The 144,179-nt window shown below is 42.4% G+C and overlaps 1 protein-coding gene and 2 long non-coding RNA genes across 6 annotated transcripts in view; 2 read left to right on the top strand and 1 right to left on the bottom strand.

The window, feature by feature from the left end:
• Positions 1-15,612: 15,612 nt before the first annotated feature.
• Positions 15,613-65,912, bottom strand: LOC142000697 (uncharacterized). The gene is made up of 3 exons (XR_012642310.1): positions 65,873-65,912; positions 65,665-65,745; positions 15,613-15,853 (listed from the first exon to the last, which is right to left on the bottom strand). It is a non-coding gene; the product is annotated as an uncharacterized LOC142000697 (long non-coding RNA).
• Positions 30,630-62,225, top strand: LOC141974353 (uncharacterized). Its single transcript, XR_012635735.1, has 3 exons — positions 30,630-30,743; positions 51,070-51,284; positions 62,087-62,225. It is a non-coding gene; the product is annotated as an uncharacterized LOC141974353 (long non-coding RNA).
• A 47,975-nt stretch (positions 65,913-113,887) lies between the features above and the next one.
• Positions 113,888-144,179, top strand: part of SLC45A1 (solute carrier family 45 member 1) — a 30,588-nt gene continuing 296 nt past the window's right edge. Inside the window, exons 1-9 of one of the 4 annotated variants that reach the window (XM_074975344.1) lie at positions 113,888-114,074; positions 119,886-120,293; positions 123,061-123,153; positions 124,750-124,974; positions 126,130-126,869; positions 128,731-128,884; positions 130,469-130,645; positions 135,467-135,672; positions 144,081-144,179. The exon at positions 144,081-144,179 is cut by the window's right edge and continues 296 nt beyond it. In XM_074975344.1, the coding sequence (XP_074831445.1) occupies positions 119,897-120,293; positions 123,061-123,153; positions 124,750-124,974; positions 126,130-126,869; positions 128,731-128,884; positions 130,469-130,645; positions 135,467-135,672; positions 144,081-144,179 (2,091 nt within the window). In that variant the 5' untranslated portion in view covers positions 113,888-114,074; positions 119,886-119,896. The remainder of the gene's footprint in view (positions 114,075-119,885; positions 120,294-123,060; positions 123,154-124,749; positions 124,975-126,129; positions 126,870-128,730; positions 128,885-130,468; positions 130,646-135,466; positions 135,673-144,080) is intronic. The other 3 variants (XM_074975345.1, XM_074975346.1, XM_074975347.1) reach the window with 3 other exon arrangements.

Genomic DNA, 144,179 nt, shown 5'->3' on the forward strand with positions numbered 1-144,179 from the left:
TTACCTACATAGTAACTTGCTGAAAACTGAACTAGTTTTGGCTGGTACACGCTGCTGTTTGTTTCATACATATCTATCTATTTTTTGAATGAGTGGTATGTTGCCTAATTTTACATTTAACAATGAATTTGAGCATAAGCCCTTACCTTCTGTATATGCAGCCTGTGAGCTAAGGGAGGAAACCATCCTAAACTGTTTCTTTTGTTAATTTGCCATACCCTGAGTGTTGCCATAACAGAACACACTATTTGTTTTTAATGGTACCATATAAGTTCCTGAAAAGGAAAATGCATGTCACCGGATCCCGTCTGTTCCTGGGTCTTTGAGAGTTCTGGCTTCACTGCCATGTAACGGCTACCCTTGGGAGCCTTCCACTGACATTGTAGTGGCTTGCTTGGACACTCCTTCCCAAAGTTTCATGCAATGAATAATCCACACTGACATGGAAAGTTTTGTTGGAATTCTTTGTATTGAGAATCCTACAGGAATTCTCAGATAAAATGTTGTGTCAATGCTCTTACATGGTGCATAAGGATGTCTGTGTAGACAGATCCAATGGAACAATAATAATTAATGACAACACATTGCGTTTCTACAGCTCTTTTCATCTGAGGACCTCAAAGTGCTTCACAAATATTAATGAATTGAATATTAGTAGTGATGGGACTTGGAAAGCAGTGTGCAGTAAAACTATTTCAGCAAATAAAAGGTTGGCCATTTCCTTGTATAAAGACAAGTGCTGCACTCCTAGTACCAAATGTTGTATGTGAGGGTATAAAAGGTAGCACTCACAAAATGGTATCCACCAGCAAGTGCTGCTAGCTTCTATTTGATCCAGAGAATACCTCAAATGGTAATAAATACCCCCTGTAGGTAAGAGTGCCTGATCTCCTTTTGTAACATAAAGGCAAGAGGAACGATGAAACCAACTCTACTGTATAAATCTGCAGTTAGTTTCTCTTTTGTTATCTTCCCTTTGGGGCATCCTATATAGCTTCCCTTCAATGGAAATAGCCCGCCCCCTTGGACTCTCATTCTTATTGGTGGATGGCTCTGTTATAGTCCTTATCACATAGGTCTGCTGCTATGGCACCATAAAATAAAGGTTATTAACAAGGAATGGGAAGGGGGGGTGTTGGGAAGTGGGAGGGTTTTTCTTCAGGTTAGTTGAATGCATGTGAGAAACAGTAAAGAATTTCTCTAAAGCTGGGTGTGTGCACGAGCAAGCAAACTGGTTTTACTTTATGGAAAGAGAGAAAACATGGAAAACGAAAGATGGGACCTAACAACAGAGAGAAAAAGAGCGGTGAGGCACGGCATTCAGTTGTGTTCGTGCACTGCACTATGGTGAGGTGCAGTGGGGATTGGTCCGCAGCACTGGGCTGAAATTCTGCAGTGTAATGCATTGCATGGGGATCAGTTGTATTAGGAATGTAGTTCATTATAGTACATTGCAGCAAGGTGTGGTGCACTGCAGGAATTGTATTCTATTTACTGCTGGTGCACTGCACTTGGATTATACAAATAATTCTGTTATGAATGGAGCATTGCACTAAGGTGTGCACTGGGGGCTGTCAGGTGACTACATGTTTCTGCTGAGCGGGATTGGAGTAATCTGAAATTCACTACTAGGAATTAACCCCACCCAACCCCCAGTCTGCATATATGCATTAGGCAAAGAGTTGTAATGTGTACTTGCCTTGCATGTGGTGCTAATAGCTCAGAGTGCTATTATCACAAATGAACTTTGGAGTGCTGATTTTACCTTAACAGGACAGAGCCCCCAAACCCATTTCTGCAGTATCCTGGGAATACTCACTGTTTCATTTTTTAATCCTTGATAGTGTCTGAGCACCTTTGGCCCAGCAAAGGATCATTGTGCTTGCTCCTGGATACATCCCTCCAAGGTCTCCAGACCTTTATCAGTTGGTCTGCTCTCCTTTCTGAGCCACTTTAGAGGATAGTTAGGAGCCAACTGGTATGGCCTTAAATTTCTCTCTCCTATTGGGCCCTCAATATTTTTAACAAAGTCCTGATTACAGGTTTGTGGCAGTGGGCTTTGGGGGCTGTTTTCCATTTTACTGGATCATGACATTTAGAGATGACACCACTTATTGTTGGAACATACAAGAAAGTATTTAGCAGTGATAGTAATAGTATCCGCTCTTTCTGAGTCACCATGGTGATTGCTATGCTTAAGAATTTGCATCTGCAGATGAAAAAGTTAAGAAATGTTGTCTCTACCCCATTTTTGCAATGTAAAAATACTTCAAGACTCTTATCTTCCTCATAACTCTAAACATATTTATAAACCACTTATCACCATATTATAAAATTATGTTAGGGGCAAACCCAATGGTTATAAATACTCCATATTTCTATAGTTTCTCTGTCTCTTGAACTCTGCATTAAGTATGTGAACAGCATGGTTTGTTAATGCTGCTAATGACAGTTTCTGATTAGCAGCTTGATAGTGTAGAAGGAAGCTTTAAATCCCATATCTGGGTTATTTTGCAGGTACAGGGCAGCTTGCCTTTCAGTTAAAATTCACAGGCATTTTATTATTACAAAAACTGGGAATATCTTGGACTCCCATTTCTGCTGAAGACGATGATAATGTCCCTGACCCTAAATTTTGTAATTGCTGAAGATAGCAGAAACACTGTTTCTGACCCTCTACTTTGATTACCCATGCTCCAGATTCATTATATCACAGTCAAATCCTTGCTGTTTATTCCCTAATTTTTACTTTCCTGACTCACTAATGGGGCAGATCTTTTCCATTTACTAAGTGCTGGCTGTAAGCAGAATTTTCATGTGCCACTTCTTGTCATTCCTGATGGCTCATGAATCTGAACAGCATTCTTAAGTGTTTGAAAAAAATGCTAAAATCTCTTTTAAGATTGCAACATGATGAGTCAAAGCTAATCTTTCTACCAGACTACAGTTCTTTAACATGGGAAGTAGAAAGCTTTATATTTCTGACCTCATTTCCCTTTTTAAATATAGGATGTCACATATACCTTATTGAATATTAATTCTGTGGATAACAATTTCCTTTGTGACCAAGCCTCTCCAAATAGTAATCTCCTTGTTTTGCAATACTGGCTGCTATAACATTTCTGAGCCTTGCATGGCTTGTTCACGGGAGATGTTGTCCTTGAACAGGGGCTTGGTTTTATTTCTGCATCTTGGTGAGCGTGAATTATGGCTGGTTACTTCCTTAAGCAAAGATAAGCAGCTTAGCCATTCTTTACTCTTTCTTCACCTTCTTCTTAATGACAAGGAAGGCTGCCCATGGTAAGTCATCAGTTAAGAAAACTAATGAGAAATTGCCCTAATGATAAGAAATGGATACAATTTGTTCCTTGAGTACAGTTATGCCGCAACCCTTGGCACCTTTATCTACATTACCAACCATGTACACAGACACTTTTACATTTCATTTGAAGATCCTTTTGCAGAGTAAACGTGTTGTCTTTTTAGTTATTTGATATGGTCCCTTTATGGGTTTTTTAACAAGAACAGAATCAAACACAATAAGGGACAATATAGGACAAACCTTTCCCATCATCTAATAGGTAATACTGGCCCAACTCTGAAACCCACCTTTTTAATTGTTCATCAGCCTGAAACCACACCAATTTGTCTTAGTCTCAGACCCCAAAAGAAAAGAAAATGAGCCAGCTCATATACCTCTACTATAAACAAAATAAGACTGTTACAATACAGAGGATGCATTGTATGTACCCGATTCAGGGAATCTATTCTAGTCACATACTTGGGCAGCACCATCAGCCAGGATGGCGGAACAAGCCAAGACATCTGGAACAAAATCAATAAAGCCAGGAACACCTTCAGGAGCTTAAATACAGTCTGGAAATCATCAAAATACAACACCAAAACCAAATTCAAGATTTATCAGATCTGTGTACTTTAAACACTAGTTTATAGTGTAAAATGGGGGGGAATGAGAAAGTATGACATGTCCAAACTGTCTTCATTCTGTACAACCTACCTCAGAAAAATCCTCTGTATCTTTTGGCCCAGAACAATCCCAAACCAAGATCTATTGACACAGTGCAACCAAGAGGATCTGAGCACAACCCTTGCCAGGAGGCGCTGGAGACGGATCGGTCATGTGCTTCAGATGGAAACTGATTCCATCACCAGAGTAGCAATAAGATGGACACCTGAAGGCAAGCGAAAACTAGGTCACCCGAAAACAACATGGCGAAGAGCTGGGGAAGCCGACCTGAAAAACCTGGGGCACAGCGGAGGAACCACTGAAAGACTTGCCAGAAACAGACTGGAGTGGAAGAGCTTTGTCACTGCCCTAAACACCAGAGGCATCATAGGAACATGATGATGATGATGATGATTCTATTCAGGTTCTTATATTGCATGTTTCAGTGGAGTATTCTAATGCCAATGGTCTCCGCATTTCATAAAATCCAAAGAATGCCTTTCTTTCTAGAGCAAAGCTCCCAGGCGTACAGAAGGGAGTCCAGCACAGAGGATCTGCTCATGGACACTGAAGGTGGAGAGTTGTATTTGGCCCTTAGGTATCATGGCGATGGGAGCTGTATAAGAACCTGAATAGAACAGAGTATACAGATAGTAAGGTACACTCCCTAATCACATACAGGTCCGAGCTTATACTGCTCTGAAGTGAGGGAGATCAAACACGGGCACCAGTATTATATTGAGAGAAATCATGACATACAAACGCAGGTAAATACATCTCAAAAGAACAGCTGTAGTGGTGGCAGGCCATGGTGTGCCATGAGGGGGGTGCTTTGAACACCATGGAGCAGTGGTGGGTGGAGGAAGTTACTGTAGCCTGTTAGGGGGCTTATTCCTTCACCTGATTACTTCCCTGGTCCTTCTCTCATGAACAGAGAGCAACAATACCTGAAGTCCAAAGGTGCAAACAATTCGATGTTTATTGGGGTGAACTTCCAGCAAGCATGATTCCAGTTTCCTTCCTTAATGTCCCCCTTCCCAGCTCTGACACCACAGAGCCTTACCTGTGTCCCTGTTCCCATTCCCCCCCTTAGCAAAACATGATTCCAATTCCCCACTCCTATTCCCTGTTTCCATTTCCCCCCCTTACTTCCTGATTGACTGCAGACTATATAGTAAAACTTGAGTTCTGCTTAGCTATACCTTAACCTATCATTTTACTGAAATTTAACTAGCCAATCCTAACATATTGTAACTTGATTATTTAACCAATTATATCCCACCACCTTAATTAGTTTACATCCAGCAAAATTAATTATACAGCAGACAGAAACAATCACAGAACCAGACAGAGACCATGCAAGTGAACAATAGCAAAGTGGGAACTATAATGACAAAGCAATACAGAAGTGAAGATTTCACAACTACATCTATTGATAAGTGAGTTCTTGCCAGACAGGATGCTATCAAACTAAGTTTCCTTTTACATCTTCTAGACACTTCCCTTTCTCTGGAGGTGATAGGCATTATCAGGACAGGATTGTATTCCTAACAACCCAATAGCACCTTCTTTCAATGTGACTGGTTTGGAATGTGAGGCTGTGACCGTTCACTTCCCAGCTTATGGCTGCCTCTGCTGCTTAGCCAAAGGCCTTAGCCTAAGAACAGGGCCTCAGACTGTCACAGTAAGAGAAGGCCCTTACACCGGCAGACAGTGATTTTGATTCTTTCTTTTATACCTCTATAACTAGCTAAGTGATAAGAATACACCTAAATTAGAGTAGAGGCCTTTACAGACAGGCCTGAATATCTATATCCTAACATAGCCATGCAAGGGGGACGACTGTGGACCTAGCCAATTGGTCTGTGAACTATGCACATCCATGGCCCAATAACCTAGCATAGGGAGAGTGCAGGTCCCCCTGGCTGGGCCCAGAGCCTGTAGCAATGGCAATGGATTGGCTGTGCCAGTTTGCTGCTGAAACTCACCTTCACACAGAGCCCATAAGTCAGGCTTTGCTGTAAGACTAATATTTCCCCATAATGGTCTTTAAGGTGTTCAGATCATCTGAATCAGCTGACACATCCTATTCAGCAGCTGGCCTACAGAATTGTTTTCTGATACGAGCTTGCTGCCCAAAGGCTACATGGTTTGTGTGAGCTCCCTTATACTATGCACCTTGATTACACCTCAGATGTTTGATACTCATTAGTATTCTGCTACGGCTGACAATAATCTCTCTCCACACAGATCCTCCCATCATCTTCCGGTTTTATCACCAAATACAGATCTGACCGACCCCTTATATACGATTCAGGTCAGATCTCTGTCTAAACCAGGTGCTTGCTTGTCTAAAGGGGACCCTGCTTGTTTCACAGATTAGAGAGCCAATATTTTAACAAGTAAGTGTGCAGGATCAGCAGAAAGTAGCACTGATGATATTAGTTTCCTTTTAGGATTAGGAGTCACTGTCTCTGTATTTAAGGAACATGTATACTTCACTGGCCCGATGTAATTGCATCCACAAGAATCTGACATGCATTGGGCAGAATCAGCATGCTGCATATCCAGTCTGTCTATCTATCCAGAAAACCCACAAAGCGGAGGAAATACCTGGGTCAGGAAAGAAGGTTAAATTAGAGGGCAGTGTATGCCCCGGGGTGGTGGCCCAGCTCACCGGTACTACTCACTTGCCACAAGTCCATACTACCCTGTTCGCAAGGGCTGGGTTATAGACTCTGGCCACTAGGCCATACTGCCCCAATAGGAAGGGCCGGGCTGCTGACTTAGCCCACAGGGCCACTCAGCCCCAAGACAGGGGGCAGCTCTACAGACTAACCTCTCCCCTGCCTCCAAAGGGTTATGGGGTGTATCAGCCCCGTGAGAGCATCGCACATTAGCAATGAGTCCAGAGGACCCCAGAGTTGCAAACTATTTTCATAACTGGATAGCAGACTTGACTGAAGGTGAGGTGATGGTGCTGGCCAGATCTACTCCATGCAGCTTGTGTTGTTCATTTATATCGTGCCATCAATGCATATGGTATGATAAACTATGTTTAATAAACAGCAGATAGAGTTTATAGCCTAACTTGAACAGCAGCAGCAAGGGCATGATAAACCATAAATCAGGATAAACACAGGATGCTCAATGAGCATTATAGCCAGACTATGTCACAGATAAGGGGGGGATTGTAAAAAAGCTGTTTGAAAAAAGGAAGGAATGGGGCATGGCAGACATTAATTGGGAGAATGGTCCAGGTGAATAGAGCAGCATGAAAGAAGACATGAAGTTGGGAGTAGATGAAGGAGACAAAAGACGTGAACAGGTGAGAAGCATGTGGGAAGTATAGTAAGCAGGAGAAGGTGTCAGAGGAGAGGAGGCCAAGATAATTCTCATTGTTTTATACAGAAGTAGTTAAGTGATTTACTCAAGGACAGTGGTACAGCCAAGAATAGAACCCAGGAGTCCTGACTCCTTGTTCCCTATTCTAATCACTAGACCACACTCTCCTCCTTAATTAAGTAACAGTCAAAAGGGACAATAGAAGTTTGAGTGCTAGAATTTGTCTGGTGAAGCCCATTGGCTCCTTCCTGGACTGAGTCCATTGAGATTGTCTCTGGGTATTTCATAGTCTGCAGTGAGGAACAGAACAGATTATTATTAATGAAGTGAAGCAAACTATCAAGGGTGGCATAGTGGTATTTTTGTGCCTAGGCATGAAGAATAATGCTGTCCTTAAATGCAGAGGGGCCAGTTTCAACCTTGCAGAGTGTACTAACTTGCTGAGCATCGACTTCCTATCCCTTCCTCATTATCTCCTTTGTGCCTTCTCCTTTGCCTTCCATGCTTCCTCCTCATACTCCTCCTCCACTCCTGAGCACGTGTAGACACTGGAGGAGCAACATGGTACTTATTTCTTATAGGTTAACAATGAGGAATTCTCTCCCTGAGTGACTGATTTCCAAGCAGTCTTTGGTATTTCTCTTTAAAACATAATTAGTTTATATTTGTTTTCCCCTCTCTGATTGGCACTTTCTATTCTAATAAACCAACACCCACATATTATGCAGCCAAATGGCCCTTTCAGTTAGTACAAATCATCATTTACAGTCCAACAAACTCAGTTGATTGTGCAAACCTGCAGCACATCCATAAAGCTTCTATCTTAGTTTGTTATGCAATGGTGAATCATGAAGGAAATGCAGAGTGTAATTAAAAACAGTGATACAGAGATATTAGTAGTGTGACGCTAGAATCAAAGCATGTGATAATCATTTATATTAAACATTAATCATCTGTATTAAATGTTTATTTCTATGTGTTGTTTTCAGAAATTACTCAGATGATAAGATGTCCGCTCCACAAATGCCAGACCTGTGTCTGGACAAGCTAAAAAAAACCCCTGAAAATAAGTTGAACTGAGAGTCCACTATTGAAATAGTCTGTTGGGGGAACTGAGGTGGATAAATAAGTCTAATAATTTAGACATGGGCTATTTCTAATCTTGGTGCCAAGTACCATTGTTCTTGTTCTTCCTGAAAGCACCAGGCTCAGCACCAATACTTCCAGGAAACGATGTGCTGTGATATAAGGCCCAGAAATATATCATCTTCTGTGCAGAAGAAGTGAGTTGGGTAAGTGTTTTAAGATTACCTCAAGACTAGGCCCTCATATGACAGAGAACTTCTCTCTCTCTCTCTCCCTTCTCTTTTCTTTTTTTTTAATCCAGCTGGTATAATTTTAACAATAACCTTATGTACACACAGAACAGGCCTCTGAAAATATTTCTGCTGTGTTTAGGGCAGGGGTAAGATGAGCTGGTCAGTATATATCCATAGGGCTATACTGCCCATTCAAATGGTGCATATTTCATGGTGCTCATCATTACTGAGGAGTAACTGGAGTGCTATCTATTAGTTTTACTAGAATCCATGTTTAATCTGAAAACAAAAGCAGGAACAGAGCTATCTACAACGAAAGTGACACCAACCCAATATTAATTATCAAAATGAATGTCTAACTAGTACACATGGCCAGAGTTAAGGCTATGAGTTTGTTGTCTGGGAGAGGCCTGGAGATATGTGGAGGATGAATTATGGGTGGTTGAGAAGAGGACTCGTTAGTGGAGTGCAATGTGGTGTTGAATGACTTAACTGCTTATCTTCTTGGTTTTTATGGTTTGGGTTGGTGAGCTGAGCAAGCTTAGACCAAAATTAGGAAAGATTTTTTTATGTGGAAAATAAGCATTACATTTAAAGTAAAAATAGGACGACACTTTCCACAGTTATAGGAGTCATTTTCCCAACTATTAATGTAACTGCATGTGAATGTTTCCATAATTTCCCCCCCAATAATGTAGGTTGTGCTTAAATAATTTTGCTCTTTGTAGAATTCTTTTAATAATCTAAATTGGTTGGTTATGATTTCTAAGTTGATTGTTTGGGAGAAAGCAAAACCTGTCCCTTTCAAACTGCTGTACAGTAGAATCTCAGAGTTACGAACTGACCAGTGAACCACACACCTCATTTGGAACCAGAAGTACACAATCAAGGAACAGCATAGACCAAAAAAAAAAAAAGGGGGGGGGGGAGAGTGGCAAATAAAGTACAGTACTGTGTTAAACATAAACTACTAAAAAAATAAAGGGAAAGCAGCATTTTTCTTCTGCATTGTAAAGTTTCAAAGCTGTATTAAGTCAATGTTCAGTTGTAAACTTTTGAAAGTACCGTAATGTTTTGTTCAGAATTACGAACAACCTCCATTCCTGAGGTGTTCATAACTCTGAGGTTCTACTGTACTTTTATTTTAAAAATTGTTTAGCTTTCCTCTGTGAAGAGAAATCTCTAAGGAACAACTAAGTGCCTCATTGTCAGTGGAAGATCAGTATAAGAGTGCATACTAACTAGTTACTGAATACGGCCCTAGATTAGGACTTCTACTTTGAGCAGCAGTATCTGTCTTTCCAGGAAAAAAACTGGAGAGTTTTAGGCTACAATCTACACTGCATTGTCATCGGTAAAACTTTTGTCAGTCAGGGGAGTGAAAAAAAACACCCTGGACCCACAAAAGCTTTACTGATGAAATGTGCCAGTGTGGACAGTGCTTTGTCGGTGGGAGACACTGTTCCGCCGACAAAGCTTCTGCCCCTCGTTGGGCGTGATTTTATTTTGTCAGCAGAAGAGCTCTCAGATCCTGCCAACAAAGAGTGGCTACACTGCATACCTTATAGTGGCACTGCTGTAGCAGCACAGTTGTGCCGCTGTAAGGTGTGCAGTGTAGACAGAGCCTTAGTTTCCATCACTGCAGTCACCATCCCAACCACGAAAAAGCACTCTGCAGAGATCCATTGTTCACTGGTTTGTCAGTTTGGTCACCAAAGAAAATGTCCAGGGGAAAATTGAGCAACTGCTGAACTTTAGTTTAATTATATTTTCTTCTTTCCCCATTTTAAATTGCCCAGTAATTTCTTAAATTTTGGACATCTCTGAAATCCCCATAACTATCTTTGCCTCAGACAGAAATCTCTGTGACACAGCAGAATTCAGACTTAAAAATTAGAAGTTACATCAAAAAGCAAGGACCTAAGAGCTCAAACAGGAAATCTCCTCTTCTGTCAAACACCCATAGACTCTCTTCTCATATCTCAGGAACAACTTTTCAGCTAAGATGGATTCTGCATCATTTCTAAATTATGTATCTAAATTTACTTTTATTTCTTTGTCACACCCGCCATCTGTCATTCAATCACTTAAAATAAAAATAATATCTTGCATTTCTATAGTTCCTTTCATCCAGAAGGATCCCAAAATGCTTTACAAACAAGACATAAAGGAACTGTTTCAGCTACACTGATACGCAGCCTCCCCTGGAGACAAAGGTAGCAGCTGTTTAACAGCATGTAGAAAAATGACATCAGATTCAGGGAGGAAGTAGAAAAGTCTAGTTGAAACTACATCGGAAAATCAACTGAGCATGCCTCCAAGTGCTGCCCATGCTTCTGCTCCTATATCAGAATTATAAATTTTCCATGATCTTCTTTCATGAACTTCTTAGAAAACCCTTGCAAGAATAAGTGAGCCTAATCTAACAATCTAAATTACATGCCCTTCAGTCCCTTCCTTCTCTCCAGCTCCCATTTTTGTCCATAACAATCCAAGTTAGACTGTACATTCCTCAGGGAAGGGACTGCCTCTTTTTATATATCTGTAAAGTGCCATCCACACCTATGGAACTGTATAAATAATACCCAATGTGGAACTGGGGCAGGAACTTGTGATTCCAGTTGTACTTAAGTATTTAAAAGTTTCTTCCCCTTTGTGCATATGCCTGGGATTATGGACAACAGTTCACTAGCACCTCCTTACCATGAGTGCCAGTGGAGACGTAGGGACCAAATATTCCTGGGACAGTTGTCTTTTCAAAAGGAACTAGTCAGGAAAGATCACCAAGTTCATGTATTGACAATTGGATCCTTGTGAACATACTGTAGGCAACAATTCTTCAACTCAAGGCAACCCCATAGGCTTGTTCATCTATAATAGCCATGATGAGCCACCTGGCTGGTATCCAGTATTATATAGATATCATTAACCTTGTTTTGTATCTTTTCTCAGGCTAAATAATCTGGGGCTGTGCTCCCCACACAGTATCCGTAAAGGCACCTTTCCCTGAAAAAGGCTGTTTGACTCTCTCTGATTTTTAATCTTGGCTTTCTCTTAATCACTTTTCTGGGCTTTAGCTTTTCAGCAGTCATTTGCCAGAGGGAAACCTGTCTCCAGCTTTCCACATTAGTGGGGTCTTAGTCTTTCTTCTCCACACCTCCAAATATCTCTCTCAGCAGTGCAGGGATGTGGTCATTCTTTGCCATCTGCTCAGTTCAGTTCTAGTTAGTGACAAATATGAGAGTTCCAAGTACCTACAAAAACTCCATGTTCAAAACAGAATGTGACTGTTTAGCATGAAGAGTAAAATCCCTCCTGTCTGCCATAGGCAGCAGGTATAATAGGCCAGGGCAGGCTATGCTTCCCCTAGCGCACCAGTGGCTGCCAAACGCCAGTGGCGGGGTTTGCAGGGGAAGTTTTTGCTTATTATGCACCATGCAGGTTCCGGGGCAGCTGAGAAGGAGGTATGTGCTACTCAGCTTCCTGGGTTCATCAGTAATCTTCTTAGTACATGGTGTAGTGCAGAACTGTCAGGCTAGGTCTGTACACCACACACTGTCCCCTGTAGGATCATTGCAACCTGTGGGATCAGAGCGTAACTGAGAGCTAGTCTTGTAAAATCACCTCTGTGTGTCACTTGTATAATCATTTATTGTTATTATTATTTACATACAACTGGGCATGTTCCCTGCTATGAGAAGCTTACAGACTAGAAGACACACAAGGCTCAGAACAGCAGCTTAGCTCAGTGAGAGTTTGGAGAGTTTACTGGTGGGAAGCATAGAGTACCATAGGGAGGAGTCCTGGAGAAGAGAGAGGGCTCTTATTGGACAGGAAGTGGGAGACTGCTTCAAGTGTAGGAAGTATCATGGAGGAAGGTGCAAAACCAAGAGTGGAAGGCAGATGAAAGGTGCAGTAAAAGGAGAGAGGACTGGGCAAGTGAAGGAAGGAGGAAGATGAAAGCAGAGTAGATGCAGAAGTGATGAGGCTTTGTGTGGCCTTGAAGATGGGGTTGGGGATGTTTTGATCCAAAATTGTAAAAGACAGGAAATCAAGGAAGTGGAAAGGCAGCCAGAGAAGCAGGAGAGGAGGATTACTTTTATAGTGGATCTTGTGTAGGCTGGTGGGGCATAGGAGGAGGCAGGGAGGAGCAGGTTCAAACCTATAGATATCAAGGTAGAGATGATCAGGACATAGACAAAGATTTCTGCAGAAGCCAGCTCTCTGCTGCAAATTCCAGATATCGTGCTCGAAATTCATTTCAAATCCTAGCTCAATCTCTCATCTAACAAGGGATCTGAATTCCATCTATTCAGTGTGTGCATATGTGGGTTTGGGTAGGACATGTCCTATGTTTAAATATCTGTAAACAAACTGCACTATTACTTTTAGAAAGGTCTCTTCTAAAAGTACAGGAGTACTTGTGGCACCTTAGAGACTAACAAATTTATTTGAGCAGAAGCTTTCATGGGCTACAGCCCACTTCATCAGATGCATAGAATGAAACACATAGTAAAAAGATATATATACATACAGAGAACATGAAAAGGTGGAAGTTGCCATACCAACTCTAAGAGGCTAATTAATTAAGATGAGCTATTATCAGCAGGAGAAAAAAATTGTTTTGTAGTGATAATCAAGATGGCCCATTTCAGACAGTTGACAAGAAGGTGTGAGGATACTTAACATGGGGAAATAGATTCAATTTGTGTAATGACCCAGCCACTCCCAGTCTCTATTCAAGCCCAATTTAATGGTATCTAGTTTGCAAATTAATTCAAGCTCAGCAGTTTCTCGTTGGAGTCTGTTTTTGAAGCTTTTCTGTTGCAAAATTGCCACCTTTAAGTCTGTTACGGAGTGACCAGAGAGTGAAGAGCTGTGGAATTAAAACTGGCACCGCCAGTTTCCTCAGCATGAATAAAGTAATTACTTTATTTCAGAAATAAGCAACTGACTTAACAGAGAGCAAAGGACAGGGATTCAGTAAGATCTGGAATTTATAGACAAGGATCTCCCTACTGGCAGGACACTACTGCCACTACTGGGATCATTCAGAGACAGGCTATATGTATTGTCCGTGCTCTGCTTCTCTGAAACAGTCTCTGTCGTGAGGGAACTGAGCATGACAGACTGTTGCTGCTTCTAAGACAAGTTTCTAAAATAACAGTTCACAGAAGATGACAGTAAATCTATCTGTTAATTACATAGACATTCCACTGTCTTAGAATTGCTGAAACCTGGACAAATTTGAAGTTTGGAAACTCACCAGAAGCTCTATAAAAAATGCAGGAAAGTTGATTGCTGATACTGTCACTGCTGGTTGCATTTTATTCAGTTACTTAAGGATCTTGATGTATGACTATAGCTCATAGCCTAATAATTGTTCAAACAGTTTGCTTCATTAGATTCACACTTGATGTTTAGTTACCTAAATGACATGATATTATTTCTGCTCCCTGACTGGAGGGCTGAAATATTAAAAGCATAATAATGAATAGTAAATAGCACACACATATATACAGTGAATACTCTTGTTCAAACAGATATTTGTATAAACATGAGCCTTCTCAAACATTCATGTGAACAAAACTCCATTCACATACATTTGTAATAACAAAAGTTCATGGACACAGTCAAACAAAACAGCCATTTAGCTCTTACCAACACTATCTTTTGCAAATCAGTGGAATACTGCAATTGTTGCCATTTCTTCCATTGATCTGGTTCCCTTTTTATTCTGCCACAAGACATGTTTGCAGATCCTGATTTCTGGAGAGTGGGGTATGATGCTGACAATTTAGTTCAGAGCAAGCGTGTGGGTAGAATTGCAGTGTTCATTTTTATTTGCTATTTGCAAATTTCAAAATATCCTTTGAGAGCAAGTAAATACAGAATTAGCTGCCACAAATAACACCTGCTACCAAGAGAACGTCAAGCCACAGAACCCTAGAATTTTCTAGTCGGTGAGCTAGCAGGATGGTTAGGGAGATGTGTACTTTTATATAAATATCTGCAATCACAAATTGCAGTATAAGAATAATCCTGTGAGGAAAGTGTTTATAAGATTTATGTACAAATACTGCAGTCTGTTTTCATTCTTATTGAGGCTAGAATCCCACTAAGTCAATGGAGTTGCACTAGTGTAGCTGAGTTCAGAGGATTGCTCACTGATACTTGGTTGAATAAGGACTGCAGGACTTGGCTCATATGATTATCATTTTTAGTATGAACTGAATTTGTTATATAAATGTTAGCAAGTTTATTATTGTGCCTGAAAGTGTTTTTCCAGATAGCAGAGAAGCACTCCTAAAGGAGAATGTTTACTCAGACAAAGAATGGGAGGTGGAAACCCTTTCCAAAGAGCCAAGATATAAAAGATAACCATTAAGTCCTTCACTGTGGGGTTGAGTTTGCTTTTGGCCATCGTTTGTGTTTTCAACCATCCACTTACACAGATTCAAAAAAGTTCTCTGAGATGGGCGAACTTAAAGTGTACAAAAGTATCAGTCAGGCACCCCAAAATCATTAGATTGACTTAAATATCATCAGATTAAAAAAAACCCATAATATAATATATTAGATTCCCTAGTTGCCTTTAGTTTTGAGCTTTGACGGCTGGAAACTTAATATATTAAAAATGAAATCTGATATTCTCACAAAAGTACAGAATTCCAGGCACTCTGACTGAAAGAAAAGCATCAAATGTTAGGAGACTTGTGATGAAATCATGAAAGATGGCAACACTGCAAATAGTTTTTGAAATGCAACACTATGCACCAGTCCAATAAGAGGGAAAATAACAAAGTTATGGTGTATGAACTCAATCAAATAGGTCGCAACTTAGAAATTATTTTAGTTTTATATTGAAAGCTATTGTCACCTTGATCACCTTGCTTGATCGGTCCTTCAACCCTCATGTGTATTGCACCGATCACAACACATCTTCCATTCTTCTCTTATCTTGGCCTTCCTTCTCCCTGTGCGGCCATGTCTTTTCACGATAAAATCTTCCCATCTCTTTGGAGGTCGGTCGAGTGGTCGTTTCAGTACCCGTGGGTACCACTCGGCGGCAGCTGTAGTTCATCAGTTGTCAGCGAGCCTAGTTATGTACCTGCTTTCCACAACGACGTCCTGCAATCCAGTCTGCTGTCTGATCACTTCATTGAGGACTCAGTCACGGATTGAAAGAAGAATTCTGGGGATTTCAATCCACGACCAAAACCTATTGTATTGAAATGAAAAGTGAGGTAAAGTCTAACATACTGATTATGAAGTTTAACACCTTGGCTGACAGTCTCACAGCATTATAACGAGAGGATCTCCAGTTACCCAGCAACTGATCGAGACACAGTATGGTGGGTCATGTCACAGATTTCCAGAGGAGTGGGGAGGAACAAGTGATGCTGCTGTAGAAAGAGACAGAGAACTCAGTGCAGTGTACAGGTCCATCTTGCTGAACTGATGGTAACTCAGGTCAGGCCCAGCTAGCTGCCCATACTGGCACTCCAGCTTTGATTTTATTCTGCTAATTTTTAAATTGCCTTTTTGCTCTCTATTTTCAGTCCCATGCCAGCTGAGCTTTGCACTGGATGTTTGGATACTCCTGAGGCAAAGAACCTGATCTCTGGTCTTGGAGGAGGTTGAGTCAGGAGAGAAGTAACAGACTGAGCATTTGGTCAAAGGTGAGGTAACTGCAGGGACCTCCCCAAAGGAAGCTGGCATAGTCCTGGGTGGCCAGAGAAATGTGCAGCATATCTCACTGTCTGACTCAGAGCTTGGCAAGGATTCTATTGACTGCATTGGCTGGAAATTAATTCTGGCAACACAAGAGGAAGTGAAGTGGTTAAATGAAGGTGCTGCATGTGGTGTGACAGTTACAAGTGCAACCTCAAGCAGGCCTCTGCCAGCGGATCCTGTATTTCAGGTTGGGCTGGAATCCAGGGAGGCTGCTTCTTTTTTAAAGTACTTTAGATCTAGCTGTCCTCCTTCCAGAAGAGGCTCTTCTGGAAAACAAATGTGTGTATGAAAGAGAGTGAGCTCGATGGCCTGGCCATGACCCATACAGTAGCCTGGCTGTGAAATAGTTGAGTTTCAGTCTATACTGCAGGTTGGACCCATGCTATAACTGGGTCAGGGAAAACTGTGGCGTAATCATGTTCCCTGATGTTATTGCACTTGCGCTGTGGATAGACCCAGAGCATTTACAAAGGTACAAAGACACTCATTGCCCTGTTTGGCTGCCAGCCCACCCCAGAGGTGAGAATCTGCTATGCTCTCTGTGCTGATGACCATACAAAGGTCTCTGCATATTACCACTCCACAGGTTTTTCTTCCAGAAAGATGAGTACTAGACCTATTTCCTACTTGAAACTTTGTATATTTCCACCTTTCCAGACCAGGGTCATAATACATATGTATACTTAGTGCACCAGTCACCATGGTATCTAGGCACCAGAGTTCCTGGAGGAATTTCCTGCCTTACAGATAGGAGAACAAAAGGGTTTGCAAATCAGTATTCCAGTCAGTTACAATCCTGTTTGACACGCAGAATGACACAGTCTAATCTAAAATATTGTTATCCAGGCTTTGGCACTTCCTTGGGTTACTTTCCCTCCCACCAATCAGCTCTCCCAACTCATCCACAGAGATTCTCCAGCTTTGGAAACTTGTCCTTACCCAGCCACAACACTGCTTGTGTCAGCTGCCCTGACTCCTGCAAAGGCTTATAGGAGGAAAGGTGACAGGCAAATGAACTTTTTCTGGGTTGGAAGGGCATGGTGAGAACGCTACTGGCCTTTTCTATGGTGCTGCTCACTGCAGCTGATTCAGCACCTTCCTTGAAAGATTCAGAGGTAATGTTTTCAGTTTAAGAAAGTCTGAGAGGCAACAGCCCAGTCTGCATTACCAGTGTCTGTAGCGAATGCCCTGCAGGAGTGAGCTTCCCATAGTACAGAGGGTGTACTGATTGCAAAGCTGACAGTGGCTTGCACCCATTACATTATATAAAAGCGTGCATTACTCCTTCAGCAGGATTGAGACCTGGAGGATTGAATACTTGATGCAGCATTGTCTGGTGGTCTGAGAACAGGATTGGGAGTTTAGGAGGACTATGTAATTCCTTACCTATTTCACAGATACATTGTAAAGAACAGTTATTGCCTGTACAGATCTTTGAAGATGCAGTGTACTGCAGGTGATCTAAGTGGTGACATCAGCACAGAAAATTTCCTGCAGATTTGTGCTCCAGTGAATCTCCTTACTGGATTATGAAACAAAATGGACCTGCTTATAATATGTGTTCTGTTTTGTTGGCACAATAAGGGGCAAAGGGGGCACAGTTGGTTGTGACTCTCTATTTGTCACTTTGCAGACAGACTGTCACCCAAATCTGTGCTAAGATGGCTGACTGCTCACTCAGGGCTGCTGGACTAGATGGACCCATGCTTTGGTCCAGAATCACAATTCCTGTATTTCGTCTACCAGTAATGAACTTTTTTCTTTTGTCTGTGCTTTAGACAGTAACTGACATTTTTTAACATGCCTCTTATAGAAAATTGGTGCACGTCTCAGGGCTTTCAAAGTGGGTCAGAGTCCAACAAGAGTTCTCTTTCCTGCTTGCATTGATTATCACAGATATTTGTGTTTTAATCTGTAAGTTTTTTCCCCACAGCTCAGTCTCTCTTTTCATTTGATCTTTGAGAATTGATTATGTTGAAACTATGACATTAAAATAATTTCCATGGCTCCAGACTCTGACTACACCATGAAAGAGGAAGCAATTGCTCAAGGAGAGGCCTTATCAGTAACAATGTAGATCAGTGGTTCTCAAAGCCAGTCCGCCGCTTGTTCACGGAAAGCCCCTGGCACGCTGGACTGGTTAGTTTACCTGCCGCGTCCTCAGGTTCGGTCGATCGCGGCTCCCACTGGCCAATGGGGGCTGCGGGAAGTGGCGTGGGCCAAGGGACGTGCTGGCCACCCTTCCCGCAGCCCCCATTGGCCTGGACCAGCGAACCGCGGCCAGTGGGAGCCGCGATCGGCCGAACCTGAGCACACGGCAGGTAAACAAACCGGTCCGGAGCGCCAGGGGCTTTCCCTGAACAAGCAGCGGACCGACTCTGAGAACCACTGATGTAGATAGAAAAGGAGTACTTGTGGCACCTTAGAGACTAACAAATTTATTTGAGCATAAACTTTCGTGAGCTACAGCTCACTTCACTGGATGCATTCAGTGATGTAGATGACACCCACAAAGGGAGACACCTCCTGTATGTTGCTTTCTGAATAAATACTTCTTTAATCTGCAGGAGCCAGAAAGTCCCTTAATGGGTCTGATTGCTTCTTTTAGCATTCTGAGTAACTTTAGAACATACAAAATTTTGTTCTTCATCAAGAAAGCAATATGCACCAGCCTAGAAATGCAGAGCCCAAATCCAGTGGGATATGAAATTAGCTAATGGGATCAGAGGAAAATTGGAAGCATTTATTTAGCTATTTAAGATACTCTGAACAAATAATTTCAGTTTCCTGTTAACATAACAACAACCTCTATGGGTGGGGGAATGGTATCTTATGCAAGAAACAGACAGCGAGGCTGCTAAGGCCTTTGTTGCTTTATCAGAATTTAATGATGGTGAAGCACTATACTAATATCAGGTTCCTCCAGCCCCTCAGAATCTAAGAAGTGGAGGATTCTGGGAAAGTTTCTCCCATGCATCTGCATCAAGAAAGGAAAATACAAAGCCCTAGAGACCAGACTTCATAGATTGATCTGTAAAGTTGAACATCAATGGGGATCAAGTTAACAAAACGGGTCCCCAGGAAAGAAAGACCAAGTCTTTAAAGTCACCAGCATGGAAAATAAATTGAGAGACATGTAAAAGAGAAATATAAACCAAAGAAGAGCAGACTCCAGGTAAAGGAGGAAGCCACAGTCTTCACAGGGCCTCCTTTCTTTCCAGAGTAGGAGGTGATGGATGTAGTCCTTTGGATACTGATCAGAAGGGAATTCATTTCCCAGCTGTTTTCTATTCTCCCTTGTTAGTTTTTGCTCCCACGGTTCTGTAGCAAATACCGGATCTTAGCGCCTACAGTACTGTGCAGGAACTGCAGCTTTACTCATGTGTGACTCACAGGATACTGCAAACCACCTACTGTAACAGCTGGCCAGATGTCATTGCAAAGAGCTACAGAGCATAAACTGGGTCTGAATGCCATTTAGATTTATTCAGAAGCATAATAAACTGCCTGCTACCTTCATGAGCTAGAGTTTGCATTTTAAACCCATGAGGGATGGTTGTTCTTTGTTTTCTTAAGATGCTTTTAATTCACTGTACAAACATTAGAAAACCATCAGCACAAAACTTAAGCCCTCACACAGGCAAACTCTCAACTGCATAATTAGCAATATACTAGCAGGGGCCTTCTCTAAATGTCCTTATCTCCACATCACAAGCATTAGCCTGTAGGATCAGATCTCTGGAAGAGTGTGATTTCACAGGCCAATTCTGTGGGGCCAGGGGAAAGCACAGTTTATGTCACACCTCTGCACTTGCCAGCTTTTAGGTAATAACTAAAAAAACAAGGAAGCAGGAATTTGGTTAATGCTGAGACTTTTCTTTCCAGCCCTTTTCAAGGTGAGCAGTTTATGTGGTGAGAACTTGCCTCACGTCAGCACCATCTCTACATTTCTACGATTATTCTGCTGGGACTCCGGGAGCTTTAGGGTTATATAAACAGGAGGAATCCCCTGTTATTCCCACTAAGTCCCTTTAAAGCTTTAGCAGCCCAGGTACAGGGATTCCTTGCTTGTTCATGTGATGAGCTTCAGTTATATTCCATAAATGAGTTTTCCTGCACCTTTGAGGCTGTGCACAGGTTGGCCAAGAGACCCAAGCCATTTCCCTGAAGAATGGCACACTATTAATTAAAGGAAAGGCAGCAGCCACTCCTTGTGAAGGGCCTGTGGGACCCATTTGTCTTCCTTGCTGTTCACAAAATGGGCCATATGGAGCTGTAGGTGCTCAAGCAGGTTTTTCTCTGTTTCTTTAGACTGTAACCATGGTCTTGAGCAGCAAATGGTGATTCTTCAGTTCTGAGCACAGAATGCGAAGACTGGTTCACTAACACTATGTTCACTAACACTCTCAGTAACTATGTGCAGTTTGGGACACAGACAGCATGGTAAAGACTAGGCAGAGTAGCGGGGGGGGGGGGGGGGGAGAGGAAGGGGAAGCGGAAGCATTTCTCTGTTCCTGAAGCTGCAAGGAGCCAGAGAGAACAAGGGAGTGGGCAGAAGCAGATTCTGATTCCACTTCCCCAATAAGAGAGTGAAGTTCAGTGTCCCTACATGTCACATTGAGGCATTAGAAAGCTTATATAGGTGAATATTCCAGTGCCACTTAAGAAGCCATGGGACTTCTGCCCTGGTCTGCTTCTTTAGCCACATGCAGCTCCTTTGGTGGATGATTAGAAAAGTGTGTGTGTGAGAAGCAAATTATCACAACTGGAGTGGGATTATGATCATTGGTATATGCTGATCACAATTACAAATGTGAGCTCTCAAAGGCACAGCTAAACCATCTGCCTAGGCATATTACTGCATTGCAAACAGTGTAACAGGAAATCCTCATTAAAGCCAGTGCCTTAACTCTCTTCAAAAAGAACAGGAGTACTTGTGGCACTTTAGAGACTAACCAAATTATCTGAGCATAAGCTTGCGTGGGCTACAGCCCACCTCATCGGATGCATAGAATGGAACATATAGTAAGAAGATATATATATATACATACAGAGAATATGAAAAGGTGGAGTAAGAGGCTAATTAAGATGAGCTATTATCAGCAGGAGAAAAAAACTTTTGTAGTGATAATCAAGATGGCCCATTTAGACAGTTGACAAGAAGGTGTGAGGGTACTTAACATGGGGAAATAGATTCAATATGTGTAATGACCCAGCCACTCCCAGTCTCTATTCAAACCCAAGTTAATTGTATCTAGTTTGTATATTAATTCAAGCTCAGCAGTTTCTCGTTGGAGTCTGTTTTTGCAGCTTTTCTGTTGCAAAATTGCCACCTTTAAATCTGTTACTGAGTGGCCAGAGAGGCTGAAGTGTTCTCCTACCGGTTTTTGAATGTTATGATTCCCTGATGTCAGGTTTGTGTCCATTTATTCTTTTGCATAGAGACTGTCTGGTTTGGCCAATGTACATGGCACAGGGGCATTGCTGGCACATATCACATTGGTAGATGTGCAGGGGAACGAGCCCTTGATGGCGTGGCTAATGTGATTAGGTCCTATGATGGTGTCACTTGAATGAATAAGTGGACGGAGTTGGCATTGGGCTTTGTTGCAAGGATAGGTTTCTGGGTTAATGGTTTTGTTGTGTGGTGTGTGGTTGCTGGAGAGTATTTGCTTCACATTGTGGAGCTGTCTGTAAGTGAGGACTGGTCTGTCTCCCAAGATCTGTGAGAGTGAGGAATCATTTTTCAGGATAGGTTGTAGATCTTTGATGATGTGTTGGAGAGGTTTTAATTGGGGGGCTGAAGGTGACAGCTAGTGGCGTTGTGTTATTTTCTTTGTTGGGCCTGTCCTGTAGAAGGTGACTTCTGGGTACTCTTCTGGCTATGTTAATCTGTTTTTTCACTTCAGCAGGTGGGTACTGTAGTTGTAAGAATGCTTGATAGAGATCTTGTAGGTGTTTGTCTCTGTCTGATGGATTGGAGCAAATGCGGTTGTATTTTTTTTTTCTCCTGCTGATAATAGCTCATCTTAATTAATCAGCCTCTTACTGCACCTTTTCATATTCTCTGTATGTGTGTGTGTGATATATATATATATCTTCTTACTATATGTTCCATTCTATGCATCCGATGAAGTGGGCTGTAGCCCACGCAAGCTTATGCTCAAATAAACTGGTTAGTTTCTAAGGTGCCACAAGTATTCCTGTTCTTTTTGGGATACAGATTAACCCGGCTGCTACTCTGAAACCTGTCTTAACTCTCTTCAATTAAACTGGAATTTGAAGAGGAACACTGGAGTTCAATTCACAAAGAATCATATGCATGCAATGCAGGTGCCATGGCTGAGGGTTCTGTTTGTCCTGATTACCTGTTACACATCTTTCTCTTTTCTGCCTTATTTGTATGACCCCATTTGCACAGAGTTACCTTATACTGGAGACTTTGTGGCAGGATGCACGTTGGAGAGACAGGACTGCTCCTATTTGCATGGGAATTTGCTGTAGGCTCACCTCTATTTCCTGATTGCCTCTGGTTTCACATGCTTGTTATCTTAGGATCTAGTGCAGAGAGATGCAGCCCCAGTAAGACTGACAGAGCCATCTGATCCTTTCCTATTATGGTTGCTGAGATGCAATTTTATTACTGAATTTATGTTCAATAGTTTCATACTTCTTTGGCATATCAAATGAGATATTACATATGCAGTGTGTTGGATATGCTAATTATAAACTGAATAGTGCTCAACTGGCAGAACTGCTCACTGATTCTAGTTGGAGTAGTTTTCAACCCAGTGCTAAATACTTAGTTTTGTGTAAAACGGCTGCTTGGCTCAGAGACTGCACCCAGGGCATCAGGCCACTTGTTCTTGGGAATTTTAATTCCCTCATGCTCTTGTCTCATTGGTGGGTCCTATACACAGCCTGTGCAGTTTTATTGACCTCTGCCCTTCAGACATATCAACCCTTATATAAATATTGGCTGAAGCCATTTCTGACTATATAGAGAGACAATAGAAGACACCTCCCTGTATGTTTTTCAATGTCTTAAGTGTCAGTTACTTTTAACTGCAGCAGATTGCCTGCAAATCGCACCAGATCATCGGATTTTGCTTCTGCTAGAGATTCTCTGACTGAGGAGTTTAAGCACAAAGTAAACAAAGCCAGAGCAAAGTGAAAGTTGGATGTGGGATTTGAACTTTGTATAGAACACTTTAAATATGTTCACAGTTGGCATTCTTTTGGAGGAGACAGAAGGAAAAAGATGTGTGTGCTCCCCTAACACCCAAACCCTCCAATGAGTATATCCAGGGACTACACTTAGAAGAGCTCTAAAAACCAGGACTGACCCCACAACCACGGTCTGTATGCCCCATGTGCTTTCCCCCTTCAGAAGAGGGAGTCTGCAGCTTTCAGAATGATCATCCAGGATGCTGTTGTTAGATGTCTGTATAAGCTCGAAAGCGTGTCTATCTCATCAACAGAAGTTGGTGCAATAAAAGATAACCCCTCGTCCACATAGTCTCTCTAACATCTAGGATATATCAGTGGTATATGAATCTATCTGAGGCACAGAGCCTCTTCTCTTGCTTCTGAGTCTCCAAGGAAGCTGCATGCATTTCATTTCCCTCTTCCAGGGAAAACATGAAGGTTACTGCTGTGCATGCAGACAGAACACCAGAGGTTACTAGTTCAGATTTATTACACATTACATAATTTTATTGCAGCAACTGACTCATTAGATCAGTTTATTTAGCAATTAAATAATATTAAATGAGGAAACTGTATCAGCTATACCAGCCCAGGCCCAGCTGACAGCACAGCCTACTCCCTTTTCTAATCAGCACCCTGATACATTTATCTCCACTCCCAGAGACAGGGAGAGAGCAGTCGTACCTGGATATAGGCTAGTAGGGAACATGGTTGATAAGGAGAGAGAGAGGATGAGACTTTAAAAGTCTGTAACCTTTATTACTATAATTATTATTTATTTCTATTATGGTAGTGCCTAGAAGCCCCCATCATGGCTCAAGATGCCATTGTGCACAGTGCTGTACATACAGAGTGAAAGAGATGGTCCCTACCCCAAAGAACTTACCATCTAAGTAATAATGAATGATATAACTGAATGAACCTGGACGTGAAGGCTGCAGGCTTTATATGAACTTTGCACTGGTCCTAAGCCTATCCACTCCTATCCCTAAACTCTGCTATTGCAGCTTTCTCCTGACCTGCTGCAACTCCATTCCTGACCCTGATACCCAATTCTGCCAAAGCACCTTAACCCTGCCCAGCAAAACCCCTTCTGCTCCACCTCCACTGCACTAATCACTGGCAGTTGTACCTGATACCAGAGATGGTTTTCTGATGTTTATGAAAAACCATTGGAGGAGATATTGAACTCGCTACACTCCTTTCATTTGTAAGTTACCTCCTCACTTCAGAGAATGCAGTCAGGTGCAGTGAACTCATGGGTCATTGATAAGGCTATGATTTTTTCATGGAGGTCGCGGAAGTCACAGAATCCGTGACATCCAGCAATTTCCATGAATTCAGCCCTGTAGGCCAGGAGCGAGCAGCAGGGTGACCCGGGAGCTCCAAGCCGCTGTAGGCGGTGGGGGTACCCTGAAGCTCATGGTCACCACGGGTGGCAGGGGTACCCCGGAGCTCTGAGCCACCAAGGGCGGTGGGGCCCCTGGAGTTCCAAGCTTCCGCGGGTGCCTGAGGTCCTTCAAAGCTCCTGGCCACCGTGGGTGGCAGGGGTACCCTGGAGCTCCAAGCCGGGGGACTCTGGAGCTCCGAGCCCCCAGAACTTGGAGCAGCCCCCATAGCTGCCTAACCTCTGCAGGTGGTGTGGGGACCCTGCAGCTGGGCTCCCCATTTTGTCAGGGATATTTTTAGTAAAAGTCAGGGACAGGTCACAGGCTTCTGTGAATTTTTCTTTATTGCCTGTGACCTGTCTGTGACTTTTACTAAAAATATCCCTGACAAAATCTTAGCCTTAGTCATTGAGCCCCCAACTCCTGGCTATGTCTGTAGCTGTATGTGAATGGTTTGGAGAGTCCTTACAGACCCCACTAGCACCCTCCAGACTCAACAGAAAGGAGAACTGGGTATGCAAGGACAGAGAAGATGTTGCCAAAAACATTTTAAAGAAAGAGATTGTATTTTATGGATCAGAAAACACATTATCTCTTAGAATCTCATTTTGAGTGACTGTTTGTGCAGTAAACCCTGGAATATCTGCAAAGCAACATGCTGTGGTTGCTGAACAGGAAAATGACTTTCCCGCATTGGCTTGTCTCTAATTATAAGAGCGCGTATCCTGCAGTCTTTTTTACTGTTTCAGAATGCTTCATTCTTCTGTGTGCACTACATGCTCTTTATTGGAATCACTCACCAGTAGCAAACAGATGAAAATAATTCTAGTCATCACTGAGTTTCACACAACTACTTGGTCTTCTAGGCATTTCTGTCACAACTGAGTCTTTTCAGAGACAGATCAGTCTGTAATAGTAATAAACACACATATCAAAACAAGGGCAGTTATTTAGGGGGTACATATTTGAAGAGATGTGTAGCTGGCATATGCATAGGCATCACAATGCAAAAGCCCTATACAGCTACACAATTAAGCTGAAGTTTTAGGGCCAAATTTTCACATAGGCCTTTACGCAGAATAATTTAATAACAATCCTTCTCAAATAGAGCAATTTATATTTTCACAGCACTCTGTAGGTAGAAACTGAGTTACAAGATGTGCAAATGTGCACTTTACAATCACAAAATGGTGACAGCACCAAACTGGCAGGTGCATCTTGAGATGTTTATTCAAAAGTGGGTCCCTCTTTGAGCTTGATTATTATGGCATAGCTGACACCCAGGGTTTAAATAGCAGACAGCTTTAAAGAGCCTGGTTAATTGAGGTTACTGGCATGAGAAATTTCAGAGTAACAGCCGTGTTAGTCTGTATTTGCAAAAAGAAAAGGAGTACTTGTGGCACCTTAGAGACTAACCAGTTTATTTGAGCATGAGCTTTCGTGAGCTACAGCTCACTTCATCGGATGCATACTGTGGAAACTGCAGAAGACATTATATACACACAGAGACCATGAAACAATACCTCCTCCCACCCCACTCTCCTGCTGGTAATAGCTTATCTAAAGTGATCATCAAGTTGGGCCATTTCCAGCACAAATCCAGGTTTTCTCACCCTCCGCCCCCCCCCCCCACACACAAACTCACTCTCCTGCTGGTAATAGCCCATCCAAAGTGACCACTCTCTTCACAATGTGTATGATAATCAAGGTGGGCCATTTCCTGCACAAATCCAGGTTCTCTCTCACCCCCCTCCAAAAACCACACACACAAACTCACTTTCCTGCTGGTAATAGCCTATCCAAAGTGACCACTCTCCTTGCACGTTGGATGGGCTATTACCAGCAGGAGAGTGAGTTTGTGGGGGGGGGAGAGGGTGAGAACCTGGATTTGTGCTGGAAATGGCCCAACTTGATGATCACTTTAGTAAGCTATTACCAGCAGGAGAGTGGGGTGGGAGGAGGTATTGTTTCATGGTCTCTGTGTGTATATAATGTCTTCTGCAATTTCCACAGTATGCATCTGATGAAGTGAGCTGTAGCTCACGAAAGCTCATGCTCAAATAAATTGGTTAGTCTCTAAGGTGCCACAAGTACTCCTTTTTCTTTTGGCATGAGAAAGCAGGTCCTCACACACCTTACAGCTGAACATAGCTTATGCCACCCATCATACACGTGTCCGCAAAATCATGGGAGGGATGCTCACTCCTGAGACAAAGATAATATCCTTTCCTTTTGAATTCTGACTAGTAATACACAGACTGAGTTAGTTCTGAGCAAATAAAACTCGTTCTTCATCCCATTCTGAACTGAACACCCTTTCCCTGCATCTCTCCAGCTACCAATAGCTGGGTGGCAGGACATTTCCATTTCCCCAGCACTAAGTGACTTCTACAGCTGGCAATGAAGCTACATTCACCTCCACACACCATAGGAAACAGATATTTACTGGGCCTTTCTACAGTTGGAGGATAAAGTCTCCTGTCTAATAGGGCTAATTTTGGTCAGCTGGAACAACATCAACCTGGTTCAGTCTCTTGGCTGAGAGCTGGGAGGCTCCACTCTCTGCATGAAATCCTGGCCCCATTTAAGTCAACAGGAGTTTTATCATTAACGCCACTGAAGCCAGGATTTCATTCTCTTTCCCCCAACAGGGATTGTTCAGGCCTGGCAGGGCTTCCTCGGAACACATCTAAGTTCAGGGTTAGAAGTTGGAACTTTGTGCTGCAGGCTCCCTGGTGCATAAAGGTCACACGTCTGCACCAGGTGATTGTCCCCACTCTGCCAAGCCAGTAAGCTGCCATTGCCAGGCCGACAGCTGCCGCCAAGACATGCTTGCGCTGTTAGTTTTTAAATCACTATTATGGTGCCATATACCTGCGCACTCTGATATTCCCTATGTCTATTTTTGCCATTTAATTACGGATACCCTTCAAATCCTGGTGGGGGAGGTTCCATCCTGTAAATACTTGCAAATACGGTAACCGTGGCTTAGCTCCATGGCCCAGCAGCATTAGGGGAGGTCAGAAGGCAGCACTGCAGTGAAAAGAAGGCCTCAGGATGGTTTGAGTTAGCACAGTTAGTTCAGAATTGAGTCCGTCCAGGTGTGTCTAGAGGACACTTGCATTAGTGTAAATTTCACCTTCTAACCCATCAATGTTTGTTACACCAGCTCAGACCCTCCCATATACCAACCTGTAACTTACACCCTCACCTATGTGTGATAAATGGGTATACATCTCAGGGATTATGCATTGGTGTCAGTCAGGATAAAGTTGCAGCCAGAAGAAGGCCAGATCAGGAGCAGGATGAAAGCATAAGTAGGTGTAAGTTATGTACATGCATCTTCACTTCTGTTGTCCATGTGTTACACCTGTGTGTGTAAGTCATCTCCATGCAGTTTCCACTGTCTGCAAAGGGCCAGGGCCATGACGACCTGCAAGATAGAGGCTCTTGCAGAACAAGGGATATGCTCTGTATTTATATTTCCTTAATCTACAGTAAATCACCTAGGCTGAGAGTCCATATTTGCTTTTTGTGTGCAAACACGTAAAAGCAGGGAAAGGGGCTTCTTTCACTGACACCTATGTTACACTCCTCCCCATCCCTGCATTAGTTGCTTTGCTTGCAACACCCTCCTGTGCCAGCCCTCTGGGGCGTGACTTATGTCTACCTAGGCTGATGGGTCAAATGCTGCCTGCTTATGGTACCAAAATGAGACATCACTTGCAGTAAATTGGAGTGATGTGAAACAGGAATTAAGTTATACATGCAGAAGAGGGTCCACCTTCAGGACCCTCTTCTCCATGTATAACTTAATTCCTATTGTAGTTAACGTGCTGAGAGGTTGGAAGAAGGCCTCAGTTTTAGCCTCTTCAATATCTGATCATGTGTGCCTATTGTTGAGTGACAAGGGACTGTTAGACTCTAACTCCCTACTGTATTACATGATTTGGGATTGCACACAATAAAAGACACTAGAGAAAACTACCCCCCTCCCCGCTCCTAATTCTAACACAATGTGCCTGTGTCTTTGTCAGACACAGTGTCTTTCTTTTGATCAGGGAGAGAAATGTTGTTGAACAAGAGCCTGCTGCCTGTCAGCCCCAAAGGGACGGCACCAGTGATTCATTTATATTAATCTCTCTACTTTTTGCACTCTGAATTCATGCAGACAATGCAGGCAAAATTTTTCCTCTGCTGCCTGACCTACCCTACCCTATCCTAGACACTAGCCTGTTTTCAAAACAGTCTCAGTCCTGCCTTTAGCTATTAATTTTCAAAGAGCCATAAAGGAGTTATGACCCTTTCTGCTACCACTTGAAAAAGTTAGTTCACAGCAATGTTTCTTTACATTTTAGAAAGAGGATGTTCTCTTAGCAGTGCTGCTGAGTGAAAAGTTAAGTTGGCCTCAACAGGGGCAAGATCTATGAAAAAAAAAAACAACAACACTATTTAAGCCCCTGAAACCTGAACTGTCCCAAAGATAATAAGAAGAAACCATCACATGAACAGGGCCAGATTAATCTTTTGTGGGCCCCGGCACCTGGACCGTGCCCCACTTGGCCCTCTTTCCCCCGAGACTCCACCTGCTGCTTGCATGGTGGGATGAGGAGGAGAGAAGCGAGCAGGAAGTGAGAGGGGAAGGGGGCGGAGTGGACAAAGCAGCAGGTAGGCCTTCAGGCAGAAGAGGCCGAGTGGGGACAGGGCCTTGGGGTGGAGCATGGGCAGAGCAGCAGGGTGGGGCGGGGCCACGATCCAGGCACCAGGGCCCCTTCTGAATGTGGGCATGGCGCCCTTGGCACCATTGTCCTGGTACTGCATATAAATCCTACTTGCATGGCGATAATTATCATCAAATGCAGTGGGAAACTAATACGGTTGGCTATCTTCCCAGAGAGAAATTCTATGCTGTGTGTGTGTGTGTGTGTACATTCACATGTATGTGATAGAGAGAGTATATGCTGTGTATGTGTGAGTGTGCTCTGAGGACCATATTGTGAAGTCCTTACCCCGGTAAGAGTCTCTTGGAAGTGAATGGGAATTTTCTCTGTGTAAGAACTTCAGCATTTGACTCTGTGCATTTTTGGGCATGCACATAACTCACAGTAACTGGAGAGAGCACTGGTCTATGAATAGTAGGATCTTTGTTCTCTGGGTTTGCTTGGCTTAGAGTTGCCAACCCTCCAGGATTGTCCTGGAGTCTCCAGGAATTAAAGATTAATTTTTAATGAAAGATTATGTCATCTAATGAAACTTCCAGGAATACATCCAACCAAAATTGGTAACCCTATTTTTACACCCCAATCGTGTGAATGGGATGCCTGCCCTACAGGGTGCACACGGGTGCCTGTATCTGGAGTTCATTAGAAAAGCTCTTTGGATCTCGGGGAGAACATGTCTATGTAGTGTGAAGAATCTGGACTGGACCGCTGGAAAAGACATGCACAGAAGAATCACAGTAAAGGGAATGACCTAGAGAAGCATTGCTGTTGGCGGTTACAGGGCCGTCCCTAGCAATTCTGGGCACTACGCGCCCCCCCCCCCCCCGCGAAGGGTGGGGGCAGGCCTCCGTGGGGGGCTGGGGCTGGCTTGCGGGGCACCACTCCCCGGCGGCGCGGCTGGGGCCCGGTTGCTGCACTTCCTGCCACGGTGAGTGCAGACCCCGCCCTGCCGCGGAGCTCAGGGGAGCGGGGCTGGGGCAGAGCAGGGGCTGGAGCGGCAGGCAGCTGCGCAGAGCAGGAAACTCGTGGCCTATGCAGCTGCGTATTTTGCGTGTGGGTAAGGATGGCCCTGGTTGTTACATTAAGAGAAACCTGATTGTGCCAGGACTTTGTTCCTCATGTGTTATGTATGAGGCACTGACAAGGAACATACGGGCTACAGTCGCTGGGCACAACAGAAAAGCATCAGAGTGGAGATGCAGTCTTCCTTCTGAGTGTTCTTGAAAATGTTTTGGCTTCAGCTATACTCTGACAGTAACTGTATTTAATTTGGGGTGGGGACGTGAGACTTGAACAACTATTGTTATGATCAGAGTTCTGAGTAGCTGTGTAATTTACAGGGATTATTTGTTCAATTTTTTCTCTTTCTCTGTTGGCTGAAGCATTTATATCCCATTATCTGCTTTCTGTTTAGCTGTCAAGGGGATTTGTGATAACATCCCAAAGACCTAGCAGTCTCTCACTGGAGGAGGATTGGTCATTTCCTTTCTATAAAGGGTGGGTTCATTGGATCAAGTGACTATTAAGCACCCACACTGGCTGCCTGGAGAGTAGGAGGAAAATGAAGAAACTGGTTCCTGTTTAAAACTCTCAGTCTGAGCCTGTTTCCTAACCCAGCTAATTAGAGGCATGCTCCCAGAATTTCAAGTCAAGCATAGAAATGATACACATCTGGGCTACGCGGCTTCTGCTGAATCCCAGAGCTGCTGCAAGTTTGTGATTTCGAGGGGGGGAAAAAAACCCTTTTATACTTTAAAAAAAAAAAAAGGAAAAATCTACACTAAATGTGGAGCATTCCTTAGCAATTTTGTGTTACATTCTTGTAACACATGCAGAAAATATTTTCTAGCAGAGAAGTTTAAGTCTTGAAACATCTATTCACCAGGGCAGGATTTTCCCTTCTGGATTCACTGTGACCTACTTTGCTATATAGGAAAACCTTGTCTGCAAACTTGTTTAAATGCAATTCAAATCTAGTTCTCAGTAACTCAGTCTGTAGTAGTTTAAAGGGCAGGGTTCAAAACCAGTTGACATGTGTCTCTGTGCTGAACTGGCACCTCTCTGAAACTACTATCTTGTTCTCTAGAATTTCAGATTTTATTAAAAATGTAAGTCTATTATTATTGTGAAGAAAGCCTAAAAAGTATTAACCGAGTGCAGCCAAGGCAGAGATGTCTGCATTGAGCCTAGACTAATAGCTCAGTCAGGTGTGAACTACCCTATTCATCTCAGCAAGGAGTCAACAACGTAAAGATTTAAATTATAATCATTGGGCATCTGAATTAACTATTTCATGCCTCATATGTGACAGGATTGTGAGCATCACAGATCTACACAATTTACTGCAAGTGATGTCTCATTTTGGTACCATAAGCAGGCAGCATTTGGGAGACACCACCAAGGAGAAAACAAGGCCAAAGAGCCTGCTAGAATGCCTGAGTATATTCAAGCTTAAGGAACTTGTGTAGCCAAGTGGTAACACAATTATATTTTAAATAGCTGCACAAGCTGCTGTGACTGGCATCTGATTTTGGTGATTCGCATGGGCAGAGCTTGGAAAAGTACCATTTGTTTAGCTCCAATCTATCCCCTGTGAAAGATCTAGTATGCATAAACCGCTGTCAGAAAAGGCTTTTAAAAATATTTTCTAAACAAAGTGGAACACTCGTTACCCCTCAGGGGGGTCGCAAAGTTATTATCTGGGGGGTCGTGAGCTGTCAGCCTCCACCCCAAGCCTCGCGTCACCTCCAGCATTTATAATAGTGTTAAATATTTTTAAAAAGTGTTTTTAATTTATAAGGGGGCTGGGTCGCACTCGGTCTTGCTGTGTGAAAGGGGTCACCACTACAAAAGTTTGAGAACCACTGGTCTAGTCCATACAGTGAGGAGTCAGCGCAGCTCAACAGAACCCAGATGCACTGGGCTATCGGAGAGAGTGATAGCGTATTTTAACTGAGCTCCCAGATGCAGGTGGAAAAGCCAGAATAGACATTTTCTCTTGACCCTTTGCCAGCCTTGTCTTTGGCAAGTTACTGACCTGGTACATAATAATCTTCTGTAGTTCTCCCAGTTACTGGGCGCTATCCATTACTATTTGTCTTACACAATAATTATACTTCAGGGTTAGAATGAAAAATTTCCCTGGACAAGAGCTGAGGCTCCTAGTCTATGAACATTCTGGCAGAGGCATACAAGCAGTTGACTGCAGTAACCTCTTACACATTAAAAAAAGCCAACACTACACTCTAAATTAAAATTGATCAGTCCTCTCAGCATGTAACAACTGCACAGATTCTGATAGATGGGGGAAAATAATACTGCATTACTGGGGGAAATCAAATACTTCAGAGAGATTTCAAATTGCTTGTCCTATCCATTCAAAAGCTGTTGCTCTGGAAAAAGACAGCATGAAGACATTTGATTATCTTAAAGACACATCAGTCTTGTGTGTGTGTGAGAGAGAGACTACCATTGATGTTAGGAGTAAGGTATATGATTCATTAAGGGGAGGTGGCATGCTACAAAGTGAAAGGTTATGGCTGCTGCCCTGTTAAATACATTGACCATGTTTGTTTGCACCAGTGGTAAAATGTGAGTGAAAAATGGCTTGAGAATATTCCTTCCACAGCCTGATATAAGGAAAATCTAAATAAAAGGTGCTGTGTCCCTTAGGTCCTGGCTGCAGGTATTGCTGATCTTTCACAGGGTAAATCTCAGACAGGGCTTGGGCTCTAGCACAGCACAGCACAGTGACATGCAGGCCTTGGTGTCTCCCTGTAGGACCGTCCAGAGACAGAAGGCCTCTGAGGCTTGTTAACATGCTGCATTTTTTTTTTTCTATGTGAATCCTGCTCCTCTGGATTATTTGACTATGTGCCAAATCACAAACGCTTGGAAATACTATTTCAGCATTTGTTTTGTGTCTGGGGAGCAGACTGACAAGATCATTGGTGGCATTTTCTGTGTCATAATTTGCACTTGTGCCTATATTGTTCAATTTCACGTCAGTTTGCCTTCAGCAGCAAACACACCCATTAGAACAAGGAGGCTATCTCAAGAGCATTGCTCAGTATGTCAGCTGTGGCTATAATTGTAGCATCTACTTTTAAACCAGATGTTTTCTGGTGATTCATGCTGAAGTGAGCTGTAGCTCACGAAAGCTTAAGCTCAAATAAATTGGTTAGTCTCTAAGGTGCCACAAGTACTCCTTTTCTTTTTGCGAATACAGACTAACACGGCTGCTACTCTGAAACATGCTGAAAAGTGTAGCCAAACTTGGCAGTTTAACAGATATCGTCAAACACGAGGTTTTGAACAGTGTGTCATATTACACCAATACCACATTGTGGTTACTAGAAGCAAGATGAGTAAAAATATGCTAATTAGTGCCATACGTGAGTTTGTATAGTAAGACACTAGTCTAGATCCCAGAAACATCAGAATTTAGGGCACTAAAGCTTTTCCTCCATGAGTCATACCTGTCTTTTTATAATTTGAAAACCAGTTTATGAATCATTCATGAATACTCCTGCTCTTATTTGGCTAGATGGAGGTTCACTCCTATGTCAGCTTCTGATGGGCTCTGACAACTGCACCAGGCTCCTCCTTCCTGCTGGCAGGAAATAACACTATCTGAAAATTATTAAAGCAAGTCTATTTTACAGTCATGCCCATGCTCATCCAGCTGCTTCCAGGCATGCATGAATGATTAAATGAATTGCACAACACACTGTGTCCCCATGACTAAGAGACTGCCTTTCCTGTCCAGATTCCATCCATGGGTTACGATGAACAACCTGACCAGTTATGGCCTCTGGAACAACTCTCTGACCAGACTCTCATGGAGAAATGCAGTTTACGTAGAACTTGCTTATTGATCATGAACTGATTGTATACTGTAAAGTACTAGTAAAGTATGGGCTGTCTATGACTTCCACGTAGAAGGGATGATACTCAACCTACTATTGCAATGCTCAACACAGAGAAAATAATCTAACACTGAATATTTCTTTATTAATACTCAGATCATTTACAGTAAAAAACAAAACTGTAAGAACATGGAAAAGGAGTACTTGTGGCACCTTAGAGACTAACCAATTTATTTGAGCATAAGCTTTCGTGAGCTACTGCTCACTTCATCGGATGCATACTGTGGAAATTACCCAAGATCTTTTTATACACACAAAGCATGAAAAAATGGGTGTTTACCACTACAAAAGGTTTTCTCTCCCCCCACCCCACTCTCCTGCTGGTAATAGTTTATCTAAAGTGATCACTCTCCTTACAATGTGTATGATAAACACCCATTTTTTCATGCTTTGTGTGTATAAAAAGATCTTGTGTACTTTCCGCAGTATGCATCCGATGAAGTGAGCTGTAGCTCACGAAAGCTTATGCTCAAATAAATTGGTTAGTCTCTAAGGTGCCACAAGTACTCCTTTTCTTTTTGCGAATACAGACTAACATGGCTGTTACTCTGAAACCTGTAAGAACATTAGGAAACTTTTTTACAGATATATTGTTAATAGATACTGAAATTATTTTACCAAGCACTTCTCAATTACTTATGAAACACTGGATACCTTCCATCCTTGTAATATACAATTTTGAGAGGATTTATGTTTACAAACATAAGCTGGAGCCTTCACTTAGTATCATGACACCAGTGAATTATTACTTTAATTAAAATAAATAAGCAATTAACCCTTGGTATCTTACATAAATCTATAAAACTAAATATGGACATTTATGCAGCACATGTGTGAACCAGCCCCACCCCAACGTCTCTCATTACATAACACATTTATCTCTATACTTTCTTTTCCATTTGTTTGCATTTTACAAAACAACAATTTTTTTAAATTTAACAAAGAAAGAAGGTTTAGAAACAGCATTGGCCTTGGTATGAAGCCCAGTGACTGGAAAGTCCATATGGTTGGAGTCATCTAAGTGAGTCATTTCCCAATCTTCTGACTGCCCATCTCCAGTAAATGAACCACTTTCCAATTTCTAACAGCTCTTTTTTAATCACATGGAGGAAAGGAGCCAGCATCTTTTTTCTGCGGCCCATGACTGGGTGTTAATGAATCATGAATGAGGGAAAGGTGCACTTACAAAAACATCTGTAGGAGCACTGAGTGTTGAGGAGAGGTACAGAGCGTGGAAGTATCATGGAAAGAGGAGCATGGAAGATCAAGGGAAGGGTACTGGGGAGTCAAACAGGGATAGAGGACCATGGGACAAATGAAGAAACCTAGATCAGGGCATAGGGAGCATGAGAAAAGGGAGTATATGAAGAAGGTATTAAAAAAAACTAGGCAACTGCAAAGAATGCTTGGTGAGCTCCAGGAAGTCATTGGAGCGTTTGGAATTTACTTTTCTATGCACCAAGCATCAAACCCCCATGACTCTGAAGTGTTTGCTAGAGCAGAGGTTCTCCAACTGCTCCATGGAGAAAGCTGGCTGGTCACACACTGCTGTCTCCTCCTCTTCATTTCCAAATGCACATCATCATCAAGACAAATCCAAAAGGGACGTAACCTCCTTGCAGATTGAGCATCACCTGAATTGATCTCTACCTAGGTCCTTAATATGGTCTGTCTGGATGTTCAGTCTACCTCAGTCATTAGTGAGCTTAGCACACCTTCAAAGCTTTTGGCAATAGTATGATTGTTGACTGCATAGCGGCTTTCCTTGGCAAATGCACTTCATAATTCATTGGTCTAGTAATATATCCATACCAAGAAAGTTGATAAAATTAAACCAGTGCTAACAGAGATGGTTGCTGGGTTTGGCTATGAATATCTTCATTGCTGATCTTGTCCTACCACTTAATATGGAGCAGCTGACAAAAACAATGCAAACTGAAAATGTCAATTCATTGTTCTTTAGTGTTTCTTAGCACCCATGTTTCACTGCCTTCCAATAGAGTTGGTATAATCGTGGTTCTGTATATCCACAGCATTGTAGTAAACCTGGTGTCCTGACATCTCCACAGAAGCTGCAGAAGGACCCAGAATGTGGTGGCAGCAGCTGCTATATGAATATCCACATCTTTTGAACGTATCCCAGTCCTGTCTGTGATGCTACCCAAGTACTTAACAGATGCTACCTGTGCGATATCCTCTTTGGACAGGTTACTACTGAACAGGTTGTAATCTAGCATTGGATACTGATTGATGGTAATGGTCAGGGATTTAGTTTTATCTAGATTAATAACCTGACCAATGCATGCTACTTCTTTCCTGACCATATCAGCCATCAGCTCCAGCAGTCACCCATCTAAGCCAACAAGGCAATGTCATTAATGCATTTCAGGGCTCCAAGTAAAATGGTGTTCAGTTCATTGCCACCAGTGGCTGCATCCTCAAAGTTATTCATCAACCAATATACGCCAATATTGAACAACAGTGGTGCTGGAACGCAGCCTTGAGTAACTCCTTTGGGGACAGAAACCATGCCATGTATCATTGACTTGAACTCTGCTTTCTCTTCCATTATATAGCTCTTTTATCAATGACACTATCTTTGCACAGATGCCAAGTTGCCACATCGGATCCCATAAACTTGCTCCATGCAGTGACTCAAAGGCCTGAGGAAAGTCTGAGTGCTTTGCACGGCTTATTAAATTCTCATAAAGCTCTCTCAAGGAAAAGATTTGGTTGATAGTGTGTGTAAAGGTGCACTAAGCCACACTTTGCCATGAAGTGCAATACTGATTCTAGACATTACCTCAGAAATAAAGATTTTCCCTGGGACCAACAACAGTGCGATACCTGCCTATTCCTGTTCTTCTGTCCCATACTAAGCTTCCTGAGCGTATTTGCCCAGGTGGCATTATCCTTTCTTATCTGTACATTAACGTTGCTCACTGTAATAACAACGTCTTTTATCAAGATTTCATTATCAATTGTCTACAATTGCTGATACAGATTATCTGCAGCTGCATCATTGATCTTGGCGTTGGTGGGACCATACACAGAGATGATGGTATGATGCCTGCAGTCAGTACAGAATCAAACGCTGATAAATTGCTCATTAATCATGTGCCAATCCTACGATTCTTGTCTGCCATTGGGTGAGAGTACCATGATCTACACTTGCTCAAGCAACCTAGCAGGGCTGCCTGAGAACAAAAATGTATAGTCCTCAACTTTGTTTTCCCCACTTCCTGGCCAGTGCACCTCAGATAAGGCACAGATATTGACGTTCAGGGTTTTCAACTGCCTGATGAGGAGGCTAGCTTAAGCAATTTTGGATAATATTTGGACATGCCAGGCACCAATTTTACATTTACCACTGACATACAGAATGCAGAGATGGCCTTTTCACACGTTTTCACTGGTCATTTCTTCCTCCATTGCAGAAACAAACTCTTGACCATTTTGACTTCAAAAGCAATTGACCAGATTGTCACAGGTGATTGGCTTAATTAGAAACACCCTCATGAGATAAACCCATTGATCCTGGAGGACATTTCCAGATGCTAAATGCATTAAAAGCTAAAAATAGATGATATGTTTCCCAAATGTGAGTTTTCCATGAAAGCAATTGATGCAGGTGCTACAGTGATGTAACCATCAGTGGGAGGGTAGTTGAGTCTGTGATGTCCCAAATAAGAAGGGCTGTTACTCCATGACAATCTTTTAGTTGATATGTGCTCCATATCTCAGATGAGTTTGAGAATTCCTGTGCTAGATGGCTTTGGCATTTCTGCAGATCCTTCACAAAGTCAAATTGATACTTGTTCTGTTCTACTACAGATGACTCTGCAGAGAAAATTATTCCCAAATCCCCTGTCTTGTCTTGTCCAGAAGATCAGGAACAATTTCCTGATGGGGAGGAGCTCATCTGGGTCATTGATGCTGCCTTTTGCAATAACATCTGCCTGCCCATCCATATTAGGCAATGTGACCAGCCTGAGAGGCATTCCTTTTTCATTCAGTGTCACTGAGCTGTACGTGACTCAGTTCTGATATATTATTTACACTGCACTGTTATACATACAGCCAGTCACACTGAACATACCCCTGTACATAAAGCAGAGGGCTTGGCCTTCTAATTTTTACACAAACTACTGGGAGCATATTTTAAAGAGCAATATGGAGATTTCCATTTAAATTCTGTACTAGCTGAAAGGCTGTGTCCCTTCCAAATCTCTTGATTGGTCTAGTAAAATCCCTATGTCATCAGTTAGGACTGGCTGACTGAAAATGGTTTAACTGTGTCACAGGCAGGTAGTTTTCTGACTCAGCTGGAGAAAAGTTGAGATGTACTGTTCATGTTGTACACAGACTTTAGAGACTCAACAAGTCTGAGACAATAACCTTGATGCAAAATGTAAATTCCAAACCCAATTGCTTCATCTTTCTGACATGAGCTTAGTTCCTTTTTAAGTAATGGAAAACTGAAAATTCAATCATGTAAAAACCATTCATGCAGGTCACTTAACACCTCTGTATCTGTTTCCCAGTCTGTACAATGGGAGTGATATAGTGGGATTGAAATAGTTCATTAATGTTTTTAAAGCAATTTGGTATCCTCAAATGAAAAGTGTTATAAAAATGCAGTGTTGTTCTTTTCAGGCCTCAAACATAGTTTCACACGCAGAACATAAAAACTTTATTCATAAAGAAAAGTGTTGTCTTTGCCCACATGGTAATATTGACTTGGAAAGACACATCTTATCTCAGGGACCTGCTTTGCCAAAATATTTATAGAAGGTCAAACATGATTTTCTTCCCCACTGAACTGAGCAGCAAAGCTTATTTTGCAGTAAGCTGCAGGTGTGCATGGTAGCCTAGCCTGGCTCATTATAATGTCCTTTCTGAGGAAAGTGAGAAGGACCTGAGTTGAGGCCCAGATACTGGAGAAGAGTCAGGCCTCTCTGCAGAAGCCTCTGAAAAAACAGTCTGCATACAAATTCTAACAAGAGACAGGGCTGAGGGCTTAGAGAGGAACATGAAAGATGAAGGAACCCAGAGTGACTGGCCATTAGCCATTAGATACAAACCTGCAAGAAGGAGATGCCCCTAACTCCCAATCCAAGTAGTTTTGTACGTATGCTTAATTTGCTTGTCTTGCCTATTTCAGAACTGAGCAGTCCCTGAACACAACCCTCGGGAAGCTTGTCATTTTACGAGTTGTGTGCCAAATCCTGATGACATGGAAGTTAATGGTAATTCTTTCACCAACTTCAATGAGACCAGGATCCAACTATGTCTGTAGTCACAGAATTATGTGCTGGTCATTTCCCTGCATGTGAGAGGCCTCCAAGACTTAAATCTATCACAGAACAAATGAAAACAATGGTTTTATCACGTGAGTGAGAGTTTTCATCTTCCAATTTCCTAATTTCTCTGTGTATATACAGCAATGACCCCACTTTGAGCTGTGAAGGGATATGCTCTGTCAAGTAGATCAAATTCCCCAAACTGGGGAGGTATGATATCGGTTATTGGCATCCTGATCTCTTGGGATCCTGCAACTGACTGATTCCTGAAATGCCCTGCACTGGATGTCTGAGGAGGGACAAAGTCTGCCAGCTACTGCAGCTTTATCCACCAGGGGATGTACAGGAAACTATCAATTCCTATTCCTCCTGTCTGGAATGTCAATGGGTGGAAGCTTCAAAGCACCCTTAGTTCTCATGCTCCTGATCGACCTTACAGGCAAACTTGTATTTTGGTGCCCTTCCTTCAAGTTTAAGAACAGTAGCGTGCAGCACAGGGAGGACCAGCTCCTGGCTTCAGAGCCTGGCCAGGCTGCACAGGAAAGAGTTTCTGAGCCCAGGTGCTCCCCAGCCATACACCCCCTGATCACCAAGCTGGAGGAAAGCAGATGCATAGCCACCACCCATGCCCACAGGAAGTGGGGACCCAGGGGCTGGCCTGCTGGCTCCACCGGGGCAAGCCCTGCTGCCTGCACTTCCCCACCAGGCTGACAACTCCAGATGGTATCACCAGCCACCCACTTGGCTGGCCAGGTATTCCAGCCCTAAGCTTGCTCGTATTCACAGGCCCACCAGCTTGTGGCGCTCAACGGCACCCCTGGATCATGGCACTCTGGACAGTCACACACATCACCCACCCATAAGGTCAGCCCTGCCCTGGTTAATACCCAGCTTCAGTGAGACACAAGTGGGCCCCTGGAGAAGAGCGCAAATGGGGGCACTAATACATTCTAGTTATAATCGATTATAGCAACCTCTATCCTGAGGCAGTGCCCTACTCAGACTATGATCAAGGAATTAGTCCAAGTTTCACCAGAGTTGAACTCCCTACTGACAGCATCACAGAGCAAAGAACAAATTTCTTGTCCTGCCTAACACAGAAGGTTTGCAAAAAGAAAAGGAGGACTTGTGGCACCTTAGAGACTAACCAATTTATTTGAGCATAAGCTTTTGTGAGCTACAGCTCACTTCCACAGATGCATACTGTGGAAAGTGTAGAAGATCTTTTATACACACAAAGCATGAAAAAATACCTCCCCCCCCCCCCCAACTCTCCTGCTGGCAATAGCTTATCTAAAGTGATCACTCTCCTTACAATGTGTATGATAATCAAGTTGGGCCATTTCCAGCACAAATCCAGGTTTTCTCACCTGGTTACCAGCAGGAGAGTGGGTTTGTGTGTGTGTGTGTGGGGGGGGGGTGAGAAAACCTGGATTTGTGCTGGAAATGGCCCAAATTGATTATCATACACATTGTAAGGAAAGTGATCACTTTAGATAAGCTATTGCCAGCAGGAGAGTGGGGTGGGGGGGGAGGTATTTTTTCATGCTTTGTGTGTATAAAAGATCTTCTACACTTTCCACAGTATGCATCTGTGGAAGTGAGCTGTAGTTCACGAAAGCTCATGCTCAAATAAGTTGGTTAGTCTCTAAGGTGCCACAAGTACTCCTTTTCTTTTTGCGAATACAGACTAACACAGCTGTTACTCTGAAACAGAAGGTTTGGGATCCTCAAGCTAAAATCAGTTCCTGCTTCTCTTTATCACTCCAGACAGACGGCTCAGTTGAGATTTTTAATAATCCTCCAAAAGTATATTGCATAACTTAATGATGACAGATGCAGAAGACTGGGACTGGTGCTTCTCCCTTGATGCCTCTTTGTGATTTGGGACATTCCACACACTGGCAAAATCTGAAAGTTGTCTCCAGTACTTCAGCTAAACTAAGTTAACTGAAGGTGAATGGAAGGTTCCTTTTGGTCTCTGTAGAACCCAGCTGCAAGTTAATCATCACATTTCAAGTTTTACTGATACTCTCTTTTGTACAGCACATTTACAAATGATAAATCATATTTTTCTTCCTTCTGAAAATACCTGTCTACCCCATACAGTCATTCACAGCAACGCTACACATTCTGGGTTCTCACCACCATGCTGAACCATGTGTTTTCGAATTGCTGCAGAATCACTACGAGAAATTACACAGTCCCGGTCTGTCTAATAACTACATACTGTATATCCTCCCTCAGAAACAGCTTACCAACCATACTGGGAGGTTGTCATTAAACTAAATTCAATTATTTTCTCTCTTATCTGGGTTCAGTTGAGACAGAGAGAGCACCTTTTCTGATCCATGTGAATAGACTAGTTGTCCAAGCAGTTTGGCTTTGCTCACGTGACTGGACAAACAAATGGGCAGCTTGATGAATGTTTCAAGTTCTGCAGGAGCAAAAAGCAATTAATTATCTCATAACCAGTGGGTATGCCATGGAGTCCCATTCCCATTGAGCCTCTATTGCTGGTCTCACTTGCACTTGGTAGACAAAATTTGTAAATTCCACTGGGAAGGAGTCTGAATGTCTGTGGGTAGAATTTTAACCATTGTGACTGGCCAGGGGAAAGTTTTATCTCGGGTTGTGGAAAGCTTTGCATGTTAATAGCTTTTATCTTTGCTAAAAAAGTTTTTTCATGTGTGTCCAAAAGGTCAGCCCTGAGGGGCAATTCCAAGAGGTCAGAGTTTCTTCATTAACAAGCCCTGAGGCCCAGCTAAAAAGGGGAAGGATTGAAAAAATATCCCCATAATTCCTCTTTATATAATCTTGTCAAAACAGTTTCAGATTTCTGCACTCCTGTAGAAATCTCAGAACTAGGCTGGAAGAATTGTCTGAGTGTTAATTTACTACCTGATGTCTCAGCCTCCTGGAAAAGACTGGAAAGCAATGGTCTCCCGCTGGAGTCTTGGCCAGAGGTGAATAGCTGAATGAAAAAGCCTTTGCTCTGCATTTGAGCCTCTCTGACCTTTCACTTCCTGTTCAGTTGTGAAACAAAAAAGTAAACATTTAACTGAATGTGGTAGCCTGGGACAATCGGCCTTATTGTGGTATGAATGCCAGTCTCGTCTCTCCCTGCATAAATCCTCTTCACTGGCAATGCTAATGGATCTGCTGCAGAAGAAAGCCATGCCCTGTATAGGGCAAGACCTGCATCTAGTCAGAAACACAAGTGGTCTGTTGTTGGGTCCCTGGTAATGTCCTGTATGAAGAAGGATTGTTACATGGGGTGTGCAGATCTCTCAGTCAGAGAGAAGAAGGGCTCTCAAGTACTTACTTAATTTTCAGTATAGAGTATTATGAGTGAATTTTTAAGTCACCAACATTACCACGAGGTTTGACTCCAGAGTAAACTGTGGAAGCAGTTAGACTTCAGCCCTAAAATTGTGCTGTCACAGTTATTGGGATAACTGTACCTGTAGCTCCGACTCCTCCTGGTGGTCCGATCAAGAGCACCACCTTTTCAGGTCTCATGACTCAAACCATCACCTGGCTCAGCATGGAATCATGTGATTCTCTCACTTTCAGACTGGCCATGCCTGGCACTCCCCTGGTACTAGCCATGAAAGTCTCAGCAGGTTTGACTTAGGCTCAGATGCTGCAGTTCTGTTCCTTTTGAGGCAATGACGGTAGTAATCAAGGCACCATATATTTAGTCTTAAATGCTTTTGTCCTAAATAAATCTTAAACACAATAAAACAGACTGTATGAATATCTAGCTTTATCCTAAGGCTTACCTTCTCTGGATCTGAGAAGGCCCAATTTCTTTAGACTCCCTCTGCAGAGTCTCCCTCTGTGTCAGCATGTCCCACTAGACAGCTTTGGACATGTAACTCTCCATCCTCAGAGGGCTTTGAACTCTTTAGACTCCTGGCAAAACAAGCTTGCTGCTTCCTTGGAGACAGGAGGTAAGGTCCTTGAAACTGATAGTTTTGTGCATGGTCTTTCAAGTGCATGCTGGGGTGTTCTTATCTGGGAAGCCATTGTGGTGCTTCTGTTTGTTCTTCCCACAGATCCCAGTATAAGTTAGATCAACATAGTCATGCAGGAAATTCTTATAATCCAATATGCAATAACTTTCCCTCACTGACCTGGTCACATACAGGGTTCAGAAAATTGTCACATCTCAGTATTCCCACCATTATTACATATCAGCTCTGCTTGTCACATGTATATCTCTGGATTGTTTTGAAGACACCTTGCAGATCCTTTCTAGCTTCCACTACACCTGACCTGACAGGACACTCTTACATCATATGTATTGCTGGGCTCTATTTGAACTAAAGTGAACACGAAAAGCTGTAATTCAAACAGCTATTCTAAATTATAACTTTGCTTTCAGTAAGTCTCACCATTATTTCAAGATTTATGGCTTAGCTCATGAGCTCTACAGAAATCAATACCACATCAAGAAACATTTATTTACAATTACCCATTGGTTTCTGGAAGTACATCTTTCAGAAGGGTTAGCTGGATTGTTGATATGCAGTAACCATTGTTATGCATATTGCAAACATATGCTTCACAATGCCATATTATATGCAAATCCTTATACCTGTTACTTTTGCTTCGTTGCTTAAATGTACTATTGTATTGTTTGAAAAGAAAAAGAGGCTAAATAGTTCCATTATTCAAGCCTTCTGAATCTGAACATAGAAACATTATAGCTAAAGGCAAGCCTTGTCAAACATTGGAAGTCTGGAGGACAATGCCAACCTCTTGCATATTTTGCTTATTGTAGAAAGTTGCATAATTCCTGGGGTAGAATTTTTAAAGCATGTTCATCAGTGCTGAACACAAATTCTATCCTGCCTTGGTTTGTGAGTGCTGAGGATAGGAAATAAGTTGGTGTGTGCTTGTGTGTTCCCAATGAACATCAAGAAATTAGTCCTTGAAGCCTTCTCATGACTGAAAGGATCCTTCTAAGATTATGGAAATTGGATGCTTTTCTTTCTCAGGCTGACTGGCTTAAGGTGTTGTCTACAGTAGCACTGATGGAGAAACTACCTTTAACAGGTTTCAGAGTAACAGCCGTGTTAGTGTGTATTCGCAAAAAGAAAAGGAGTACTTGTGGCACCTTAGAGACTAACCAATTTATTTGAGCATAAGCTTTCGTGAGCTACAGCTCACTTCATCGGATGCATTCCGTGGAAAATACAGTGAGGAGATTTATATACACACAGCCCCTTATCCATATATAGCTTTCTGGGTACCCGTAACTGAGATTCCAACTGCTGACATAACTAGTGTCAATCCCACATTAATACATTTCCCAATATTTCCAGTACATTAATGTGGTTAACCTCATGGTTAGACAAACTAAAAATCACCCCCAAATTGGTTATTTTGGGATTCTGTGGTGTAATTCTTTATCACAAGCTACATATTGCAAAATATTGCTAAACTTTATAACCTTAGGTTAAGCAGTTTGCTACTTAGGCTAACTATTAAAACTACCACTAGGCCTCAGCTTATTGTCAAGCCTACCTTAGTTATTACACACATTCTTACATTTCCCTACTTCCTTTACAGCTTTAATAGATTATGTTTTGCTATCTTAAAGCATTTTAATATGCTTTGTCACATAATATGTAATTTAATCTTGCACCCTAAAATCAGGTCAGGGGTTACAGGTCAACAGATTGGTCTCTCAGCACCCTGTGTTGCTTTGTAGACTGAATGCAGACTGAACCAGCTAGTTTCAACATTGTCAACAGTTTCATCATTGTTAACCCTAACTATTTATTTGTAGCCTTTTCACTCAGAAAAGGGAAAAGGGATTTGGTGAAATTAAAGAAAAGTTAAGTTTACATCACATATAATGATGAGCCAGCTACCAGTTCTCTAAGTACACTGAAATGCTCTTATATTTCAGTGTACTTACTGGGGGGAGGGATAGCTCAGTGGTCTGAGCATGGGCCTGCTAAACCCAGGGTTGTGAGTTCAATCCTTGAGTGGGCTATTTAGGGACCTGGGGCAAAAATTGGGGATTGGTCCTGCTTCAGGCAGGGGGTTGGACTAGAAGATGACCTCCTGAGGTCCCTTCCAACCCTGACCTTCTATGATATGCCAGAATTGTAAACTGTAAGCATTATATAAGTAAGCTTGATTCCATAAACCTGAAGTCATAATCATTGCTGGTTTTATTTCACACTTTGGTGGTACTGTTCCATGCAATATAGTCAAATCTTGATTTTACTAAAATTTCAGCAGACAACACAACATTTGTAACATCTACAGAACATGTGATTGCTGGTTATCGGGCAAGGTGACAGAGGCATTTTAAAAATTATTATTGTTTGTAAAATTGGAGTTTGCAAAATCGGAGTTGGGGTGAGATTCTCAACCCCACTGTGTATCTGTGTGCTGGGTAAGACAGCTGGAGCAATGTAAAGTGGGTAGAAGAGCCTTTGATACAACCAGGAAAGAATTCCCCCAGCATGGGAACTGAGAAGACAGCTGCAGGATGTCTTTCAAGGACCTCACCCTTCCCCAGCAAGCCCTAGCACAGGTGGTATGCAGGGAACAGTGGTATGTCTGAGGGGAGAGGGTTATATCTGGGGGAGGGTCTGCAGATAGTCCTGTGGAGACTCTGTGCAGTAATATGTCCCATAGGCAACCAGGAACAGACTGGATAACTTTGGCAGCCCTAAGTTTTGCTAGGGGCTGTGAGAGTCCCCAGAACTGTGAGAGAGGTTACAAATATGGTTTAAAGCTACTTCAACCTCACTCTTCCCCTCCTCCTGGACTGTGAGTTCTGTGCTAAGCCTTTTACAAGTGCAGCACAGAATCTCAATGGTAATCTCTGAAAGAGCCCCTGGGTTCTGTGAAGTGCCCTTTAATGTCATGCTGCCAACTGAAATAACTCTAGCACTGAACACCTCTACAGAGATCCTGGATGGGCTGCACAATGAGACTTCACAAGAGACTTGGAAATTGAAACCAAATTTTCTTAGACTATTAACAGAATTGCGACTGATCAGAAATCTTAACTGCCAAATGTTGTTAACACCTTTTAGAATTCCCGGTAACGATCCTTCTTAGTTTTTTAAAAATCTCACTCTACTTTAACACTGTAACTTTTGAGTTCCTGGGGAATCATGAGTTATGGATAAGATTTGGAAATCTAGAGGAAATTTGGTATCATATATGCAGGTACATTTTTCATTACTTATCTATGGACTACACATGTTAGGTTAGGAGGAAAAAATGTTAACTTGATGGGTTCAATTCCAGTCTTTGTGATACACTCCTTCTGTACCAGTGTGTCTTATTTAATTATGATGCTAAGGAATTTTTGGATGTAAAAATCAAAGAAAGGGAATGACCAAGATAAATAATGATCTACGGTAGTTTGTGAAAACATGAATGAGCTGGAGGAGAATACCTAGGTATTCTATATTATTCTGAAAAAAGAAAAGGAGTACTTGTGGCACCTTAGAGACTAACCAATTTATTTGAGCATAAGCTTTGATGCATCCGATAAGTGAGCTGTAGCTCACGAAAGCTTATGCTCAAATAAGTTGGTTAGTCTCTAAGGTGCCACAAGTACTCCTTTTCTTTTTGCGAATACAGACTAACACGGCTGTTACTCTGAAACCTATATTATTCTGAATACTCCCTTCTCTCACTGCAGTAGTGTACAATGACTGGATGTAGGTGTATGGATAATAAGGCCCATGATTGATGAGACAGTTATCAGTTCATTTGGCACCATTACCTTATGCTAGCCATCTGCAGCATTAGTAAATTGGCATTAATTTTTCTCACAACATGTCCCACCCCTCGCAAATATTGTGTATTTTAAATCTGAGAGGTTTGGAACAATTTTTAGTAGCCAGAAATACCCTCAAAACACGTATCTTTGGTGTATAATTCAAGTTATGCCACTCAGTGGTCTATTTACCATAAATTTGGAGATGAAATATTATTGCAATGGAGACAATGTTGAGAATACAGTAAATAAAGTTAAAATGAACTATACCAACCAGTTTAGAACTGACAATTTCCAAACCAAAACATACAGTATATATCTGGATTGAGTCCAAAATACCTTCCCCTCCAAACTGGTTTAGGCCTGACAGACAGACAGGATACTCTATAGAGCAACAGATCATGTGATTAAAGAGAGTGAACAAACTATGGTGTATCATTAACAAAACGCCAGACTGCATTTCATAGTGCTCTTTTGTGATTAGTGACCCATGCAATTTGCTCAAAAAAATAACAAAGGGACAAAGGTTCATTCTGTTCAAAATATACCCAATAATAAAAAAAAAGCAAATGAAACCGTTTTTGTATAGCAATGTATGGCTACCCATCACTGAAATATAACTGCAAAGAACCTCGTGTTCTCTACACAAACCTCTACACTTTGTAATACACTATGAGAAAGAGTTTAGACAAGTATTGTGCCTGATTTCCGCACACCCCAGTTCTGCTGATGTCCTTCAATCCTGACTCTCAGCCTCCCCAGAAATATACCTTTGCCAATGCCTGTCTATCCAGGTTCTCTATTTTAGCCCATACCTCCCTATGAACACAACTTGACCAATGCCCTTCAATCCTAAACCACAGCCTCCTGCTATTCCAGTCCTGGGGCCCTTCTGCATTCTGCCAATACCTGTCAATCCTCATCCGCAGCCCTCCCGGATAACTCAGTCCATGGACTCTATTGAGCAGACTGCCATTCAAATTAAGCTGTAGGGTGATCTGAATTAATGAACTGTAGACACAAGGATGAGACCCCACAAAACTCACTTCTTTTGTGATCTGAGCCAAGTTTTGAGCCATTCTCCAGAGATGAAAGCCGAGTCCCTCATCCTCTACCACTATTTTTAGACAATTTTACAATGTTCAGAATATGGGGTAAACACCTTTCATAGAATCATAGAATATCAGGGTTGGAAGGAACCTCAGGAGGTCATCTAGTCCAACCCCCTGCTCAAAGCAGGACCAATCCCCAACCAAATCATCCCAGCCAGGGCTTTGTCAAGCCTGACCTTAAAAACTTCTAAGGAAGGAGATTCTACCACCTCCCTAGGTAACGCATTCCAGTGTTTCACCACCCTCCTAGTGAAAAAGTTTTTCCTAATATCCAACCTAAACCTCCCCCACTGCAACTTGAGACCATTACTCCTTGTCCTGTCCTCTTCTACCACTGAGAATAGTCTAGAACCATCCTCTCTGGAACCACCTCTCAGGTAGTTGAAAGCAGCTATCAAATCCCCCCTCATTCTTCTCTTCTGCAGACTAAACAATCCCAGTTCCCTCAGCCTCTCCTCATAAGTCATGTGTTCCAGACCCCTAATCATTTTTGTTGCCCTTCGCTGGACTCTCTCCAATTTATCCACATCCTTCTTGTAGTGTGGGGCCCAAAACTGGACACAGTACTCCAGATGAGGCCTCACCAACGTCAAATAGAGGGGAACGATCACGTCCCTCGATCTGCTCGCTATGCCCCTACTTATACATCCCAAAATGCCATTGGCCTTCTTGGCAACAAGGGCACGCTGCTGACTCATATCCAGCTTCTCGTCCACTGTCACCCCTAGGTCCTTTTCCACAGAACTGCTGCCTAGCCATTCGGTCCCTAGTCTGTAGCTGTGCATTGGGTTCTTCCGTCCTAAGTGCAGGACCCTGCACTTATCCTTATTAAACCTCATCAGATTTCTTTTGGCCCAATCCTCCAATTTGTCTAGGTCCCTCTGTATCCTATCCCTGCCCTCCAGCATATCTACCACTCCTCCCAGTTTAGTATCATCCGCAAATTTGCTGAGAGTGCAATCCACACCATCCTCCAGATCATTTAGTTTCATCTAAAACTTTTGCCTAGAACAAATGGCTGCTCTGGGCTGGATGGCTGTGGCTCTTTAAGGGCTGCTCTGACTTGAAGGCTAGGCACAAATAGGTTTGGAGGCTGCTCAGATTGAAGGGCAGATGGCAGCTGGAGAATTTTGGAGTACTTTATGGCCAGCTGGTTGGCACCTGATTTTGAGTGAAGATCAGACAGATAAGGGTGAGGTGCCTTGGCTGGGAGCTCAACAGGAGGAGAGTGGAAAATCCTGGATAACCTAGGCAGTAATTCAAAGAAGGGGAAGACCCTATTCTTGGAGCGTTTAAGGGTATTGTGACACACAGACTCATTTGTGGTTCACTACTCTGACAACAATTTCTTGTCAGGTCTGACATACTCCTGACACACCTTACATTCAAAAAGTTGCATGTAATATATCCTTGGAAAACTAATAACTCACTGATCATTAATATTCTTATGTGCTGTATATAAGTGGTGTGTACAAAGAATTATGTTCTTAAAATGTGTTTTGGCAAGCAATGCATAAGCACAGTCTGCTTTGGCAAAGGAATGGGTATTTGCTTGTCTGACCAGCCTGGTCAACAGGCAGAGACAAAGGTACATTTTACATAAAAGGTAAACAAAACCATCAAACTAGTAACTGGGGGAGATAGCCTCTTAACTGTAAAGGCAGAGGGCAGAACTTCAAATGATAAGCAATTGAATCAACATTACTGTATTATAGATATGTATCACGTATGGTCTTTTATGAAAGCCAGTGACACACTGCTGATTGAGATAATTGTGAAATGTCTGCATTAACATTATATGAGGAATTATAGCTACTCACTGATATTACACTTTAAAGGCTGACCATACACAGGGAGAAATAGTTGCATTCTCTCCTGTCTGAGAAAGAACCTATCAACCTGTCTCCAATGTAAATTGACCAGCATGGAATCAAAACAATGGAAGCCCAATTTTCATATGAATCAGCAGGGGGATTAAGGTCCAAAGGAAAGAAACAAGACAGCAGGAAGCAAGGGGCAGAAAAGCTTCCTGCTGTTCTAAGTTCAGACAGCAGCAGGAAGCAACCAGTCCTGAGGCAGGGGGAGAGGGAAACCCCTGACATCAGCCCCTGTCTCCCTCCCTGGGCTCTCTGCACAGCAGTCTCTCTCTCTCACACACACACACACGCCACCCTGCGTCTCTCTCTCTCTCACACACACACACACACACACACACCCCTCCCCGTGTTCAACAGCACAAGCATTCCACATTAATGGTTTGCTTTGTGTCCCGGAACAGATCAGCACAACATGCAACAGCTGTCAGAAATGGTGCTTTGAAAGGAGAGAGGTGCATGTCTCCAGGGCAGCCGAGTTCAAACCAATGACCAGAGCGGTCACTTGAGGCAGTATGGGACAGCTCCAGAGGCCAATTACATCGCAGAAAGCAATCAAGTGTCTACACTGCCACAGAGCGCTGGAGCCTGCACAAATAGCCTTACAATTCTCATCGAGGTGGGTTTTTTTGTAGCACTACAACTGCGGAGTTTCTGCGCACAAAGTGGCTTGGCAGTTGTGTACACGTCTGCAGTTTGAGTGCAAAAAGCTGCTTTACTGTGCAGAAACTTTCCAGTGTAGACAAGTCCTGAATAGCAAAGGTGCTGCTATTTGAGACTGCAGCTTGCTGCCAATACCAGTGCTTTTCCCTCAGACACCACTAGTTGTCTTCCCTTTCCTTGCTGTTAGTTGGCACATAGCACCCTATTTCTTGCTGACTCCAAACTGGAAGGTATTTTCCCATCTTTCCTCGCTAACTAAAATATCTAACTAGAGGAGCAGGGATTTTCTAAAGCACTTTAGGGATTGCATTGTTTTGGATTAGACAATATTTTTCTATTGAGCAGCATGTATCAAAGTTCCAAATGAAGTGCCTGCCCCAGAAATGTGAGCGAGTTGACAGCATTAATCATAAGCTGCAGAACCAGGAAAGCAGGGGTGGCAACATTATTATTATTTGAATAACTTCCTACCCAGCAGCAGGTCAACCTAGTGAGCAGCTGCAGCTCAGAGCAAAAGCTTGTTAACTTTCCAGCCAGCAAATAGCTCTGAAAGTGGAATATGTAATGAATAGCTTCAATTCATCAGCCTATTGTACTGTCTATATGTGAAATTTGGTGTTCAATTTCAAGTAATTATCATTGTTTCAGTTTCCTGGAGCCTTCTGTTTACACATTTGTGTTAGGTCAGCTAACCTGTTTCATAAATACTAGAAATGCCTTATGAATCTCAAGAGTTTGCAACATTAAAGCAGAGTTTAAATATTATTAAATCTCAGGAACTGTGATGCTTTACAATAAACTTCAGATATGTAACTTTATTATAGAGTTAAGATTCAACAATTCTCCCTTTCAGTCTTAACCAGCCAAAGAGTTTGTGCCCAGGTGTCAAACACACAGTTCCCTTACAGACAAGATTTCCTTCAACAGTGGCCAAAAAAAAAAAAAAAAAAAAAAGTTATAACAGATGCTCCTAACTGAGGAGAGGGAGGGGGGAAGCAAGCCTGGTTCCTGTAGCATTTAAAGCCCCACATGAAATTGCAGTCTCATTAGCAAGGGGTCAGCAGTCATTACACATGACTGCTCATTTAAATGTTACTGAGTGGGTAAAGGATCAGTTCTTGCTCTGCAGCTGCTTGCAGATGCAAAGACTAAAATCTAAGGGATCAGTTTGTTTTGAGGTTGGAGAAGAACTAAATCATCAAATAAGTGAAATATTTAAATAAACATTGAATGGACTCTCTGAATATAAAAATCAACCCAGGGAGGGAACAAATTTCACAGGCCTTTCTTTGAGCCCAGAACACATTTCTACACGCCATGAAGAGGAAATTAGAGAATATAAAGATGTTTAAATATACAAAAAATTTCTTCTTCTGCAGGATAGCGGCTACCAAGTGACCCCCTTTACCACATTCAAATACCTTCGTAAAACTGACTCCTAGAGTCTACCCAGTAATAGCACATCAAGCCCAGAACACAGAATTTACTTTTAAAAATAATTCACTGCTGCATGAATTTTGTCCTTCACCAGTGTCTCTTGTATGTATGACTGTATTTGGACTGTATTGTCTGGGTTTTAGATTAAGCTCCTTAGGGCTAGGACTCCAGATTTCTCTGTTTCATACAGCCCCAAGTAAACTATTAGTACTGAACAAAAATAAATAATGGCAACTCCCTGCTGCAATGCATGACAATGACAGGCAGATAACCTATACAATTAAGGCTTTAGCTGTGAAGTGGTTAAAAATGGCCAGAACATGTTACGCAGAACATGACAGGGCTTGTGTGTCAGAACAATCAGGGCAAAATTTAGAGCTAGAGCCAATCATTAGAAATTCTTGTTCAGCTCCAGAAAAGTGATTATTGATTGAACTGGGTGAATTCTAATGAACAAAACAAAGAAAACAGCAAGTTGTTTAACAGCAGCCCTGAATTTTGAAAGGATGGAAGATTCTATACTGACCTGAAAAGAAACTGCACATCTACACAATAGAAATTGAGGGGTGTGTGTGCATATTTTTTAGCCTTGGCTAGGACAATTAATTACTGTCACTCCCCCCCCCCCGTCCAAGGAAAAAAAACCCTGTCCAAACCACACATCGAAGGCAATTTATAGCAGACCCATAACAGGGAGGCAAACCATGATTACATCGAGTCAATTGCCCTAGAAACTGCTGCATGTGACTTTTATGAGAAAATTCTCAGACGTTTCACAACAAAACTGCAAATAGAAACTCTGTGACCTATTTACTAACCAGGGGCATAGATTAGATGTGAACTGATGACAGATGTCAGAATATTTGTGTAAGCAAATATGGACAAGTTTTCTGCCCAAATTCGGTGTGGTTAGTTCAGGTGACTTTAGCCTGCTGAAACATTACATCACTGTTACTTCTCCATGGCTCACATGATGAAATCTCAAAGAACGAGGCAGGAGCTGTTTACACGGGAGGGCATGAAGAATTTTGCTATAGTTTCATAATACATGCACAATGACCATTCATCCCTAGTGCAACTTCATTGATGTCAATTGATGAATTTGGCCCTAAGGGTCAAATTCCTGACACTAGAATCTTCTCTTTGGTTCTGATATTGACTCCAGAGTTGAAGTAGAGAGAATCCAGTAGGGTGCCAAGGATATAGTATGAGGCATGTACAGGGGGAAGATATCCGCAGTCAAACCTGAGATAAACAGGCCAGGGTTGAGGAATTTACTAAGACACTAACAGACAAAGTTTTGTAGACCATTACTGTTTTAATTGGTTTCTTGCAGCTCACTAGACTTAGGCCCTGAGTAATGACCCTACAAATTAGGAAACCAGCCAGCCAGATACCTACAGAGAGACTCCTTTTTTCCATCTTTATTATTCTGGGATGTGCACACTTAGTCTTCTCCAAAAAACCCTCTCAAACAAGGAGTTTTTGAAGCACACCTGGAAGGGTCACCGAATTCAGGGTACTTTGAACCAAGGGAACGGAGTGGTTTCCAGAGTCTGAGCCCTTCTATAGTGAGGGGGGATACAGCTCAGGCACATCTAATGGCTGCAGGCTGTAGCAATATGGTACAAGGATAGGCGATCACTCAGACTAGGATCAGGCCATGTAGGTAGGGATGACCATTCAATTACATATAAGGTTTAAACACTCTTTATGGGAAATGCCATTTAGAGCCAATTATAAGCTGACTGATCTTCACTGGATTTTAGAATGCCTAGATGAAGTTGCTTTATCCTCCATGATGGAGACTTTGCTTTCTTGCTCATATCTGGGAAATTCATAGATCTGAATATCATCCTCCATTCATCTAAAAATGTTAAAAAATAAGTGCCTTGCATAATGACAGGTTTCAGAGTAGCAGCCGTGTTAGTCTGTATCCGCAAAAAGAAAAGGAGTACTTGTGGCACCTTAGAGACTAACAAATTTATTTGAGCATAAGCTGTCGTGAGCTACAGCTCACTTCATTGAATGCCTCCGATGAAGTGAGCTGTAGCTCACGAAAGCTTATGCTCCAATAAATTTGTTAGTCTCTAAGGTGCCACAAGTACTCTTTTTTCTTTAATTAAAGAAGTGTTTCCCAAGTCATTCCTTTAAACAGGATTCTAAATTTATTAAAAGGAAATCTAGACACGGCCTGCTTAAGTTTTTTGTGCTGCCTTGCAGTGCTAATGAACACATAGGACAACTGCGGGAGGGTTTGCCTTTTGGTACCAAAAAAAAAAAAAATCTATTAGAGGAAGTGGCAGGCCTTTTCCCATAGAGCACATTGGGTGCAGACACAATAAAGACATCAGTGCACACCACATCCTTACCCAATGGGAACACAGACAATAGCACTATATTATACTTACTTCAAAGTGTACTAATGCTTTTCTACTATTTTATTTTTGTATAGCTTCTCCCATATTACTCAGAAAATTAAAAGCCAGATTCTGAGGGATATCTAACCTTGCCCTATAGGCTCATAATTTGACATTCTTAAGGCTGTTGAGCTCCTACAGTGATCTGTGCAAAGCTGTTTCACACACAAATATTTTATCTTTTTGACATTTTGGACATAAGCCAAACAAACATTCTGGCTTTTACTTTTTATTATGTTTTCCCAAAACACTTAGGCATCACTCTTTCTCCTTGCAGTGAAAACTACATCCTGAATTCTGATGTATGATTCTGATTCCAATCCAGAGTAACTCCACTAAAGCAAAAAGATTACTCTGATCTAACCAGTGGAACTGAAAATAGAATTTGTATGGAGCACAAAGTCATAGATTCAAGGCAATTGTGCTGATGGGATTGTAGGAGACAGGTGACTAGTAAGATAAAACAAAACCTACTGGCTGCCTTCGACCTCATTGGATTTAGCGCAGTTACACTTCTAGACAGCAAATTGTTTTCATTTTCTTTTTTAAAAAAGCCTAACACTGACAGTTCTAAACATGATGGATAGGACTTCATAGCAAGATCTTGTGTTCTCTCTCGATCTTTAACCAGTTTTTCTTTGGCATTCACGTACTGTGAATACAAATTTCCTGGTTTGATCTCTCAGTCAGCTGCTTCTCCCTCTAAACCAAACTACCCTGTCATGGATCAACTGCAGGTCAGTGGTACGATGAACCACACTTCAACCGTGGTTATGTGTTCCTGGGAGGGTAATAATGATAAAACCCCCAACCTAAAATAACTTTCTTCCTGATCCTGTTGCATCCCTCAGTGGTGACAGGACAGCACAGACTTACTTGAATGATACACATTATAGGAACAGAGCTCAGGAACACACTCATTCCCGTGCAGCCTTTATTGTTTCCTCTCCTTATCTTCTTGCCAGAAGGAAGCTGCTGGGATGAAAGTCACCAGATGACTAGGCACCAGCTGTGTCTGAAGTTGTTGCTGTCATACTCCAATAGGTCAGGTTATCAGTGATGTTATGTAAATGATACAATTACCCATGTCTCTGCAGAGTGAAGTGACTTCTCTGAGGCACAGTTACTTTACAGCATACACGCCTGAGGCAGGGAGTGACCTATTCCATTATCCAGCCTGCGAATATGACTGACAAAGACATGAACTTGTGCTTTTCTAACCTATTCATTCCGAGTTAAGACACAGACATATCGAACCAAACAAAAAAGTTACATGTGCAATCAAAATATTTTCCTAAGTCAGTCATCTATGCCTATTTACCAGTGATTTCTAAAACAGAAGAATTCCTCCCCCCCCCCCCCCCCCGCAAGAGAATGAATCAATAGTAAATAAGGAATCAGCCTTTTCAGGCAGCTTTTCTTGTTTATATACTGGCTGTTTTCCTTAAAACTTTAATTTATAAGCAAATCCCTTGTTGCCAGAAGTGGATTTTTTCCCCCCACTCAAATAATTTTTTTTGAGATGTATTTCTCAAAAACTGATACTTCTGTAGAAACTAATCAGAGAATTCGTTTCCTAACACAGTTTCTGCACATGCTGGTTGATACACATGTGATTCTAAGAGTTAAAAGGCCTTCATTTCTATATCACATACATATCTCTATAGATTAGAATTTTAGGGTGAATATTTCACTGGAAATTAGGCAGATGCAGTTCAAGAATTTTTAAAATCTCCCTTCAATATGGTTTTGACAGAAGACAGAAGTCTCAATTAATTCAATATGGTTTTGTAATTTCTGCGGCAAGAAGTCAGGAAATCAATGGCAATCTTGAACAAAATGCTTCTACGTGTCTGTACCAGTTACAAGGTTAGCTGCACCTCTGTCACTTGTCTGGGCACTCTGAGTGCACCCCCTTAAGTTCAAAGCCCTGAGCCTTCACCTCTCTGTGGAATCCTGCAATTCTTCCATTCTTAGGCCAGGCCCTGGGCCTGCAGTGCACCCTGCTTACCCAGCAGGTGTGAATGGGTTCAGCACCTGCAGTTCTTTCCTTTGGGAACCTGTGACCAGTGGTAAACACAAGTGACCCAACACAGCCTTCTTAAAACAAAGTATTGTCTAGTCTTTAACATTAAGAACAAAGCATTATGTAAGAGAATGTATGTATTTAAAAAAATAATAAAAGGTCTATACACATATCTACCTTACCTAAGGCTTGCCACTCCCCCAGGCTGCTTAGGAAGGCCTAACTTTTTTCAGGTTTCAGAGTAACAGCTGTGTTAGTCTGTATTCGCAAAAAGAAAAGGAGTACTTGTGGCACCTTAGAGACTAACCAATTTATTTGAGCATGAGCTTTCGTGAGCTACAGCTCACTTCATCGGATGCATACTGTGGAAACTGCAGTATGCATCCGATGAAGTGAGCTGTAGCTCACGAAAGCTCATGCTCAAATAAATTGGTTAGTCTCTAAGGTGCCACAAGTATTCCTTAACTTTTTCAGATCGTCAAGCATGTGTCAGACTGTTCTCTGCAAACAGCTTCCTAACAACTGCCTGACCTCTGCTGAGAGAGAGCCTTTCTAACTCTTCACTGTCCTTTTGATCTGTTCAATTCCCAGCACTGGCAAAAACAAGCTTTAATGTGGCTGGCACCAAGGTAGTATGATCTTCACAGTTAACAAATGACTGCTTCTTGGAGCAGCTAGTCCTGGAACCCACAAGCAGAGAGGCAATTCTAGATTTAGTCCTAAGTGGATGTGGTCCAAGAGGTGAATATAGCTGAACTGCTTGGTAATAATGATAGGTTTCAGAGTAGCAGCCATGTTAGTCTGTATTCACAAAAAGAACAGGAGTCTCTAAGGTGCCACAAGTACTCCTGTTCTTTTCACTTGGTAATAGTGACCACAGTACAAATTATATTTAACATCCCTGTGGTGGGGAAAAAACACCACAGCTGCCCAACATGGCAGCATTTAATTAGAGAAAGGGGATCTACACAACGAGGAAGTTAGTAAAACAGAAATTAAAAAGGCACAGTGCCAAAAGTGAAATCCTTGCAAGCATGGAAACTTTTTAAAGACACCATAATAGAAGCTCAACTTAAATGTACACCCCAAATTAAAAAATACATAGTAAGAAAACCAAAAAAGGGCCATCGTGGCTAAATAACAAAGTAAAAGAAGCAGTAAGAGACAAAAAGGCATCCTTTTAAAAGTGGAAGTTAAATCCTATAGAAGAAATTAGGAAGTAGCATAAACTCTGGAAACAAAGGGTAGGAATGGTCAGTTTTCAGAATGGAGAGAGGTAAAACAGTGGTGTCCCCCAGGGGTCTGTGCTGGGACCAGTACTATTCAACATATTCATAAATGATCTGGAAAAAGGGGTAAACACTGAGGTGGCAAAATCTGCAGAAGATACAAAACTATTCAAGATAGTTAAGTCCAAAGCAGACTCAGAAGAGTTACAAAGGGATCTCACACAACTGGGTGACTGGGCCACAAAATGGCAGATGAAATTCGATGTTAACAAATGCACATTAGAAAACATAATCCCAACTATACATATAAAATGATGGGGTCTAAATTAGCTGTTACCACTCAAGAAAGATCTTGAAGTCATTGTGGATAGTTCTCTGAAAACATCCACTCAGTGTTGGGAATCATTAAGAAGGGGATTGATAATAAAACAGAAAATATCATATTGCCACTATCTAAATCTATGGTACACCCACATCTTGAATACTGCATGCAGAGATGGTCACCCCATCTCAAAAAAGATATATTGGAATTAGAAAAGGTACAGAAAAGGGCAACAAAAATGATTAGGGGTCTGGAACAACTTCCATATGAGGAGAGATTAATAAAACTGGGATTTTTCAGCTTGGAAAAGAGATGACTACAGGGGAATATGATAGAGGTCTATAAAATCATGACTGGTGTGGAGAAACTAGATAAGGAAGTGTAAATAATGCTAGCCTGATTATTGCTTGCATATTTATACCTGCCTCTGGAAATTTCCACTACATGCATCCAACGAAGTGGGTATTCACCCACAAAAGCTTATGCTCCATATGTCTGTTAGTCTATAAGGTGCCACAGGACTCTTTGCCACTAAATAAGGAAATGTTATTTATTCCTTCTCATAACACAAGAACTAGGGGTCACCAAACGAAATTAATAGACAGCAGGTTTAAAACAAAGAAAAGGAAATATTTCTTCACACAACACACAGTCAACCTTTGGAACTCCTTTCCAGAGGATGTTGTGAAGGCCAATACTAGATAAATTCATAGAGGATAGGTCTATCAATGGCTATTAGCCAGGATGGGCAGGGATGGTGTCCCTAGTCTCTGTTTGCCAGAAGCTGGGAATGGGCAATGGGGATGGGTCACTTGATGTTTACCTGTTCTGTTCATTCCCTCCGAAGCACCTGGCATTGGCCATTGTCTGAAGACAGGGTAGTGGACTAGATAGACCTTTGGTCTGAACCAGTATGGCTGTTCTTATGTTCTTAATACCTCAGGCATTGTCTCTTAGTTCCCTTGAAGTGTTTATCCGGAGGTGTTTTGTTTTCCAACAACCTGTTATTTAACTAAACCAATATATGCATACAATAAACATCACAATGACCCAAGATAGCCACACTGTAATTAGCCCAAAAACCAGATTACACACGGTTTTCAAGAATTATTACAGATCAGCCCCACAGCCTTCAAAATGGCATCAAGCTGTGGAAAATTGAAGAATATTTTCAATCCTGACTGCAAATGCAGAGTTACTCCAGACAGCACCTTGCAATGGGAAATGAGAAGTAAGGGGTTAAGGTCTCCCTTCCAAATGCCCAAAATCACAGAACTGGAAGGGACCTCGAGAGGTCATCTAGTCCAGTCCTCTGCACTCATGGCAGGACTAAGTATTCTCTAGACCATCCCTGACAGCGGTTTGTCTAAATGGTTTTTAAAAATCTCCAATGATGGAGATTCCACAACCTCTCTAGGCAATTTATTCCAGTGCTTAACCACCCTGACAGTTAAGAAGTTTTTCCTATGTCCAACCTGACCCTCCCTTGCTGCAGTTTAAGCCCATTGCTTCTTGTCCTATCCTCAGAAGTTAAGAACAATAATTTTTCTCCCTCCTCCTTGTAACAACCTTTTATGTACTTGAAAACTGTTATTATATCCCCTCTGAGTCTTCTCCTTTCCAGACTAAACAAACCCAGTTTTTTCAATCTTCCCTCATTGGTCATGTTTTCTAGACCTCTAATAATTTTTGTTCCTCTTCTCTGGACTTCTCCAATTTGTCCACATCTTTCCTGAAATGTGGTGCCCAGAACTGGACGCAATACTCCAGTTGAGGCCTAATCAGCGCAGAGTAGAATGGAAGAATTACTTCTCGTGTCTTGCTTACAACACTCCTGCTAAGACACTCCAGAATGATGTTTGCATTTTTTGTAACAGTGTTACACTGTTGACTCATATTTAGCTTGTGATCCACTATGACCCCCATCTCTCTTTCCGCAGTACTCCTTCCTAGGCATTCATTTTCCGTTTTGTATGTGTGCAGCTGATTGTTCCTTCATAAGTGATGTACTTTGCATTTGTCCTTATTGAATTTCATCTTGTTTACTTCAGACCATTTCTCCAGGTTGTCCAGGTCATTTTGAATTTTAATCCTATCCTCCAAAGCACTTGCAACCTCTCCCAACTTGGTATCGTCCGCAAACTTTACAAGTGTATTCTGTATGCCATTATCTAAATCATTGATGAATATATTGAATAGAACCAGACCCAGAACTGATCCCTGTGGGACCCCACTCATTATGCCCTTCCAGTGTGACTGAACCACTGATAACTACTCTCTGGGAATAGTTTTCCAACCAGTTATGCATCCACCTTACAGTAGCTCCATCGAGGTTGCATTTCCCTAGTTTGTTTATGAGAAGGTCATGCAAGACAGTATCGAAGGCCTTACTGAAGTCAAGATATACCACGTCTACCACTTCCCCCCGTCCACAAGGCTTGTTACCCTGTCAAAGAAAGCTATCAGGTTGGTTTGACACGATTTGTTCTTGACAAATCCATGCTGACTGTTACTTATCACCTTATTATCTTCTAGATGTTTGCAAATTGATTGCTTAATTATTTGCTCCATTATCTTTCCGGGTACAGAAGTTAAGCTGATTGGTCTGTTATTCTCCAGGTTGTCCTTATTTCCCTTTTTATAGATGGACAAATATAGTACCATTTTCCAGTCGTCTGGAATCTCTCCCGTCTTCCATGACTTTTCAAAGATAGGTTTCAGAGTAACAGCTGTGTTAGTCTGTATTCGCAAAAAGAAAAGGAGTACTTGTGGCACCTTAGAGACTAACCAATTTATTTGAGCATGAGCTTTCGTGAGCTACAGCTCACTTCATCGGATGCATTCTGCAGTTTCCACAGTATGCATCCGATGAAGTGAGCTGTAGCTCACGAAAGCTCATGCTCAAATAAATTGGTTAGTCTCTAAGGTGCCACAAGTACTCCTTTTCTTTTTTCAAAGATAATCACTAATGGCTCAGATATCTCCTCAGTCAGCAACTTGAGTATTTATACAGGCTTCCTGCAGCTTAAGCCCCTGTTGACTTAGTTTTTTTGGCTGAAAGGTCATTCTTCATTACAATTGATTTTAAAGTTTCTACCATTAGTTTAAAGAAATTTGAATTTAATTCAATCCACTAAACACCATAATTAGTATCTCCTTTCTTTATGGCTATTGTAAGTATCCCATTAGTGCCCGTAGCAGCACAGAAATCTCAAACATTTGGGCATCAATGCAATTAAATTAGAAAATATAAATTGTAGTTTGAATTTTTATATTGTACGATTTGAAAGTTGAAACATTTACTGTGCTGTTTTCGATTTTCAGGTTTCCTTCTTCTGTAAATGACTGAGGGCCCCTTTGACCTGATCCCCTCCCCACCATCAACGGCATGAAACCTATGGCTCCTGAAACCCACTAAAGAATCAACCCACCCCAAATAATCAATAGTATTTTCTCAGCTGGCAATATGGTTTACTATAACTGGATGATATATCGTAGAAGGGCTCATCTCCCCACAAAACGGGAGACTCACAAATACCCCCTTCCTAAAGATTCAGAGGACCAACTTCAGCTCTCATTTATACCACTTGATATCTGGAGTTACTCCATTAAAGTCAGTGACTACTTCAGATTTACAGAATTGTAACTGAATAGATTTCAGCCCAAAATGTTTGGTTACCTGATGTGATGATATATGGACTATATTGCAGTCAACTGCATGGCATAGAGCAGGGGTCTCAAACTCAAATGACCACGAGGGCCACATGAGGACTAGTGCATTGGCCCGAGGGCCGCATCACTGACACACCCCCCTGCTGCCCCTGGCCCCGCCCCCACTTCACCCCTTCCATGAGGCCCCACCCCTGCTCTGCCTCTTCCCAGCCCCCATTCCAACCCCTTCTCCGAAGTCCCCACCCCAACTCCGCCCCCCACCCCCAGGGGTGCAGGGGGTGTGCAGGTTATGGCAGGGGACTCAGGGCAGGGAGTTGGGGTGCAGGAGGGGTGCGACAGGGGGTCGGGGTGCGGGCTCCGGCCTGGTGCCGCTTACCTAGAGCGGCTCTGGGGTGGCAGCGGCGCACACTGGGGAGCCTGCCCTGGCTCCGCTCCAGGAAGCGGCTGGAACTACGTGCCTGGGGGAGGGGGGCACAGGGCTCCGTGGGCTGTTCTTGCTGCTTCTCCAGGCACCGCCCCACCGAAGCTCCCATTGGCCGCGGTTCCCCATTCCCGGCCAATGGGAGCTGCGGGGGGCGGTGCCTGGAAGCGAGAGCAATGCACGGAGCCCTCTGCCCTCTCCCCTCCAGGGGCCACAGGGACATGGTTCTGGCCACTTCAGGGAGCGGCGCGGGGCTCGCAGCGCCATGGGGGGCAATCCCGCGGGCTGAATCCGGCCAGCAGGCTGTAGTTGCCCACCCCTGGCCTGGAGGTAGGCAGAGGGGTGGGGTGGGGAGCTTGGTGGGCCGCACGAAAGAACCCCGTGGGGCCCCGTGTTTGAGGCCCTTGGCATAGAGTCACAGCTTGTAATGTCTGATGTTTGTTTATTGTATTGAGTTTTATTCAGAGGTAATTAAAATGCTATAAGTGTTAATACATTGTAAATGGAGTTCACAGCATGGGGACTGAACAGTTACTGTGGTGAGAAGCTTAATATAGGGCAAATGGGTGTGGTGCTTAAAGGGCCATGGAGGATCCCCCTTCTCTTTTTCTAGTGAACAGGGCCTTCTTGTTCATTATAGCACTGAATGCCTCAGAACACCCAATAAATGAATTATACATATGCCAAAGAGCACTTGTGCCTCACCACAAAAATGCAGAAAACTAACAACAATGGAATGTATGGTGGATGCCTCCTTAATGCGCACCACAGAAAGATTACCTAATGACATGTGCAGAGTCCAAATAAGTGGATTAGCAAAATAAAGACAGATTGCAATGGATTAACTTTAACTAACACTTCTTTATTGCAAGGCAGCCATGACAGCAATGGAGGGCACTTCCTCTCAGAGTTCCCCCAACTTAATTTCCATATATCTCACAGGGATATTCTACCTAGTGACCTCACAAAAAAATGCCATTTGACATGTGTTAGGACACAGCCTCCACCTAGAGCAACTTTCTGGTGTCATTATAAACTGTCAAATTTACTCTTTCAGACAGAAATTGCTAAACCAGTGGGGCCATCGAGTCCAGTATCCAGACTCATACAGTGATCAGCACCAGCTGCTTCAGAGGAAGAAGCCCTACAGTAGGCAGCAAGGAAATGAGAAAATGGAGTAGCTTCTAACCCCCAATGCTTAGAAGTTGGCTCATACTTTCAAGCAGGTGGTTTTAGAGCCTTTTCAAAATTCTTGTTTAATTTTTAATATTTACAATTATAGTTCTTGATATTCTGGTTATCCATATAAATCATAGACATGTAGGACTGGAAGGGACCTCAGTAGATCATTTAGTCCAGTCCCCTGTACTCATGACAGGACTAAGTATTATCTAGACCATCCCTGACAGGTGTTTGTCTAACCTGTTTAGGGTGCCAACCTTCCCGGTTTCGCTGGGAGTCTCCCGGAATCAATCCCTATCTCCCAGAGGCTACTGCAGCCAAACCGGGAGATTTTTGGCACTAACAGTCCGGCAGTGCAGCGGGGCCAATGCAGGTTCCCTGCCTGCCCTTGCTCCATGCTGCTCCCGGAAGCGGACGGCCCTGTGGCCCCTGGGTCTCTGTGCGCTGCCCCCACCCCGAGTGCCGATGCTGTAGCTCCTATTGGCTGGGAACTGCAGCCAATGGGAGCTGTGGGGGTGGTGTTTGTGGGCAGAGGCAGCACATGGAACTCCCAAGCCCCTCCCCCCACCCAGGAGCTACTGCCAGAGAGATGTGCCAGTCGCTTTCAAGAGCCACCTGAGGTAAGTGCTGACCCTTCACTCCCTCCTGCACTCCAACTCCCTGCCCCAGCCCAGAGCCCACACCCAAACTCACTCCCAGAGCCTGACCCCACACCTCCTCCTGCACCTAAGCTCCCTCCCAGAGCCCACAGCCCCTCCCGCACCCCAGCCCTCTGTCCCAGGCTCAGCCCAGAGCCACCTCCTAAACTCCAAACCCCTTGGCCCCACCCCCAAGTCCAAAGCCCACACCACTCCTGCACCTCAACCCGCTGCCCAACCCGGTGAAAGTGAGTGAGGGTGAGGAACTAGAGTGAGTAGGGCCGGAGCCTCGGGGAAGGGATGGGAAGGGGGGTGGGGCAAGGGTGTTTGGGTTTGTGCCATTAAACAGTTGGCAACCTGTTCTTAAAAGCCTCCGGTGATGGAGATTCCACAACCTCCTTAGGTAATTTGTTCCAATGCTTAACTACCATTACAGCTGGGATTGTTAAGCGCTGGAAAATGCCTAATCACTTTTTCAATCCTGCTAAATAATGTTATCTAGCAGGAATGAGCTCCACAGTCTAATAGTCCACAGTGTGAAAAAGTATTTCATTCTATTAGTACTGAATTTACCACCTTTCAAATACATTTTAATTGAATGTCCATGCTCTTGTACTATAAGCCAGGGAAAATATAAGTTCCTTACTATCCTCTGTTAGGGGCAAATTCCTAAAGCTGTGTTTGTATGGCTATTAGTATTTGTATGGAACCCATTTTGTTATCTAAAATGGAGGACTTGGTCATGTGATCAGGAGGGCAGTTGGAGTGTTTTCCCGCCCTTTCCAATAGTCAGCAGTGGCTCAAGTAGTAAACAAGTTCCAGTTTTAACTGGATTTTCCTGGGGATTCTATGGAGTTTCTCACTATAGTCTATATAAGAGCAGCAGTTACCTCAGCTTGGGGCTGCCCATCTGAGTGGCAGGTGCGTGCAGGTTTGCTTCCACAGGTGATCAAAACTCTGGACAAATGCCATCTCCAGCTATTACTTACCATCTGCAGCAGTTAACATCCATCGTTGTCATTCGCCTGTGAACACCCAGCTGTCATCTTGTGAGTCCGCCGCTGTGTCATCTGGAGCCAGTGAGAAGGACGAGTCATCGAGGGATCTCCTCAGAGTTCCTCTCCTGAGGCTCTGAACAAGCCAAAGGATCGAGGTCCTGAGCGACCATCAGAAGGGTGATATTGTATGTTTACTTACCTTTTGTACTCCATGGGGGTCTAGTTTGGGTCTTGGCGTCAGGACACAGATGTCTGAGTTACTGTACCTATAGAGGGAATAAGTTTCTGTTATTGTTTTATGCATTTTTCCTCTTCCCATTTATGTACCTCAGTTTCCCCAAAATAAACACAATTTGTTTGGTTTATATACACCTGATTCTACTTGCCTCATTCCAGCAGAGAGAGGGGGAGGAAGGTTACATAAGGAGGATTAGCTTGGCTACCAACCAGGTGATAGATACTGGAGCTCGCAGTAAAGGACTGTGGACCTATATTTTTGTTGGGGGGGGGAGGGCCCTGTAGCCTTTCCATATTTTATTCCTTGACCTAACACCACCTTTACAGATTAAAAAACTCTTGTGATAAGAGATGGACCAGATCTGAATTGTCTGCTGCTTCTATATACCCACTATACACAGATGCCCCCAAATTCCTGTGAACCCTCCAGCTCCCCTATTCTTGAGTTACTGATCCTGTAATATTTACAGAGAAATTCAGTTGCATGCTAATCTTGAATAAATTATCCAGTGGTCATTGTGTGATTATTAACCAGTTCCACAGTTTAAGATTAAAAACATATTTTCTAAGAGTACTTTGACTTTGTTTATGGCTCCACTCTAGAACTATTCATGCTGAGAGATTTAACCAGTTTTTCAATATATGATCAATAAAACAGTCATAATAAATGTACAAAAGTTTGTACATTACAAACTGGAAAAGGTGATTTCAAGCATAGATTTCACTAGTCTTTCTCCACCACTGTGGTCTAGGGGCTGTGGAATAATTTCTGATGCGTTGCATTGGTGTGGCAAAGTGGATTGATTTAAGGTTTGGCACCGCTTGTATCACAGCAAAATTCCTGCAATACACAATTTGACAAAACTGAGGAGTGTTATACAAGATTGTAGTGGAGTAACTCCCATCAGTGGGGATGATGGGGTGAAACCTCATGCAGCATTGTGAAAATGTCCATTTTGTTGTTGTGTTTGGATTCAATTGTCATGTCACTACATTGTCCTACATCTTATTTTGAGGACCTAATTTTGCAGTAAAAAGTTTAGTGAATTTAGAATAAATGTATAGAAATCTTTTTTTAAATCCTTGTTCAGATTATATATTTAATTTTGGATATATAATGTCTTGCGAAGATTTATACCCATCCAACCCCGCCCCCCCCCCCAAATCGCTGATTACCTTGAAATCTAACACAATGTAGACACTCTCCAGTGCCATGCACTGATTTTATAGTTTTACTATTTCCAGAAAAATCTATGTGTAATCCTGAAACGAAACTTTGTAGATTTGAGTCATACGTTTTATAATCATATACTAATACAGGGCTAAGTTCTCCAACCTTTACTCATGTGAAGAAAAGGTTGAATTCTCTCAGCCTTTACTCCAACCACTTACTCACTCAGATAAATCATGTGTTACTACTTTAAGATGTGGAATCTGTTCCACACTTGGGAAATGTAAAGGACTATCTCCCTCTAGCATTTTAACCTCAATAGTAAAAATAAAATACCTATATGTAGCTATAATATAATAGGCTTTTCCCCTCTAGATTCTATAATTCTGGCAGCACCTTTCATCTCAGGGGATCCCAGAATACTATACTTTACATATAGGATTAGCTTAATCTACAACTGAAATACAGCTACCTTCGGGGAAAAAACATGGCAGCTCTCCAGTATTGCACAATGACACCATATGACAGTTTAAAATAGATGTAAAGAAGAATCCTGCATTAAGCTGAAACTTCAGGGTAATGCAGGGAGGCAGAATGTATTCATCCCAATAAAAATTTGGCCAAGACAATAGGATTAGCATTCCTATTTTTGTTAAAAGTGCCACTGGATATTTGACACCCTCTCCACTTTTAAATCTCTCAAAAAACATCTTTCACTATGCTGATGATAGTGACTCTTGGTCTGTACAGAAAATTCCTTTTGTTTTTTCCTTCAGACTGAACTCCATCTGTCTGGTTGGCTGGCAAAGGAGCACCCTCCAGAGGACAATGATCTTGTCCTATAAATTGTACAAACTACAGCTATTGGGCTGCATGACTGGTGATTTATTCCTGTTGAATGTAGCCAATTTAATCATTTTTTTAGTAAATTTATAGTACTATATCCTCACGCATCCTCCAAAAGACTCTGGAATGTACGTGTTTCCTCATTCACATATACTTATCCATGACAAGGACAGCTTGAAAGATTAATCTTCAGATGCCATCTAGGAAATTCTGGTAGGGTCTTTGGGTGCAAATGAGAAGTGTCAGCTTTTGTAAATTCAGCTCAACTGTTGAAGACCAGGGTCTTGTTTCACATTATACTGACTAATTCTATTGGAATGAGCCATTGCCCTTTTAAGATACAGCGACATCAAGGAGTGAAATGGAGCTGAGTATTTGAACTAGTAGCATGTAGCAGTGGATGTAAACTTCAGCCTTTCCCACCCCCGCATCCTCTTTGCTGACATTCAGAGCAAGCAAGGCAGTGAGAGCATGAATCAGTGGAAATAGTCACACAGACAGGAAGTGGATTCAGTAAAGCCTGTGGCATGGACTTTTCCTGAAGATCAGGTTTCCATTCCTTTCTGGTGATCTTGCCTTCAACGTGCACTTATCAATTGTATTTTTATACGTTTAGATTTTTTTTCCCCTTCAAGTGAGCACTTGTGCTACTTGAGCATTTCCTCGTGTCTGTCTTGCACTTTGGAAACTCCAAATTTATTTATAACCTGTATATATATTTATTACTTCACACCTGAAATTTGTCTCTCTGTATAAAGTAATAGACAACGGCAAGTGTCCAAGCATAAAATACCTCTTAGAGGGTTACTGCTTTTCTGAAGATGCTGAAATATTTGGGCTCTGTTTGCATCTGGCTAAAAATAAGTGCCTATACCATGTAACTAGTCACATTATTTCCTGTCCTTCTAATTATATGTTAATGTTTTGAAGCTTTATAAGGAAACGGAGTGACAGAGACTAGTAAGAAGGCCAGTTTATGCGTAGATAGTAGCACAATTGAGAGATGATCAGACTTCCTGTGCAATGCCCAGTTGGTTGAGTCAGACTCAACCGGTGTTCTTGTTTGCTCCGTGAGAGGCTTCATCCTGTAGGGAGGTGAATTATTACAACGGGATGGAGTTCTCATACTCTAAACTGTTAAGGGGGAAAAAAAACCAAAACAAACAAAAGAAAACCAACTTACTTTTAGACAACATTTTCTTCACTCAGCCTGTGATCAGAGCCCATTAGCAATGACGTCTGACCACATGGAGAAGGCCAGAGGTAGCAGAATTAGCAAGTTCAATGCACACTGATGTTTGTAATAATATAAATTAGTAAATATTCTAAATATTTTATTTTAGAGGGAAGGCTACAAACTACCACAAATTTCTGAACCTACACAAAATGACCAGAAAAACTTCAAAGTTAGTTTAAAATTGTTCTGTTCATGTGCGCAGCACCATTGTACATCTGTCAAAGTGTCCAGAGACAAGCCCGTGGTGGACATGTAGCTTATGTTTAATTAAAAAGATGAATAATTTTCATTACTCAGTTTCTGTCAGGATGAATGTGCCATGTCACATGCAGAATTGTATTGATCAGGATTCCTGACACATTGGGTATGACACAGGCTCTAACCCATTGGCTGCTTCTGCATTCCCTTCCATTTTGACAGTCACCATAAAGTTTCACAAATATATACGTGACAGTTAGTTTATGGTGTATTGAAAATTAGGGATAGTTAATTTCATGGATATGCAGCCTGACTTTGGGAGGTGATGAGTGCATACAACTCCTTGTTTCAGTGAGACATTCAGACATATAACTGGTAATTGACAGAGTATGTGAACATAAATGCAATAAATGCAATAGCCCCCAACTAAAACCTCTCCAACGCATCATCAAGGATCTACAACCTATCCTGAAGGACGACCCATCACTCTCACAGATCTTGGGAGACAGGCCAGTCCTTGCTTACAGACAGCCCCCCAACCTGAAGCAAATACTCACCAGCAACCACACACCACACAACAGAACCACTAACCCAGGAACCTATCCTTGCAACAAAGCCCGTTGCCAAATGTATCCACATATCTATTCAGGGGACACCATCATATGGCCTAATCACATCAGCCACACTATCAGAGGCTCGTTCACCTGCACATCTACCAATGTGATATGTGCCATCATGTGCCAGCAATGCCCCTCTGCCATGTACATTGGCCAAACTGGACAGTCTCTACGTAAAGGAATAAATGGACACAAATCAGACGTCAAGAATTATAACATTCAAAAACCAGAGAACACTTCAATCTCTCAGGTCACTCGATTACAGACCGAAAAGTGACAATTCTTCAACAAAAAATCTTCAAAAACAGACTCCAACGAGCGACTGCTGAATTGGAATTAATTTGCAAACTGGATACAATTAACTTAGGCTTGAATAAAGACTGAGAGTGGATGGGTCATAACACAAAGTAAAACTATTTCCCCATGTTTATTCCCCCCCGCCACACACACACTGTTCCTCAGACGTTCTTGTCAACTGCTGGTAATAGCTCACCTTACCTGATCACTCTCGTTACAATGTGTATGGTAACACCCATTGTTTCATGTTCTCTGTGTATATAAATCTCCCCACTGTATTTTCCACTGAATGCGTCCGATGAAGTGAGCAGTAGCTCACGAAAGCTTATGCTCAAATAAATTGGTTAGTCTCTAAGGTGCCACAAGTACTCCTTTTCTTTTTGCGGATACAGACTAGCACAGCTGCTACTTTGAAACCTGTCATAAATGCAATAGGTTTCAGAAAGCTGTGAGGGATGGTATTGTGATGCTAACAGACCACTCTCAATAGTTCAGTGGGCAACTATAATAGGATGACCAGATAAAACGGGGGTCGGGGGAAGCGCAGCGGCCGGAGCGGCCAAAGCTGCAATACCAGGACAAATGGCATCCCGACTGTGCCTCGGTCGGGACGCGGGACAAAGAACTAAAAATCGGGACAGTCCTGATTTTATCGGGACATGTGATCACCCTAAACTATAATGACCTTTTGTCCAAGCACTGTTGGTAACATTTAACCAGCAGCAAAGCAGGAAGACAGCTAGAGTGCCAGCAGTGGGTCTCATGGTGGGTGACTGATTACAGCCTATATAATTTTTAAGCCTATATACCATGGCTGTGCAACGGACAAAGAAAAACTGGGTTGATCTAAACTGATGCCATTTAGTTACAGAACTGAGTGTCTTGGTGTGAGGAATTTTCCATTTACTTTGTGGATTAAAAAAAAAAATCTCTCTCAGACCCAGACTGAACTTTCTGCTTCCATGGGACCCAACCAATATCTCATGGGTAGGGCCCTACTAAATTCACAGTTCACTTTGGTCAATTTCATGACCACAGGGTCTTAAAATTGGTCAATTTCACTATTTCAGATGTTTACATCTGAAATTTCACAGTGTTGTAACCATGAGGGTCCTGATCCAAAAGGGGATCATGGGGGAGGGGGGTCCTAAAGCTGTTGTAGGGGGGTCCTAAAGCTGTTGTAGGGGGTTTGCAGGATTGCCATACACACTTCTGTGCTGCCTTCAGAGCCCAGTTCTGAAGGCAGCAGCTGCGGAGTTTCCTGCAGCTGGAGGAGGCTCCTGGAGGTGGAGGTAGGTCCCATCTCCCCAGTGCTACTGGGAGCGCCCCAGCTAGGGGGCTCCTAGCTGCTAGTCAGGGCCAGTGGTGGATTAATTTATGAGCCCATGCAAGGGGCCCTGGACATTTTGAATAATGAGTGCCCCAGCCCTGGCAGGAGCTAGGAGGGGTGGGGGGAAGCCCTGAGCCTGGGTGGTCCAGAGCTCAGGCAGGAGCTGTCAGGGACAGCAGCCCTGAGCCCAGGCACCTGAATCCCTGTCTCGAGCCATAGAGTGGGGTGGGGTGGGGAGGGGTGTGGCAGCCCTGAGCCTGGTCCCCAGGTCCTGGACAGGAGCTGCAGGGTCTGGAGCTGCAGGGGGTGGCAGCCCCCATCCCAGGTCCCTGAGCCTGGACAGGAGCCACAGGGGATGGAAGCCCTGAGTCCTGTCTGGAGTCCAGATGCCCTCAACCCTGGCAGGAGCCACTGAGGGGGTGGAGGGGGGCAGGGAGAGGGAGCAGCAGCCCTGGAGCTCGGGCATCCAGAGCCTGGGCAGGAGCCATGGGGTGGAGAAGGGGGGCAGCCCCAAGCTGGGAAGGAGCTGCAGGTGGTGGCAGCCCCCAGCCCAGGTCCCTGAGCCCAGGCAGGAGCTGGGGGGGCGGGGAGAAAGAGGGGAACAGCAGCCCAGGCAGGAGCCATGGCCCATGAGGGAGAGGGAGCAGTAGCCCTAGAGCTTGGGCTCCCTGAGCCCGGGCAGGAGCTGTGGGAGGTGGCAGCTCCAAGCCTGGGTGCCCCCTGACCCACAAGAGCTGTACTACCCTCACTTCTACACTGCCTGTGGAGGTGGGTCTGATCTCTCTCCCCATAACAGCCATGCACGGGAAGGACAAGTCCTGTCCCTCCCCAGTCTGGCTGATTTTGGGGAGCTCAGATTTCATGGGGCAGGGTTTATTTCACGGTCCATGAAATTGGTAGGGCCCTACTCATGGGGACACATACAACTTTCAGTGCTTGAGTTTTGGTCAGTTACACTACAGCCAGCACCTATTAGACCCATGTCCTTCCCAATTGGTTACAGCCAATGGGGAGACATTGAAGCCATGAATGGTTGAGATTCTCGGTACCACCATGTGGGAGAAGCAGGAAACCAGGGGTTCTGAAAGCAAGCACTGGCCTATGTTCAAATCCTTGTTGGATATTGATGATCTTGTAAACCACTGACCTGTGTCAAACCTACTGTTTTAGGGAAAGCTAATGAGGCCCTAACAAGTGGATGGAGTTGCTTTAATACAGCTCTGCTCCTTTCTGACCAAGAACCCAGCAGATAATTATGGGTGATTGTCACAGTCTGCTCCCCAGTTACTGCATTTGACATGTAAGCAGAGTATCGGTATCCAATATCCCTGGCTCATTAGGCAGCATGTTGCACCCACAACATTTAATTCACTCAAGGCCAAGCAGAGCATAGCTGTGCAGTAAACAGCCTGCCTTGTCAGTGTTTGGCCAGAACAGACAGTTTTAATCTCGCTCATGAATCATGGTCTCTTGAATTTATTTTACATGTTCTGGAACACACAGTTTTCCTCAACTCAGTCAACTGGACATGAAGCCCAACGGGGCCAGGGGGGAAACAGAACATAAATCCATTTTCTTTATTTAAAAAAAAAAAAAGGTGTTTGTGGGTGGTAAGTGGCTTGATTACAGAAGAACACTTTGTGTCATTAAAATGTACAGGAGAACCTCAATTCTCCTCCTCAACATGGTCACTGCAAGACACTTGGTGTGGGAGCATTATGGGTTTGGCTACTGCCAGTCTGACTGATGTTTTATTTGTAGGGTACCAGATGGAAGAATGACTATTTGTGTGTATGTGTGCACATATTAGGGAGAGGGTAGGGGAACTGCAGGCATAGGAATGTGATAATGATGCCTGCTCTTTTCTCTGAATTGATTCCCAAGGACTTCAGACTCCAAATATTCAGACTTCAGCATATATTAATGTATTTTTCCTTATCTTTACTCATGCTGGTTTTGTGAACAGATCCTTTAGGAAAATAACATTTATTATTTAGTATCTATTGACTTGGTCCCTGCCCCAATAAAACAACAGTTTAAATTAGACCCAAACAATACATTAACCCATAGATTAGGGTGCTGTTTTGCAGCAGGGCAGATATTAAATACATACTTCAAAGAGAATAGTGCCTGACCATAGAGTATGAAGACTTATTTGATCATATTGTTCACAAATGAATACCAAGGCCAGACCATCATGATGGGTGGATGAATGCAGGGTTTTTCTAAACTCTAAATCTGTGTAATTACTTCCCATTCCTATAATTATATATGGACTGTGATATTGCAGCCTGAGACCAGGGTGGTCCATATGCACAAAACTAAAAATAACATTCTTCACTTAGATTTCCTAAGTTACCTTCAGGATGGGGGCAGGATCAGCGTCTGCTTGTTGGAAGGGGAAAGCTACGGTGTAGGTGAGTCAAAAATTTCAATACTGAGGGAAGATCAGTGGGAAGTTGTAGGATGGGCAGTGGTAGGTGCTCAGATACTATGGTGATGAGCATGGTATAGACCAGTGGTTTTCAAACCGTGGGTCATGACCCATAACTAGGTTGTAGAATGGAAGGGACTGGGTCACGGCAGCTATGGTCAGCACCGCTGACCGGGCCGTTAAAAGTCCCGTCGGCGGTGCTGCCTGGCTAAGGCAGCCTAGTCCCTACCTGTTCAGACACCACGCTGCGCCCCGGAAGCGGCCAGCAGCAGGTCCGGTTCCTAGGCTTGGGGGGAGTGGGGGGCATGGGGCTCCATGTGCTGCCCCAGCCTGAGCACCAGCTCTGCACTCCCATTGGTCAGGAACCGGACAGTGGGAGCTGGTGGGGAGGTGCCTGTGAGTTGCGCGGAGCTGCTTACGTCTCTCTGCCTAGAAGCCGGACCTGCTGCTGGCCACTTCTGGGGCGCAGCTCTGTCCATGGTGTCAGGACAGGCAGGAAGCCTGCCTCTGTACCCCCGCTGACCGGGAACCGCCCAAGGTAAGCCCACACCCCAACCCTGCTCCCCAATCCTGTGCCCCAGCCCTGAGCCCCCTCCCATACTCCAACCCCTCATACCCAGCTCCATTGGGTCACAGGCATCAACAATTTTCTTCAACTGGGTCACCAGAAAAAAAAAGTTTAAAAACCACTGGTATAGACCTCTGTGTGTAGGGTGCCAGAACAGGGGGGGCTAAGGGGCCATGGCCCCCCACTTTTTACTGGAGGTAAGGGTGAACGACAGGCAGGCAGGGGGCAGAGAGGAGCAAGTGGGGGGAGGGTCTAGGGGGAAGAGTTGATACGGGAGTGGGTCCTTGGGGGAAGAGGGAAGGCGGGGGCCCAGGGAGAAGGGGCGGAGTGAGGACGGGGCCTCAGGGGTGGGCCCACAGTTCAGGCGCTTGTGCCCCCCCACTTTTAGGGAGCTTCCATTGCTCCTGTTCTGTGTCATACATTTGTCTGAAGCTAGACCCTTTAACACATGGAACTGTTCACGTAAAATCCATATCTTCACTTTTTCTGAATACTCAGTAGAAGTTTCTGTTTTTCTAGCTGTACACAGCAGTGCCATATCAATATTATAACAAAGTAATAATATAAATAAATAATGCAGACTGAGAAAAGTATGGCAAACTGTGACCAGACATGATCCAGACACATTCCTAATAAAATCCTCAGGGCTGCAATCTCTAGTAATACCTCTACACATGAAAACTGTACCCCCAAATCTGCAATAAATCATATTCTGGGGGGAGGGGGAAGCCTTCTAGATGATTAATTCATCCTGTTTCAGGTTATTTACTAGACATGACACACCTCTTGGCAGAACCATGAGCACAAGATAACATCCAGTGACTCAGTGATAGCACCAGAATCCCTAGCAACAAGGAGACAATTCTACTGATTCCTAAAGAACCAGATATATTACAGGGCTTCCAAAATACAAAGGTAATATATTATCTGAGCCTGGGTCTAGTCTGCTAAGGAAACAATGGGAATATACCTTCTGACACAACCCCTCTTTGATATTAGGATCTGACCAGCAGTTTCATGGTCTGTGTTTGGATGATGCCTGTTCCATCCCTGTAATGTCAACCCAAAGGATCAAATCAATGCAGAATTAGAAAACAAATCTGAATGGTATAAAATGCTTGTAGTTCTGTACTGTTGGAAGGACATGTCATCATTTACTTTTGCATTGTTTACCCACCTCCTGTGTTTTCTGATTCACAATGACCTGCAAGGGAACATTCCTACACCATAGCCAGGGCACTGAGGTGTAGCTAATTGAGCAATTAAGTTATCAGGTGATGGAAGTAAAAAAAAAAAAAAAAAAATCTCATCAGCACAGCTAGATGATTTGGCTAGCCAGCTCCTTTTTGTTTATTACTTGTTATTATGTAACATGCGTGTATAGCTCCATGGGTGCACATAGTTTGGCACAAAGATGTAATCAACCACTCTCAGGTAGACTCCAGCTGGCATCTGGGGTCAGGAGTTCAGTCAACTGACCACTGAGGAAGGATAATAGGAGTTTCTTACCCTATTGTCTGGATTTCGAAAGCCAGTTTTTAAATACAATCCCCCATGTTTCTAATAGAGTTTTCTGTTAGGGGTTGACTTCTAAGGCTGTTGGCATTTAGAAGGGACTATAGTGTCACAGTCTTTTTTCAGTCAGTGGCATTTCACCTATATAAAGTTGCTCACCATAAAGTGTAGGGAAATGGGGAGCTATAAGGTGCTAGTGGATCCACACACATTTGGAGAGGGAAGGAAGGAGGAAGATCAACCCCCATTTCAGTGGAGAATGACAAGTACTACCTAGATGACCCATCAAACCCCTCAGTACTTTAGATGGAGGAAATGCAAGATAACAGTGCTTCTGGAGAGCCTTTAAGTCCTGCTGATGGGTCAAGGCAAGCTTCCCCAAGTCAGTAACTGTGGAAACAACAAATGTAAACCAGCGTTCTTGGCCCCTTTGTCTGCCATGCACAGGGCTGCATCAACAGCTGTGCAGGAGTGCTGGAACAATTTTTATAGTGGGGGTGGTGAAAGCCATTGAACAAAACCATAAACTCTGTATATAATGGAAACCACTTCAAGCCAGGGGCTGTGACAGCACCCCCAGCTCCGCTAGTTCCAGCACCTATGCAGCTGTGATTATTTTTAAGAGGCCAAGTCAGTGAGGGAACAAAGGAGGGGCTTTCTGGGTTAAAAATGTAGGTGTCTCTGTATAATTTTTCATGAGGGGTGTACTCAAATATTTGGATGGCAATATCTAAACTATATCGTTAAATTTAATCAATCTAAATTTGGATTATTGCTGATTATGTACTATATTTATTGTATGATTTTTAAACCAAACTTTGTACTTTGGGATAATTTAAGCAATATACCCAGATGTACAGACACTATTTCCTTAACCTGTAAAATATATATTAGCTTTAATCACACTGCTCATCTGAACCCATCACTGCTTTGCACCTTTGATGTAGTTAAAATGCCCAAAGAGCTGGAGTGGGCTCATTTCTTACTTAACAATGTCATGACTGTAGGAAGTCTGGTGGCTATGTATGTGTATCAAATGTGCATGATGCTCAGGCAAGATTTCTAAGGGGGACCGACTTAGATGAAGTATTACAGTATTCTTTATGGTGAGACAGGCAGGAAGGAGATGAAGGCACTAAGAAATTGGTCTCATTATCTGCACCAACTCAGCCTATTTTAGCTTACTTGGTTTAGAAATCAGGCTGAGGGAGTCTTGCAGGACATCTCAGTTTCGATATTTGTCAAACCAAAGTGTGTCCAAAAAATCATGAGTCAGACCCTCAAAATTCCAGAGAATGGCTTAAAAAATCATGACTTATTTAAAAAATAATACATTGTGGGTTCTTTTTATTTACCAGCTGATTATGGAACTGTGCACCGGGGTGACATTCTCAAATTTTTCTCCACAACCAGGAAGGTTAGAAACTTTTTTTAAAATGAAAGCTGACAGTTATGTAGTCACACAATTCCTAGAGCTGGGGCTTCAAGAAAAGTGACAAATATTGAGAGACTCAACAGAATCTCAAGAGTTGGCAACAGTGTGTGGGAAGATTGCTTGCTTTTTTGACTGGGCTCTGAAAGGCCCATATGTATGTTACTTGGGCTTCTTGAGATGCCAACATCAGTCCCCTACTTGTGACCTGTCCTGTTACACCTAAATTAACAATACTTTTCATTTGGAGGGGATGAAGGGGAGGCATGGATCAGCATTCATGTTACACTCCCCATCAGTATCTGGCCCAAGCCAGCAAAGCTAATGATGCAACCAGTGCGCCAAATTTGGTGGTGACTCCTGGTCACGTGCAACCTGAGGTATGTTCTGCATATGCTAAGATGATGATTTGAAAGGGCCCCAAACTGCTTTGTAAATTATATTTTTTATATTAAACCTCACACATGAAAAACTTCACCCATTGCTGAAAAATTGCTTCCTCTGGGGTAGAACAGGGTAGCCATTTAACATAAACTAACTAACAAACAAGTTTAGGACAGAGTGTAAAGAATGCTATTTCTGATAGAAATTGTTGGGGGGCTTTAGGAAGTCAGAATGTAATTACCCAAATGGGAACTTGGCCACCACACCAGGGCCCGCTAAGCCTCCTCATCTTGCTGAAAATGCCATGGAATTTTTAATAAGTGGCCAGATCCTTGGTTTTATGCCTGTCTGAAAGATCATGTCGAGAAGCATTTGCTAGGACACCAGCTCAGTAATGGAAGTGTCACCAATACCACTTAATACGCTGCTTATAAACCAGTTATTGCTGCAGCAATTTATTAAGCTGCTCACACTTGCATAGATTTACAGTGATTAAATTATGTGGTATCATCCATCCCCTGCCTAGAGTACTGAACAAAGAAATAATAGAATATCTCAGCTAGAAGCTATGCTAGGTACCACAGGCTATATTTACTAAAAATACATTTGTCCTTTAATTGAATAATGTTGCAGAATGTCATTGATAGCAGCACCTACTCCCACCCTCTAGAGTTTAGAAATATTTGCTTTAAACACTGCTTAGAGAATTATAATTAAGCAACACATATCCCAGGTCAAATTTAGCCCTAAAGAAACTTAGAAAAGGGATCATTAGTGTATATATTTCAGAATTGTATAAAAATGGTGGTTCAGATGCCGTTTTATTATGTAATAATGGCTGCTTTCTAATGAAACACGGGTCTGTCTAAAAACCCTGTTATCACATTATGTAGGTTCTTTATGTCCAACCCCCCAGGGTTCCATCTGAAAGGCCCCCCCTTAAAGCTATAAATTAGAGATCCAGACAGACTTAGACCTTATGGCTAGAATTCCCCAGAGATCCAGATGAAACTTAACCCCAGAAAGGAAGCTCTTGTGATTAAGGCACTGGACTGGGATATAGAAGATTCACAGATTTTAAGGCCAAAAGGGACCATTAGATCATCTAGTCTGACCTTCTGTATATCACAGGCCATAGAATTTCACCAAGTAGCCCCCTGCATTGAGTTCAAGTAATTTGTTTGGCTAAAGCATCTTCCAGAACGACATCCAACCTGAATCTGAAGACAAACTAACTATTGGAACAAACTACCAAGGAAAGAGGTAATCACGCTTAGTTAAAGATGTGTGCTTTATATCTAATTTGAATTAGTCTGGCTTGAATGTCTAGCCATTGGTTCTTTTTATGTCTCTCTCTGCTCAATTAAAAAGGCCCATTAGTATCCAACATTTCCTCCGTATATACTGTATCCTTCCTATATACTGTATACATATGTATATGTATACATATCCTTCCTATATACTGTAATCACACTTTGATAAACTACACAGATTGAGCTCTTAAGTCTGTCACTGTAAGGCATTTTTTTTCCAGCGCTTGATCTGAAATTCAGTTCCCTGCTTTTTCATAGTTTTCCTGTGTGATTTCAAACAAGTCACCAACCTCTGTATCTCAGTTCCTGATCTGTAAAATGGGGCAACAGCACCATTTCACAGAGGTGGTGTGAGAAGTTAATTGATAAATGGGAGGCACAGAGATACAACAGGGATGAGCACAAAGAACTCAGACAGACTGCTCCAAAACTTTGGGATCCAGATGAGACCTCTCCCCTAAGGATTGTACATTTTCTGTGATTCAGTTAAAACATGATCCTTTTGCATTGCATGGTGTGGGAATGTTAGCTGCACTACACAGAGAAATCCCTGAGCAGTCTTTGGAAATGTATGAAACAGCTTCCAAACTCAAACCAGGTCCATGGGAGCTTTTCTTCTAAATCACACTCTCAGAAGTATGTTTATTTTGACAACTCCATGTTTCCTGCATGTATGGCCAGCACTGACTTCCTGCATGGTACAAAGGAGCTGACTGAAAAAATACCTTTATAATGATTAAACAGAAACGACCACCTGTATAAGATCAAGCAGACAAAACAGTGCAGAATAAAATCCTCTTATGGACTAGCAACCAAACCATAAGCTAGCAATACCTGTAGGTACATAACTGAATCCCCTTGAAAGACATAGAACTAAATTGATTTCCATTACACTGAGTTCAAGTGCCATGTGTAAGGACATGATTTTAGCATGGAGTTCATGGATTCCATGATTTTAACAAACCTCCATGACTTCCAGGTTGGGCAGGCAGGCCCAGCCGCCCTCCCCCACTTCCACACAGTAGTAGGGCTCTGGCAGTCAGCCTCAGGCAGCAGGGCTGGGGCTTCCGTGATTTATAGTTTATTGCCAACATCCTGCACGTGAATTTTAATAAAAGTCCCCATGCCAAAAATCTTAACCTTAGCCATGTGTATATCCAGTTGTAACACACTGCTGGGATACCCAGAGCTGTGAGCCACTGTGTTACCTCTCTGACTCAGCAAGAGCAAGTTTTGCTGGAGATCAGATTAGAGGTCAGCTCACTGCTACACCAACCTCCTCAAGGCTCTCCCCACCCCAACCTTGCCTGGCAAGTAACAGAGAACTCCATCCCGCAAGCGTCTCAGATATGTTTCTTTGCAATGCACAGCTACCATCGTGGATACACAGAATATACTAAGTTGGCTGCTCTGTTAAACAGTCAGTACATCACGGCTCATTAGTTTAACTGGGGTGAAAACACCCTTCCCTTCAAACATGGCAGTGAATTTGTTCATATAAAGTAAAACACGTTTATTAACAAATGAGTATGGATTAAGTGATAGCAAATAAAAGTGAAAAGTAGAGATGCTTATAAGCAAATAAAAGTGAAAAATTCACATCTAAGGAGTTTAAAACTTAATCTAGCCAGATAAAGGTCTTTGTTCAAGATAGTTTGTTTTACCCAGTCTCCTTTCCAGCTTTTTATTGGCCAACACCCATCAGAGATCAAATGACTTGGTTTCTTTGTTTCCGGAGGGGAAGAATAAAGCTCTGTTCCCCCTTGAAACACACCCATTTGATGATGATTCCCAGTTTACAGTTACATTTTGGAATCTATCAGTTAGCCAGCTTTTAATACATTTCATGTGTGGCTTTTAGTACACTGGATGAGATACCACATGTTGTGATAAGCACGTGTAGGATACCTGGGTCTTAAAAGTTGTGTTGTGGGGGCCCTGATCATTGTAGTAGTGGAGATAGGTCTATAGGTTTTGCATCTGTTATTCTGGCAGGGTCTGGTGCTTGCTTTGAGTTGATGTGTCCTGGTCTACGGGGAGCCTATTTCTAATGAGCTTGGTGAGGTGGGCGGCAGATGTTTGAAGGCCAGAAGATTTTTTTCAGGATGTGGTCATAATTTAATGATACCCTGTATGGGTTCCAAGTGTGAGTTGGTAGGTGACAACTATGGGTACATGCTTAGAGGGGGGTTTATTTCCATATTGATGCAGGTTCTCTCAGGGTATTTGGGTGGCCTGTTCCATGATGTGATCTACTTCTCTGGAGGAGAATCAACTAGCATCAATTTCCTGCATACCACAATCAGCTTCAAACAATGGAACCCACTATATACCAGAAACCCACAAATCCCACCCCACCTATCTTCTCAGATCCTATAGCCACCTCAAACATAATCAAGAAATCTGTTATCTACAGCCAGACACTCAAATACCACAGAATATGCTCTGAGGAAAAAGTCTGGGCTATACACCTTAACACTCTTAAAAATGGCTTTACCAAACAAGGACACTCCACTACTATATTAATAAAAACAACTTCTACCATTTCCCCTAAATCTATATCAGGTATAATTGCCAATTACATTTATAACCTTGAAGTAAGTTTACAGCAGTAAATGATTTCTTTTACTGTCATATTCTGGTCCCTTTGAAGTCACTGGGAGTATTGCCATTGATTCTGATATGACAGGCATTTTGGTCCTTATAGCAGTGCAAGTTATCAGTGTTCCCAGCAGAATTACTGGATAGTCTCAGCAAAAAAATCACATACTGTATTTGTTTACAACTGCTATGAAATTAGCAAATGTAATTGTTGTACAATCACTTTAAAAATGTATCTGTACATCTGTTAGTTTTGGGAAAGAAATACTAGCTACTATGAGTGATCACAAGATTCCTCAATAATATATGTGAGCAGCCAGCCCCTCATAATTCAGAAGCATCTGAATCAAGTATTTAGAGCATAAGACACCTCCATTATCCCAAAAGTAGAGGTTAGAGCAAACATTTCCTGAAGGTCATTCAGCTTCTTGGCCATTACATACAGAGGTTTTGGAATCTAAGAGCCTCTTAGCCCTTTGAGGAAACCAGATGGAACCACACATTACTTCCCTCTGATTAAGAGACTACTAGATTTTTTTTACCCTTCTCAGCAGGGGGTTAAATTGGATACAGTTGTGCAACTGGGCTGGGTGTAATTCTCCCGTACTTACTGTGAGCTCCGAAAGGCATGCAATCCTGATTTGAAGACATCAAGAGATGGGGGAAGTTTGCCACTTCCATTCGTAATTTGTTCCAAATGTTTAAAATCACACTCACTGTTAAAAATTCATGCCTTATTTCTAATTTGAATTTGTCTGGCTTTAACATCTAAACCACTGATTCTTGTTATGCTTTTCTACAGTAGATTAAAGAGCCTTTAGTACTGGGTATTTTCCTCCCTGTCACATTACATCTATACTGTGATCTTGATCTTTTTGTTATTCTAAGAATATTGAGCTCTTTAGGTTTCCCATTGTAAGGCTTTTTTTCCAGCTCTTGAATCATTAGGGTGCAGAGAACAGACAATTATTTTTTCAAACACTTTTAAAAGGTAGACACCAGAACTGTATGCAGTATTCCAGTGTTGGCCTCACCAATGCATCATATAGAGGTAGAATTACCTCCCAATTCCTACTTACTACTCCCCTGTTTATACACCCAAGGACTGCAGCCATACATCCCCTCCTAACCTGTCTCACTGATGTGCCTCCACCCTGATTGGAGGGATTCCATGGCTATTCTGTCTTTGACCTCTGCGCTAAGACTGCCAAGGTTGATAATTGCAGTGATAGTGGTAGTGTCTGTGCAAATATGATCAAACTGTAAGAGACCAAACCACTGTCAAGAGGTAATGATTTTCAGTCAATACTGAACCAAGCCAGATTTGGAGGGATAATTTTACAGACCATCTCTTACTCCTAAAGGACAGAAGATTCTACCAAGAAACTGATTACACACCTGTGGATTCTCTCCACACAAAAACAATTTCACTCATCCAGCAGGCTGATTTTAGCTCCTGAGATTAATTATAGCACCTGCAGGATTGGCCTCATATTTTGCATCCAAAGTTCATGGTTCCAATCAGGGACAGTTAGTACATCCAAGCATCAAAATCAGCACATAAGCATTTATCAAAGACTGGATAGAAGATATTTGTGCATTGTTTGTTTACATTAGCTAGCAGTTTACCTAGGGTTAGGAGTTCACAGTTTTGTTATCTGTTCTATTCCTCTTACTCAACAGCTTTGGCAAATATTTACCTGACAGAACATACTGTCCCATTACTTTTTTCTAAGAAAATGCACTCAATCCCTAGAGAAACACTATCTTCTCACATGTTCTACTCTGTATTCTAGACAGTAGAGTTTTACTGGGGAGAGCAGAAAGTGTCTCAGACACTAGAACAATCTCATGCTGACCTAGGTATAGGGACCTATTAGAGAGGGAGTCAGGGAAAAGGAAATATGTTTGAACACTTTTGTTTATTTCTGTTAGTGGCTGAAATTCTCCTCTGAGCTTCTGTGAAACAGTGTGTAGAGCATATTGCACCCTGAAAACAACTGCATAAACATTGAGACTGGTCACCTTAGTATGGACCACAGGTGTGTACATAAGGCAACCAATTTGGTCAGACTAGCAGAAGCAAGAAATCATTGTGAACAGTAATAAACTGCAGTGGAAAGAATTCACTCTTTGGTACCCTGGGTCAGCGGCGGGGCCATGGCTTTGCACTGCCCTAATTAATCAATGTTCTGTAATGCAAATTGTTTTGGCACTGTTTGTACAAAGCTTTGAAAATATAAAACAGGATCAGCCATTTTTACTCTATTGGGTGGAATTTGCACCTTTGGCAACCCATTTCGTCCTGGGTCTCATGACAGTCTATAACCAAATACACCTATTTTGACAGCATTGTGTCCGTTGAGCAGATGTACAGACCCTTATCCTTAGAGGCAAAGATTAGATACCTGATGCCATGGTCTGCCACTCCACAGCAGCCAGATTGGTGCCAAAGAGATCTTTGAAAGAGGAGGAAAGAAAGACACGAAGCACATGCCAGGTAAGTCAGTAGCCCTCAGAAGAGCTCCTATGGAAGACCACTTTGGGGAGAGAGTAGTTCAAATCTGCCCTTGGAAGTAGGGTAGCTGGGTGAAGGTGCATTAATCTAAGTGGTTGAGACTACAGCTTTTATAGTAGTAAAGACTAAGGAGACTTTGCACGTATTTCTGCTTCCTCATGAGCTCTGAAGCTAGATATAAGCACATGGGATGGCTCTTCAGTTTATATCCAGCCATGGGAAAAAAGAAAACTGGCCGGTCAGGTTATTGTTATGAGCTTACATTCTAGAATGTATCAGATGTCATGTGGTGCCAGTCAGAAACCAGAACCATGCAAGGTTGACCATCTGCAGTGATGTGTCCAGTTTATTCCCAACAACAACCCTCTGTGTGCAGTTCAGTCTGGCATAGTTACTGAAGACTCTCTTCCATAGAAGAACATGGGGATGCCTGGGAGAGATTTCCTGCTCTCTCTGGTAGGTGGATGGGAGGAGGAAGGTGAGATGGATGAAAACAGAAACCTTGTTATCAGTTTATTTATTAATTTAAGAGTCTGCAGTTAACACTGCATCATTAAGCTGAATGGCTTCTGTGTCCAGATTTCTATCTGAAAGTTAAACATCTTCAATTTTACAAAAAGAAAAGGAGTACTTGTGGCACCTTAGAGACTAACCAATTTATTTGAGCATAAGCTTTTGTGAGCTACAGCTCACTTCATCGGATGCATACTGTGGAAACTGCATCTGATGAAGTGAGCTGTAGCTCACGAAAGCTTATGCTCAAATAAATTGGTTAGTCTCTAAAGGTGCCACAAGTACTCCTTTTCTTTTTGCGAATACAGACTAACATGGCTGTTACTCTGAAACCTTTCAAATTTTACAGTTTCCCAACTGCATTCAGCATTAAATAAGATTAATCCAACAAATGTAATGGATACAGTCATCTCAGGAGAATTTGCTGACATGATTTCCACTGACTGTCCTGGTAGAAGGCTTTCCTGTGAAGCACCTCCCTCACTAAAAAGAGTGTGAGCCAGACCCTTGGGTCCAGCCAAAATGCACACAACACAGTCCAGGAGTGATAAAAAGGTGGCCCAGTGCTCACTTGTGCTTCCCCAAACCTGAACTAGCTCTGTGCCAGACTCCTCTGCTCTGACTGACTCCAGCTGCTGAAGGACCCTAGGGGCCAAACCATAGGCCATGATGAGCTGGGCATAAGGGTATCCCATGCAAGCTCCTCTACCTAATCTGTGGCCTTCTGTGCCAGAAGCAGGGAGAAGGGTAGCATAGGAACCACTGTGCTGTCTCCATGACCCAGGGAGCACCTGCACTGAGGTGATGATCCTCATGTGTCCAGTTACATTGGATCTATGGCCAGACGACAGCAATGTTGTCCTTACAAAGCAGCCACATGCCACATCTGTCCATCTGCCTGTCTCTGACAGAGAAGTAATTGTTAGAGATGGCACATAGACATCTCAGTGCTTTATGGCTACACTCTCTCTTGTCACTGCACACTTTGGGGCAGGGAGGGGCCAACATCCCCTGCCTCATCCGTCTGAAAGACACTCTTTACTAATGGACGAGACAAAGTTAAACACAGAAGAAGTGGACTTTCAAGTTTTTCCTGATGACTGGTGTATAGGAGAGGAGGGAGCAGTCTGAGCCCTGTAATTAAATCAAGTGCTATTGCATCCCATCCTGTAATAGGATATAGATGATAATCTGAGCAGAAATGCATATTGCACTGAGTCAGAAATACAGGGGAATGTTGGGTTTTGAAGGAGATAATTAGGCCCAGGAATCTGGTGGTTTCTTATTTCCATGTTAGAGACAGGGGGTAGGGTCAGCACTTCCTATAGGTTTCTTTGGTCAATAGGCTATTAATCGAGATTCCACTTCTGTTTAAAAATGTTTGGGTTTAGGTAAACAGTAAATTGCATGAGCTTTCACACATAGTCATGCCCCATGTGGCCAGTCAGCACCTCAGTCTGACATGTTTCCTCCTGTGCAGCACTACACCTTTCCTCCCCCTACCATACTGCTCCTCAAAAACCCACTACCATGTGTGGTACCACTTCCCTGCTCCATGCCACACTTCACTAACCAATTTTGTGAACTCAGCTCCCTGTGCCATACTGCACTTCCCCTGCCTCCAGCCACATTCAATTAGGTGATCTGAGAGGACTGGCGTACAGGCTATAAGTTTCTGTATGGGGAGAAGACAGATGACAGTGATCTCTTTAATCTAGCCAATGAGAGCTGGAAACTAGACAAATTCATACTGAAAATGAGACATAAATCTTTAACAGTAAGGGCAATTAACCCCTGGAACAGTTTATCAAGGGTGCGATGGAGTGTCTGACTCCTGAAGTTTTTAAATCAAGATTAAAGGAGTACTTGTGGCACCTTAGAGACTAACCAATTTATTTAAGCATAAGCTTTCGTGAGCTACAAGTGAGCTGTAGCTCACGAAAGCTTATGCTTAAATAAATTGGTTAGTCTCTAAGGTGCCACAAGTACTCCTTTTCTTTTTGCGAATAGAGACTAACACGGCTGCTACTCTGAAATAAATCAAGATTGAATGTCTTTCTAAAACTATATGCTCAAGATCAACCTGCAGTTAATAGGCTGGATGCAGGAACCACTGAGTGAGATAATCTGGCCTGTGTTATATGGGAGATCAGAGTAGATGAGTGTAATAGTCCCTTTTGGCCTTAGGAAAAAACCCTCTATGGATCTATAACACCACTGCTGTTTTAGACGTTGCTAAATCTCCTACCATTTGCAATATTGTCACCAGCTCCAGTCCTCCACCTCTCCTCCTTAAAAGCCCTCCCAAGAACTCACCCTTCTGAGATGCCCTGACAGATGAGTTAACAGCCACTACTTTACATCTGTACAGTCCTGTTCTTTGTATTAATAATAAACAACAAACAAAGATAGGTCCATGCCTGTACTGTTCATGTAATTGTATGGCTGTGACCCTTGTCCTTCCTCCCCACATTCCCTCCATACTATTTGTCACCTCTACTTGATTTGGCATGTCTGCTATTTAGATTGCAAACTCTGGAGGACAAAGATCACGTCTGTCTCCACTTTTTGGGCATCATAATTTGCCATTCTCTACCTCAGAGAGCTCCACAGCCTGCCTTGTGCATTCACACCTCTTTTGTGCATCAGCTCCTCAAGCCACCCACTCATGGTGCCACACTGCACCAAAGTGTCAAACATTAGATCTTTGCTTGGTTGATTTGTTCAGAGCTTCTCCCTCCAAAAGCTCATGGTGAACATCAGGCTAGAAGATATGCTGCTTCTAGAGAGAATTGTCATTTTGTGCCCTTTGTGTTAAAGCAAAACAGACAGTAAATTAAGTTGGATTTCCCTTATGTGAGATCTTCAGAGTGGTTATGGGAGCTGGATATGAATTAAAGAACACGTTTTCCTTGAACACCGTAGTACTTACATAAAACATTGTATGGCAGTATACTCCCATCGCATTTACTGGATTCCATTAGTGCCCTCTAGTGACTAATTTTACATGCAGCAATTTTGTTTTCAATCCCCAAAATTTGCCTATGTAATCAATATTTGTAGGGGCTGATCTGTTAATCCTAGTCTAGATCTTGTGTTTCAATTAGTTTGATGATCATATCAACTTTTCTCTCAGTAGGAAGTGAAGGGTGCTCACTCTCAGATACTGAATGAAGCTAAATGGGGGTCACTTAGTGGACATCAAGCAATTGCATGGAAGTCGCATGACTGCACTGAAGCAAAGCCTAGCCACCTGGTCACCAATCTCAATGCAGTGCAGCAGGCTCTTGCTGCCCAGAACCCAAGTGGCTGCACAGGAGCCAGGACAAGGGTGGCATATTTTCCTGAACAATTGCTTTCTAGAGGTTGAGGAGAGGCTGGCATTTTACCTGAGATTACTCTGGCCTGCGCTGACTGGTCACTAGTGTTTCATGTACTGCATACTGAGTAATAACATGAGGATTCCATATTTCTAAAACTAAACTGGCTGCTTACAGAGATAGCTATTTGGAAACAGACTGACTTCTTGGTGCCTCTTACAAACTCTTCCCTCCTGCAACCTGTGCTCCTCCCTTCAAGTTCTATACAGGTTGCTACCTCTTTCCATTTAAGAATTGTTGTTGTGTCTTTTGTGCAAGCATTTTATGACTTGCTGAGGCCCGATGTTACTAGTATGTAACTCATCCTAGGCACACAGCCTTTACTGCCAGCACGTTGCAGCCTGTTAGGCCTCACAGACCTTCAAGCGTACTGCTCTTCAAACAAGCCTCCTATTTCTGGTCTGTGTTATTGCTGTTGGTGGGGAACTTGCTTCCTGTCTGTTGCTGTCTTCATTCTGTTGGGTGGCATTCTATTGGTCCTTTGCATTGGTCATATGTAAGGATATGATTTTGTCACAAAGGTCATGGATTCCATGACTTTAACAGACCTTCTTTGGCTTCAGCCCTTGCCAGAGCGACGGGGCTGGAGCAGCGATCGATAGTCAGCCCCTGGGGCCGAAGCAGCAGTCAGCACCCCAAAACTGTTAGTACACCCCCTTCCCATGTCTGTTCTGATCTTTTCTCAGGCTGAGATCTGGATTTCATGAGGCTGTAGTTTTCTTTTATTGTCACTGTATTTTAAAAACAACCACAAACACCTCACACTGTTCCATGTATGGTCTCAATTGGAAATTGATGCCTGGCCAGTAGATATACTCCCTGGCTCATCTCAGGCATGCCTCTATCCCCAGGTGTGATGCGTATATCCCTCTCATGATGTCAGCTCTTATATCTGCTGGAATGACTGCTGAGTCCTCTTTAAACAAATTCCCATCTTGCCCACTCAGCTCATCTGTCACCTAGTAGTAGCTAGTGACCTCCTGCAGCACTTGCTCTTTGCACTCCAGCCAGCCCCGAAGCAGGAATAATTTTACTGGGCCTGTCACACCCAGAGGTGAAAGTGGGCCGGTATGGTGTACCGGTAAGTAGTGGCTGCCAGTACCGGCCCATACACAGCCCATGTTAAAGAGCGGTGCTATGAGCAAAGTCTGTTACTGCTTCTTGTCCAGAGCTCTCTCTGCCGGTGATGATGAGTAAGCACCTCATTCTAATTTTTCCTCCCTCTTTTTCCTACATTGAATTATAAAATAAAACCAAGGAAAGGACACCACACAGAAATGCTCCCAGATCTTCCACCAGTGTCTCCCCTAAATCAAATTTATGTTGGTCCTGGAATTTATAATAACTTCCTGATCCACTAAAAAGTACCATATTTCTACCCTGCTCTTTTTCCTAGAGCGCCAGTGTGGCTATGAACATTTTCTACAGATCACAAACAGAAGAGGAATTCCACCTGATTATATATTATTCATACTACATGGGCAACAAATACTGGAACAGATATTTACAAACATAGTGCAATAACACAGGCATGTATACAGATAAGGCAAGTGAGCTGTCTGAAAGGACAGCTTTTACAGTAACTTGCAGGGGCCCTAGATTTCCTAATCTTCCATGGCATGGCTGAAGCCTGTGCTATGAGGGTAGAAAGGGCAGCTTCCTCATACTGACATAACCAAAACTACAACTGGCACAAGTCAAGGGTGGAGAACTGGTGGGACATATTGGCAAGAGCTTGGTTCAACTGAGTTTCAAAATCTATCTACTGAGTATTCATTTGGATTATAAGGAAAACAACATCTGGTAGAAGTACAGGCCTCATTAGCTAATACTTCTCAAATATAGCCTTTCAAACATTTATAGTATAATATTATGACATAGCAATAGATTTGACAAAAGCTCTGGTTCAATGTGTCAATGTTCTAATATCTGTTTAGACCACATTAATTGCAAAACTGTTATAGCAAGAACTTAGTGGATCAGTGCTATTGGTAACAGGATGCAAGGCCTTCCACTTCTAGGTCATCAGTTCATTAGGCCCAAATTGATCACAATTGAAAGTTATCAGCATCTTAATGCTGTTTAGTGTGGAATGAATTGCTAGGTGTCAGTCTAGTGGACAGCTAAAGGGACAGCTGTCCACATCATAAAAATACCATCACAGATAGTTAAGCAGTGAATGGTAAAGCCATGCTAATTGGGGAGAGGCTAAGGACCCCTTTCTCGGAATGCTTAGTCAAGTTTCAGGCACTTTGGTAGAATAGAGTGCAAGAAACCTGAGGGGCAACTCTTTTGTGGGTGAAGAGACAATGAACATGCATATTTCACGAGCAGTAAAAAAAAATTTACTTGATAAATTAGATTTTGTTTAGAAATTATTTGTGACTCTAAAGTGGTATATTTTTCAGAGTAGCAGCCGTGTTAGTCTGTATCCGCAAAAAGAAAAGGAGTACTTGTGGCACCTTAGAGACTAACAAATTTATTTGAGCATAAGCTTTCGTGAGCTACAGCTCACTTCATCGAATGCATCCGATGAAGTGAGCTGTAGCTCACAAAAGCTTATGCTCAGATAAATTTGTTAGTCTCTAAGGTGCCACAAGTACTCCTTTTCTTTCTTAAAGTGGTATAGGAACTATGGGCATGCATGCTTAAATTCAAGCCTGTCACGCATGTTTATCAGAACACTGCCATACTTAACATCAAGTAAACTGCCGTTTCCTAGCTTATTGGGCATAGAGAATCTCGTAGAATACTGGCAAGGAGATTTGGTAGGCATGTAGTCACGTGAATGAGCTTTCAAAAATATGTTACTGCTGCTGTGCCAGATCCCTGCCTGGATGGTTTCTATTTTATGGCACATGAGTTTCACAAATAGAGAAAATGCAAATGAGTAATCGTGAGTATACATTTATTGTATGACCGTATTTTCATGTCCATTCCATTTTTATACTCAGTCTCTTATTTTGAGAATGTTGTACAGGGAGCAAATAAGGCCAGATAGTTCTGGATTTTTCTGGTCAAAAGAGGGGATCCCTCTGGTAAACATTCAGGACAAACATCAGGAAGTTAGTTCCCTTATTTAAGTGCCCTCATACACAATCTTAACTTGCCTGTATACATCTCCTGTGCTGTGGGAGAAGTGCCTTACTTACCTGATGTCTGGGCCTACTTTCAGAGTAAATTTTCCAGAGTTCTCTGTTTGTGAGGTGCTAAAAGAAGTTGATCTGAAACTCAAATGAGGAAAGTTAGCCATTATAATTACCTGAGAAGCCTTCTTCTTTATCTTCCTAACTTGCCCAAGGGAGAATTTCTAAATGGCTTATAGTCTAATTATCCAATCAGTTAACTGATGTTGCCAGAACTCTGCTTATAATAAACAGAATTGGACTCTTTTTTTAAAAGGCACTTTAATTTTTTGAGTTGAGGGCTGCATATGTTTGGATTTGTTTTATTTGGAGGGGATGCTTATTTGGGCCTAAAGGCGGGCTGGGCTTATAGCACAGAAATTTTGCTTAATGTCCCGTGAAGAGAACTGTTCTGGTTGCTGTGCCGTTCCCAAATACATTTAAAATTCTGATAGGCTTTTTTAGTCCCAGTTCAGCACTCTGCTGAAGACCAGTAGGAGAAAGAGGGAGAGAATACCAAGGTGAGACAAGTTTCAGAGTAACAGCCGTGTTAGTCTGTATTCGCAAAAAGAAAAGGAGTACTTGTGGCACCTTAGAGACTAACCAGTTTATTTGAGCATGAGCTTTCGTGAGCTACAGCTCACTTCATGCATCCGATGAAGTGAGCTGTAGCTCATGAAAGCTCATGCTCAAATAAATTGGTTAGTCTTTAAGGTGAGACAAGAGAGACTCACTGGTTGCCAACCCTCCAGGATTGTCCTGGAGTCTCCAGGAATTAAATATTATTTTTTAAATTAAAGATTTCATCACATGACAATCTCCAGGAATTTGTCTAACCAAAGTTAGCTTGACAAAGCAGAGCAGCAGTAACAGATGCTACAGAGCTGGTTTAGAATTTTTCAGTTTTTAGAGTTTAGAGTTTTCAGTTTTAAAAATGAAAATGTTTAGTTCCACCTGAAATGTACATTTTTTAGATTTTTCAATTAACCAAAAAGTTTGGGAAAAAAATTATTTTCAGTTTGATCTGAAACTAGGGTTTCTTTTGTAATATCTTAATACTAAAAAAGTAATTCACACAGCGTTACTTGTGTCTTCTCTGGATACTGAAATTAAACAGAGGTATCTCAGTTGACTATTCTACTGGCAGGTGATTTACTGGGATTTACAGTCTGAGGAGATGGAAGTATTTCTACCACTCTCAATAAGACTATTCCCTAGACCAGTGGTCCCCAAACTTTACACCTCACACTCCCCCTTCCTCCTGTCAGCACACCCCCCGACCCCCCAGCCAGGGCTGGGAGAAGGGCCGCGGACAGCGGTAAGGAGACTGAGGCTGGGGCCCTAGGCCAGGAGCAGAGCAGGGTAGTGCTCCCTAGGGTTGCCAGGTATCCGGTTTTCAACCAGAAACCTGGTCGAAAAGGGACCCTGTCAGCTCCGGTCAGCACCACTGGGCTGTTAAAAGTCCAGTTCGCAGGGCTGGCAGGCTCCCTACCTGGTTCCATGTGGCTCCTGGAAACTGCAACATATCCCTTGGGCTTCTAGGTGGAGGGACAGCCAGGGGGCTCCGTGCACTCCCCCCGCCCCAAGCGTCAGCTCCGCATTTTCCATTGGCCAGGACCTGTGGCCAATGGGAACTGTGGAGGCAGTGCCTGTGGGCAGAGGCAGCATGCATCCTGCCTGGCCTATCCATTGAGGAGCCGAGGGACATGTCACCACTTCTGGGGAGCCCCTCGAAGTAAGTGCCCAGAGCCTGCTCCTTGTACCCCCTTGTGCACCCCAATACCCTGCCCCAGCTCTGAGCCCCCTCCCGCACCCAAACTCCCTCCCAGAGCCTGCATCCCGCACTCTCTCCTGCACCTCTCCCCCACCCCTGAGACCTCTCCCGCACCCAAACTCCCTCCCAGAGCCTACACCCCATCCACACAGATCTCCGCATCCCCAATGCCCTGCCCGAGCCCCCTCCCACTCTCCAAACCCCTTGGCTCTACCCCCCAGCCCAGAGCCCCCTCCTGCACCCCAAACCCCTCATCCCCATCCCAGAGCCTGCCCCCCTACACCCTAACCAGAGCCCCCTCCCACACCCTGAACCCCTCATTTCTGGGGTGAGGGTGGGGGAGAGTGAGCGACAGAGGGAAGGGTGGGATAGAGTGAGTGGGGAGGGGTGGGCGGCGGGGCCACGGAGAAGGGCTGGGGCAGGGATCTTTGGTTTTGTGCGATTAGAAAGTTGGCCAGCCCCCATGGGGGCTGGCCTGGGCCCAGCTGCACCCCACAAACCTTCCTCCACATGTCCCCCTCCCAATATTTGAATTCTGACTTCATTAAGATCTACTTTTCATTTCCTCTTGTGGCTTAGAAATGAGAGTCCTGCTCACAGAACTTAGGTCTGTGGTGTATTTGGGGAAGGAAGTCGAGCAGTACTTGCACTGCCTGATTCCTTGACAGACAAGTGAATAAGCAGCAGGTTAAAGAAAGTTTGAGCTGGACAGAGCCCCATTATTAAGATGAATGGGAGATGGAACAAACCATATTTAAAATATACATATATATTTTAAGAAACGTTATATGCAAATATGGTGTTAATATGAAGCAACTCTAGGATCTTCTTTTGACCAGAACAGTCAGTTCTGCAGCTCTCCAGTGTCCTTAAAGTCTCCCAGAGACTAGACAGATTACATTTTTTTCCAGCAGATTGAGTGTGCCAAATGTTTTTTGTCCATCTGATAGCAGTGCTCTTGTTTCGAGGGCTGAGTAGCTGAGCTGCTTCTCTGGAATTATAAATATAGACAGTGTATGTAGAGAGACTTATGGTTTAAATTGCCTAAACATTTTCATTCTAAAAGGTCATATTCAGTTAATAAATTTAATGTTTTATCTGTTGGCTGAAATTTGACACACTTGCTCTCAGTCTGAAGTTTTCATCAAAAATGGCTGAGCCACTTTCAACCAGACCGTATAAAGAAGTGGTTAAGAACATAAGAATGACCAATTCTGGGTCAGACCAAAGGTCCATCCAGCCCAGTAGCCTGTCTACTGACAGCAGCCAATGCTAGGTGTCCTGGAGGGAGTGAACCTAACAGGTAAGGATCTAGTGATCTCTCTCCTGCCATCCATCTCCACCCTCTGACAAACAGATGCTAGGGACACCATTCCTTACCCATCCTGGCTAATAGCCATTAATGGACTTAACCTCCCTGAATTTATCCAGTTCTCTTTTAAACCCTGTTATAGTCCTAGCCTTCACAACCTCCTCATACAAGGAGTTCCACAGGTTGACTGTGCGCTGAGTGAAGAAAAACTTCCTTTTATTTGTTTTAAACCTGCTACCCCTTAATTTCATTTTGTGGGCCCTAGTTCTTATGGGAACAAGTAAATAACTTTTCCTTATTCACTTTCTCATGATTTTATATACCTCTATCATATCCCCCCTTAGTCTCCTCTTTTCCAAGCTGAAAAGTCCTAGCCTCTTTAATTTCTCCTCATATGGGACCCATTCCAAACCCCTAACCATTTTAGTTGCCTTTTTCTGAATCTTTTCTAATGCCAGTATATCTTTTTTGATATGAGGGGACCACATCTGTACGCAGTATTCAAGATGTGGGCGTACCATGGATTTATACAAGGGCAATAAGATAGTCTCCATCTTATTCTCAATCCCTTTTTTAATGATTCCTAATATCCGGTTTGCTTTTTTGACTGCCACTGCACACTGCGTGGACATCTTCAGAGAACTATCCACAATGACTCCAAGATCTTTCTCCTGATTTGTTGTAGCTAAATTAGCCCCAACATAAGGTTCTCAAACTTTTGTATTGGTGACCCCATTCACACAGCAAACCTCTGAGTGACCCCTCCCTCCAAATTAAAACCACATTATTTTACATTTAACCCTATTATAAATGCTGGAGGTGAAGCGGGGTTTGGCAGTGCAGGCTGACAGCTTGTGACCCTCCCTCCCCCCTCCATGTAAGAACCTTGCAGCTCTCTAAGAGGGTCATAACCCCCAGTTTGAGAAACCCTGGTATAAAGATGTGCTTTACTGCTAACAAGGAATGTTTGTAACTTTTTTCCTGAATAGCTTTAGCACCTCATCAGCAAGTGAGGAAAACCTGAAATATGGCAGGGACTTCACATTGTTAGATTTGCCTGTAATTAGCTCACTGAAAATCAGATTTAATTTAGCCAAGTTACAGGGATTTAAAACGGTACTTTGCACATACACATAGAATTATGTTAAATGATTAAATTAATGATAAACATTCTATTAGCACTGTGCATGCCTGTACATATAAACTGAAAAATTCCTTTCAAGAGATGTTTAAGGACCCTACTAGTTGTGCACATGCATGTAATATAAAGTAGAGTGAAATTTCAGGTTTAATAGGTAGAAGACTGTGGGACATGCTCTGTAAAAGTGTGTTGTGAGAGAAGGCAGAGCTCAAAAGGAGTAATAAGGAGGCAAGTAAGCATATCAGTAGGAGTAGTCTTATCCTGACAGCTGCTTATCCTTTATCAGCTGTCAATGTTCTTTAGGCATCATGGTAGAAATGAACCTTAAGATGATATTTGAAAGCAGATAGACCAGTGGCTTTATGTATATTCTTCATGGAATAATATTTGCATAATAGAGAGCATGAGAGAAAGCTCAAAGGTTCTTGTGGGAGAAGTGGACAAGTAGGTGACTGTATACACCCTATACTAATCCACATTACTGAAGGAAAAATTCTGGTTGCTAGATTTTTCAGAAAGATACAGGCCAGTAAGGGAACAGGCAAAATATTATTCTATAATGTGCAAGTTTGCTGGAGCTTTATGTGAAAGTTGCTGCAATCATAATTTGAGACTGCCAGGCTGAGCTGGTGACTGGAGCTTCTAACATGGTGCATGTTACCTCTCCCCTTCAGCAAAGGCAGCAGTCTTCACTCTTGAGTTTCTTCGCTTTTGGATTATGTTAGTTTCTCATTATTATGCAGAAAAGAGTGTACTCCCTTCCCTGCCCCCCCGCAAACATCACTGAAGAAAGTCTTCCTTTGATGCATAAAGGTCTGCTTGATGCCAGATGCAAGAGTCCAAAAGAGTCCATGCTCTGACATCTCCACAATTTGTAGCCTCTTTCAATCTGATACATTAGTGCAATCATTCCATATTTCGACAGACCCATCTCAGATGTGCATGTTACACGGGAACATACGCCATAGGCGGAAAACTCTTGTAAGAGCTTTCATTTTCAATTTTTCAAAAATGAATTTAAAACTGCAGTGTTTCCCCTGATCACTTGGCACTCAAGCTGTATATCACTAATTGTTGTCTCTTGCTTTAAATTAAGTCTTGGTGGATTTTCTGTAACTTGAAGTTTCTAAACCATGATTTGAGGGCTTCAGTAACTCAACCAGAGGTCTATTACAGGAGTGAGTGGGTGGGTGGGTGAGGTTTTGTGGCCTGCAATGTGCAGGAGATTAGACTGTATGATCATAATAGTCCCTTCTGACCTTAAAGTGTGAGTCTATGAAGATGAATCCACCACCTGAGAAAGAATTCAGCATCAAAATCCGCAAAAGACCTATTTAGTTAAGAATGTGTTGTTGTAATTGGGATGTACATGACAACTTCAGAATAATATTAACCAAACCATTTACGCTGAGGAATGGAACTAAATGGTTCTATCTGTATTAAGCTTTGTGCTCAGGGCATTGGTCATTCTGCATATGCATGCACACTTTTTAAACTTTAGTAATTCTAAGTAGTAACTGACTGAGGCACACACAAGAGGTTAGTGTGGCTATTAACCAGTGAGTGGACACTGCAAAGTGAGAGATGGAAATAGTAAGGCAACTAAATGAATGGAAATACTAAATTAGAATCTAAAACTGGAGGAGACGGGCCACTATGGCCTAAAATCTTCCATCTCTATAAACAGTTAATTGAGGAGTGAGACAGTTATTCATGCTCATGTTAGCCACCTGCTCTTTTGCACATATAGCACACTGAGTTATTGCAACATGTACCTTAGCACTTGTAAATATGTTTAACCTTGGGAAAAGGTTGTGTCATGTAGTTTCCTAGCACCCTGGAAAGATGGAATGTTTTCAATAATAATTAACAGCTCTCTAGAGGTTAATGAGCTGCAGAGCAAACAGCCTTTTTACAAACAAATGATTGTTTTATAACTTTTATTTAAAAAAAAAAACACAACCACACAGAACTAATACAAACAGGGTGGAGAAACACTTAGGTCAAGTTTAGTAAAATATAGCCATGTTGTCTCTTTATAGGCCTCAATCCTGAAAAGCCCTGCATGCTCTTGCCCTTATCTAGCAAAGCATTTAGGCATATGATTAATTTTAAGCACATGTAGTAGTTCCACTATAGTGCTCAGAACCTTCCAGGATTGAGCCCCTAAGGAGTAAAAATTGATAGAGTCATAGAAATATAGAACTGGAAGGGACCTCAAGAAGTCATCTAGTCCAGCCCCACACCCTGCACTGAGGCAGGACCCAATACACCTAGACCATCCCTCACATATTTGTCTAGCCTGTTCTTAAAACCCTTCAAAGATGGAATTCCAAAACCACCCTTGGAAGCCTGTTCCAGAGCTGAACTACCCTCATAGTTAGAAAGCTTTTCCTAATATCTAACCCTCCTTTGCTTCAGATTAAGCTGGTTACATCCCATCCTACCTTTCAGTGAACATGTAGAACAACTGATCAGTCACCATCCTCTTAATAACAGCCCTTAATATATGTGAAGGCATATCAGATTTCCTCCTCAGTATCCCCCCCCCCCAAGAAACATGGACAGTTTTAACTTTTCTTCATAGGTCATTGTAGAAGGTGCCACTGCTCTGCCCTCTAGTCCCCCACTTCCAGGCTTCTTTCCTTCACAGGAACTCCACACAGTTGCTTGTCCAATTGCCACCCTTTTGGGGGTTGCAGGTATATATAGACAGTAACTCAAAACAAAACTCAGAGTCCCAAAAATCTGTTTTCTAAGGCATAGCACTTACCTCAGAACCTGGCTTTGGCTTGCAGCTATCCTGCTCAGAGAAGACTTCTTTATAGACATCCCAGGGTCAGTTCTCCCAAACAATTACTTCAGCTCTCTTATAAGGAGCCAGCTGCTTGCAGTTCCCTCTCCACATCAGGTGTCTCTGGTTAGTTCATTTAGCATGTCTGCTCCAGGCTTCAAGTCTCCTGTGTGTAAGCGGGGGAACAGTCCCGCTATTGTGGGGAACTTTCCTGGCTTCTGTACTACCCCGGTGAAGTGGGCTAGCGAAAGGATCTGAGTCCTCGCTCCCACTTCCTTTACCCAGTGGCCTCCCTGTCCTTGACGACTCCCCTTCCACTCTCCTTTTCTGGCAGAGTCCTCGTAACCCCAACGGGGCTGGGCCCAGGATTCCTGGGGGGCTCGACCCCCAACCCAGCTGTGGTAACCTAGGACAGGGGTTAGGGTGTCCCCACTCCGGGGTACTCTCTCTCTGGGCACTTCTCTGACCCACTGACCATTACATACAATTTAAAGCAAATGCAAGTTATTTAATCAACAATTAATTTTTAAAAGAATAAGGAAAAATGGGAAAGATTAAAGGAAACACATCAACCCACTCTGTGGCAGGGAACGTCACAAACAGTGTCTCTGGAATGTCAGGGCAGTTGACAGTCTGTTTCTTGTAAGTCCCAGGCCTTCTTCTCAGACCCTGGCTGTGCTGCAGGGATACTGTGGGGTGGACACTTGCTCTGGTGGTGGCCACACGCTCTCAGGCTCTAAGTGGTAGGACCCTTCTTTCCAGTGTCACCCCCGCCCTGTTGGGGTTACGATCCAAGCCTGGCCTGCAGAGCCTCTTGGCTGAGGTGTCTCCCTGTGCCAGGCCCGCTGCCCAGGGTCCCCCTCGCTCTCTCCAGCTGCTCACCACACCCAGCTCTGGATTGCTCCAGCCCCAGTTACACCACTCTGTCTCAGCACTGCTGCTGCTGCTCTGCCTCCAGCTCCCTGGGCTGCTTCTTTGGCCCCTGTGGCTCTGGTTGCTACAGTTCCGCTCCCAGGATAGGTCTGCTCTGCAGGCTGCTTCTGTGACTCTGCTCCCAGCGCTGACCTGCTTCGTGGGCTGCTTTTCTGGCCCCTCTGGCTCTGGTTGCTGCAGCTCTGCTCCCAGGACAGGGTCTGCTCTCTCTGGACTGCTTTTCTGGTCCCTCTGGATCTGGCCCAGCTCTGCTCCCCAGCTTAGGTTGGGCCCCTGCTTTCTCCTTAGCTTGGCCCCACTCTGTCTGAGCCAGGCAAATCCAGCTCACACGGAGGACGGGACCTCCCTGGCCTCCTGACTCTCCGATTAGCCTGCCTGCCCTGTCATTCAGGCTGACCTGCAGCATTGGCCTCTCCCCATTGTTCCTGGGGACTATCAGTCTCAGGGTCCTGGTTTCCCATAGACCCTTCCCCTTTTAGTACTAGGAGCTAGCCAACCAAAACACCCCCACTGAACGTTAATAAGGAGGCAACAGTCCCCTTACATGTGGACAGCTCCCTCACTTCCTCTTACTTCCTTTGCTCTCTCACAGTCACATTTTCTAAACCTTTTGTCCTTTTTGTTGCTCTCCTCTGGACTCTCTCCAATTTGTCCAGATCTATCTTAATGTGTGGAGTCCAGAACTGGACACAGTACACCAGTTGAGGCCTCACCCGCACCAAGTAGAGTGAGATGCTTACCCAGAGACAATGTGTAACTGTTGAGGGGGGGGCATAATTTAGAGGTTCTGATGGTATGCAGCAGAGTTCAGGGAAGAGCATATAAACCCTGGCAAAAATCTGGTGGGAGAGAGGGTATATGACCCTATTGCCTCTGCATTTACCCATGTCTTACATGTGGCATTCCTGTTAATACACTTCAGAATATTAGCCTTTTTCACAACTGCATCACATTGTTGACTCATTCAATTTGTGATCCACTGTAACCCCCAGATCCTTTTCAGCAGTACTACCACCAAGCTATTTCCCCATTTTATATTTGCCCATTTGATTTCTCTTTCTTAAGTGTAGTGCTTTGCACTTATCTTTATTGAATTTCAATTTCAGACCAGTTCCCCAATTTGTGAAGGTTGTTTTGAATTCTAATCCTGTCCTCCAGAGTGCTAGCAATTCCCTCCCATCCCCCAGCCTCCCCTGCCCTTTGGAGTCATCTGCAAATTTTGTATGCATTCTCTCCCTGGTTTAGTTATAAGCCAGTTCCTTAACAGGATGCATTTAATCAGGCCCTCCTGACTTAAATCTAAATTATCTAAATATTCTTTAACCTGTATTTTCCCCATTTTGGCTTGTGTTCCTTCCTCCTTGTTGCTATATTAATTGTGTTAAGTATCTGGTCACCATTAACCTTTTTAGTAAAGACTGAAGCAAAATAGGTATTAAACACCTCAGTCTTCTCGATGTCATCCATTATTAGCTCTGCTTACCCACTAAATAGTGGGCCTACAGTTTCCTTCATCTTTCTCTTGCTCCTAATGTATTTGTAGAACCTCTTCTTATTACCTTTTATGTCCCTTATTAGGTGTAGCTCATTTTGCTCCTCAGCCTTTCTGTTTTTGTCCCTACATACTTGTGCCATTCTTTTTTACTTCTCCTTAGTAATTTATCCATGTTTCCACTTTTTGTAGGATTCCTTTTTGATTTTTGAAATGTGTCGTGCTGTTCTACCTCCCTTTGAAAATGGGGACATCATCATAAAAATACCTCCTGAAGGGGTTGTTTCTCAAACTCTAACAGTTAGTATGCCAGTTAAGGCTATATTTAAAAAATGAGTAACCCTTTTTGTTTGAGATTGTGTCTGCCTCGGTTGCCACCTTTCTATTTGCTGGTAACCAGATTCCCTGAGGCTCTTCCCCCAAGGCCCTGCTCTCTCTCTCTTCTCCCCGTCACTCACTGGATCATCTCAGGGAGCCTGCCTGTAAGTAGGATGCTGCCCTGGCTGAGCAGGGGCTGGTGAGGGTTAATGAACCGGTGCCTCCCCTGAACCCCATGGTAACCAGGCTTTTGGTTCGGGTGCCATTTTCAATTTGAAAACTGGGCACCTGGCAACCCTAATTTTATGGCACCTGGACACAGAAGCCAAAAACTGAACTGTCCATGTAAAACCTGGATGAGTGGCAATCTAGCACCAGGCTGGGAGAGCGGTGGTGCAAGACAACATGCCCACCCACATATTGGAACTTAAGGTGGTTTGAGATTATGCATAGCAGGACCCTGTGGGGGGTGGGAGGTTAGTGCTCCTTTGTGCTGAGAAAGTTATTTGATAGTTGAGACCAGAAGATCCTTGTATACAGGGGTCCTCCCATCTTATCTCCTGAAGTGGGTGCTTAAGAGCCACACTGTCCTCACCAAGGATGCACCTAGTTCAGCTCCACCAGAGTTAGCAATATCAGGAATCCTAGGTAAAGATTTTCTTCCTACATGCAGCTGTTTTGAGTGTGGTGACTCAACTGATTTTAGTAGTGTGACCATTAATGTACACTGGTGTCATTTGAAATTAGAATTGGTCCAGTAGCTGCTATCAGGTTTGATCAAAGCATCAACTTATTCTGCACAGAGCAGAGCTGTATGTCACAGTGCTTCAAACACTAGCAGCAGCAGCAGCCTGTGGCTGGTATACACTATAGCTTGTGACATTTTTAATGCCAATGGAACTGAACCACTCTTAGCGTGGACAAGATTTGTTACTCTCCTCTCATTTAATCTGTACTTCAAACTGCGTTTAAACATGTCCAATTTGATAACAAAATGACCTCTTTCTAGGCTACACCACAAGTATGAAACAGGATTTTAGTACAGTTTGGACCTATTCACACTGGCTGACCATGTCACATTACAAATTAGTTTAGCTGGAATCACTTTAAAATGGATTTAAACATAGTTCCTTAACTCCTTTGATGGCCTGTGAAAATAGGTTGGATAGGGCTTCATTCTCATTTTAGCTCCGCAGAGAGGAGAATTCAGTTTTGTAACATTCTGACATAGTCAATCATCAGCCACTGTAGAAGCATGTCCATGCCTCAGTTTCCCTGTTGTAGTTGTTTTCCTGCTTCTGTGCCTTAGTTTCCCTTTGCTGGTACAGTCTCTAGCCAGACTAAGAATCCTTCCTTTCCAGGGTAAACAAAATAAGTCCAAACCTTCATCCTTCTGTATAGGGGCTCCACTAAATCCTTCAAAATAGCCAGACCCCTCTGCCTAGTGCCTATGTGACCTTAACCTCCTACCTTTGTATCAGGACTTCATGACATAACTGCTCAGAGGTGCCATTCAAATAGTCCTCTGGTCTGAAAAGGCTTCTGTACAACAATCTGATTGATTTGTGTTGGATCATCATCACTAGTACTATTTAATTTTATGATGGTAGTCTGCAAAGGCCCCAATCAGGATTGAGGGCCCCTTTGTGCGTGGCATTGTATAAAGCACACAGAAGACGGTTCCTACTCCGAACAGGTCAGTCCAAAACAAAGTACAGAAAGGAATGGTGGGGGGGAGGGAGGGAGAGAAGAATGGGTCACAGCAGTAAGAAAGTGTTCATGGTGGCCAGTTATGTGCACAACTAGATGGTTTTGAGACAGATGTACATAATTATAAAAGTCTACTTTTGATTAGCACTATCCTAAGTTATCATCCTCTGTAACAGAGTGAATTGGAAGCTAAACCAGTCTCTGCTTTCCCATGAGAGCCAAAGCAGCAATTACTTAGAATTGAAAAGCTGTGTTTCGTGTTTGTGATCAGCCTGCACTAGATGGGCTGCTGGTGCTACTAAAGTAACGATAAATTATGTTATATTCAGTCTCATTAACTGAACCAAGACCAAGAAGCGAAAAATATGGTACTTCCCTTTCAGACATCTAGCACTTCTGCTATGGGATAAGTGTTACACTTTTTGATGGTCAGATTAATACATATTGCAGAGTTCAATTAGACTGCCTCATAACTTTAGCAGAGTTCACCGTTAATACATTTCAATTGGTTACATACTCCAAAGTACTGTGCTGCAGTTCTGGTAATATGTTAGTTCGTGTACCTGTGGAGAAGGCACTGTAGTAGAACTCAAATTAAAATTCTTAGCGTAGCCATACACTCCCTATATCACCTTAGACAAATAATTTAATCTCTCGCTGGACTTCATTTAGCTAAATATGAAATGGAGAAAATAATCCTTCCTTTGGTCCACCCATCCTTTGTCAGTTTTGTTTATTTGGATTGATAATGGTTCTGGGCATGGGTTGTCTGTTACTATGAGTTTGTACAGTGCCTTTTCATAATCGAACCCTGATTTTTCGTTGGAGCCTCTAGCTGCTACCATAAAACCAAGAATCAGTTTATCCATCCCTTTGAAAGCCCAATAGGCTGTTTATCTCTCAGCAAATAGCAATAATTGTTTTAGTTCCCCCCCCCCCATCCTGTAACATGTAAGCAATCTATACCGATAAGAATTGGTATTCATAGACTATCCTTAATATAGGTTACTTATGGGGCACCTGTAGAGTTAGGCTTTTTCCATAATAGATAGCTCCATCTACACTAAGCATGTTAAATAAGTTTTACAAAAATTCCATCTGGCCCTGGTATCTTCAGCTGATCCTTGGCACTCTTCCTATTGTAGAAGCAATTGAGTTTACCTTTCCTGCAATTACACACAACTGCTGCTTTGTAGGCACCAGGGAATGCACTGCACAAGGAAGCTGCAGCTCCTCCTACAGACACTAGTCATTCTGTAACAAACTGAACCTCTGCTAGCTTGTGTCATTGAATCCAGATTCTTCTTTGCAAAAGGGACTTTTGCTTGGCCTTTAAGTATTCTATAGCTGCAGTACCTGACTATTAGGCATTTTTTTCAGTGCATTGAGCTGGCAGTACAAACATTTGGTCTCCCAGGAAAGAATCTAATTATGCTTGAAAGAGAATCTGCTGCTTCCAGGTGGCTCATGAATGGAGGTCTCAGATCCATTGATCTTAATTGAAAAACATGTTAAATTAAGTTTAAAAACAACAAAAAAACCTTTAAGAGAACAATAAATTCTGTGTTGTTGCCTGAAGCAGAATTTCGCTCAGCTGGAGCTAATGTTTTCCTCAGAGAAAGGATTATGGAGATCCTGAGAGAGGTTTCCAAGAAACAGAGACCTAACCCTGATCCAAGTTAGGCAAATAATGCAGTGTCTGTCTACTGGCAAGTGAAACACTGAGCCTAAAATGAAGCTGTAAATAAGGGAGGAGATGAATACACTGTCAGAGGTTGTTTCACAGAAGGACCAAACAAAGGGATTTAAATGAATAGAACACATCTTTCTCCCAGAGAAAACATCATGGTAGGAGGGAATAATGGAGATTCACAGCAAAAAATATATATAGTCATCACCAAAACTCACCCTTTTGAGCTCTGTTGAGTTAAACTAGAACAAAGTAAACTGGAGACTCCACATCTTAACAATTTACATGTACATTTACAGCAAACGAAGAGATTTGGAACTTCTGTCCAGGCCCAAAAAGAATGCATTGCAGGAATCCGGTTCATTCTCACCATCAGTACCCTGGTAAGGAATATACGTCCTATTCCACAATCCCAAACAAACAAGCTACATTAAAGGACACAAAACTCATAAGGGCACCTCTTGGTGGATAATTGTATCTACTTTGGCTAATGTTGTGTCTCTCTCCAAAGTTGGTAACTCACACAGCAGTCATCTACATGATTTTCTGGGCAGAATATTTTAACACTTGACAGACCACTGTATTAAGGGCCAGGTGGAACATACTATCAATAAAGGAAAACAAATTATAAGTGGCTCCTAAACATCATTGTCCCCTGCCTTATCTTCATAGGTCCCCATAGCATATATCTCTTGTACGCTGAAATGGGACAGAAGATGGCTAAAGCATAGATCCTGGAAGTCACATCCCAAATCACTTTGTCTGTAGGATAAAATGTATTAAATGGCTGTAGAGTTGGAGACATCATAACATGCCCATAATGGTAATATAATAAATACACTAGAACCTCAGAGTTATGAACACCAGAGTTACAAACTGACCAGTCAACCACACTCCTCATTTGGAACTGGTAATATGCAATCAGGCAGCAGAGGAAAAAAAAAAAAACCCACACACACACACTGTACAGTACTGTGTTAAATGTAAGCTACATAAAAAAGAAAATTTAAAAAATATTTGACGAGGTAAGGAAACTGTTTCTGTGCTTGTTTCATTTAAATTAAAATGACTAAAAGCAGCATTTTTCCAGCTGTATTAAGTCAATGTTCAGTTGTAAACTTTTGAAAGAACAACCATAACATTTTGTTCAGAGTTACAACCAACCTCCATTCCAAAGGTGTTTGTAACTCTCAGGTTCTACTGTAGATAAATCCTCAAAAATATATTCCTGTGCTCTGGTCCAGATCCACATAGAAATTGTTAAAAGCCAAATTCTTTATGAACCGCTTAAAAGGAATCATTTTGGTATTAATTTGCTCCCAAGTTGTATTACATTAGAGATGCATCAGTCCCAATACAATCTTTAAGTGCTTGCATTTCAACTCTAACTTTGATTTTTTTCTGATTTGCCTTCATCTTCTCTTGATCACATGCCCTACGGGCTGAAGTTGTATTTAGCGTTGCATTCATTTTTCTTTGTATAATTTTAGTCCAGCAGTCTCAGTTGCCTTAAGAATGTTATGTTCTTCCTCAGACCGTGCATAAACTTGCAGAATCTCACCTATTTTCCTCTGGAAGTTTCCTGGGATGTCTAGGATTCTGAATGTGAGGTGACAAAAAGCAGTATTTTCTGAACAGCATCTTAAAGTTGTTGGGTTAGCATTGTCGTAATGGAACAGAACTTGTCAGAAGCTATAAACTGCATTTGCTGAAGAGACTGTTAATTGGAGACCATAATTTCCACTTTGGAAAGCATACATCTTTCCAATTTTGCAGTGATGCTCTTTAGGTCTACGCAGATACAGATGGATCATACAGATGGATCAGTTCCTCCCCCTGCCAATGGGCACTGAAGGGTATGGCACATCACTCTGTCTCAGTAATATGTTCTATTACAGTATCCCATCCACTTCTTCCTTCACTGTTGAGAAAGAATGGGATTGTGAACCTCTAGGCCAGAGGTGGGCAAACTACGTCCCGCGGGCCACATCCGGCCAGCAGGACCGTCCTGCCCAGCCCCTGAGCTCCTGGCCCGGGAGGCTAGTCCCCCTCCCACACAGCCATGCAGGCAGCAGGGCTGTGAGCTCTTGCTGCTCTGAGCAGCATGGTAAGGGGGTCCTGGGGGGCAGTCAGGGGACAGGGAGCAGTTGGATGGGGCAGAAGTGCTTGGGATCACGGGGGTTGGATAGGGCGTGGGAGTCCCAGGGGGCCTGTCAGGGGACAGGGAGGGTTGGATAGGGGTCAGGGCAGTCAGGGGACAAGGAGTGGGGGGGTTCAATAGGGGGTGGGGTCCCAGGGGGGCAGTCAGGGGACAAAGAGCAGGGGCAGGTTGGATGGGTCAGGGGTTCTGAGAGGGACAATCAGGAAGTGGGAGGGAGCAAATAGTGGGCAGGGGCCAGGCTGTTTGGGGGGCACAGTCTTCCCTACTCAGTCCTCCATACAGTTTTGCACCCCAATGTGGCCCTCAGGCCAAAAAGTTTGCCCACCCCTACTCTAGGCCATGCTGAGGGCGTAAGTCATGGCCTCCTCTTTGACTAGAATCTGCACTGTTTCTTCTTTAAGCGGGACATTTTTATTGTTCCAATTTCCTCTAAGCATTTTATTGAGGTCCATCTTGATGATCGCAGTTTGGTCTTTAACAACAAAGGCTTCAAACACTTCCTTGCCTTGTAGTTTTTGCTGAAATGTTTTAAAATAAAAAAGTCAGCTTGAGCAAACACTCAGTGTGGAAAATTTCAGCCTGAATGCTTAAAGTTTGGCAGAGTTATAAGTAACAGAAAACAGGTCCTTATAATGGATAGTGTTAGATAAACTTAGCTATTGGCATTGCTACCAGCTTGCCTATTGTTAGGAAAAACTATATCATACCAATTTTTTTCTCTCTATGCTTTACTGTAGAGCTTCTGCCTAGAACACTCCCCAGTCTGCTACTGCTTGGTTTCTTGTTGGGTGTAATGTGTCTACTGTGACCGGGTCAGGCCAGACAGCTACAGGAGAATGCTCCTTGTAGCAACGAATGTTGCACCCAGGGCATTTCTGGAAACCAGGCCAGCCTACCCGGGCAGTGAACGGGCGAGGGCAGCAATCATGTGGACTGAGAGCATCTTCCTGGGCTGAGTGGATGGTGTCTCCTGCAGCTGCCACTGGTGCCTTGCACACTCTGCACAAAGGCAGGTATATTAGACCCAGGATAGGCAGGTCCCTTTTCCCTTAGTAGGTGAACAGGGTTACTCTAGGTTAATTAGGACACCTGGGGCCAATCAAGAGCCTGCCAGAATCTATTAAAGCCTCCCCTCCAGTCAGACAGGGGCATGCACTAGGAACTGAGAGAGGAAGGTGAGCTACTGGAGAGCTTGGTGGTGCAGATGCTGGAACCCTGCTCCAGCAGGGTGTTGGCAGCAAGCCCAGGGACATGGGGGAAAACTGAGGGAAAGAGGAATACCCTAGCCCACTGCTAAACAGAAGCACGGGACCCACCAAGGCAGAGAAGAAGCAGCTTAATCACACCACATATATTTTCACAGCTGGGCTCATGTGCAGAAATTTAAGAACAGGGCCCTTAGAATATATTAAATAGACACAGTTACATACTATTGTGTTTCCATGAATATCAAGATTTATTGACATGTAAAATGCTACCTGGAAGAAACATATTTAGGCTGAGATTAAGAGCCTAAGGAAAGGAGGTTTCTAAATCACCTAACTTCCATTAGGCGTCTTTGAAAATCCCAGCTTTAATCAATCATCATATGACTATTTTCGGTCTATACTCTTCTTCTACTTTATAAACTTGCACATATTACATAGAATCATAGGTGTCTATGATAAACTTCTCAGGACAGGGATCAAGTCTCTATAAAATATATTTGTCTTGTGCTGGGGGTAGAACTGTCCATTCATGCTCTTTCCTCATTGATCGGTGACAAACTCCTGTGACTAATGCACTATAGACATAACTGTGCAATGCAAGACCCCATTGGCTCTCTTCCCTTCTGTTTTTGTTTTTTGGGTTTTGGCACACAAATGCTTGAAACCATGAGCTAATATGGTCCTGTGACTAGGGTCCCAGTGGGGGCCAGTTGCAGTCATTCAATTAGGGTGAACTGCAAAGAATGGGGTAGATAATCCCCAAAGCCGGTGGATATTTTCAATACTTAGATTTACCAAGCCAGCATAAAACAGCTTCTTTATTACCTCACGGGTTGCCCAGAAGCCAATAACACAGTTCCCTTGAAGTAACCCAGCTTCACGCCTCCATCCAGATACCCATGTCAAATATGATGAAGATTTATGAAAATCTTATTTCATCATATAAAACAAAAGGTTCTACCAATCCCAAAGGATTGGGCCTATTACCTCCCAAGTTTTTGGACTAGTCCAGATCTTACCCAAATACATGCATACAGTCAATTCTTATAACTAAACTAAAACTAAAAATAAAAACAAAAAACAAAAAAAAACCCCAAGAGCGAGAGTATGGTTAAAAGCTCAATATACACACAGACATGAGTTCAATTCTGGGAAGCTATTTAGGGTGAGCACTTAAGGAAGAGTTATTTTTTGAGAGAGGGAACTAGAGCCCCAGGATTTCCTTAACCTGGGCCTGGTTTTAAACATGCTTCCAGCAAATAAATATCATTGTACTCTAAATGAATGAACACCAGTACTGGAAATAGGGTCTTGGGCTGTCATGGCCACACAAACATTTTAAGGATGTTTATAATTTAGTTTTTATGTTATTCTGTTGTTTATTATTTATCTAACAAACAAAAAAAAAACTTCAGCTCTCATGCCAGGCAACCTCTTGTGACAAGAGTCCTCAAAGGCTCATTGTTCTCATCTGTGCTGGAGGGATTATATGACCCTCAGTCATAGTCCTAGGGCTCTATATGAATTTGCAGACTGATTGAAATCCACCAGCACTGAACTGTTCTCTGTAAAAATTATTTTTTCAGGTGTTACTGTTGCACCACCTAGTGTGCAAACGAGTTGTACCTCTGTTAGTGATTTCCATATTATGGAGACATTCTGTTTCACCAAATACTGAAAAGTTACTCTTCATTAAACATGATCACAAACCAAATATACAATCTTCATGATAAAACACACTGTTCACTGAGCAAGGCACTCTGGCAAAAAGGCGAATTTCAGTTTGAGTGTGTGTAATATAACAAGCACAAAGGGGTTCAGTGTGATGTTACAGCTATCTCTGTAAATATACATTTACATATTGCAAAACGTTAGCGATAAAAAAAAACAAAAAACAACTTAATCCCAAAACCTTAATTTTAAAAGCCACACTGGGTGAATTAAATAACGAATGGCAGTCTTCAAGCCCACCGACAGCAATTCTAGGCCCCAGGGCAGAACAGTCAATGGGCCCCTGGCCCATAAGGACGTGGTCTGCCTGACATTTGGGCAGTGCTGCGTGTCCACTGGCTAGTGCCCCGCAAGCTACTGGCTGCACATTCTCTTCCTGCACAGCCAGGGCTTCCACATGCCCACCTGGCTGCCTTCGCCCCTGCCGGTACCACCCCACATGCGCCTAGGAGCCACTGCCCTGTGGCCCACCCAGGCAATTTAAAAAGGCCTGGGTTCCTAGACCCCATCCCTCCCCTTCCCATCCCCACTCCTCCCAGTCTCTTCCTGCCCCATTCGTCCCCCAAGCGCACACTGTCTTCGCTCCTCCCCAGCACCTCCTGCATGCCGCTGATCACTAGCAGACAGGCAGATCAAGAGGAGCTGATCAGCAGGGCCGCTGGTGGGTGCTGAGCACCCACTTCCCCCCCCCCATGGGTGCTCCAGCCCCAGAGCACCCATGGAGTTGGCACCTGTGGCAGAAACCCATGTCTCTCTCCTACCTCCCCAGGATTTTTCCAGGCTGCAGTTCTCTACCTACATTGATATTCCCAGCAAGCCAGACTGCCTAAAGAGGCCAGTGACTATGCTTTTGCTTTCTCTCTGAAGACTTATGATCACCATATTGCCAGCAGTTGTAAGTTACCACACAGCTCTTCACATATAAGGACATTTATTCTTAAAATGAAAGCATTACAGAGAAAACATTTAAAAAAAGTTCCTATATGCATGCTAATGTAACCCACACACCTCCTGGGTATGGTATTTTGTCCTATCTAGTGGCACTGAGACCACTTAAAGAGAGATTAATGAGTTTGCTCTACAGCCTTAGCTAACAGCCAGTTGGCTTTTAGCTCATGCTGCAGAGGCTCATGCACTAAGCTCCAGAGATCGCAGGTTTGATCCTGCCTGCTGACAACCAAGGTCTGTTGGAGTTACACTGACAGTTTACCAGAAGTCTTAGGTCGCTTCAGTAGGCCAAAGTACTTCCAACCCTTCCCAGGAAAGATCCCTTGGGCAGAAGGTCTTGTCCATTTGCTGGATCAGAAAGAAGCCCAGGAGTCAGTTTAAACTCAACCTATTTACCCAAAAAGTCCTCTCTTTGTTGGTCTCTGAGGAATCCTGTTTGAAGCAGTATATGTGAGCTCTGAAAGTGGTGTACTTCTCTGGAGGAGTTACAGCCTGAGTGGATTTTTCTAATCACACCTGTGATAGTGTTCTCCACTCACTGCAGGTAGGGTGCCTCTTCCTAGCCATTCTGGGGAATAAGTCCCCAGGTCAACACCTCTTCCTACAAGTGCAAGTTGTCCCTCCACCTCTGTCTCCAGCCATTCTCTCATTCCAGCTGCAGCCCCTTTGTCCCTCAGCCCTCCAGCCAGGCCACTATTGTGGTTTCCCTGGGGGGGTGGAATCTCCTCTGCAAAAACAGGCTCAGATAGTCTTCCTATGCACTGCCCTGCCAGTGCTACTTCCCCAATGACTGATTGAAGAAACCCAGACCCAACCTATACTCCAGTTTCCAGCTCAGGGACCCTCTAGTCAGCAGCCAAGGTCTGTTCCACTCTGTACCTTGCTGGATTTCTCCAAGCCCTTTTCTAACCTTCTAGCTTGCCCTTGCTTCTCTGGGTCTGCCAGCTTCACCACTCCCTCCTCCCAGGGAGCAACTGCAGGCTACTCACCTCAACAGCTCTAACACTCCTCCTTCTTCTTCCCAGAGACTACAGTTTTTCCCTATGCTTTTTTTTTCCCTTTGCTATGCATCCGATGAAGTGAGCTGTAGCTCATGAAAGCTCATGCTCAAATAAACTGGTTAGTCTCTAAGGTGCCACAAGTACTCCTTTTCTTTTTTCTTTTTACAGTTTTTCCCAGTAACCCAGCACTTCTGTTGCCAGTTTCCTGGCTTCTATATGCCCCACCTGTTCCTGCACAGGTGAGCTTCTTTTAATTAAGGCTTCTCTTGCAGTCTTAATCCCCTCCCCCCCTTGCCACATAATAGGCTAATTGGCCCCTCTGGCTGCCTTAACCCTTTCAGGGCAAGTGTGGGGATAACTCCACACTGCTCTTAGTTCCTGGAGGAACTGTGGTCACCTACAGAATTATATACAGTCCCTAGCCCACAATGATACATAAACTAATACAATAAGATCTTCCAAAGATAGTGGCAGGAAACTGCCATATCTGTCACACTCTATGTCGAAGAGTGAAAGTGCCAACCTTAAAAACAGCTCAAGTTCATTCAGAACATAGCAGCTTTTCTGCTTCAAAAACAAAAAAACAAACAAAAAAAAAAACACCACACACTGAAAACACATTAACATGGTGTTCTACTCCCCTTTGAATAGTCAGATTCAAGGTTTCACTCCTTTTTAAAGCCCTCCCCGGGAATGGCCCAAGTTACCAAAGGGATTATCTCACTGGGTATACAAGACCTCCGATGACATATGTGTTCTACTTCAGACATACTGAATTTAAATAGAAGTACTTCATTTTGCAGCTTCTAGCAGCTGCAGACAGAAGGTGTAGGCCTGCTTGTCACAGTTAAGAGTTTTATAGTAATTAATTTTCCTTCTGATCAATTCCTGCCCAATCATAGAGTGTGAAATAAATTTCTGCTTAACGTAGTTGTTCAGAAGTTTTCTCAATGTATCTGGGACAGCCATGCACCTCTTCCTCAGCTGCAATTGACGCCATCTTTGAATTCCTCCATACAACATTTTGAACCAACTTTGAAAGATTTCCAGAGCATGTGTTGCTTAGGACTGGTCATACACAGTCAACAGTATCTTTCTGGAGGGCTGTGTAATGTTGAGGATTCATATTCCTCCCTGGTTATAGTTGCATCTTTTTCTGCCCAACTATTTATTTTTCTTAGAGCTTCCCTTTTCTTCCTTCTCTCCTTCCTAACGCATGTTCCACACTTAGATAAAATATTTTAATTTACCATAATCTGTCATTCTGGGTGCCCTCAACTGAGGATTGAGATCAGGGTTCAGAGTTGAGTTGGTGCTGGCAAACATTTTTTGCTGAAGTGTTCTTTCATTTCCATAAAAAAGTGGATTAAGTGGTGAATGAATGCTAAATTAGCCCCTTTCCTTGGGTCATTCCTTGTTGGGCAGCTTTTTTCCTTCAGTAATCATAAGTAGTTATATTAAAATTGAAGAAAGGTTTTTGCCCCTCCCACCGAAGCCCCTTGAGCATCTGAGGTGTGTTGTATGCTTTTGGGATGTTTGCAGATTCTTCCCCCCCTTAACCCTGGTTTTATTCCACAGGCCTGTCATGAGTCCCTGGTGAGTGCTGGGAATCCAGAGGAGTGTAGGAAAACTCTGTCCATTGGAACCTAGTGAATATAGCAATATCTGCTAAATTCTGAAACCAATTACACCTCTATAGGCATAGGAACACAACAACCCAAGTGCCCTCTGAAACATCCTGGGTCATCTTAGGTTTTGAACATTTTCAGAGAGGCTCTAAAGGAAGCTTATCTGTATTACTGTAAAAGGACAGCACTTCTGAAAATCTTGTTGCATGCGAGTTAAAATTGTCAGTCATTTGTTTTTAGGACATTTTAAAACCAGTTGATCAGCAAGGTGGTAAATCTAAGTAGAGGGTAACTTCAAAGTAGCATTTAAAAAGCCATGTGACTAATGCAGTGAGTGACTTTGTTTATATAGATTTCTTATCAAATATACAACTCTTACTTTAGAAGCCTTTGATAGAACTTAAACTATTAAATTGAAACAGCAGCTAACACCAGCAGCCTCCTAGTAAAAATGGTCATACTTGATTACAAACCCTTTGTGGGATCAAAAAAATTCTCTTATGAAGACTGGAAATATTTAACAATAAGAGAACACAGGTATTTCTCCTGTTAGTTTGTCCTATTGTTATGCAATACAGGCAGCTTGTTCTTGCAGCCTGCAGCTTTAAGAAACAATAGCTGAGGTACAGAGAAAAGCTGATGCTTTCTGCAGAGCCCCAGCAAGCTGGGGAGAAAGGAGAGCAAGAGTAGTGATGACATCACCATTCTCCCCAGCCAGAAGGCAGGCTCCTTACACAGGGAGGGAGGATTCAGCCACAGCAGCAGTGACTAGGAACCTGTACCTCGGATAATCCAGGCATAGATAAGCATTTGAAAAAGGATGTTCCTCCATCTGTAATTACAGGTAACACTATTTCATACTGAACAAATACAATGCTTTCTGTGATCCAATCCATTCTCTCTTAGTGCTCTGGGCATTTGCTTAAGGGCCCTTTGACAGGAAGCTTTACAAATACTGTATATGGGGTGACATTTTAGAGGAGGATGGGAGGGAAAGGATGATACCTTTTGATCTTAGTTGCATCTCTTTCTGCAGTTAGTGGTCAGATCACTGTGCAGTTCCTTGGATAATACTTCTCCTGCTGTGGGAAGTCCAGAGAGAATGAGCCTTCGGAAGAGAGAATGTCCTGTCTTAAATTTTATAAAAATGTAAGACATGGACTTCCGTATAAATGGAGGATGGCCATTACTGTGAAAATTTCACAAGGGCTGATATGATTTGTGGTTTTTTGCTTCAAATGCTTCATGTTGGTGAATAGGTCACCTGGGCTCTAAATTGCCTTCCTTACAATAGAAAGGGTGACAGACTTGATTTTACTAGTAATCTGTTTATTCATTAATACATTTTGATCAACAAACCTTGTATTTCAGAACATTTGGTGAAAGCCTTAAGAACCCTTGTATATCTTATACAAAGTGCTGGGAAATATTTTATATTTGCAATTCAAAGCTTGTCTCACACAATGAACAAAAAAATTAATGAACCCTGCAGTCTGGGCAAATCTGCTGTTAGACTCATTTGCCTTCCTCTCCTCCACTAGAGTGATGGTCTCTCCGCATTTCCATTGCTGTATCACTGATAGAAGATTTAATTCTTGGCTGAAACTAGAAGCATAGGAGAATTTTCAGCCCATTGCACAGAGTTCTAGACTGACATTTTCATGTGAAATTAATATTAGCTGCACATTCAGTGCTTTGAAAATTAATCTCAAAGTCTTGGCCCAAGAGAAGTTTCTTTTTCCAATATTTAAAAAAAAACCCTTTTTGTTTAAATGAGGGTACTAAGAGCCTATGTATATAAAGTACATGCATGCATCCTTCTGACAATTCATGTGCCTGGTTGACAGGACAATGGCATGGTACTAAAAGGTAAGACACTATTACATTTGTGACACTAAAAAATTCAGTAAAAAAAAAATCTTAAAAATTAAAAGTGAAATGTAAGTAAGAGTTATATACTAGTTGCTTTAGATACAGTAAGAAGTTTATCGCTCAAACTGTTTAACTCTCAGGGAGCTGTTACCTGATTTGCTACCTTAGGGAAGTTCGTAATTTAGTGGCAGGCCCCTGTGCTAAGGAGGATGGGTTCTATCCCTTGTGAGGTGGAGCTGAGATAAAACTCTAGGGAAAAGCAATCTTACTATTAGTGTTTAGACTCAATCTACCAAACCCCATAAGTAAAGGATACTCAAAATGAAAGCTGCTCAGTCCAATATCTCCTATTTATGCAGAACCTCTCATTCCAAATGATGTCAAAGTGCATTACATATTTTTTGAGTTATATACAGGAATCACTTCATAGAATCATAGGACTGGAAGGGACCTCGAGAGGTCATGTAGTCAGTCCTGCCATGAGTGCAGGGGACTGAAGTATTATCTAGAACATCCCTGACAGGTGTTTGTCTAACCTGCTCTTAAAAATCTCCAACGATGGAGATTCCACAGCTTGCCTAGGCAATTTATTCCAGTGCTTAACCACCCTGATAGTTAGGAATTTTTTCCTAATGTCCAACCTAAACCTCCCTTGCTGCAATTTAAGCCCATTGCTTCTTGTCCTATCCTCAGAGGTTAAGAACAACAATTTTCTCTCTCCTCCTTGTAACAACCTTTTATGTACTTGAAAACTTATCATATCCCCTCTGAGTCTTCTCTTTTCCGGACAAAACAAACCCAATTTTTTCAATTTTCCCTCATAGGTCATGTTTTCTAGACCCTTAATAATTTTTGTTGCTCTTCTCTGGACTTTCTTCAATTTGTCCGCATCTTTCCTGAAATGTGGCACCCAGAAGTGTGTGCCACATCACTCCAGTTGAGGCCTAATCAGCACGGAATAGAGCGGAAGAATTACTTCTTCTGTCTTACTTACAACACTCCTGCTAAAATATCCCAGAATGATGTTTTCTTTTTTTGCAACAGTGTTACACTGTTGACTCATATTTAGCTTATGGTCCACTATGACCGCCAGATTCCTTTTTTGCAGTACTCTTTCCTGGGCAGCCATTTCCCATTTTGTATGTGTGCAACTGATTGTTCCTTCATAAGTGGAGTACTTTGCATTTGTCCTTATTAAATTTCATCCAGTTTACTTCAGACCATTTCTCCAGGTTGTCCAGGTCATTTTGAATTTTAATCCTATCCTCCAAAACACTTACAACCTCTCCCAGCTTGGTATCGTCCGCAACCTTTATAAGTGTACTCTGTATGCCATTATATAAATCATTGATGAATATATTGAACAGAACCAGACCCAGAACTGATCCCTGCGGGACCCCACACTCGTTATGCCCTTCCAGCATGACTGTGAACCACTGATGATTACTCTCTGGGAATGGTTTTCCAACCAGTTATGCACCCACCTTGTAGTAGCTCCATCTAGGTTGCATTTCGCTAGTTTGTTTATGAGAGGGTCATGTGAGACAGTATCAAAAGCTTTACCAAAGTCAAGATATACCATGTCTACCACTTCCCCCCTATTCACATGGCTTGTTCTCCTCTGCTGTTTTTATTTAAACATTTTGAAGGTGCTCTTTTAATGTAAATTAAATAGTTTAATTACTGGATGGTGTGCAGCTCCCATAGCTCAATATTCCATGCTATATGGACTCTTCCAGAAGGGAAGTAAGTTTCTGATGGGCAGGGCTGCAGCAGTGGGAGCATCAGATGGTGCCAGGGGAAAAGTGGGCCCACCAACTTCTATTTTTACCCCTTCCACCACTCAACCAGGGACAGTGGCAGCAGCACAAGGGGCACTGTGTGCTTAGCAACTATATCCAGAAACTGAGGCTTCTCCTGTTCTCCCTCCTCCCCCTCATCACCATCCATACCAGCAGTCATGCAGCACACAGGTCCTCTGGGTCTAACCTCTTTCCTTCATTGATGGGACTGGCATAAAATGTGAGCTACAACATATTAAATACATTTGGAGCCACTTAAACTCACTTCTGAATTAATTTATCTTGCCCTTCCAAATTTATCAATATTAACTAGCTCACTTTCTGTATTGGTTAAAAAAATAGTATGGGTGATGAGGTGGCAAAAGGAAATCTAAGTAATTCCAATGCATTGGGTGTTTTTTAATCCCTAATGTTAACATGTTATGCCTGGACAGTCAGGGTGGAAGCAGTAATTTCTCACATAAGCAAAGATGGGCAAGAAGTACCCATAACATTTATTTCTATAATGTCATCAAAAGCTAAGAAATTACAAATAGAGAAAGCAGCATTAAGCAGCATTTTGCACAGAATCAAATTTAATTAAGACATAATTCACCTTTTTCACTGGTGATAAGATCCATATCCAAATGTAGGCATTCCATAGGCAGCAGCCAGAACGCAAACATAGGCTGTGGGCTTCGCTACATATCAGTAATAGATCAGTTACGTGTCTTCAGAGGGCAATGTTAATGATACATTACTCCAAAAGCTTTGAAAACAAAGACATCATTAGCATTGAAATTAGTGCACAGATTTCCTTTCAGACGGCACCTTACCATTGAAACCAAAGAGCCATGGATGGTCAAAGACCCTGGTTTGCTATATTATGTTTTTTGCAGATGTTCAAACCACATAGTAGATGACGCTTTGTCATTATTCTCTAGCAAAATTGTGTTATACATAGAAAGTTGTTTGTTTGTTTATGGGATATGTAGATAGTGATACCAAAAAGATGACATGCAAGGATGCTGTTGACTTACAGTAACATCACTAAGGCAGAGTGAAATAGAAAAGTTTGGCAAGAAGTTATTTTTGGTAGCCTGCTTAGTCCAGGACATAGACAGTGAAGTTAGTTAATGAGTTATGTAGGAGCCACCAAAACATGCCAGAAACAGCCCCATGCCAAAGAGGCAACTAAACACTGGCAAAGACTAAGGGCCAGATTCTCTAATGGGCTCAACAAAGCACGGAGTGAAAGAGGGGTGTGTCAGAGAGCCAGTTACAGTTCCCTGATTCTTTGCCTGGCTTCAGGTACAGGTTAGAACAATCTGGGTACTTCTCTAACTTGTACCAGTTAGCTATAGTCCCCAAGGGATCATTGTCTAGTCAGGGATTGACAAACCACATTATGCTCCTTCCAACACTGCCCTCTACCTCTAAACACATACCCTGCGCCAAAGGCTGCAACGAGGGGAGCCTAAGAGCTGGATCTATTGGTTCTGCACCTACTGGGGACTCCTGTGGCCAAGAGAATCTGCAGCAAGGGACTTGCAGCCAGTCTCTGCTCCCTTTGTAACCACTGAGCAGAGCAGAGTTCTGCCTCTAAGCACTGAATGTGTGAGAAAATAAGCAAATGTACTTATGTCCTGCTTCCAGCTATCTGGAATATCAGTAAGACAAACTCTTCTGCTATTAAGGCTCCCAAGGCCTTGCCGAATGTTTGCTGACTGAAGAAATCGTATCAATAACAATCATTGATCAATCTCTAAGGCATATTTGAAACTCCTTAGGAAAGAATCAGCACTCATACTTTTCACCTAGCATCAAATAAGCTAGCAAGGCACATGTACAGATATCTAAAAGGGCATTAAGGAAAAGGAGGGTATAACATTGTATTGCAAATACAACCCAATGTATTGCAAATATTCTGTCCTCCCATAGGTCTGCACCAGAGTATACCACTCAGACACCTCCACCAGAGGTTGTTTCTGAAGTCAGTTATGTATTACACTTAGACAAGATTTAGCACACACAAAACTAGATGGAAAAACAACAAAGAATCCAAGAACCTTCCTGTTGTCAAAAAAGTATTGGAACCAATGACATACAAAGGACGAGAATGAAGAAATAAGGTAAAGGTTCAAAAAGAAGAAAAGGTGCTGAAACTGAAGCTGATTTCCAATTACGATGTGAAGGAAAAAAAAAAGATGTTGGGCTTTCCTGGGTGAAAGAAGTAAATTAAAATGTTGTAGAAAGTGAATCTCAAAATGAAGTTGAGGCACTGGAAGAGGAGATGTCAAACAGGTGCATTTTGTCATAATCGTCACATAGACCAGTTTATAAATGTAAGTTTATTTTTGAGACAGGACTATCTATGTTTCTGCTATGATTCTATTTTCTCTGTACTGAAGCTGTATATCGCTATCAGTTTGCGAGGCAAAAGAGATGCTGGACTCTGATGAATGTTATTTTTGTCCTGTCTTTTTGTTTTTCTTAATTTAAAATAAAAAGGCCTTTCAAACAGTGTGTGTGTGTGTGTGAGAGAGAGAGATATCTAAGGAAGGCAGCAGCCTGGGCCTGCCGCCCCAGACTTCACAAAATGCCGGGGCGGAGAAAATGAACAACCTCTTAGCTTTCATGATAACCACAGCAAACAGCTCTACTGCACCTGATCGGACTGGGGACTTGTCCTCCATCACTGGCACTCTAGCTTCCTTCCCTCTCACAATATTGGTTCCACGTCATCCATGACCTATAGTGACTTGCAAGGGCATTATGAGGGAAAAGGCCCCTAGGGGCCAGTGTGTCCCCTACTAGGTTATTAGCACAGTAAGTTCTTGAATTGACCAGCATTCATTTTCTACATTAAAATCTTATGTTCTATGAAAGGCTGAGGCATTCAGTATGCTCCATGATCAGAAATGGGCTAGAACTTCAGCAGCTAAAATCAGGTGACATTTCTCTTTCGTACCAATACTGAATCTCAGCTTTTTTCCTCCCAGGAATATTCACAATGATCCCTTCAGCTGCAGCAACCCCTCCCAGCGATGTGCTTTTCCCCAGCCTGTCTTGTCAGGAATTCTGGAGGTCTCAGATCTCAGGCTATTCCGGATCTGTCACTCGCCACATCAGTCATCGTGCCAACAACTTTAAAAGACACCCAAAGAGGAGAAAACACATCCGCCCCTCCCCTCCACCACCCCCAAATACACCATGCCCTATTGATCTGATTGACTTTGGGGATCTCCACCCTCAGAGATCTTTCCTAGAACTGCTGTTTAATGGGTGTATTCTCTTTGGGATTGAGTTCAGCTATGCCATGGAAACAGCCTATGTGACTCCTGTGTTGCTTCAGATGGGGCTGCCGGATCAGTTGTATGGAATGGTGTGGTTTATCAGCCCAATACTAGGTAATTTTTTTTTTACGCTAATTTTACCCTCCTGCTTTTCCACTTCACAAGGGATTAGTTTGACACTGAGTTCTTTCTTTTCTTTGCTATTTAATTTACTTTACAGGTTTCACACATGTGATGTGGAAGTTGGAACCACTACCCATAATTTTAGAGAACAAAATGGAGAATATACCTCACTGGCCCTGGCTGAGGAGGGCGAGATGTGACCAAAGAGGGATTTCTCATTACTGATTTCTGAGTCTATTTTTTATTTGCGACCAACATACTTCCAGAATTTTGGCTACTCCATTTGTATATTTAAAAAATTAATTTAAAGGAAGTCAAGGAACTAACCACTACTGACCCAACAGAAAGAGGGGGAAGAATATGGAGACTAAACCTCTCTGGGCCTGTCAGCAAGCTGGGTGGAAAGATGGGGGGAGGGATAGCTCAGTGGTTTGAGCATTGGCCTGCTAAACCCAGGGTGGTGAGTTCAATCCTTGAGGGGGCCATTTAGGGATCTGGGGCAAAAATGGGGGATTGGTCCTGCTTTGAGCAGGGGGTTGGACTAGATGACCTCCTGAGGTCCTTCCAACCCTGATATTCTATGGGGGATAGCTTTGAGTTAAACAAGGCATCCCAGGGATGGAGTAAATCTACTTCTCAGTCCAGAGTTTTGCTTTCTGTTGGGGTTGTGGCATATTCCTCTGCACAGACAGGGGGTGGAAGGTGTATCCTTCTATACAGGAAGAGCAGCAGAAGGTATTATTCCACAACTTGGGTAACATCCTTCTGTCTCTTTGTATTTTTAAAACTGATTTCAGAAGAAGAGAAGAAATAATTCCTTTCCTCAGTCACTGAATCCCTACTTGGCCCAGTATAATCCAGGCAGCATTCAGATTTACACATTGACTTACTGCTACAGCCCAGGCTAACCTCATAAGGAAGTTCCGGTTTAAGGCAGTGAAGTTGTTCATACAGAACAGAGCACCTTACAGGATAAAATAATTGCCCATTCATTTTACACTTTTTGTCAAACTCCACTGTTATTTTGAAGTGGATTGGATTGCATTGGGTCAGGCTGGTACCAGCTGAACATTACATAATGTACTATAGTTCCCAGCTTCCACTCCAGGAAATTCAAAGAAGTAAAATGTGCAAACGCCTAAGGCCCAGATTTTTAAAGGTATTTAGGTCTTGCCGCACTCAGCATTGCAACACTTAACTGATAAGTGGGAGTGTGCTAATAAAGTTTGCGGATGATACAAAGCTGGAAGGTATTGCCAATTTAGAGAAGGACCGGGATATCATACAGGAGGATCTGGATGACCTTGTAAACTGGAGTAATAGTAATAGGATGAAATTTAATAGTGAGAAGTATAAGGTTATGCATTTAGGGATTACTAACAAGAATTTTAGTTATAAGCTGGGGACGTATCCATTAGAAGTAATGGAGGAGGAGAAGGACCTTGGAGTATTGGTTGATCATAAGATGACTATGAGCCGCCAATGTGATATGGCTGTGAAAAAAGCTAATGCGGTCTTGGGATGCATCAGGAGAGGTATTTCCAGTAGGGATAAGGAGGTTTTAGTACCATTATACAAGGCACTGGTGAGACCTCACCTGGAATACTGTGTGCAGTTCTGGTCTCCCATGTTTAAGAAGGATGAATTCAAACTGGAACAGGTACAGAGAAGGGCTACTAAGATGATCCGAGGAATGGAAAACTTGTCTTATGAAGGAGACTCAAGGAGCTTGGCTTGTTTAGCCTAACTAAAAGAAGGTTGAGGGGAGATATAATTGCTCTCTATAAATATATCAGAGGGATAAATACTGGAGAGGGAGAGGAATTATTTAAGCTCAGTACCAATGTGGACACAAGAACAAATGGCTATAAACTGGCCACCAGGAAGTTTAGACTTGAAATTAGACGAAGGTTTCTAACCATCAGAGGAGTGAAGTTTTGGAATAGCCTTCCAAGGGAAGCAGTGGGGGCAAAAGATCTATCTGGCTTTAAGATTAAACTCGACTAAGTTTATGGAGGAGATGGTATGATGGGATAACATGATTTTGGTAATTAATTGATCTTTAAATATTCATGGTAAATAGTCCTAATGGCCTGTGATGGGATGTTAGATGGGGTGGGATCTGAGTTACCCAGGAAAGAATTTTCTGTAATATCTGGCTGGTGAGTCTTGCCCATATGCTCAGGGTTTAGCTGATCGCCATATTTGGGGTCGGGAAGGAATTTTCCTCCAGGGCAGATTGGAAGAGGCCCTGGAGGTTTTTCACCTTCCTCTGTAGCATGGGGCACGGGTCACTTCCTGGAGGATTCTCTGCTCCTTGAAGTCTTTAAACCACGATTTGAGGACTTCAATAGCTCAGACATAGGTGAGGTTTTTCACAGAAGTGCGTGAGATTCTGTGGCAGGAGGTCAGACCAGATGATCATAATGGTCCCTTCTGACCTTAGTATCTATGAATCTATAAGGAACCTAAATCTCATTTTCAAAGTTGTGTAGGCACTTAGGAGCCAAAATTTCAAGTGCCTATGTCCCTTTTGAAAATACAATTTAGGTTTCTAAATCTATTAGGCATAGCAACACCAAGCACAACAATGCCTAATACCGTTTAAAATCTGGGCATAGATGACTGCTGTTGATCGAGAAGGTCACATTCTGCCTTAATGATGCATTTCCTGCCTTCTAAACTTCCCATGATGAAGTCTTGGTGAAACAGGATGGTAACAGAAATGTCCCTTACTTGTGAGTCATTTTTGTTTCAGGATTCCTGCTGCAGCCTTTTCTGGGGGCCTGGAGTGACAGATGCACATCAAGATTTGGCAGGAGGCGACCCTTCATTCTGGTCCTGGCAATAGGTGTGTTTTTTTAAATATAAAAGAAAAATAACTTTAAATCTCAAAAAATGTTAGTCAGTGAAAAACCTCTCCTTCCCTTCCGCCTCCCTCCAACTGCACCCCCCCTCCCCCGGGGCAGTGTTCTTGGTGACAGGCCCCCTCTTCTCCCCAACCCTCACTGGTGCAGTGCTCTGACCTGAAAAGCCCCATTCCCCTTCCCCTCAGCTGTGCAGGGCTGTGGGTGCCACAGCTGGTGAAAAAAGCATAGGACTGGGCTTCAAGATCTTGACTTCTAATTCCAGCCCTGACACTTGCCATGTGGCTCTGGTAGAATCTCTGGTCTTTGCTACACCAGTTTCCTTTTCTGCATAAGAGAGGTGCTGTGAGCTTTAGCTGGTTAGTGTTTGAAAATGAGGTGCGTGCAGTGCTGTTTGGGTTGAATTTTACACTTAAAAAGCTGAGGTCAGCAAGTGGGATTGTTTCCTCAAAAGCAGAAGGAATTTATAATTGGTCAGAGAAATACATAGACTATTGCTCATATGGCCTTTCCCAGAGTGAAAGCTCCCACAGGAGGGGGCCAGAGAGGTTCCCTGCTCCAGGGGAGAGTTATGGGGCTCTCTAGAGTTTGCTGGGGCTGACAGATCCAGAGAGGCAGGAGCCTTCTAGTTTGCCTCTGGCTGGGTCTCCTTACTGTTGTGCAGTAGCAGGCAGGAAGGGGAAGCAAAGGCAGTTAGTGCTTCAAACAGCATTCCCTCCTGTATCTGTAGCATTTGCAGTGGATGGTACTGCTGAGTGTGGACAGTCCCCTACTATTCCCCACACCCTACCATGAAACTCCTTCTATGTGGAGCTCCCATAGAGGGGCATCTATAGGGTTCCAGGAGGGTGGAACAGTGCTACGTCTAAACTTTGAGCTGTGTGTGATTCCCAACTCATGTTTGCATACTCGCACCAGTTCTCATTGAGTTAACACAAGTCTAAATAGTAGTGTAGCCATGGTAGCATGGGCAACAGCAGCAGAGGCATGGCTTAGCTGTACTAAGTACAAACCTGCGGGAAAATGGTGGCTATGTACTCAGTACAGCTAAACCATGCTGTCACTGCCTGTGCTATTGTGGTTACATTATGATTTATAATTGCAATAGCTTGATGAGAGCTAGTGTGAGTATATGTATGTTAGCTGGGAACTATATCCCTAGCTTCTAGTGTTGACATTAGCCTCAGATGGCACTCTCCCACTGCCTCCTGTGTGGGCAACTAGAGATGTATGTATGGAAGCGTCCTGTCTGCTCAATTATCTGGAGAGATCTAGTCCTATGTGAAGGCCTGTCAGCAGAAAGGAAACTCTACAAACAAACAAACTATGGAAAGTGCTCATTAAATTTTGAGATTGGATCTAAGAAGAGCAAATAATTCAGTTAGTTTGGACATTGTTGGGAACAGAGATCCAAAATCTTTCCATAAACCACACAGAACCCCCAGTCTGTGGTGATCTGACTGTGAATGATGCTACCTGCTGTACTGAGTTTGGTGTAGAATAACAATTGGAGAGCAAGGAAGGATGGGCCTTCATAATTTTTTCCTCCCGGTTGATCTAATTTGATTCCTTGTTCCTAGGAGCATTATTGGGGCTCTCACTTATGCTGAATGGAAGGGACATTGGCAGCGCGTTGGCTGACACTGTGAATAACCATAAGTGGGGGATCATTCTCACAATCTGTGGGGTTGTCCTAATGGACTTTAGTGCAGATTCGGCAGACAATCCCAGTCATGCCTATATGATGGATGTGTGTAGCCCAATGGATCAAGACAGGGGGCTTAACATCCATGCTTTGTTAGCAGGTATGCACTTTTATTTACTCTTGCATGGTATATAGCCATTTAGCTATGAGCAGACAAGTTCCAATATAGAATAGCGTGGCACGAATGTGTGTATATACCATAGGTCTTTGAACTGTAATGATACATACAGCTTTGGGTTGGGGAACTGTCTCTTTTCCTCTACTATAAGTATAACTCAATAGGTAGCTTAAGTAATTTAAAAAATAAACAGTGTATAAATTATAGTAAGTTTGTGATATTTTGCCCTTTATCAGTTTGGGTTTTATTGTCAAAGAGTTTAACAAATGTAAAAATAGAAATAAACCAAATTCTTGACAGCTCTTCCTGAGACCCCCCCTCAAACAGATGTGGTAGCAATAATATTTACAGAGAGGAGATGATCATACTGTATTCAGGAGAAAATACCATTTGTATTGGCTTTATTGGAGGAGGCAAATCCTGCTGGTTGCCCTAAAACTGCTGATCTTTATTTTCATTGTTAGCTATCAAATTCTGCAGTTTAGTTTTCCTCTTTCACCAGATTTATAAAACATACTTCTGCATTGCTCTGTGTGTGTGATGAAAGAAAGGACATTTGCCTAAGGCTGTCACCACATGAATGGAGCTTGTATAATGTATATATTTTATATAGTGTTTGTTTTAAACAGTGTTGCCACTTCAAATGTGTAGCCAGCCCATTATTCAGTAAATTGAGCTAACCTGACTCTGAATACACACAGAGAAGAGCTTCCTATTGAGTATAAAGGATCAATTTTAACTTCACTTTTCAGAGGAGAAATGCACTTTAATCCTAGAGCTATGCCATGAGGCAGGTAAGCATCGTTATTGTCATTTTACAGGTGGGAACTCTGACACTTACAAAGATTAAGTGACTTGTCCTAAAATGAGCTGACAAATGTGGAAGTAGAGCTGGCTTCAGATTCTTTACATCAGTTACTTGTGCAGCATCAACCCCCTTTCCCTCTCTATCTCATCATTAATGTGTTTTTGGTGCAGGCTATTGTATTGTATTTAAGAGATATAAATCCTTAAAGTGATTAGCTAGGAATTGGGAATCTAGCTCAGAACTCATGATTCAAATGGTGCTGTGCTTCATTGCCTTTTTTCTTTAGGAATTGGCTGGGGAAGGTAATCTTAATCTATTTTCCCCAACAGGTCTTGGAGGTGGCTTTGGTTATGTTGTTGGAGGAATAAATTGGGATAAAACCAGTTTTGGAAAAGCTGTGGGAGGGCAGCTCCGTGTCATCTATGTCTTCACAGCAATAATATTGACTATCACTACTGTCTTGACTCTAATTAGCATTCCAGAAAGACCGCTGCAGTCTTTTAGCAAGAAGAAAAAAGTGATGAAGAGTCCAAGTCTTCCTCTTCCTCCTTCTCCACCTCTTTTGTTTGAGGAAGGTGTAAATGAAAACCTCAATTCTCGTAACTCACATGATTTATATGCAAGTTTTACAAGTCCAATTTCCCCTCTCAGCCCACTCACACCTAAATATGGCAGTTTTAACAGCAGAGACAACTCCTTGACAGGAATTAATGAATTTGCATCATCATTTGGGACCTCAAATATTGACAGCGTGCTCATAGACTGCTTCACAGGAGGGTATGACGGCTATTTAACAATCCCAGCTAGCTTGCCCAGACAGGCAATCAGTGTCAGCTTTCCCAGGGTGCCAGAGGGCTTTTACTGTCAAGAAAATGGAATCCTGGACCAAGGGGAGAATTCTGTAAATCCAGGGCCAGATGGAGATGCACTAAGGGTGGGTTCACTGGATGCAATAAAGCCACGATCAATAGGGATTCTGAAAAGGCCTCAGACCTTGGCCATTCCAGATGTTGTAACAGGATATTGTCCAGAAAGTAGCAGGAGAAGAAATGTAACCTTCAGCCAACAGGTAAGGGGAGAAAATATCTCCAGAAACAATGTCATGACCATGTAATCTGAACATTCATTTAGTCTCTTTAGATAGTTTTACCTTTTATTTTAAAATGCTTAAATATATACTTTTATCGTAATGACTGACTTTTTGTTTGTCTATACACACTTGTGATTAAGGGCTCTTTGTAACAGCTTGTTTATGAAAGCTACGGTAGGAATACAATATATGAACTCATAATATGAGTCTATTAATAAGAGAGATTTAGGGAACAAAAATTAGTAAGAGATTGCGGGAAATTATTTATGATTTGGACTCCCCACCAGGGAAAATGTGGGCCTTTTCCCACCCCTCAGACAATATAACACAAGGCACAGAGGCAAATTATGTGCATCAGCATTTCTGAGGTTAATAATGTTAGACACAAAAAGAAAAGGAGTACTAGGGGCACCTTATAGACTAACCAATTTATTTGAGCATAAGCTTTCATGAGCTACAAATTGTTTCACAGCCCATGAAATGATAACCAAAGTAATGGTGGGTGTGGGGGGGTGTTTTGCTGTGAGCATCTCCTCATGAAGATTACTGCCCATGTTTTCATCAGGGAAAGTGAGATTTTCCAGCTCTTGGGAAAAGGCTGTGGGGCTTGTCCCCAAACCTAGTGGTTTCCTGGGAATCTGCAGCAGGTCAGGGACCTCTGTGTGCTGGTACATAACGGGAGCAGAAATGAGGCACCTGTCCTGTTATGTATGTTTCTTTTGCTATCTTTTGACCCAGTTATACATTTTGTGTTTTGAAACATGCTTAATGGATTTTTTTGCCATCATATTACTGTTTTCAGGCTTGTGAATGAGCTCATTTTGTATAGGGAATGCATTCGGCAGCCCTTTGTACACATGAGCCAACTTCAGCCAATGATAACCTGATGTTAACAGGTGTAACACTCATGTAAATCTTTTGCCAAATTCAGGAGTGACATAAATGGCAGTGTAAATTACATGCTAGGTGTAAGTTGGTCTTAAAAGGTGCAGGTGGGAATAGGAAGTACTTTAACATACACCAACTAGACCAGTGATTGGCAACCTTTCAGAAGTGGTGTGCCAAGTCTTCATTTATTCACTCTAATTTAAGGTTTTGCGTGCCAGTAATACATTGTAACGTTTTTAGAAGGCCTCTTTCTATAAGTCTTTAATATATAACTAAAACTATTGTTGTATGTAAAGTAAATAAGATTTTAAAAATATTTAAGAAGCTTCATTTAAAATTAAATTAAAATGCAGAGCCCCCCGGACCGGTGGCTAGGACCCGGGCAGTGTGAGTGCCACTGAAAATCAGCTCGCATGCCATAGGTTGCCTACCCCTGAACTAGACATTCAGTAGCTGTGCAAAATGAGTGTAATTTACCACTATGAGTAAAATCCTGGTTTCCCTGATTTCAGTGCGGGCAGGATTTCACCCCGTGTGTGGGGAATAGCAGGAAAAGCAACTAACATGAGTGTGTAAATTAAAGGAGGTCCTTTTGTCTGCACCAGCCCTACTATTCCTGCAGCCAAATGCAGCCCTGTTATGAGGACAGCTCCTATTCACTTCAATGGGATTCATGTCCACTTATGCCAGTACTAAATTTGGTTCCCAAAGAAATCCAGAAGAGTGTAAGATACTTGTTTCAAATCCACTGAAAGCCAAAACCGTATACAGAATACTACTTTGCATTTTATGATTAACTTATTTACTCCATTGCTTGCATCCCCACTGAATCTAGACTCATCTTTATTCTCAGTGTTTACTTTTTATGGCAACACTGTCAGTGACCACAAAGAAATGTAATATTACACAGCTTTGTTTTTATGTTTTCTGATTTGGAGTTCTTATGGTGCAGGTTGCTAATATTTTGCTGAATGGTGTGAAGTATGAGAGTGAGTTGAATGGATCAGGTGAGATGTCTGAGCAATCACTTTCCATGAAACTTCTTTGTTCAACCATCTGCCACATGCCCAAGACTCTGCGTAACCTCTGCATCAACCACTTCCTAGGTAAACCTGCACAATGTCATGTTTTCACCATGAAAGTAATCATATTTTCCTTCAGAAGAAAATGGTTTAAGAATTAGTTCAGATTAATAATTTAAAGTGTTTGATCTATTGTGGTTGTCCCTTGCTGAGGACTACTGACTAACTGAGTCCTAATTTTCTCCACGAAGGTGACTGATAGTATTCCAAACTCCAGAAAGTCTCTTATGTTTCTTCTATAACTAGATTATTTTCTACCAGAAATGAATACATATTTATTTTTAGTAAGAAAATAATTCCTTGTTTGTATCGGCACTAAGGAAATCTACCTCTGATTAGGTTGAGTATATGTACTAGGACACAAGAAACTGAACTAGGAGCAGAAATTATAAATTGAAAATTTTATCATTAAAATTTTACAAATCAGCCTCCTTTGACATTGTCCTCTGGTATTGGACTTCTTATTGAATGAGTGTTTATTTGCTCAGAGGCCTCTAAGGGCATTTCTAGATGAAACTCACTGCTCAGTAAACTGGGGTGTAAATCTTCAGAGCTCCAATGTGCCATCCACTAACTGTCCGTTCCAAAGGGAACTCTTCACGTGGACCCTGCGCACAGACTCTTAGCGTGCAGTATGCTGGAGCTCTGTAGATTTATCCCCCAGTTTGCCACACAATGTGTGTTCATTTAGACATGCTGTAAGGGTAATGATGGGTGATATTCTCTTTTATTTGTGCCAGGGACACTCCCATGTGAGGCAACACAGGGTTCAACTCTCTTTCTACTCATGTTCCATGCGTACATGAGGCTCTGTAAGAAAGATTGTAAGAGACATGGGCTGTGGTGTTTTCAGTATTCTGATGGCAGCCAGCTCTACACCGCCATCACTTTCCATCTGTTAATACAGTGGCCAAGTGACTGTAGAAGGCTCGATAGGTCAGGCTCAGTCGAGAGAAGACTGAGATATTAATAAGTTGGCAGAAGGAATCAGATGAACTGTTGCATCAGCATCCTTGAGTGAGGGAGCACAGCCACCATTTGCAACATACATTCGCTGCTATGGAATTTTATTGAACTAGAGTATGCTGCAGGAGTCCCAGGTAGTCGCCATAACTAAAAGCACTTTTCCCATCTGATTTTGGAAAGATCAGTGGAGTCATCTCTCTCAGACCTTGTACACTAATCCATGCCTTTGTCATCTCAAGACTAGACCACTATGATGTGCTCTATGTGAAAGCTAGATCTTGAATCCATTTAGAAACTGAAGCTAGTTCAGAATTCTGTAACCCATTTGTAGTTTCTCTTGCTCTGATCAGTGCTCTGACCAGTGCAGTCTGCCTTTGGGGATTCCAGGTGGTGTTCAAAGGGTAGGTTTTAACCTTTAAAATGCTAACTGACTTTGATACAGATTACAGTATAGTATATAAAGAGAGAGGTCTCAGGTAACTCCCATGATGATGATAAGGGCAAGCTGTGGAGTATATTATAGAATGTTACACAATTTGTTTACTGCTGGGACTTCTAAAATATGTAAGAGCACCCAGAGCTTGGAGTGGGAGCTTAAAGATGCCATTTAAATAAATAAATATTGCTTCTGGCTTCTTCTAGGTTGGCTCTCGTTTGAGGGAATGTTGCTGTTCTACACAGACTTCATGGGAGAAGTGGTGTTTCAAGGCAATCCTAAAGCCCCTCACAACTCTGATGAATATCAAAAATACAATGCTGGGGTCACCATGGGGTGTTGGGGAATGTGTATCTATGCATTCAGTGCTGCATTCTATTCAGGTATTAAGCAGAGCTTTCTCCCATAATGCTGAGAGGAGAACGAACTGCCTCTGAAAAGCTGCTTCTGCAGTATAGAATGTTGTTTTAGGCTTGGCATTTATATTGCAGATTAGAGTGCTACTTGATGGTTTTTCTGCCCTAAAATCTTTTTTTTTTTTTTATTAGCAGTTCTTGTCTGTCTATATACTATTTCTGTTAGTTAATACTGGTTAGCATTGACAGCACAGACACCCAACACTCTCGTCACAATAAAACAAATTGCCATTGTATAGCACTGTTCATAAAGTAATCCACAGCTTCACAAAACTCTTGTGAGGTAGGTGAACTGAGGTATGGGGGAATTGCACACTTCATAGCTTGTCTAAGCCGAGCATTTTGCATGCACCAAGGGTTCCTTGCATCCCTCAGTTTTCCCACATAGCTCCCTGCCATCCCACCTGCCTCTATTGCAGGGGCTTCCTGTAACTCCCCTGTGACTGCTAAGGATTCTGTATGCCCTGCGTTCACACACCCTATGCACACACAAACCCCATGGACAGGGAGCATGCATCCCTCCACCATATGCACAGGGACACAGTCCCACTTGCAAAGTGGGAAATGTGGCTATGAAATTACTGTAATGTGCGTGCACAACTGATTACTCTGAGTACAGTTTTTCAGTTATCAATGGTTTTCTGCCAGACTGGGAGGACATTAATAGTGGGGCTCCACAGAGGTCTGTCCTGAGTCTGGTTCTATTCACTATTTTCATTAATGACTTAGATAATGAAGTGGAGAATATACTTATAAAATCTGCAGGTGACATCAAGCTGGGAGGGGTTGCAAACAATTTGGAGGACAAGATTATAATTCAAAATGACCACGACAAATTGGGGAACTGGTCTGAAATCAACAAGATGAAATTCATTAAAACAAGTGCAACCTACTGCACTTAGGAAAGAAATGTCAAATGCACAAATATAAAATTGGGAATAACTGTCTAGGCAGCAGTGCTGCAGAAAAGGAATGGGAGTTATAGTGGGTCACAAGTTTAATATGAGCCAACTGTGTGGTGCAGTTGTGAAATAGGCTAATATAATTCCGGGGTGCATTAACAGGAGTACTTTATGTAGGACTGAGGGGGAAACCTAATAATAGTCTTCAAATATGTAAAGAGGATGGCGGTAAATTGTTCTCAATGTCCATTGAAGGTAGAACAAGAAATGTAATCAGTTAAATCTGCAGCAAGGGAGATTTAGGGTAGATATTAGTAAAACCTTTTTAACTATAAAGGATAGTTAAGTACTGGAATAAGTTACTAAGGAAGGTGTGGAATCCCTATCATTAGAGGTTTTTAAGGACATGTTAGACAAACACCTCTCAGAGATGGTGTATGATTGCTTGGTTCTGCCTCAGCATAGGGGGGTGAACTAGATGACCTCTTGCGGTCCCTTCCAGCTCTACGTTTATATGATTCAGTGTATTGGTAGGACAGACAGAGATGAGTCAGGACTACTGTTATGCTGGAAGACATTAATGGGTACTATCAACCAGTTGTTTGAGCTAAAACAATTGCAGAGGAGTTTAAAATTATGGCTGTACTAAAGAGCTGGTAAGGCTTCATGGGGCCCCCATTTCCCACCTTTCAGCTTCCTGATTTTCCAAAAATCCAATAGTATTCTGGCCCTTGATGCCTTGAATGTTTACTGAAATTTTGAAATTGAATAGTTGTAGCATTCAAAGGTTATTGTGTTACAGACAGAGACAAATAGAAATGGTATCAAGTTGAGTGTAACGTCTTTGCAAGTTCAGGCAACCATTGTGCAGTTCCTTCACTCACCACTGACAGGCAGCCTCTTCTGGGTAGAATTCTGTTTTTTTGGCAAATACTAACACTGCACAAGTTATGCATACTGCAAGCATTCGGACTCACCCAGTAGCACCTCCTACTGGTCATCCTTGGGAATTAGCTCAATTTCCAGCCCAGAGCACCCTCCACAGGCCAGTGATCCACCTTACCACTGGCCCCCATGTCCGGTGCCCTTGCCTTGGGTGCTGCCCCCTGGCAGTACCCCCACTCCTTAGGAACCCTCACCCACTATCCCCACATCACCTCAGTCATGGCTACTGCCAGTTACCATTAAGCCCCCACACCCTGGGGCAGACTGCAGTGTAAAAGCCAATCATCACAGGCAACAAGGGATTTGGACTGGCTGCCCTTACCCACCCTCAGACTACCCCTTTGCAACCCCAATACCTATAAGGGCCTAGGACCAGACCCCGCAGCCTGGGGAGTTGCTGGCCTAGGGCTTCCCAGCTCCTGAGGCCTTTCCCCAACCCTACCTTACACTAGGTCCCCAGGTGAGTTCCCCTGCAACCAGGCCTATCTATCTCTCTCTAGCCAGAGAGAGACTGCCTGAGTTTCTGGCTCCCAGCCTTTGTAAGGGCCAGTTGGGCCCTGATTGGGGCATGGCCCAGCTGCAGCTATTTCCCCAATCAGCCCAGCTTCTAGCCCACAGCCCTCTCAAAGGGCTGACTTTTCAGTCCTTCAGGGCAAGAGCGGGTGGCCACCCTGCTACATGTACACACTGAGAAGAAAACATACAGTATCCCTAAGATATATTCATTTTTTTCCACAGGACAACTTATTTTGTTCTAGAAGTAGCAGTCCTTCAAGAAATGTGCAGTTCCAAACCCCTATGACTATGAAAGAAGAATTAGAAATTTGTAAAGATTTGCCACTTCTGCATTACCACAGATATACAAGCAAGCAGGAATATAGACTGGTTTCTTTTAATACACTCATGTTTATCCTCTTGTCTTCAGTCTAAAAGTCACATATTACATGTTCTCAATTCACCCATGAGAACACATACTTTAGAGTAATATTGGCTAATAATATCTAGTACTAATATGGTGTCTTACATGTGCAAAGTGCTACATTATTGCCCGACTTGGCAATACTGGCAGATCAGCAGGCTTGAATCAGCAAAGACAATTAATTTTCATATTGTCCATACTTGGGAGGCAGTGTGATCTAGCGATTTTGCACAGGACTGGAAGACAGGCAATTCTGTATTCCAATCCTGGTTCTGCGCCTAATTTACTCTGTAATCTTTGGGCACATCATTTAATCTTGGTGTGTCTCAGTACCCCCTCTGTAAAATGGAGGTAATTATGCTTTCCTACCTAAGACTGTTAGTGAATGATCTTTCATATTTCCTATGGGATATGCTGGATATCCTTTTCTCACAATCAGCAGTATGTTACACCACATGTAATATCATTTAAGTCAATAGGACTATTTGGTGTAGGATACTAATTGATATGAGTCACAGGGCACTCTCTCACCACTCTTGATACAGTACTATATCACAGTTTCCTTTCCTGTGCCCAGAGCTATTCAGCCATTGCACAATAGGTGATTCAGTTAATGTTTCCCCTCTTGGGGTTTGCTTTGTTTAGCCAAAATAAACCTTTTTACTGTCCCACCCACAGCCCAATCAGTCCTTCCCTAGCTAGCAGGATTTCACAAATCAGTCCATCTGCCCTTCCCAAGGCTCCCACTGTCCTTATAGCCCTCAGAAAATTTCCCAGTATTTTCTGTTCTTTCTAGGGTTCTCTCGCAGACTTTCCACCTAGCTATGGGGAGAACTCCCCTCCAGATCATATCCTGAACTTGAATCTCACCTAAACTAAGACTAGGCACCCTCCCCCCCCTTTTTTTTTTAAAAAGCAGGTAAACTTCAATCTGTATTCATCTGATCCTAGGCCTGTGATCTCACCTTGTTTACATGCTCCCTGTGGTCAAGGTTTCATCTACCATTTCTGTCCCACGCATCAGGGGAAAACCAGGCACAGGTGGTGCGGTGTCCATACTTCCTTAAAGGGGCCTGCCCACCCTGTGACATTGAGTAAAGGTAATCTAGCCCTATAAATTACTTACCATGTGAAATATGTATACTTTTTGGTTACTCACATGCTTGGAAAGTCAAGCACGCTTTGGGACAGCTTTCCTGTATGCTCAGTCCCATTAAATAAGAGCATTGATCTGTACATCACTTATTACAAACAGATATAGTCCAACATAAAACATTTCCAATGAAGTGCTATTCATGATACTAATTCCTCTCAAATAATCTCTTAAAGCCCAATTCTGCCAACCTTTTTCAAACTGAGGAGTGATAGCACCTTACCCCACAAGAAGTGCCACTGATTTCAACAGGACTACTTGCAAAGTAAGGCATTACTCAACATGAAGAAAGATGGCAGAATCTGGCCCTTATTTATCAATCATTTCTCCACTAAAGATCTTACATTTCATTCATAGTCCTGTTAAAGTTGTATCCATAAACCATAGATTAATAATAGAGAGGGTTCAGAAAACATGGGGATGTACACCTAAAAAGCCTTAATGTGGGTAAAGGAAGGATAGACAGGCCATTCTTCAGTTCATAATTACCTTCTTAACATGCTCTGTATGAAAGATCTTATTCTGCATGACCTGAAAGGCTGACAGTACCAGAAGCTGATCACTCCAACCTTATACAGTATCACATATGTTAACTTTACAAGTATTTGCATTAAAGTATACTTCAAAACAATTGGCAAAAGTAAAAATTATGACATCAGATTAAGAAAAAGAAATATAATATCTCACAAGTTCCCTTTATTGTTTGTGGAAAGTTATTTCCCATAATTAAATAAACCAATAATTCTAATGCTTTGAGAAGGTTAAAGACCAGGGCAACTAGGATGTAGTCACAGCAGAAAGTTAAAAAAATAAACAGAATCTGTTTATATGTTTCTGTGCAATTTATTCTCTTAAATTCTATTTTACAGCTGCACTAGAAAAGCTGGAAGAATACTTCAGTATTCGCACCCTGTATTTCATAGCATACCTTGCTTTTGGACTTGGTACAGGCCTGGCTACACTCTCCAGAAATATCTATGTGGTTTTATCTTTATGCATAACTTATGGTATTTTGTTTTCAACGCTCTGCACCCTCCCTTATTCTCTGTTGTGTGATTACTACCAGAGTAAAAAGGTAAGTTTCCTACTATTACATGTTTTTAAAACATAAAGTGCAGAAGTTTCTACACTACCCACAGCTAAGACAAACTTCTGCCAAGACAGATCATGTTCAACTAGAATTTTTTGCTCCTTTTCTTTTTCTGCTGCACATACAATCAGTTAGAATTAACTTGTTTAAAAATCTCTTTCTACTATGTGGCCAGCCACGGGTAGAAAGGGAACTGAATCTTCTTCATCTCTATTGATTTTCCTTTGCCCTCCTCCCCTTCCCAGCCCCTCTAATCCTTACTTCTTTTTCCTTCTCCCTTGCCCTCTGCTGCATATTGCTGAGAAGCTGAATATTTATTTTAAGTTATTTTTTCATAGCTCAGTCTGTGCTGGCCAGGACACTATTAATGGTCCTATACTCACGTTTGGCAGAATCTGATAAGGAAGCATAAGAACATAAGAATAGCTATACTGGGTCAGACCAATGGTCCATCCAGCCCAGTATCCTGTCTTCCAACAGTGGCCGATGCCAGATGCTGCAGAAGGAATGAACAGAACAGGGCAATCACTGAGTGATCCATCCTCTGTTGTCCAGTCCCAGTTTCTGGCAGTCAGAGAATTTGGGACACCCAGAGCATGGGGTTGCATCCATGACCATCTTGGCTAGCAACCACTGATGGACCTATCCTCCATGAACTTATCTAATGCTTTTTTTAACCCAGTTATACTTTTGGCCTTCAGAACATTGCTTAGCACTGAGTTCCACAGGTTATTGATTCGTTGTGTGAAGTACTTCCTTATGTTTGTTTTAAACTTGCTGCCTATTAATTTCATTGGGTAACCCTAGGTCTTGTGTTATGTGAAGGGATAAATAACATTTCCTTATTCATTTTCTCCTCACCACTTATGATTTTACAGACCTCTATCATATCCCCGCCTTAGTTGTCTTTTTTCCATGCTGAACAGTCCCAGACTTTTTAATCTCTCCTCTTCTGAAAGCTGTTCTGTACCCTTAATAATTTTGGTTGCCCTTCTCAGTACTTTTTCCAGTTCTAATACATCTTTTTTGGGATGGGGCAACCAGAACTGCACACAGTATTCAAGGTGTGGACGTACCATGGATTTATATAGTGGCATTAAGATATTTTCTGTCTTATTATTTATCCCTTTCCTAATGGTTCCTAATATTGTTAGCTTTTTTGACTGCCACTGCACATTCAGCAGATGTTTTCAGAGAACTATCCGCGATGACATCAAGATCTCTCTCAAGCGGTAACAGCTAATTTAGATTCCATCATTTTGTATGTATAGTTGGGATTATTTTTCTAATATGCATTCATTACTTATCAACATTGAATTTCCAAAGCCACACTGAGCACAGGGGGATGGATGAGCTAGAAATACCACAAGCAGTCAAGACTGAGCGAGAACTAAAGGTGGGATCAAAGAAGGTACATATGCACCTAATCCTGTTTTTAGGTGCCTGAGTCCCCTTTTTAGGCACAGTTGTGATTCACAACCTCCTACTCAGCTGCCGCCTAACTCTGTAGTACCTAAACTTGCTTGTTGCATAAGTTTTGGCAGTAAGAGTTCCATAGGTGCCTGTGTTTCTGCTACTGAGCATGCACACTGCGGCATCACTCTTGGTGTCCAGGTGCATGTCTCCTGCCTATGCTCTGGAATGAGTCACAAACTGAAGAAGATGGGTATTAGAGTGCGTAAGTCATGTGTGGGGCCCGATCTGGTAGGCAGACTCTTAGTACACCTACTGGATCAGGCCCCACATGTGAGTTCACTCAAAACAGCTGGGGGAAGGAGAGGAGGACAACCTCCATTCTAACTTTTAGCCTAGTGGTTAGGGTATTTACGCAGGATGTGGAAGACCCACCCTTCAAATCCCCCTCTGTCTGATGAGAAGAGGTTTGAACAATGTGCTATAGGATATTCTGACATGGGGCTCCCTCAGTATCTCCTTTTGAAGTTGGCCCACTTTAATTAAATGATTGAATAATTAAATATTAATTGGACTGAGAAAGAGTTAGAATGACTCTATAGCTTAGTGGTTAGGACTGTGGCAACTCCCTGTTCAAGTCCATTCTCCCCTTCAGGTAGAATCATAGACGTATAGGACTGGAAAGGACCTTGAGAAGTAATCTAGTCCAGTCTTCTGCACTCATTGCAGGACTACATAATAATTAGACCATTCCTGACAGGTGTTTGTCTAACCTGCTCTTAAAAACCTACAATGATGGAGATTCCACAACTTCCCTAAGGAATTTATTTCAGTGCTTAACTACCCTAACAATTAGGAATTTTTTCCTAATGTCCTACCTAAACCTCCCTTGCTGTAATTTAAGCCCATTACTTCTTGCCCTATCCTCAAAGGTTAATGAGAACAATTTTCCCCTCTCCTCCTTGTAACAACCTTTTATGTACTTGAAAACTGTTATCATGTCCCCTCTCTCAGTCTTCTCTTCTCCAGACTAAACAAACCCATTTTTTTCAATCTTCCCTCATACGTCATGTTTTCTAGACCTTTAATCCTTTTTGTTGCTCTTCTCTGGACTTTCCCCAATTTGTCCACATCTTTCCTGTAATGTGGCACCCAGAACTGAACACAATACTCCAGTTGAGGCCTTATTAGCATGGAGTAGAGTGGAAGAATTACTTCTCATGTCTTGCTTACAACACACCTGCTAATACATCATAGAATGATGTTCACTGTTTTTGCAAGTGTTACACTGTTGACTCATATTTACCTTACGAGCCACTATGACACCCCAGATCTCTTTCTGCAGTACTCCTTCCTGGGCAGTCATTTCCCATTTTGTATGTGTGCAACTGATTGTTCTTTCCTAAATGGAGTACTTTGCATTTGTCCTCATTGAATTTCATCCTGTTTATTTCAGATCATTTCTCCTGTTTGTCCAGATCATTTTAAATTTGAATCCTATCCTCCAAAATCCAAAGCACATCCTGGGTTAGTACCTTAACTGATCAGCTAAAGGTTATAAGGAAGCGCCTTCTTGGGCTGTTTTGTGTGAACTCGCATGCAGGCTTAAATTAAATTTTTCCTCGCAAAAGTAGGTGTGCTGAGAGGCCAACTATTGGATTGGGCCCCCGCATTCAATCTAGACAGCTGAATGCCTATCTTCCCCTGATTAATTAATCACAAACAGAGATAGGTGCCTTCCTACAGACCAGACTTAGGCACCAAACATCAAGAGTGATTCAGGGCTTGGCATGCATCCTTCTCATAGACATCTCCCATTGGCTAGCTTAGGTGGCTCCCTGCCTAGCAGGGCTGGCTTTGTTGATTGCTTCTATGTCTCTCCCCATTCGTTGTGTAGGAGGCTGGGTGCCCAACTCAGGCTTTGTGGACCACAGTGATGTTCCTGTGACTTTCTAGGTGCCTAAAAGTTAGGAGCATCACAACACCTAAATCCCTTTTGTGGATCTGGGCTAAGGAATCTCTAAAAATGTTTTAGGACACCCCAGCACTATACAGCAAAAGGGAAATACCATGTCTCAACAGAAATACTGTTCATGCAGGTGATATACACTGGCTGAATGGCAACCCTAAATCTCAGGCAAACTTCATTACTGCTGGAGCACTTACTACAGCTGTCAACAAGGTTGCCTAAGGATTTCCATCATAAATCACTTTTCAGTTACTCATACTTCTCAAATTTGCATGATTAAGGGTGAATTTTTCCAAGTCTAATTTCTGCCCAAGGATAAACTTGTTCTATTGTCTGCACAAAAGCAGTTCATTTTTGAGAATGGGGGGGGGGACCTATTATTTAAAAAAAATCTAAAATATGTAAGTTTTCTATGAACAGTTTTAGCAATGTCTGGAGGCAAAATAGGAAATTTGGTAGGTAAGAGCTGTGAGGAAGGAGAGGTGTCTTACAGTATCCTTGTGAAAACCATTTGCCTTGTTACCAAGTTGTGAGGGTTTGAAAATAGTAGCTTGTACATGCCTGATAGCTTTTGAACAATGGCTGAAATTTTAACATTGACATTTGCTGACTTTTGAGTGCTTAACTGTATAACCCTAACATTATTGTGATGCTATACAATATTCTACATGAACTATATTTGCCCGATTGTGACCCTTGCCGCATGCTCATACAGGGGATAGACAATGTAAGGAGTCCTGGCTCCTCACATAACAGGGAGGAAAGCAGTTTCTACAGGGCTGCTACTTTCTCTTTTCCCCTGCACATGTGATGGGCCAGGACAGGGAGTAAAGAGAACCTTGGATATGAAATGTCCTCCAATACGCTTGCCAAGTGAACTGATGTGCCAGGAAAGTAATCTGTACTATCTGTAGTGCTAGCACAGATTATTTCCTCCCCTAGAACAAGGGGATACCCAAATTATGATTCTCTGAGTCACAATCAGTTTCCTGGCTTCAGCATTTCCAACCCCAAACATTTAAAACAAAAATCATAAGATTGGCTTTAAAATCATGTTTTTTAAAAAAATAATTAATTTGTGATGATTTCTATTTGCCTTCTGGGTTTTTAGACTCTAGGATACACTAGGATCACATTTTCAAGATTTTCTCCACAACCATGAGGGCTAGAAACTTCCTTTATCTATATACAACAGCTCAGATTCTCACATAGTAATATCACTCCAGGAGCTTGGGAAACACTTTTTGCCACAAGACTCCCAGTAAAATTGTGAGAGTTGGCAAGATTGTTGTGTGCTTCTGTGGCAGACAACAATGCATTGCCTCTTCCTCAGGGCTTGTGGCAAAAGCCACAAATTGGCCCTAAATTATTAGACCCTGGTTGCACAAAGGATTGTATGCAGGCATACGGGATCACAAAGCACTAAAGTAATGGAGCTCCATTGGGAGAAACTCTATGCCAGGTGTAACTCTTTGTAGAATCAGGCCTTATTTAGTTGTATTGACATGTCTTGGAACCACTTGCACACTCGATAAACAGACCTACCCAATTAAAGCTCATACAAATCCTTGTGTCAAATACTCTCAAACAGATGGAATTTAATCTCAGTAAACTTTCTCCTGCATTAATTTTACAAGTGACGTTAACTGAACAGCACACGCCTGTATTCACCTCTTTGGATACAAATATTTTTCCAAAATTCTTAGCTTGTAAATAAAGATGCAAACATGATGTAGAAAAAGATGCAAAAATTTAAGGAAAGGGGGGAAATCGGCATCTTGCATTAACTCAAGCAGAATGTAGTATTAAATAAGGACATTAGACAATTTCACAATTTAAATTATTTTACGCAAAAATAGCTATTTTGTTCTTTTAGAATCCCACTGTTAAATTCTTTTGTTTCCCCATTTACACTTAAACGATAACCGAGTAAAACATGGGTCACTATATACAATGGTAACTGAGACGTCACAAAACCTGTGTTTATTGGCATCATCTGCTAAGGCAATTGTCAAATTCAGATTCCGGGGTAACTGGAATTAAATTAGCTTTTTATACATTGTAAATTGTAAATCTTGTTTCTTTTTTATATATTCCTATTATTATTATATTAAGTATTTCAAACCTTGTTAATATTGACCAGAGACCTATCAGAAAATTCATAGCTTTCCTAAGCATCTGTAGAGCAAAAATGACATGATTATGGTAGCTTCTTTGTGAGTACAGGGTTCTGCATAACATCAGTGAAAACAGACCAGTCTTATTAATTTAATTCTACTGCTTGTTAGAAAAGATAGGAATGGTAGCAGAGACACTGGAGCTGTTGATTTGCAGGTTCAGGAAGATAGCAAATGCATCAGTTTACATGTGGAAGTTATTTTCTCCACTGCAAGTGTTAAAAGCTAGTTTTATTAAATGAAGGCTTAAAATCTGCAAAAAATGGATGGCTGTAGCTCCCTCCCACTGGTGAGTGGATTTCTGCTTGTTACTGGTGAATGGATTTCAAGTAACGAGTATTAACATTATCAGTCACTGTTCTAGTTAATGGGCTAGAAGTGTCTGTTGGAATAGTCGTGTATTTATCCTTCTGTTGTTTAGCTAGTAAGTGTTTGGCTGTACATATTGGGCCAAATCTTACTCCTATTGGTATCAGTGGGACTTTTATACCACTTTTCTGTGGTAGCAGGATCAACCTCACATTCAGAATTTCCAATGGAAGATTTATCACATTAAGAATTCTATTCTCCAATTGATGTTGACCAGAAAGAAACAACTTTTAGTAGCATTAATGGTATATACTTGTATTAAGGGGAGAAAAGATTCCCCAGCAGACAAATTCAGGAAATATTGGAGTTTCAAAAGGTAGAGAAGATCATTTGCCTTTCTGCTGAGCTGTTTCCTTTATGCACAACTGCTTTTTCCTATGGCATTGCCTTGGTGGTCCAGCATTAAGGGAATAGTCCAGAGAAGAGATTAGTTTGCTAATTAGGGCTGTCAATTAATCACAGTTAAGTCACGCGATGAACTCAAAAAATTAATTGTGATTAATCACACTGTAAAACAATAGAATAACAATTGAAATTTATTAAATATTCTGGATGTTTTTCTACATTTTCAAATATATCAATTTCAATTATAACACAGCATACAAAGTGTACAGTGCACACTTTATATTATTTTTATTACCAATATTTGCACTGTAAAAGTAACAGAAATAGTATTTTTCAATTCACCTCATACAAGTACTGTAGTGCAATCCCTTTATCATGAAAGTGCAACTTACAAATGTAGGGTGTTTTATTACATAACTGCACTCAAAAACAAAACAACGTAAAACTTTAGAGCCTACATGTCCACTCAGTCCTACTTCTTGTTCAGCCAAATGCTAAGAGAAACAAGTTTGTTTACATTTACAGGAGATAATGCTGCCCACTTCTTAATTACAACTTCACCTGAAAGTGAGAACAGGTGTTCGCATGTCACTGTTGTAGCTGGCATCGCAAGATATTTATATGCCAGATGCGCTAAAGATTCATATGCCTCTTCATGCTTCGGCCATCGTTCCAGAGGATGTATTTCCATGATGATGATGCTCGTTAAAAAAATAATGCATTAATTAAATTTGTGACTGAACTTCTTGGGGGGAGAATTATATGTCTCCTGCTCTGTTTTACCCACATTCTGCCATATATTTCAAGTTATAGCAGTCTCAGATGATGACCCAGCACATGTTGTTTGTTTTAAGAAAACTTTCACTGCAAATTTGACAAAATGCAAACAAGATACCAATGTGAAAGTTCTAAAGATAGCTACAGCACTCAACCCAAGACTTAAGAATCTGAAGTGCCTTCCAAAATTTGAGAGGGATGAAGTGTGGAACATGCTTTCAGAAGTCTTAAAAGAGCAACACTCTGATGCAGAAACTACAGAACCCAAACCACCAAAAAAGAAAATGAACCTTCTGCCGGTGGTATCTGACTCAGATGATGTAAATGAACATGCATCGGTGCACACTGCTTTGGATCATTATCGAGCAGAACCCGTCATCAGCACGGACACATATCCTCTGGGAATGGTGGTTGAAGCATGAAGGGACATATGAATCTTTAGCGCATCTGGCATGTAAATGTCTTGTGACGCTGGCTACAACAGTGACATGCAAATGCCTGTTCTCTCTTTCAGGTGACATTGTAAACAAGAAGCAGGCAGCATTATCTTCTGCAAATATAAACAAATTTGTTTGTCTGAGCAATTGGCTGAACAAGAAGTAGGACTAAGTGGACTTGTAGGTTTTAAAGTTTTACCTTGTTTTATTTTTGAATGCAGGGTTTTTTTTACATAATTCTACGTTTGTAAGTTCAACTTTCATGATAAAGAGATTGCACTGTATTAGGTGAATTGAAAAATACTGTCTTGTTTTTTACAGTGCAAATATTTGTAATAAAAATAAATATAAACTAGAACTGTACGCTTTATATTCTGTGTTGTAACTGAAATATATTGGAAAATGTAGAAAACATCAAAAAATATTTAAGTAAATGGTATTCTATTATTAACAGCTCATCGCGATTAATTTTTTTAATCGCTTGACAGCCCTAGTGCTAACCCTCAAACCAGTGGTTTTCAACTTCTGGTCCTTGGACCCGTGAGGGTCTGCAGATCCTAAGATTTCCAAAGGGGTCCACACCTCTATTGGAAAAAATTTAGGGGTCCTCAGATGAAAAAAGGTTGAAAACCACTGCTACAAACCACTACTACATTCTCAACAATACTGGTGTAAATTCAGCAACTACTGGGGACAGTAATTCCTTACTCTGCTAGGTTTGGGAAATCAATGTGTCCTCCTCTATTAAATGTAGTGAATGCTGCATATGGATGTTAATTATTGAAAGTCTCATCTTGCAGGTTTGCATTTAGCATATTGTTTTACCATGTTAACAATTTGCATATTTTGCTCTGGTTTGCTAAACTACTCTCTAGTTCTCATATGGTTTTCTTTCCCTTTGAACAGTTCGCAGGATCGACTATCGATGGTACCAAGAGGGGGATGGGCGTGGATATCTCTCTTCTGAGCTGCCAGTATTTCCTAGCTCAGCTTCTTGTTTCTATA

The sequence above is a fragment of the Natator depressus genome, chromosome 18 (assembly GCF_965152275.1).
Source record: "Natator depressus isolate rNatDep1 chromosome 18, rNatDep2.hap1, whole genome shotgun sequence".
In the NCBI taxonomy this organism is placed as follows: Eukaryota; Metazoa; Chordata; order Testudines; family Cheloniidae; genus Natator; species Natator depressus.